Here is a 144179-nt window from a genome sequence, read left to right as displayed (position 1 = left end):
CAAGAGTCTTGTTGCAGCGAGCGTCGTGACATTGAATTGTAAAAGAGTAATTTACTGATAATAGAAAAAATGTTTTTCTCTTCAGTGTCCCTTTACGTGTGTTCCACATACGTTGTGCCTACGTATATGTTTCACATTTTATCTCGAAAAACTCTTTTTCTATGTGTAACAGTAGTAGTAGTATCTGTGGTTTAACGTCCCAAAACCACGATATGATCACGAGAGACGCCGTAGTGGAGGGCTCCGGAAATTTCGACCACCTGGGGGTTTTAACGTGCACCTAAATCTAAGTACACGGGCCTCAAACATTTTCGCCTCCATCGAAAATGCAGCCGCCGAGGCCGGGATTCGATCCCGCGACCTTCGAGTCAGCAGTTGAGCGCCATAACCACTAGACCACAGTGGCGGGGCTTCTTTTATGTGGGGCAAGCTATTTGGAGAAGTGCTATGAGCTACAAGTAATGAACTCCTTTTTGCTTCTTGCACATGGGGCTACTTGATTTATCTGAAACAGGCGAGCTAAAAGTGATTAGACCACGCGCCTACATAGTTAACATATCGCTATTCTGTACTTTATTTGCATTCGCTATTTTATATCCCAAATCTTATTCTGTAATCGCCCTAATAAATGAAATATAATAAATTTATACCTACAACTTGTCATCGCAAGAGAGATCAGCTCCAAAGCAGGGAAACGTTCTTGAAAGTTCCATCCCTCCGCTTAAGCGAAAGGGGGGAGGATAGGTTGCACCAAATCTCAGCTAACGTTGCCATTTGAAACACCTTTCCCATATCTCATGTATGGGTCATTTTTCAAGGGTATTCGGCAGCAGAATTCCAACAAAATACGGATAACTATCTCCAAAATGACTAAAATCTGGACGCCGATTATGAAATGTAGAGTTTTGTTTCACGGTTATGTATCAACACATGGTGGCCGCAGGAGTGCCTCATGAAAAGAAAAAATGCTTTAGCCCTGTCATGCCTGTGTAGTTTAAGAACGTACTTATAAAGAAAATTTACAAAGCGCGCAGCACAGTCACAGCGAAAGCTGGATGAGCGGCCTTTCTAGAGCCCGTCCTAAAGTTTCTGGGGGAAACTCTAAGACAAGTACACATGCAAGGTATCCACTAAGCCACAAATCATAATTTGTGTGAAGTAGGGATAAGCACACACTCTGCCATTATTCCTCTTTCTGCGGATAAGCGAGGTACCCGCTACACATCTGTACGGCATTTTGTGCACATTGTTGATACTGCATGTGGCTGATGACGATGAAGAATTACGGCTGAGCACTTTGTAGTGGGTGGGAAGCTGTAGCCCCGCACACTCGTTGCGCAATTAGCATTTTGTGAAGCCTGGTTGTTGTTTTACTCTTCTACCAGGCTATATTACACATGTTAACGCGATGCCGTGCCCGATATGACGCCTGTATAGAGACTTCCTGCAAAACCAGCATGGCTCTGTGGTAGAATACTCGACTACCACGCAGAGGGCCCGGGTTCAAATCCGATCCGATGCTCCATATTTTTTTATTTTTGTTCTTATTTCGCGCGATAGTGGTTACGGACACCGGCGGCGGCGGTGGCGGACAACTACCCCACTGCCGTTGTGATCTGATAGCAGCTTTCGCTGTAAAAAATGGGACGAAGACGGTCATGTGCGGGCCGAAGGCCGCTAGCGAAGTATATAGCGAAGCGAGGCAAAGTATATTCACTTTAAGAAATATCTGGCTTGAAAAAAGACAATTACGAATTCCGTGCCTGGTAATGGCCCTTCAACTCGAACCATATGCATCCAATGAGTAAGCGCCGAGAAGCTTATTCGCGCCTTTATTACCAAACTGGAACGAACCCCGAAAATTGATTGAAATCGCTTCGTCTACCTCCTGCCAGTTTTACCCTCATAATGCAATAACCACCTTCTACAAGTACGTCATCATTAGGAAGGCATACACCATTATAATATGAAAAAAAAAAAGAAAACACGGTGCAAACCGTGCATAACATACACTGCTGAAAACTGCAAGGACGAGCCCTCAAGAGGTGTTTTATAGATGACATTGAAGGGTGGCACGACGTTCAGGAACGAGATAAATGAAAGGATGAGCTGGACAGCTATGTTCATTTTGCAGAGGTCCACAAAGACATTCTAAATTAGCTTTAGTGGTGGAAGTTATGAACAACGGCTGCCGACGCCTTGACAATTCGCAAAGCAGATGTGCGCCCCTGTGGCTAGCCCAAGCAGTGCAAGAAACTTTAACACGGCAGGATACGGGAGGCAACAGCGCATGGTGTGCTTAATCCCGGAACCTCTTGATATTTGATTTTTTGCACAATAACATTTGAAGAAATAAAACTATAAAATATGCCACAAAAAAACTTAGACTGTATATACTATAGTAGTGGTGTGATATATGGAAAGAATGCTATTACAAACAGTTTTTTTTAATCCTTTTGACTGCTTATACGCATTCATTTCTAAAACTACACGTGGTGCACGCGGTTCATTATAATTTTTATCTATAGGCTTGTGTATTTACAACAAGGTAATAAATTTAGCTTTCTTCCTCTATTTATTTTGCTTTGCCAAGGTGCTACTATGCTGAAGACAGGTGCTACATATCCAGAAGGGTGCACGATTGGGTTTGATGGCAGAGCATGCTTTAACCTTCAAGAGAGAGTGCAATAAAAACAAAGAGAAGATTGCGTTCCGTTCACCTGTGTTTTTATTGCGCTGCCTACCGAAAGTGAAGACATGCTGCAAATCACTTTCCTTGCTACAATATCTGCTACAAAGTGCCCTTGATGGTTCCTATTGTATTTGTAGAAAAAATAGGTACAGTATACCACTCCCGAACAAACATTCATTGTACCCAGTATGTCTGCTCAACTGTTTCCACCGTGAGCCCCTTTTTACAAGAAATTACCGTAGGTCAAAGTATAATTGTCAGCGAAACGTGCGCCAACAAAGCGTAGATATTTGCCACTTAAAACGCCTTGCTTCGGGCAACACCACCTATAGGGTAGTGGTTCGGGCCGGGCCCGATCTGCGGTCGGGCCGGGTAGGCGAAATATTTTCTCGGGTTCGGCCCGGGCCCGGGTCTCGCTTTGAGTCACCGGGCCGGGTTCGGGCGGGTAAACATGAACGAGTTCCGGCCCCGGGCCGGGCCCGGGCCGAGAATCACGGCCCGTGCAGTGCTCTAGTACGGTGTTCTGCAGCACTAGGCATATTGTGTGTGCTGGCCGTGGCAAGTATTAAGGAACAGAAAATAATTGCGTGCGATTCATTAGAAATTTTCAATCGACCGAACGAATTTATTAATGTGTAAACTCTTTTTTTAGCAGGTTATTGTTAGGAACTTCGGCACTTGCCATCTTATTACGGAGTCTGCAACTGCTACAGCATATATTTTGAACGAGACATGTGTACTGGGCGAAAGGACGGACAGTGACTAACTCAAACAACTGTGTATCGCGGGAGCATTTCAGGAATCCGCCTGCTGGTTCACAAAGAGAAAGCTATTCTTTCCCAGAAACCTCATTACTGTGGATGATGTACTCTGTTACAGCAACTGGTATGCAATACTAATAAAATGAGTCTATAATTGTAAGCCAGATGAGAGGTCGCCAGAGTTAAATACCAGAAGGACGTGAGCGACGAATCCGAAGCCGAGTGACTAATAGAAAACAAGAGATGCATAATGAAGGTTTCTGAAATACAAAAGTTTTCATCCATTCGTTTGTAGCGAGAAGCTACAAAGGAAATCTATACGAATTTCTAGGAAACAAAGCTTCGTAGTCGAAAAAATGGTTGAGGAAGGTTCACGAACATTCTGCCATTCTTGCGGGCTTCCGCAGAACTGATTTGCAATAACCAGGTTTTGTTATCTTCAGAAGCTTAGAACCAATAACATGATGTAAGAAAGAAGTTTTTAAGTTCGTGACCCGCACATCTTTTGTGCTGTCCATGGATGCTGAACGTTGTCGATGCCGCGTGTGCAATGTATACAAAGTATTTTCTTTCAACCTAAAAATAATCAAGAAAAGTGGCAGTGTCCCGCCATTCCGTCTTCACAGACAGTTTTCAAGGACAGACCGACATACCTCACCATACAGAAACTACGAATATCAATTAACTGCAATAAAAAATTAATTGCTGAGAATTTTGTATTTACTGAGTTTAGTGCTCATGCAGCGCAGCTGAGGCCTGCCATTCTGTTCTGTAATTTATTACCTCTATAGTATGATTTTAAAAACCCGCCTTCACATATAGCACTCCTTCAACTTTATTTGAATAAGACGTACCTCACACAATTTATTAGGCGATGCGGTATTTCCGGCATTACGCACCATAGCAGGGGCTTATCAGCTAGACGGCGATTTGAAAAAAAAAAAAAAAAAACCGTGACAAATCGAGGAGGAACTCGCGAAGCGCACCTGGCTCTTCGCTATGCATAAATTCAAGACTTTAACGACAACTTTGACGGCAGACATCTTCACCAGTAATTGCGCCAGAAATGTTTACTAGATAATAAAGCCGAGACTCAAATAACGGAAGGCTTAAATACTGCTGAGTAACTTTATAATCTAACTTCAAACACTGACACTAATGGCCGTTGATTAGCCAACCGATAACTATTATTTGTCCGACAAAATCTGCTCCTGTCCATATAATCGTGACGCGAAGGTAGGAATATGGTACCTATACCATATGTGGTTTCTTACAATTGTGTCGGACGAAGTTTTTATCAATAAAACGTCGTGCACAGTGTTCATGCTGTGCGAGGTCGTCTGAGCTTCGGGTGAGCGCCTCGTTTGTATGCAAGCGCTCGCAGCAGCTTATATTAAGCCCCAATGCCTTCAGACTGTTTTATTCATTGACATCGGCCGTAACACCATTGGCCACTGTCTTCTCAAAGTATACCTGCTGTAGTTATACTGGACTGAATGCTGATGAGGTGTTTCCCCTATGAGTAAGCGAAACAAGAACGTAGTGCATGCGTTACGTGTCCGCTTCACATACACTGTATACACCGGAGTCGTGCGCGGTAAGCAGCAGATAGAAAGTGCCCGTCTGTTTTTTCCTCTTCTTTGTTACACTGTTCCTGTCGTTCATTTATTTATTTTTCCCCTTTACGAAATGGTTCTGGCTCAGTCGTGTGTTTCAGTTGCATCCGTGGTCCTTTTCCCTTTCCGTTATATGTATCCGTGGCTCAATTGTCACGAGCCTTTCAATGCGCATCCGCGCGACACCTCATCGCTGTGTCTTATCGAAGTTCAGTTAATTCATCACATACATGCAGCTGTAACACGTCGAGCGCGTATTGAAAGAATTGCTCTATGCACGGATGAAGGGGACGGCTTCAACGCCAAGTGGCCAGTGGTTTTCGGGCATTGTAGAGGGCGAGTTACGTTGGTGGCGAAGGTAACAGATCTCTCCGTGTTTGCTGCGCGAATAATGTACGCCTTCATGCGGTATGTCAACAATGCGATTCAGCGCTCACGTTGCAAACAATGTTTCGCAAAATGAGCTCGTTAGACATTGTACAATTGCCTCCGGATCGTTAAAATCGCATTAAAAGAAAGGCGGATGACCTTATATCGGCTTGGTCACATGCGATTTTTCTATATAATTGTCTCCGTAGCGTTCCATGAACTCGGTATTGGAAATGACGTAGCGTCGAAGTAAATGAGGCCATGGCACTGCCTGCGCAAGTGACAGTAGCGCAGCGGCGCAGTTTTATTTGTATTACCTTTGTTGAACCATTCGGTGACCCTCAATGACATTGCTATTTACCACAAGACGAGCTACATGTTGAACTGTTTCTTTATTCCCCTTATTAATTATCTTTCATTTTTGCAAAATACAAATTGTTTCGGCGTGCACACTCCTCCATCCTTTTAACCGTCATGATGAGCGAAACTTCAGCGACAGAGTAAAAAAATGAATAAAACATGGCTATGCGTTCCAAATGTTCCACTGAAGTTGACTTTTCATCTCCTGACTAATGCAACAAACCGGTAACCAAGTAACAGACTGAGAAACGTACATATCTCACGGTCTATAGACGGCATTACAGTACGAGAATTAGGGACAATCTAGGTGCTGGCAAGTACGATGTAATGTAGTTAGGCAACCATTGGAACTCCTATATTTAGACCCGCCTCGGTGGTCTTGTGGTTATGGTATACTCGACGGCTGACACGAAGGTGGCGGGATCGAATCCCGGCGCGGCGGCCGCATTTTCGTTGGAGGCGAAAATGCCTGAGACCCACGTGCTTAGATTTAGGTTCACGTTAAAGAACACCAGGTTGTCGAAATTTTCGGAGCCCTCCACTATGGCGTTCCTCATAACCAAATCGTGGTTTTGGGACGTTATATAAACCCCAACAATTTTTATTATTAACTCCTATATATTTAGACTGGTGAAGCACATCATAAGGAAAGTAGTCGTTCGATATTCCATAAGGTATAGTGCCAGGTGAACGAATCGGGCAGCTTGGACAGATTTCTTTTTTTTTCTTCCTCGCATGTCTTTCAAATGTGCGCTCCGTGCACAAGCCTAAACGTTCTCTTTTCACCCTTGTCTCGCTCGCTCATTTATATGCATGCAAAACGTGCGCGCGTTATCGCGGGTCCAGGAAAAAAAAGTACACGCTTGTAACACAACTCAAATGAGCGACTAAGACGCCCATCCGGATAATGGTGCCGTGAATAGAAGGACGTGCGTCATATTGACGATGTGCTTTCCCTTGTTACTCCGGCGATACGAGCCGATCTGAATCTGATGAAATGGCCTCGACTTGTAAACGGCGTGCTTTAGACATAAATTACAGCATTCGCCAGCCCCTCAGCCACTCCTTGCTTTGTAAACAACCACGTCGAAAATAAGTACGTCGAGACTACAGCAAAAAAAAAAAAAAAAAAAAAAAAACGACGAAGAATGCTAACGTCCTCAGTGGCGTATGGAAAGTGCGAAATTTTCCAGTTTACTGCGCCACCGCACGGAAGAGCAAATTTGTACTACTCGAAAATTACAGGTGCGATAAGCTCCACTTAAGGTAGTTATGATTATGAAAAATAAATAAATAAATAAATAAATAAATAAGTAAATAAATCAATAAATAAATTCAAACTGAACCACCTCATTTAACATGCGCCCTACTCGTTCGGACGTAGTGATGCCATTGAAGCCATTGTAGGAAAAGGAAAAGAAGAAAAACATAGGAAAAGCTTCACCCATCGCGCAACTTCTCTGAATATGCCTAGAACTTTTGAGCTTGTGACAAATATACGTGCAAGGGTTGTTTCTTTTTCGCTTTTTTTTTTTTCTTTGTGGCGGCAAACTCATCGAAAGATCTCGAACTGAATTCATAAATGTTCTTTTTAGTTGATCCTTTTCGATATTCGCTCGCTGGCTTGTCTAATGATATGTCCCGAATTAGGGCCCGTATTCACAGAAAAATTCGCAGTCCCATTAGGCAACGACAAGGGTAGCACATGCGAGAGCCTATGCTCTCACGACACACCCATTAGACTACTTCGACGTTCTGAGTCGATTGCAATACTCCCCCCGCCCAAACCTGAGGCTTTCTTCTCCTCACGTGGTGTTGCACTACCTCCGGGATTTGTCACCGTTCGCGTTGTCAACGCGGGACGCCGGATTTTTCGACTCGTGGGACATATAAGGCTTTCGCATTAAAACGAGGCGCGCTTAAAATGCTCCACGGAGAATATTCCCGCACAATCCCGACGCTCGACATATCATTAGCTATAGTCGGTAGGCCAATGGCAAAAATCACTCGCGAAAGGCAAGTTTTGTGAAATGGGCCCGTTCTATTACGAGCATTTTAACAGCGGAGCCGTGTAAGCTCGAGCCTAGGTATGTCCGCGTAGCGTAGACAGAAAACTCGGCGGATATGCGCCACAGAAAGCGGGTATGTGCCAAGCAGCCCCTAGCATAGCCGAGCCATGCATAGTATATTATAGCAAGGGGGTGGGAAGGGGAAATGAGGAGTGATGTGAGGAGGAGGGAAAGGAAGAGGGTGACGCAAACATAGCCTCATATAATATTGTATAGCAAGGGGGTGGGAAAGGGAGGCGAGGGTGAAGGGTTATGCGGAGGGAAAAGTGGAGGGGAGAGGGTAGAACATTGCATGACCATGTATAGTATGGTATAGCAAGGGGTGGGAAAGGGAACGGTGAGGAGGAAGGAAAGGCAGAGGAGTCAGTAATGCATGGCATAGCCTTGCATGGTATATTATAGCAAAATGGTGGGAAAGGGAAGTGAGGGGAGGAGGAGGGGAGAGAGTAGAACATTTCATAGCCATGTATAGTATATGTTATAGCAAGGGGTGGGAAAGAGAAAGCTGAGGAGGGAGGAAAGAAGGAGGGGAGCAAGTAATGCTTATTATAGCCTTGTATAGTATAGTATAGCAAGGGGATGGGAAAGGGAAGTGACGGTGAGGAGGAGGGAAAGGAGGAGGGGGACGCCATCAGCTGCGCTGTTTCCTCACTCTTCGCACCATTCGTGAGTAGCTACCTAATTTTTTTAGCATAAGACGTTTTTCTGAATACGGGCCCTTTTGTTGTATAGATATCGCATATATGTTCCATCAGAAGGATCATTTGAAGAGACTGATATTACACTTTCACTGTAAATATCACTGCGGTTTCAGTTACGCTAGCTGTTTAACAAGGTTCATCCAATCAAAATTTTAATTATTTATCTTACAGGGCACATGTGCCGTTTGGTGAATCGAAGCAGTGCATTAATGATATCATTTAGCAGAAATAGTTTGCTTCGTACATGTTGAGAAACAATAAGTCCTCAGAAGCCGTGGCAAAATGTAGTGTCATGCCCAGGTAAAACTAAACGAAATTTTAAGGCAAACGGCAATGCTGATAATGTATTTCTTCATGTTAAGCATGGCTCTTTCGCGTATACGTGAGCATATATATATATGCGGATGGGGGGCGTAAAGTTTGTAAAACGCCGAACCGTAGTCATAAGCCAGTTACTGAAGCCTGGCTCCTGTCGCTTCTTACTCCGAAACTAATTACCCCGCATTCAGAAACGCTCCTTCACTTGAACTTGACTTGCCACCGCCTTCAACGCGTTTCGAACGCGCTGCCTTTAGGCTGTGCCAAGGCAGCACAAATGCGTTTCGAACGCGCTGCCCAAGGCGGTGGGAAGTCAAGTTCAAGTCGAGGAGCGTTTCTGAATACGGGCGTAAATCAAGAAACTAAGGAGGACTCATCTGTTTCTGAGAACCGAAGTATCTACAGAAATCTGAAGCAATGATCGACGCGAAACATCGTTGAGAGCCGGGTGAAATATTTTGGAAAACTTAGCAGAAGCCGTGCATCCGTACGTTGCGAACGCAGTCGGAAACAACCCTTTTACAGTGAGGTACTGTGGTACTGTGGCGCTCCCTCGTCGTTTATAGCGTTTGCAACGGCACACCTTCAGACCTTCCGATAACAAAGACGTGAGTGCGTCAAGCACTTGCAAAGCTAAATAGTTTGACAGAGTCTAAAAGCTCAGTCCTACCAAGGCTTCCTTTAGACTTTCCTCCGTAACTGCATATACTAAATTTTGCGCTTCACGACGGGACGCTACAGAAACGGCAAGAACGTCAATGGTGCTGACGTGCACATCCGTCGACAGAAATCACCGCAACAAGCATAAAGCCAAATATCTGTATACGCACGGCGAAGACTCAATAAGAAAGAAAGAAAGAAAGAAAGAAAGAAAGAAAGAAAGAAAGAAAGAAAGAAAGAAAGAAAGAAAGAAAGAAAGAAAGAAAGAAAGAAAGAAAGAAAGAAAGAAAGAAAGAAAGAAAGAAAGAAAGAAAGAAAGAAAGAAAGAAAGAGAACGAGCTCCATCGACTACGTAACCGGAGTATACAGTTCTAAACGATGCGGGGTTGCAGCGGGTGTTTCCATCCCCGCCCTGATCTTCGGGACTGACTCGACACCGACACCGTCCACACGTGTCGTGCATGTCAATTAAGGAGACGCATGCGTTCAGTAGGACGGCTTCTCCGCGCATTGTTATCGAATTCGAAAAAGAAAAAGACAGACATCAGGCTGCTTCCCTGTACTCTGTCGTGCTTCTTAATCGCATATACCTCGTTCTTGTTGGAAAATTTTGCTACAAGCCGCCGCCCTGCTAATTTCTGGTTTTACCAGCAATGCTCGCTGACTCTTTTTATTTTCTATACTAGAAAAACGGCGGCGCTAGAGCGCTGCGCGTACTCTCCAAGGTCGGTTAGATGAGAGTCTTGAATGTATCTCATGCTACAACGGCACTTGTGTTTCCTTACTTAGCTCTCTGGTGTTTATTTAGCATGCACTTTCAATTTTATTTTTTCACTTGCACTTTCATTTATGTGCAAACACTACTTAGACCAAAGGTCAAAGTCCTCATGCGGGTACCATGAGAATGTATTAATAAGACAAGTTACAACGCAGCGCGTATAGCATATATAGCAACAGAAGCACATATAACGCTAACAAATTAAATCGCGTAATGATGCGTATATATTTTCGAATGGAAATAATCATAACCACAGTCGTCTCGCTAGTAGTCGAATAGTTAACGAGTGGTTAAAAAGATCACTCGTTTGTGACTTCAAAGACCAAAACTAAACAAAAGAGTTGAGGCGACAACAAACTTTCAAAAAGCGAATGTCCTTAAAAACAAAGCATCGCAGTTTATTTCTTATACATCGTTACGACACGACTCTCTTTTAGACAACACAGCACACCGCCCGCAGCGTTCTTACACCCGGTCGTATAATAAAAAAAAGCACAGCCATTTAAGACGTGACGACAATTTAGAGTTGAAAACACTGCAATTATGCTAACATTGCCCTTCGTTTTTCTTTGTGCAACTAGTGCTTAAGTGAGAGCGAACGATGTGACACGGCGTTTGATGAAACACGCCAGGAACCTTCGAGTAGAGGAAGAAATATTTAGACACAGCAGGGGCTGTACGCACGTGACTCAGCAGAAGGATGTGCAGACGATTAAAGTGGATTAGCTAGAAACGCTTCTATGGATAGTGACGCATCAGTGCGAAGGAGATCCCCATGAAACGAAGCTTTATGGTTTTTACAACTATGCAAATACGCCAGTGTGGTTGAGCTCAAATGATATCCACTTGCTTTACAGCCCAAGGACCGGAAAATTACTGTATTAGCAATACCAAGGGAGCATAACAGGTCGCTTAACATTTCGGCAGAATCGTCTGTTTATGTTAGCTACATGCTGAGTGATCTGAAAATTCCAAGCCGGCACTGGAATTTTCTTCACAGTTATATCATGCAGCCCCCCCCCCCCCCCGGTTTTATTTTGAGGAGTTTCACTGAGGATAGCAAGCAGTGTATAAGCATGAAGAAAGGTGGGAATAGTGACGTAAACGAAGTGACGTAACCGAAATAACGTATTAGATATATCCTTCAACTTACAAAAACATTGTTGCAATCAGTAAGTAAGCACATGATGCTATAACCGTTGCTTTCATTAATACAGAGGCAGTGGTAATTTCAGTGAGAGTCCTCATTTTTCTCCTACTATGAAGGTCGAGTACCCTTGAGACTTGTCATTAGACATATAATAAACAAGGCGCAAAACACAGTGCGACACCTGTAACTATCTTGACATTTGACAGACATCAAGCAAAAAGAAAAAAGAAGTGCGACAGATCTTTGTAGGCGGCCAGTTTCACTGTTGTGGGGTATAAAATGAAGCTGCCTTCTCGCAAATTGTTTTAGTGTGCCGCGAAATATGTCCATGCGCGATATAGTATATATGCCTCGTGAACAGTGAACCAACATGGAACTTTTTCAGTTTTTGGTAAGTGCAACATTATTAATAAACAACTGCAAGAGGTTTACCTTTACTCGTTAAGGTAACGCTTAAAGTTTTGGAAGTATTGATTTTCAGACCATGTACGAATTAAGCATAAATGGTGGTTAACTTCATTTTCCGTGATAACTGTGCCCCTCCTATGTACTTTACACGACGTACTTCTTCGGAGAAGTCTAATTTGCGTGGGTATTTCAATACAAATGTTAGCGCCAATAAAAAAAAATGTTATTGACGCACGAGGAAGGTATATGCGTGTGTGCGTGTGTGTTGAAATGCAGCGGATAACGGTGCCTACGTTGTTGAAATTTTCACTTACTTGTTTTGAAAGGCGGGGAGGCAAGGTCGAACATGTCACCCACGGAGAGTACGCAGCACATATTTTATCTTTTCATTGCATTCTGAGATTGTGGCATAATTAGTAAGCCTGGTAACAATGAAGCCTATGGTGCTCCACGACGAGAATTGAAAAAAAAAAAAACCGTCGCAGGATAATGTGACGCGAAAGAATTATCTAGGAATAACAGGGCAATGGACGCTCTTCTGCGTGTTCATACTGAACGAATAATACGTGTCGCCGCTGAAATCATCGGGCGTGCGTGTACACGCATATGTTGATTGCGCCGTTTTGCTATAATAGTTTTTTTTAGAAACCGTAACGAAACATACTTGCTTTCGAAGCATCATGAATTGATTGATTGATTGATTGATTGATTGATTGATTGATTGATTGATTGATTGATTGATTGATTGATTGATTGATTGATTGATTGATTGATTGATTTAATCAAATAACTTTAATGAGGTCTTCGTCTACGTGGAAATATATACGACTTTTTTGAGTGGTCCGACGAATGCAGAAGCTGTGCAGAAGTCTAGTGTGTAAATTTAAACCGTCCACCTGCGGTTACGTCTTGTATAGGTTTGCCTCTACCATGAAATCGACGTGCTGGTTTTCTCTGGTTGGCGCAGTTTGCGGAAACATTTCTCGGAGCTTGCTCATCTCTCTTCATATTTTATTCAATCTGGCGTTAAGTACTGGCTTCCTTTTGAGGTGGAACCCCAATCGCGTACATAGCAGTGGCAGCTTGTCATTTTGCGGCCTTTTAAGCACAACCTCCGCCTTAAGCTGCTGTCATTCCAAGAAACATGGCATCTTGTGGTTGTGACATTTGCCATTTTGTGCTCGCAACAAGGAAATAAGTTCTCGCAGCAAAGCCCGCTTTTGATCGCGCAAGGAGCTTTGCGCGCACGCGCCACTCGCTCCACGCGGGTGTGTTCATCCGAGGTGAGCCCAGTCCTTTCACGCTGCGAGCAGAACGCAAATAAAGAAATGAATGAAAAATCGGGCATGATAATGACGCGCACAGTAGGCATACGCGGCCCGCCCAAGCCGTGACGGTAAGATAATACCGGTGTTTCCAGAGCAAAATACTTAAGGCAGCGTCGCACTAGGGGTGCCAAGCCTGAAGGAAGTGCGGAGCCTTATTCGTTTCCTTTCGGTTTTTTTTTCTTTCTTTCATCCTCTCTTTGTTTCTTTTGCTCTTTTTCCGTTTTTTCTGTCTTTTTTCCTATCTTTATTTCTATCGATTTCTTCTTCTTTCTTTATCTATTTCTTTCTCTTTCTTGCTATTTTTCTTCCTATTTTTTTCCATTTCTTTCTCTCTCTTTCTATTTCTCGCTTGCTTCCTCTTTTTTCTTCTATTTTTATGCGTAGTTTGCCTGCGTTACGCCAAGCGACGACAGCATACGACAGCATACGACAGCCCTGGCCTCTAAAGTGCTCCGCACTTATCATCATCAAGGCTCTCGAAGAACAAGAGGAAGAAGACTTCTCCATGGCGCGAGCTCGCGCTCAATATGCAACAGATGGCTATGCTATTCATGGTTTTGCCTGCGTTAAGCCAAGCTACGACAGCATACGACAGGCCGGGCCCCTAAAGTCCTCCGCACTTAATACGTGCTAATAACTCGCCATAAGAGGCACCATGGGACGCGAAGGATGTGCTGATTCGCATTCAAAGCGCCTTATAATATGAAAACTATGTTTATCAAGCGGCCCTGAAGACATGCAGATCATTTTGAAGGAAGTGCAATGGCGAGGCACATGGTTCTTTCTATACACCTTTTTAACGGATAGAAGACTCCCCTCCTTTCTGGGCTGTTGCACGGGAGTACAATAGCTGACGTCAAAGCCTCGGCAGTGCATTTTTGGGGGGTCACGCATGTTAACAACAGCCCAGAGAGGCTTATGGCGGCTCCCAGGGAGCCTTCATTGACAAGGTCTATTGCCTGGCCTCGTTACTTAGCCGTACACTGGTCATAAAAAAAGTAAAAGGATAGCGGACAGCATACCAGCGTTTCCAGCGCTCCAAACTGATTTGACAAGCAAAATTAACTGCACGTGGCTCATCGTCAGATATACGCTGGACTTCACGTCTATGCATTCATCAGAGGAAGCCCACTTACAAAAGAAAATGTCTTTGTGACAGTACTTTTTGGTCCAAGAAATCATTCTTGAAGGCAAAGTTTGCCAAAGTTAATAAGAAAACGTGCAGCATCAAACTGAACACGTGAATGTCGAGTCGTGAGTGCTATTCTGCGCCGTGATCAAGCTGCCTTTTTGCAGGCTGTTCGTTAGGTCGGTAAGCAAAGGGATATTGCAGCACTATAGGCCTGTAAAAATGCTAAAGGAATACAACTTATAATGCATAGGCGCCTGCAGACTATAAGAACACATGGCGATGGCTTGCATTCGGCGCTAGGTTGTCTCCTCTCATAAGTTTCTCCGATATGGTCGGCTGCCTGATCCTTAAGTGGTCCACTTACACTGTCATAGTCGACAGTGGACATGCATCGGCTGGAGGCAGATTTCATCAGCCGATAGCCAGACTCGGTATATCAATCACTTCACGATCAATTTGTAAGTTTTATGCAGCACTCTCAGATGAGAAGGTCCGCACTTACTTTTTTGTCACTGCATCCTCACGATTAACGTAATGTTGCCTTTCAAGGTTTGAAATAGGCATTCGGTCTTCAAGTATGCTCCTGGTCCAAATGGTGTTGCGTACATGGTGTTAAATCATGTCGTATAGGCAGGTAAAACGTCACTATGGGCTCTTTAAAGACCTATCTATATCCTATGGATATCTTATGGATCCATATGACTATGAATAAAGGATGCTATTCAGTACTGCCCCAATTCTTAAACCATATAAGACGTATCTTTGTCTCAACTCCTTCCAACCTGTAAGTCTCACAAAATGTCCTTGTAAGGTAACGGGTAAGGTGGTGGGCTATCAGCTTCAATGGGGGTGGGAAAACACGAGGAGTGCATTCGAATACACGAAAAGGTTGCTGTTTCGACAGCGCTTCTATAATGACACAGTGTTAGACCTTGTCACGTGTTGAGCATGGATGGAGATGCGAAGATAACACAATATTTGTTTTTTTTTATTTTAACAGAGCTCACGGCACTCTAAGCCCGCTAAAAGTGCAAGTTAATATGTTGTATATTGGTCCCTGTGGCCTGATCCTGTTATATATTTCAAAAACTTTAATTAATCGGAAACCTTATGCAATCAGATGAAAGACAGGGGACGATTATCAGAAGGTAATTGAGGGTGTCTTGCAAGGTGGCGTACTTGGGCCATTTCTCTTCTACTGTGTAACGGCAGCTTTATAGCAAAATCTACTATGTAGTCTTTTGAGGTTATTACATAGTTTTTTTGTTTCGGTCATCCGCGGTTACAATATTAGGCGCGCTTTCACAATACATCACATTCTCTTTTTTGAAACACATGAAAAGCTTGTTAACACAAATGGCCGCAATACCTGGACTGTTCGCTCCACCGTCGTATTCTCTCTGTACTCGACAGACGCGAGGTTACCCTGTTTTGTCAACTATGGTGAGAAATTTTACGAACTCCTGGCTTTACGAAATTATCTCGCGTATCAGAACGACCGACAACGCAGTTTGCTATGGCACTGGTCTCTAGATGACCCCTTAGCCATTTCGTCGCGAGGAGGGGCACTATGTCGCCGTATTCGATACAGCGAGCAGAAACGAGTGCTCATGACAGCGTTAGCTCGTGTTGATCACAGTTGTCTTCACAAACCCCTTTTTTTAATGCAAACCTCATACGTCATTGCATCAGAAGGAGACAAAGATATTGCTGCATTTGTTAAGGACCACAAAGCTGCACGAACAGTTTTACCTTTAATTGGCGTTGACCGTCATAACATGCTGTGAGAGCATATCTGTGCTGTGTGTCTCTCTACTTCGTTCTGGTATACGTGTACCTCCTCTTTTGCCGTCCCCTTATGTATGGAATAACGAACCGCATTTTCTATTATTAATTCACGTCTCTCTTTTTCCTTTGGTCTCTCTCAGTCTTTCTCTTAAAATAAAGCGTCATGAGTCTCTCTCAGGCTAAGATTGACGTAATGCATTTCCTCAAGCCGGTGGCCTTCGCCTGCGCAAAATGGTCTACGAGTAAGATGTTAAGGAGCAAGCAGGCGTCGAAATCCCCTGCATTTCGTTTAAAATCAGACTAAATTAAACCAAGCTTGACACGAGGTCATTCAACAAGGAAAGGTAAGTATGAAAACTCAGTAAGGTCGCAGCGCACGCGAAAAATTTGCTGCTGCTTAGCGGGCCGCGAAATGAGAGATAAAGTAAAAAACTCGAAAAAGAACAAGGAAGGACTGCCGAAAACTGAAAGATTTGAAGGAAGCTCTTGCACGCATAAGGCTTATTTATTTGTGTGCTTACCTCAATCTAATGTACACGCCAGGGAAGGTGTTGACACGATCATAAATGTGGTATTCCAGTGGTCGGCATGTCGCAACATATGAAGGTAAATGTTTGGTTGACAAAGCACAAGGTCGCAAGGTTCACCGGTAAATTAGCCAAAATCCTATATAAACAGAATACGCTCCAACGCAGACAATGCCTGCTCCTTTGATAGATTAGATGTAAAACGTGAGGTTCTACATCGTCTACCAAAGGAGCACGCATTGCCTGCATTGGAGCAAGAGAAAACTGCTCATATTCGACCAGCGTAGACAATAGAATTGGCGCATTTAGCAACTACATGTTCGCAGAGAAAATTTGTGCATGAAATTCACTAAAATGGTCGAAATGATCACAAGCTTGAGCTCGAAAATGGCGTATTCTTGGCTCCAGAACAAGTATTGTTGAGTCATATAAATTCGTAAGCCGATATTCTGGGTATTACAAAGATGTATTCCCGTCTGTCGGGGAAGCTTCAAGCAGCATGAATCTCATACGAGCACTTCAGCGTATTCGATAGCGAAAAAATAACTTATGGAATAACACTAAAATAACTGTATGAAGTAACACGTTGATCGTAACCAGTGGTCACTCACCCCTTCGGTGTGAAAATTGTTTCGGTTCGGTCACTATAAAGATCGTTTGCCAAAACCGCATGTAACAAAAAAAATTTGGCAGATCCCACGCGTTGTGGGAATCGGTTTCATGCGAAGCAGTCAGCGAGTACTTCTATGCTGTATTTTATTGCTTTGCACCAAGCGTTGCGAGGTGGATCGACGTGTTTTTGTAAGTGTGATAGCTCTATGCACATCGTGGGCTTACCAGGCACGTCGACAACACTGGCGTTTAAAGGGTAACCTATGGTGTGACGTAACGTCAGCCCTCACGTTAGAGTACATACGTCAGTATTGTCGAAACTAAGTGAAGTTTTTGGCGCAATCATGTGAATATCATTGTAACTTTCGTTAATGTATTCCTCCGGGGTCGAGCAATGCTTCAGTATAGCTCGCTGAATCATAGAGATACAAATGTAATATTTATTAGACTGCTATAAAAGAGGAGCCAACGCTGGAACCACAGACGTTAACCTGGCATGACACATTTATCGTAGGAGTACACATGTAGTGTTTATTGCTTTGTTATAAAATTAGATAGCCAGCACAACAACCACAATTGACGCCGCACCGACATTACGTCTGCATATATAGGGTCTTTTTCCAAAGCAGTGTTTAGACTTGGCGCGGCTCTGTGGCAGAATACCTGATTGCCACGCAGAATGCTAGGGTTCGATTCCTGCTGGGATCCCAATTTTCATTCTTTCCATTCGTCGGGTCAACGCTGCCGATGTCGGTTTTCCTTAACGTTCTCGCATTTAAATTACCAATGTCTGTTATCGCCACTCCTGGGTAGATATAAACTGTCAATCACCTATGGCGCATACCCGTGCACCGCGGCCCGTGGTAAACGGGTATTTGCCACACGTGTCTGGTGGAAAGGGTTAGACGACGCACGCGACAGGATTTTCACCTTATTCATGTCATGACCCGACAGTCATATTCGTCAAATCCTCTTACCCTCCCATGCCAATTTTGGTCTACACCGAGTTAAGAAGGCGATCAGACGTAGGCGGCTAGATAGATAGAAACGCTCAAATTGCCAAAAGTTCGCTAAGAAATGCTTCGCATTTAACATGTAGTGCTAATACCGCGTATATGCCACTAACCACTCCACCCACGCGCCTTATTGATGTCGCTTGAGAGGCATCACTCTGCCGTATCAGTTACAATCGATCAAAACTGGGATTATAAGACGTTTCTTGCATAAGGATTTGAGGTCTGCAGATTGTTGCACGAAGTCGATGGCTGCTCGGCCCTACTCTGCGTACGACAGGTAAAGTACAGAAAAGATGCGAAGAAACCCGGGCAGCAAGTAAGAGGTGCCGATTCGCGCCCACCACTTTTGACCCCCTACGAATAGGGAGAGAGAACGGTGCCAAGCTTAGGATACCGATTAGCTGCATCCTAAATTAAACGTGTAAGCTTTTAATGCGTGGATAAATATCACATGCGTATACTTGGTTACATCACCTCTGCACCCTAGGGCCTGTACACTATTAGCCACACAAGATGTTTCGCGCACCACCTGCAGCTGAGTCATCGGCACGGTCTACCCGACTTTATTCTATACTGCTGGTTTTCTATGGTCTATAATATTGTCAGCTATATTTTTATGAACAAGGAACCCCACCCCTAGTTCTCTTCTGTCAGCTAAGCCACGATAGCATAGAACGTGTCCGTTCTTTAGCACTGTATAAGCCTCATGTGGCCTCCTAACCTCACTGAGCCCTATTACATCCCATTTAACACCATCCAATTCCTCGAATAGTACAGAGGAATACTATAGCATTAATGAGAGGGCGACATGTATCGTAATTAAGTTTAATAAGAGGTACAAGATGAAGGTGGTACAGGCCTACGCGCCTATATACATCCAGCCATGATGATCAACTGGTTGAACGCTTCTACGAAGACGTAGAATCAGCAATGAGTAAGGTAAAGACACAGTATACTAGCTGTACTGATGGGCGACTTTAATGCAAAGGTAAGGAAGAAGCAGGCTGGAGATCATGCAGTTGGGGAATATGGCATCGGCTCTAGAAATGCCAGAGGGGAGTTACTAGTAGAGTTCGCAGAACGCAATAATTTACGGATCTTGAATACCTTCTACAGAAAACGGACTACTCGTAAGTGGACGTGGAGGAGTCCTAATGGCGAAACTAAAAATGAAATAGACTTCATAATGTGCGGCCACCCGGGCATTGTACAGGATGTGGAAGTAGTTACAAGATCCGATGCAGTGACCATAGAATGGTAAGATCTAGAATTCAACTAGACGCGAGGAAGGAACGGCAGAAACTGATACGCAAGAAGCCGAGTAATGAACTAGCTCTGCGAGGAAAAGTACAGGAATTCAGAGTTTCACTTCAGAATAGGTACGCGGCTTTAACCGAGGAAACCTACCTTAGCGTTGACGCAATGAATGATCTGACTAGTATCATTAAGGGGTGTGCAGTGGAAGTCGGGGGTACAGTTGTTAGACAGGACACTGGTAAGCTATTCCAAGAGACGAAAAACCTCATTAAGAAACGTCAAGCCATGAAAGCCTCAAATGCAACAGACAAAATAGAGCTGGCGGAGCTTTCGAAGTTAATCAATAGGCGTAATGTAGCCGACATAAGAAAGTATAATATGGAGAGAATTGAGCATGCTCTAAAGAACGGAAGAAGCCTCAAAGCTACGAAGACAAAACTGTGCATAGGCAAAAATCAGATGTATGCATTAAGGGACAAGGAAGGCAAGGTCACAACCAATATGGATAGAATAGTTGAGGTAGCGGAAGAGTTCTACAGAGATCTGAACAGCAGCCGAGGCAGTCAGGATGATAACTTAAGACGCAGTAATATCCCAGAGGAATCTGACATCCCACCAGTATTGACAGGAGAAGTAAAGAAAGCCCTAAAGGGAATGCAAAGAGGCAAAGCCGCTGGTGAGGGTCAGGTAACATCAGACCTGTTGAAAGACGGTGGAGATATTATGTTAGAAAGACTGGCCACCCTGTATACGAAGTGTCTTTCGACGGAGAGGATACCAGAATCTTGGAAGAATGCCAACATCATCTTGGTCCATAAGAAAGGGGACGTCAAGGACCTGAAAAATTACAGGCCCATCAGCTTACTGTCCGTTGTCTACAAGCTATTTACAAAAGTAATTGCTAACAGAATTCATACGACATTAGAGTTCAATCAACCAAGGGACCAGGCAGGATTTCGTACAGGCTTCTCAACAATAGACCATATTCATACTATCAATCAGGTGATAGAGAAATGCGCGGAATACAACCAACCCCTATACATAGCCTTCATAGATTTCGAGAAGGCATTTGATTCGGTGGAGACATCAGTAGTCATGCAGGCACTGCGGAATCAGGGCATCGACGAAGCCTGTATAAACATAATGGAAGAAATCTACAGCGCATCCACAGCCACCATAGTCCTCCATAAAGAAAGCGACAGAATCCCAATAAAGAAGGGCGTACGGCAGGGAGACACGATCTCTCCGATGCTATTCACCGCGTGTTTACAGGAGGTTTTCATGGCCCTAGATTGGGAAGAATTAGGGATAAGAGTTAATGGAGAGTATCTCAGCAACCTGCGATTCACTGATGACATTGCATTGATGAGTAACGCGGGAGACGAATTACAGCTCATGATTACTGAACTTGATACGGAAAGCAGAAGAGTAGGTCTGAAAATTAATATGCATAAAACTAAAGTAATGTGGAACAATCTTGGCAGAGAACAGCGCTTTGCGATAGGTGGCGAGACACTGGAAGTTGTAAAGGGGTACGTCTACTTAGGACAGGTAGTAACCGCGGAGCCGAACCATGGGAGTGAAATAACTAGAAGAATAAGGATGGGATGGGGCTCATTCGGCAAGCATTATCAAATCATGAATGGTAGTCCACCACTATCCCTCAAGAGGAAGGTATATAACAGCTGCATCTTACCGGTACTTACCTACGGAGCAGAAACCTGGAGACTTACAAAGAGGGTTCAACTTAAATTGAGGACGACGCAGCGAGCGATGGAAAGGAAAATGATAGGTGTAATCTTAATAGACAGGAAGAGAACAGAGTGGGTCAGGGAACAAACGGGGGTAAAGGACATCATAGTTGAAATCAAGAAGAAGAAATGGATATGGACCGGGCACGTAGCACGTCGGCAGGATAGCCGGTGGTCATTAAAGGTAACCGACTGGATTCCAAGAGATGGCAAACGCGTGAGGGGAGACAGAAAATTAGGTGGGTAGATGAGATTAAGAAGTTTGCGGGTACAACGGGCAGCAGAAAGCACAGGACCGGGTTGATTGGCGGAACATGGGAGAGGCCTTTGCCCTGCAGTGGGCGTAGACAGGCTGATGATGATGATGATGATGATGATGATGATGATGATGATGATGATGATGATGATGATGATGATATTGTCGCGAAGAAGGAGGCTAGGCCCAACATACTAGACGTGAAGTTGTGTAGTTGAACGGTTCCGACGCCATGTATTACGATATTTAGAAGATATGAATATCTTATGGAAAATACTAACTCTCAGCGTATCATAAAAGCTAAATGATCGATACAAACGTTATGTTTTCAAGTAATGATGCCTTATATTGTATGATTGTGTGTTATACGTTCCGTGTAATTACTTGCGTTCTATGTTTTTATGCATCATAGCACATTTAAACATTGTTTATGTATACAGCAGCGTACTTGTTTATATTATGCGGACCCATTTACGAAACAGTGTTTCATAGTGTCAATTTACATTGTGTCATACATCTGTGTGCCGTAGTTCCTTATTTTTTACATGTTTTCCTCTCGGTGTTGTCCTGTTTTCAAAGCAATAAGCCGGAGCCGCCCCGAACTCGCCAAGCTCTCCTCTACACCATTTCAATAAAAACAAAAGTGCCAGCACGAACTGCAGCGTTCTCCATGTTGTCTGCGTGCGCATACGCAACTTGTGCGTACGTCTGCCTGGCAGCAATATGCATGAAATAGCTTATATATGCACCGAGAAAAGTCCCGTGTGCCCCATTTAATGTATATATGCCCTATTTTTCTCCCTTTTTCTTTGTCTCATTAGGCGCGCGGATACAACCGCATCATGTACACGTCCTCATGTGTCCATAGCCTAGCACGACTTTATTGCGGCGCAGCAGCTGTGGATCCATCGAGAGACTGGGTATGTTGAGCTAACGGACAAGGAAAAAGAGCGCTCTTCCCATGTACGCAGACGACCCGCGCGAAGCAGTCAGGTATAGCGCAACGCACGTCAGATGCCGTCGTATTCCAAGTTGGAAAGATATTTCAGCCAACAATAGACATGCTTTACAAAAAAAAAAAAAAAAAGAATGCCGTACCGCTCCACGTCGAAGAATTTCGCTGATTATATGCAATGTATGTTACTTGTTTGCTACTTTTTCTCGTGGGAATACAAATTTTCGTTTGCGAATAAGCAAAAATAAAAAAAAAAGACATCGGGAAGGGCAGCCCCTTATACACTTGCAGGGAATGCTGCTAGTTCAAAAAATTGATGCGGCTGTTTTCCGCACGGCGCCTACGTAAAACGAATGCAACGTGTATTTTCAGATTCAGCTTCCCGAGAATACGTAGAAAATTCGAGCCGCTTCAGCTTTTTTTTTCTCCTTAAGGCGCGAAATGAAGGAACTTCAGTGCGTAGCGCGTTGCGTTGGTTTACAACCAACTGCTGTTAACGCCGCGCTCCGCGCAAAAGCTGCACAGACTTATCCTAGCAGAAACAATAAATCATCGCCATTTAGCCATGAGGCCGATCGCATGGAGCATAAAAAATTAATTAATATAATTGTTTGGTTTTTACGTCTCAAAACCATCACATGTTCATGAGGGACGCCGTAGTGGATGGCTACGGAAATTTTGGCCATCTAGCGTTCTCTAAAGGGCTCCTGAACCACCAACAGACGCCCGCGTGCTCCTCTCCGTGCCTTTCCGCTATACGCGCCAGTCTGATTAGGCGAAGTCGTGAGCAACAGACGATGTCAGTGGGCGAACAAGAAGCTGTTTTCTGGTACCAGATGCGCGCGCTCCTTGCGTTTACACCTTGGACGCTGAGGAAGGGCACTCGGAGAGTTGGATAGACGAGCCGACGAACGCAGTGTAGCGAAAGAAAGAGCGAAACGAGCAAATGTGTGTGACTCCGCTAGCGTTCGCTGTAGACTCGTGCACAACTGCAACGCCACAGCTAAATTTCGACCTCTGGGTGGTTTAGGGGCCCTTTAACGTGCACCTAAATCTAAGTACAAGTGCCTCTAGCATTTCGCCTCCACTGAAATGCGGCCGCCGCTGCCGGGATTCGATCCCGTGACCTTCTGGTCAGCAGACGAGCACTATAACCACTAGACCACCTTGGTGGGTGCGTTTGCCTTTTGTTGAATCTGCCTTTTCTGAACTGACCTGCTGCGAATAGTTACGGTGCTGTGCAGACAAACACCATGCAACGAAGATTTATTTATTTATTTATTTATTTATTTATTTATTTATTTATTTATTTATTTACTTTCAAATACTGTCGATCCCCCAAAAGGATCATTACAAGGGTGGGAGTGAATACGTGAATGGTTTACAGAAAAGAAGTGATGCGAACCACAGAATATACTCTCAGCATGACAAGATCTAGACGAAAAATAATTACAGCAGTCATACACAACTAATAATTTCAACCAACAGACTGCAGCAACAGCCAGATAAAAAAGACAGTCAACAACACGATATTGTCCGGATCAGAGAGCTACTTCCACGAGTACAGTGAATAATTCTAGCGTTGGCTAAACAAAAATGAATTCATCCAAGGAAGTCCAGTCTGTTATTGCTTGTGGAAAAAAAAGGGACTCTAAATACATTGTCTGCAACATAAAATTCCTCTAAGGTGAATCTATGTTTGTGACGCGTTTCTCTGGATGAGTTGTACGTACCAAATGACCTGGGACTTAGCTTGAAACTATCGTTTAACAATAAATACAAGAATTTCAACCTGCGCACTTTGGCTCGGCTAGACAAAGTATAGCAAGACCGGTGAGTTAAAGTTCTGTTGGGGATTCGCTACGCCTGTAACACTGCAAATAAAACACACAGCTTTCCATTGTACCCTTTCAAGTCTAAGTTGTTTTTAGTGTGCGAAAATCCCACAACACTGGCATATTCCAATATTGGTCGGATAAGACTCATGTATGCAAGACATCGCGTTTCGAAGGTAGAACAGGTAAGCGAGCGTTTAAGGAATAACAATTCCTTCAGTGTTTTTTTTAAGAAATTCGTTGCACATGCGCGTTCCAGCTAAGGTCAAGGCTTATCACGACTGTGAAACGTTCCGATCATCATTGTCATAGCGTAGCGAGAGGCCATCATAAACGACTGCTTTAACCGTAAACCAGAACTCTTCTAAAGAGCCGTGCTTGCGCGAGAGACGAAGATTCCGCAAATTGGCGAGACCAGTGGAATAGTGACGCGCGTTTTTATTCTACATAGACCAAACTTAAAAACGTTCTCAGCGCTTCTTCGTTTTTGCCAAGATAAATTAATTATCGCGTAAGGGAATTATCGGTGGTAACAGTTACCGAAGCCAGTTTTCGAGATTTGATGTAGTGGTAGTGCTGTAACTCGAATAGTTTGAGCATAAAAAAACAGCTCTTAAACATTTAAGGAAATTGTTCAGCATGCTTCGGTTAAGGACTTCATTTTATTGGTGTCTCAGCTATAGGTCAGGATACGGCAACACCACCAAAGTGTGAGCGTTAAGCTCCGCAAAGTGTCTCGCGGCATGTCTTAAGCCTGCCGCCAGGTGATAGAGCTGAAAAGAATGGAGAATATGGGTACAGTGTAGCCACGAAAGAAGTGCGGTGAAGCGTCGGCCCACGAAACCCCGCTTGAAGCGTTCCTGATGCAGCACAGGCTTGCGATATTGTCGTCCCGGAATGGATGAATGGCAATGTAATCACCACTACGTCATCACTGCCGCCTGCGGTTAACAACTGGCAGCTGTCTGCGAACAGCAGCTGCTGCAAGCTGTGCAGGTCACCCGGGTTTTTTTTTTTTTTTTTTGACGGCTGTACAAACTGTGCGACATATGGGGAACGGCTGCTAACATAGACGATCGTAGCCTGCAGCAAACGATGCTATTTCTACTTTTTAAAAAAGATGGAAACGTATATGAAAGCTTGAAATTGAAAACTACGACTAGAGTGTACTAGAACGGTGGAGTGCTCGGAACGAGCTTCGAAAAGTGAAGCCCAAACAGGGTCAATCCGCTTGCAGCGCTGCGATCGGTAGTCTGCAATGTGTCGTCGTTTAAGAGTTGCGCGCGGCTCCGCCGAAGTGTTGCAGGGTAGAGTGACTGCTTCCCACTCAAAAGGCCCGGGTTCGAATCGCCGCTGTAGATGGTGGGTTTTTATTCTTAGCGTCACCTTTTATAGCTGTATTGGTTTATATGAAAGCTTGAAATTGAAAACTACGACTAGAGTGTACTAGAACAGGGGAGTGCTCGGAACGAGCTTCGAAAAGTGAAGCCCAAACAGGGTCAATCCGCTTGCAGCGCTGCGATCGGTAGTCTGCAGTGCTGGGCAGCATCAAAGATACATGTGTCTTCGATACTATCTTAGATGCTTTTTGGGTATCTTGTATCTGTATCGCGATACGTCTCGCAAAACAAGTATCTGTATCTGTATTTCCGATACATTGAAGAATGTATCGTGTATCTTAAGATGCAAGATACTGCGACCGCACCACCACCGTGCGAAGCAATAAACGTACGTTGATTGAGCTCGAGCTTCTCAAGCTGATACTGCTGACACTAAGTCACCGGAATAAAACTAAAGGCAGTGACATTATTTTATCTTTCCGCAAGAATTTTCCAGCGAGGATAGGAGATAAGCTCTGAGCGTCCCTATATATTGGTTCAGCAGAGTTACGAGGTGGCGCTCACGTCGTCTCGATAGACAAGCGCGTGAACGTCTGCGCCCAGCCGAATTTTTGTTTAATCGTCTTTTTTAGTTTTGTCAGTGCCATGACACTTGGCACTTAGCCACTCTCCTGTGCCGCGTACTACAATGCGTGTGGCGTCTTTCGCACACATGCTGATACCGCTGTAAAGTCATTATCGAAGTTCCTCTTGTGTGATGCTTCGTTCTGAAGTCTGAAGAATGCATTTGGGTTGCTTTGCCTTTCGTGGCTTTCACACTTCGGCGATTTGAAAGATCTCGTGAACGTAAGTTTGCATTACATGAAATGAGATTGACTTATATGCAAATAAGATTCTAACAGTTATAGCACCAATGGTACCGATGCTGCATTTAACAGAACAAGCATTCCCCTAACAGACGCTATCTTGGCGTACGTCTCTTTTTCGTTTATTCAGAGTTTTTAAAATCATAATTTAATTGTTAGCAGAAGTTATTTCTTAGCTGTCCTTCTTTTCCATCCCGTACATTACCTATGTCTATATATTGTTTTTTCTTTTTCTGCCGGTCTGCTTACTGCAATATGCCTTTAACGTGCTGCCAATGTAAGCTCTCTGCTTTATTCCTAGTTTTGACTGTGTCATTTCTGCTGCTGTTCTTCCTCAAGTGGAATATAAGCTTATATACTTATATTCCACTTGAATTTACGTAAAGGTGATGTTGAGAACAAATATATAATAATCCGGGCGCGCCTGGAGTATACATTAACGATAATTCTGCTTACTGCTAAGTAAATTAGCAAATTTGAGTTTGCACTACAATAACGTAAATCATTAGGCGCCATCTTAAATACGGTGGCAAAGATATTCGAGAAACACTGTTATACCAAACGCTCCGTTGTTCTCATGAGCGACCCAAAAAGTCGTTTTAGGCCATTTTCTATAGGCACTGAAATTAATTATCGTAGCTATTAGGGGTTACCCGCCGTGGTGGTCCAGTGCTTATGGCGCTTCACTGCTGGCCCGAAGGTCGCGGTAGCCGGGTTTCGATGGAGGGAAGATGGTGGAGGCCCGTGTGCTTATATGTAGGTTTTAGAACCCCAGGTGGTCAAAATTTCCGGAGCCCTCCATTCAGCGTCTTTCATAATCCTATCGTGGTTTTTCGGCGTAAAACGCAACAATTATTATTAATTCTTAGGGGTGCCTCCTGTATTGTGTTTCTATACTTATTAGCTGTGTTTGATACGGAACCGCGTTTCTATTTTGCTTAGATGTATTTGTTTCCGTTGTATAGGCTTCCCTGATTCATTTTACTCTTGCTAATCACGAGGTATCGCATCTATAAGTGTCAATAACGTGAATAGCGGCGGTGTCCTGCAGCGCTTTGCGAAACTGTACAATACATCTAAAACGTTTCTGGGCTGCAAATGTTCTTGGTGACGTACACTTGTCCGGTGATCCGTTATTGCGAAAACCGTAATATGTTTACCGGCAAGTTAGAACTCCACAGCGGTATTTGCACCATCGTGCGGAGGCTTCTTGTTGAAGTTCGTATGGTTACTTGGCGACCCACTTGCTGCTCAGCAAGCAGAGCAGCGACTAGCTTCCATCACTTACAAAAGCAAGAACCACTACCAGGGAAATGTATAAAGAACTGTCATGGTAAGCAGCTAAAACAATGCCAATAAGTTGTTTCGGAATGAAACAGACATAACTTGAACAAGAAGTACAAAACTTTCGAGATACTAACAGAGTTTTAATTCAAATGAAACACAATTAGTCGCAGTTAATAAATTTTCAAGCGAGCGTTTATGTGCATAGGCGTTTAATGCTGCATTATATAGATATATATATATATATATATTAACAAATTTGAGAATGTATCGAAATATCTTAAGATACAATCGGAAAGTATCGTATCGGATACAATCAGTGTTGCAGTACCTTGTATCTGTATCTCAAATACTTCTTGCATGAATATTTCGTATCGTATCGCGATACAATTTCAAAGTATCTTTGCCCATCCCTGTCTGCAATGTGTCGTCGTTTAAGAGTTGCGCGCGGCTCCGCCGAAGTGGTGCAGGGGTAGAATGACTGCTTCCCACTCAAAAGGCCCGGGTTCGAATCGCCGCTGTAGATGGTGGGTTTTTATTCTTAGTGTCACCGTTTATAGCTGCATTGGTTTTCCCTTGTTTCTTAAAACTAGGTTTAGTTGCTACGCGTTGGTTCAAAAAGTAACGCGAAATGTGAAGTAAAATAGAAGAAATTTGACAGTGAGCGCAGTTATTTGCAGCGCCACCACCCGGGATTGAACAAAAACGTAAAGTATGGCCTCCAGGATTTTCGCGAATACGAGACGCGAAACAAGATTTCACATTTTACGTTACTTTTTGTAGCAATATGTAGCAAGAGAAGGTAGTTTTAAGAAACAAAGTAAAACCCAACACAGGTATAAAAGGTGACACTAAGAATAAAAACCCACCATCTACAGCGGCGATTCGAACACGGGCCTTTGAGTAAGAAGCGGGCATTCTACCCCTGCACCACTTTGGCGGAGCCGCGCGCAATTCTTAAACGGCGACACATTGCAGACTACCGATCGTAGCGCCACAGGTGGATTGACCCTGTTTGGGCTTTGCTTTCTGTGCGGTGGTTCCGTGGCCGTTCCGAGCACTCCCCTGTTCTAGTGCACTCTACTACGACGTTTACATGACAGAAAACGTCTAGCCAGTTTCACGCGAAAGCTGTTGCCCCTTTCATTGGCTCCCTTCAAGTCTCCGCTTTCGTTTTGCCCATTTACTTTCTTTGTTGTTTCTTTATTTGAGCTAAGCCAAGTCTTTAATTCCAGTCGACGACTCTGGTAGGCGTGGGTTACCCAAGACTCTTCTCTCTTTCTGTTAAGTCTTTTCCTGTCACACCCAGCCCACCTTCTGCCATTTCAGGGACAACCGCTCCACTGTTGCGGGGTGCTAGATAGAATTTATTTGGTACTGCGTAGGCAGCATAGCCCCCTCAATCCACTGTTTGAATCGCCCGCCTTATACGTAAGCTTCATCGCGTGACCCTCTTTCGCTCTCCTCTCATTAGAACCCTTCCTTTCCACCTTGGTCACATGACCTCTTTTTCTAGCGTCACCACGCCAACGATGCCGACGGCACAGGGTCCGCATAAACAGCTTCGCACGAGTCTCAGTTGAGTCACCGGCACGAATTACGTTGATGGCTTTTCATAATTTACTCCTTAGCGTTCTTATGTACAATACGCTGTACTATACCGCGCTTAAACCTAGTTCTATGTGCACAATAATCAATCCTCGCACCGAGGTCACGCCTAAAAAAGAAAAAGAAAGAACACACAGCTTCGCAGAAGTAGTTTGAATAATTCTGGCTCTTACGTCACGTAACCACTGGAAGAGATGGCGCAAGGCAACCAGGCCATCTCGGCGGGCGGAGGCAATTTAACCGACGCAGAGACACGACGCGCAAAAGTGAATCGAGCAATACCACTCTTGGCATCGCAGAAACGGTAAGAGAAGGACAGAATGCCCAAGCGAAACCACTTGAACGCTCTGTGTACCCAGGCTGACAAGGCGAATCTGTCCTTCCAGCTGTAGATTAGCTTTATCCTACCAGATCTATTCCTTCTCGACGCGAAAAGGACTTACATTTCTCGGTAAAGGAGCTTCACCTTTAGATTAAAGAAACGAAACCAAACAAAATCAATAAACGAATTTTATCGCTCAGGGATGTAGCTACGCTTCGTTGGGTAGGAGCAAAAAGAAAGAAGAGACTTGCTCATATCTCGAGTGAGCGCCTTCATACAAAAATGGCATTACAACAAGATTAATCAACTAGAAACGACGTTTGTGAGCTCATAGACCTCACAAGATGACAATCCGGTCTTCAACTTCGTCAGAGGCAATGTTACTTGGTATAATGGATAGTCCCGTAATGACCCGGCAAGTGCATTCCGCAGCTTTTCCTGAAAACAACACTCAAGAGCCGCGCCTATTACTCCTCATTCACAGTGTTATCAGACTTAAGTACGTGGTATGTCTCGAAAGCTTGTGTAGTAAAAATTAGTTTACAAACTAGCATGCACATAAAATGTGGTCCCCGACAAAATACTCCCTCATATTAGAGACACTGATATGAGGGAGTATTTTATGAGGGAGAAACACTGACTCCACATCAAGTGGTGGAAGCACTCTTGGAAGAATCCCATTAATTCTTCCAGAATCTATGTTGCTTTTTGAACAGTCGATTGTGATTAACCCCGGAGCAACCAGTCTGCACTTGGGGAGGAGGCGGAATAGACCTTATTTGAAAGAGAGAGCCGACGGCAGGGAACGCGCGCGCACGCACGCACGCACGCACGCACGCACGCACACACACACACACACACACACACACACACACACACACACACACACACACACAACACACACACACACACACACACACACACACACACACACACACAAAGGTCGCAGGGGCTAAAGTCGGCAAGTAGAAAGTGTGTTACAGTCTGGCGGTGGAAATGCGTGCCAGAAACTCGCTACGATTTTCACCTTTGATTTGCACGACTGCGCGCCATTCAAACAACAGGATCAACGTGACTGATTTATTATTCGTTCTTCCGCGGTTTTTCTTTCTTTGTCTTGCTTAGCCTTGCTTTTTTTAACAGCGAAGCTGCTTAAGGGGTCGGTAATTTGTGCGCCGTCGTAAAAAACTATCATCATCATGAACTGGCATGCCTCTCTTCATTCTCGTTTGCAGTGAAGCTGTTTAAGCTATCATGAACCGGCACGCGCTCTCTTCATTAACTTGTGCTACGCGTGTACTAGTGCTCCGTCGTGTATAACTCCTCAGGTGGGTATGGGCCACAGGAATTGGGCAAGCCCCACTACCGAGTACAGCAGGTGCGAGCGTTAAACGAAAACTCTGCTCGGCGAGGTGGCGCACGTGAAGCTCGTGAAAGAGAGAACGAAAGAAAGAGAGAGAGAAGGAAAGCGATAGAAAGAAAAGTATGGCTGAATCCTCTGTCATAGGAATCCGTATAACACGAAAGTGAAACGTGTCTTCACAGACGTAGTTGAGCGCTTGTTGTTCATTGTTTCGCCACAAGGGCGAAGGAATGAATGCTATAGCAACAAATTGTAATGTCGCGCGAAGAACGGCAAGCAGCTCAAAACTTACAACGCGCTGCTCAAGCAGAAAGGACGCACGGAAATAACACACACAGGATGAGCGCGAACAACTGTCAAAGCTCGACAGTTAAAGCGCGCTGCTCAAACACAAAGAAAGACGCGCGAAACGAACGCACAAGTATACACAGGATGAGCGCGAACTGTCAAAGTTGTAACTTATTTGTGTGTTAGGAGCGCGCTCCATTCGGAAAAGCGGCCGCCGCAGTGAGCGAAGTGTCGTGCTCTCTGTACCTTCAACGCAAACTTGCGGTGAGAGCAGAAGATGTACAAACCACCGCCATCGCGAGATAAGCGCGCGCGCACGAGCGATCACGCCCTGTAGAGGCGCGCGCTCATCGCAACGCGTGGGGCGACGACCTTTAAAGGGGCCCTGCAACACCTTTCTTAATTATATTGGAATAGTCTCATTATTGACGTATGACTCTTCACGAGTCATATGCCGCAAAAATTTTTCGAATCCGTCAAGTCTAAGTGGTGTTACCAAATTATAGAGATCACGTTCCGCAGCTTTCTCTCTCAACTCAACGCAGCGAGCGCGCGGAAAGCTGCGCGCGGCGTGAGGGGAGGGAGGGAGGGCGGAGGTGCGAGGAGGCGACGTCAGCGCCGGCGGCATTTTTTTTTTCATTTTTTTCTCTCTGGCGTCTCGGCGCAACCACGTGGTCTGTGCCGCCACTTCCGGTCGGCTTGCGTCGTTCTCGTCGAGCGGAGTCGATCGCGCTGTGTATCGCGCGTGCTTGAAAACTGCGCGTCGGTTTGGTAATGTTGGGTGTGCACCTCGAACGCCGTAGTGTTTTCATCACTCTGCCAACCATGGAAGCAAACGTGCGCGCTCGTTTGGAACGAATGACAGCTGAGATCGGTTTCGGCCCATACTCCGATACACCGCCTCGTAAGACGGCACTGGCAGACGACCCCGAAGCGCCGCCATTACCGGACGCCAGAATTGTTATCGGAGACACGCTGCGCCCGTGCCTCGGTCGGTCGTGAGAACGTGCCGACGATGCAGTTCTCAGCTGACGAGGCAACACTCGAACGGCTGCCACTCTCAACGGCAACTGGCGATGGTCAAAAGCACAGAAATATTCACGTTTTCGGCACTGCGCATATCGAAGAAAACGGAACCACGCAACTACGAGCAGACGAGCTGTCGGTGAGACCGGAAGTGCTAATATTAATGTTTGTTCGGTGTTTTTAACGCGATAACATAATATAAACGTACATATTATCTACTTATTGAACTCAAAATTAACAACGAAAGTAATAATGAGGGTGTTATCGTGATTATAACATCAGCCAATGGTGGAACTGCCGACAATCGCGTCATATTTTGCGGACTAATACATCATTTGTCGAGAGAAGAGGGAGCGATTTTCTGCTGACTGAGAATTTATTGTAAATTCCAGGCCGTGCGCATCGCTATAATATTTGGCTCGCGTGTTCTCGAGAGCCTCGACTACCGATCGGCAGCGCTTTTTGAGCATGCTCGAAAAGTGTTGCAGGGCCCCTTTAAAGCGCGTCCTTACGCCCTTCGAGCTCTTTGCGCCATCTAGCTAGTGATAACGAAAGCGCGCTGAAGTGCCACCGATCTCTGAGTACCGCCACCCGTAAATGGTGTATATAAATAGTTCGCCGTTTGTACAGTGAAGAACGTGCCACCTATGGCCGAGTCGTTTCGCGTTGCGAAGCAAGGGGTCGTAAGTTCGAGTCCTGGTGACGGAACTTTTTCTTCTAGTTTTTTCTTTGCCATCTGTTAGTATATATATTTTACAACGTCATATCCGTGACGGAAATACGTCAGTGGAGCCGTGGTGGACCCCGGCATAAAACACTTTTGCGTTAGAAATAGAAAAATAAAGGGAATAAAGACATAAAACGATAGCAAGATCGAGAAAGATACCGAAAGAGAGAGAAAGAGATGGAAAGAAACAAACACGAAAAATAGATAGAAAAAAATTCGGCAGATCCCACGCCTTGTGGGAATCGGTTTCATGCGAAGCAATCAGCGAGTAGTTGTTAGTGCTGCATTTTTTGGCTTTGAGCCAATCGTTACGAGGTGGATCGACGTGTTTTTGTAAGCGTAGTAGTCGTGTGCACATCGTAGACTTACCAGACGCGTCGACTACACTGGCATTTAAAGGGTAACTTATGGTCTGACGTGACGTCAGCACTGACTTTAGAGCACAGATGTGAGTATTATCGAAGCGAAGTGCACTTTACGGTGCGATGATGTGAATATCACACGTAATATCCATTAGCGCATTCCTCCGGGGTCGAGCAATGCTGAATATAGCTTTCTGAATCATAGAAATGCAATTATAATGTTTACTAGACTTCTATGAAAGCGGAGCCAACACCGGAACCACAACTGACGTTAACGTGTGTAATGTTTATTGCTTTGTTATAAAATTACATAGCCAGCACTGCAACCACAATTGACGCCGCACCGACATTACGCCTGCATAGGGTCTTTTTCCAAAGCAGTTTCAAGACGCCGCCTGGCTCTGTGGTATAGAATACCTAGCTGCCACGCAGAATGCTTGGGATCGATTCCTGCAGGGATCCTGATTTTCATTCTTTGCATTCGTCGCGTCAACGCTGCCGATGTCGGTTTTTCTTTACGCTCTCGGATTTAAATTACCGATGTCTGTTCTCGCCGTTCCTGGGAAGATATAAACTGTCAATCACCTTTGGCGCATACCCGCTTTCCGTCGCCCGTCGTACACGGGTATGTGCCACACGTGTCTGGTGGAAAGGGTTTGACGACGTACGCGACAGGTTTTCACGTTATACATGTCATCACCCCATAGACATATTCGTCAAACCCTCGTACCCTCCCATGCCAATTTTGGTCTACACCAAGCTAAGGAGGCGATCACGAGAGCGCCCAGACGTAGGCGGATGGGCGCTCTCGTGATCGCCTCCATAGATAGATAGATAGATAGATAGATAGATAGATAGATAGATAGATAGATAGATAGATAGATAGATAGATAGATAGATAGATAGATAGATAGATAGATAGATAGATAGATAGATAGATAGATAGATAGATAGATAGATAGATAGATAGATAGATAGATAGATAGATAGATAGATAGATAGATAGATAGATAGATAGATAGATAGATAGATAGATAGATAGATAGATAGATAGATAGATATGCTGAAAGTGCCTTGGGTTCGCTAAGAAGTGCTTCGCATTTAAAACAGAGAGCAACATAGGAAGAGAAAAAAAAGAGAAATAGAGATAAAGAAAGAGCGAGAGAGAGAAAGAAATAGACAGAGAAAAAAGAAATACAAAAACGAGATACAAGAAACAGAGAGAAAGAGCAAAAAGAGAAAAATAAAGGGAAACAAGGAAGGCCACCCAGCTGCGCTCTTCCTTCAGGCTTGGCACCACTAGCGCGAAGCTGCCATAATTTTTATACTAAGAAGATCTGTTAAAATTCGCAAAGAAGTAACAGCGTCCACGCCCATGAATGTCAACATCTAGCATGTTTTTGTCCACTGGCTTATTGTGAGATATGAGGTGTGTATACAATAACCACTTGCACTTATCCCGGGGTCTACAATTGTAAGCAAATGCAAGCGCTAACAAAGAAGCTGCCAAAGTTAAACAGAAGGTTGGCTGCCTACGTCCCTGCTGTTTTAGCGTATACCTTGTTCACCTGTATCACCCAGTATTAGCTTTCATTCAATTAAAGAAGAAATTCGCTGACTATCTCACAGTGGGCTTAAAGACTAGGCCTTCTAACGCAGCGAGGCCCTAACGCAATGCGCTATGCTAAGCCTCAAGCGGCCATGTTTAACAGTGTTCTACGGTATTGCGAGCACGTTCAGATGATATCCACAAACAACTTTTTGAAAAAGTTTTAGATTAGTTATGTCGATTATCAAAGAATCATAGTCTGAGTCCATTAAACCACTGAAACTACGTGTCCAACGCATGGCTGCAGGTACGCATGGCAACAACTGAAAAATGTTGAACGCTCCGCAGTGGAACTGGGCAATTCCGTGGTTGAAACCTACTGTTTTGCCCAGCTGGAGTTATTTACCGTGTGAAGTAGTCTCAATGTGCAGGCGCTGACACATTTCAGCTTCTAAAGACATCTATAGCTTCACAGCAAAATACCATGACCTAAAGCAGGAAAGAATATATGCCGGAACATGACACACCATGGAACACGAAACATGGAAGACTATATGGCTACCGACACCACTCCAGAGCCTGGAGGACAGTACAAAAACTTTCGCTAGCTAAGGGCTTCAGTGAAAAACGAGCTATGCAAGCAGCCCGACCTTCAACCACAAGGAAAAACACAAGGCTTTCCCTGATTGCTTTCTAATCCTCCGAAAAGACACGCTGCAGCTGTGCATGGAAAGCAGTAGGGCTTGACAGAATTCTAACGATTATTAGTGGCCCAGCTGACGTTATTATGTTTGAACATCAGTCGTATGATTTAAATGACAAAGTAAATGTGTACAGTAAATAGTGTGTTTTGAGTACACTGTAAAACTTGTAATGGAGTTAACGTACGCAATTTGGTTTTGTTTCTTTCCTCAGAAAAGCAGAGAATAGATCCCACGCAGGGTCGCAGGTCGGCTCCCGAACAAAGGGAGAAGAATAGAGAGGACTTCCTCGTGTCCTGGCAGGTAGTCTTGCCATGGAGAAAGATCGAAGACGGCTGTCGATTCTATAGCTAACACCACTCACGTCGTCAGCCTTCGGGAGTCGTTTAAGCTAATTCGTCGTGAAATGATACACAGCTGGGTTCGAAACAGTGCCGACTTCATCCGAACAGTTAAAACACTACAAATGGGTGTTTCCTTGGCTCCTGAGTCACTGTGGGCGCAAAAAGAACGAATGGCATGACAGGGGTAAAAGCGTCTGGTAATATGTGCTGGAATCCTCCTCAAGTTATTCTTCGAAGTATGATGGCAGACGTTATCGTATGGTTCCCAAAAGCATAGAACCGTGCCTAGCGAGCGGCTTCACAGCAGTTATGACAGAACCGACTGTCACAGCAATAATTCATTTCGGCATAATTTGTCAGTGATGCCCAAGAGCAGTCTCTCTCGCTCCCTCACACACACACACACACACACACACACACACACACACACACACACACACACACACACACACACACACACACACACACACACACACACACACACACACAAGGTGCGGAATACAATGCACGCATATAACGAGTGCCTCGAATAAGAACTCGGTTTACGCGGCGAATAAAAACGTGCCCGACCTGGCTTCCACGGTTTTTTGAAAAGTGTGATACTCTTCATGTGTATCGTTTTCCTATACTAATCAGTGTTCTTACTCGCTCATCCATGTAGTGCGCCCATGTGAGTGAGCAGCATTGCGCGTTTTGTGATTTTAATTAAGGCATTCCTACTCGATTCAATAATATGTACTCAGTTTGCGATCTATTTCCACAACTTTTATACAAAAAATGGCGAGCCTATTTTCTTTTATTGCAATGGGAAAAAGAATGTGCGTCACTACCACTCGACGATGAAATTTATTTTAGAAGAAAATAAGCAGTAGTTACAAACGCGTACGTTGCTCTTCGCCGACAGGTGTTTCGGTTCGATTGACTACGCAGAGCGAGCGTGACAGTCGGGATTTGAACTAAGAACAATGCCCCGGGCCTCCGTTTTCCTGTATGGTCCTCTGCGTCAACAGAAACTGCGTGTTTCCTGCGCTCTGTTGCAACATCGGCTGCACCAGTCTTTTTGAGTAACACGTACAGGCATTGCGTTTCTCGTGGGCGTTATTGTCCTCAGACATTAATAGCGCAAGTCATATAGTCTAATGTTCGATGGAAACTCGTCAGGAGAGGATGGTACATAGTTCAAATAAAGCAATTGTACTCGAAGGCAAATGTTTGAAATGGAATAAAAAGAATCGACGTTTCGGGGCCGCCACGGGTTCCTTGCTCACATTCTACGATTGTAAGTGCAACTCTGGAATTTGTTGGCTTGGGCATTCACTTATGTGGCATTAACTCCTCGACGATGCAATGCCTATAAAACTGCTGGTATCGAATGCGTCGTAACCACTGAGTCGAATGCGTTTTTGTAGTTTATATGAAGACTATATAAAGGGGCTGGTTATATTCCGAAGGCTTCTGAATTACTTGAGTACGTGGCTGTGATGCATTGTGCAGAACACTCTCCTGCCGCCACCCTGCTCTCTAGGTTGGTTTAAAGTCCAGTGTGTCTCTCATCCTATTCTAATATTATACACAATACTGGGAGTAAGCCGATGTGTATATAGTTCATTTAAATCTGTTATGTCTCCATTCTTGTGTATTAGTATACTATGATAATAACGTTTTTCCAAATCGCTGGTGCATTTGACGTCTTGAGGATACCCTGCTTCTCCTCAAGAAAAAAAGGAAAATTTCGATCGCCAAAAGCGTTCGGCAAGGAGAAACAATCTCTCCAATGTTGGTCACTGCATGCTTAGAGGAAGTATTGAAACGATTTGAATGGGAAAAAATTGGAATAAGGATTAACGGAGAATATCTCACTAACTTACGATTTGCAGACGACATCGTGCTCTTCAACAACGGTGGAGATAAAAAAAAGAGGAAAGATTGAAGATCTAGACAGAAAAAATGTCAAAGTATGGTTGAAGACAAATATGCAAAAGAATGTTAGGAGGCCCGGCGAAAGAATGAGAGTTTGCGATTGGTGACCGGACCCTAGAATCCGTAAAAGAATATCTATATGTAGGTCAAATTACTGGCGGGGGAGGCTACTCATGAAACGATATTTCACCGAAGAATAAACATAAGGTGCAGCGCTTACTGTAGACATTCATTCTTACAGCGCAAATAAGGACGGGACAAAAAGAGAGAAGTTACAAGTTACTGTATAGGCATTCCGAAGTCATGACATGAAATTTACCGCACTCCCTAAAGCAGAAAGTGCAGAAACATTGCATGTGGCCTGTACTGACACATGAGGCAGAAGCTTTGAGAATAACAAAGCAAATCGAGGAGAAGTTAAGAACCACGCAGCGTGCAATGGAACGAAAAATGATCGACGTAACGTTAAGAGATAAGAAGAGAACAGAGCGGGTCACAGAACAAAGAGGGATAGCCGACATCCTAGTTGGCACCAAGAGAAAAAAGTGGACATGGGCAGGTCACGTAATGCGGACCGTTAACCGATGGTCAGTTAGAGCAACGAAATGGATACCAAGAAATGAGAATCGTTGCACGGCGGAGGGTTAGATGGAGCGATGAGATGAAGAAATTTGCAGGCATAAAATCGGATTAGCTTGTACAGGGTAAACTGGATATCATTGGGAGAAGCTTTGGTCCTGCAATGGACATAACCATCTTATGAAAATGTTGATGATGATAGTTGTAAGTGTGCCTGTGGCTACGATGCTTCTAATAAATTTAGGGAACCTGCAACAATGTGTCGTGGGCAGCCCTATTGGAGTCATCACTGCTGTCACATATATAAATAAATTAGAACATTTTAATGATAGAAACTGCGCCTTAGATCAATCCGCAGAACAACGGCTTCGCGCATGCAGAAAACCCAGCCGAAATTTCACTATAGTCGGTTACAACCAAAGTGTGTGTGTGTGTGTGTGTGTGTGTGTGTGTGTGTGTGTGTGTGTGTGTGTGTGTGTGTGTGTGTGTGTGTGTGTGTGTGTGTGTGTGTGTGTGTGTGTGTGTGTGTGTGTGTGTGTGTGTGTGTGTGTGTGTGTGTGTGTGTGTGTGTGTGTGTGTGTGTGTGTGAACTGAAACTACGTGGGTGGTCGAATCATACGAAATGATATTGAAAAAAAAGTTTTCAAACCATAGCTGAGGCGTCCGGTTCTAAAGCCAAGATATATTGAAACTTTATATTTATTTAGTTATTTAAGGTTGAGACGAGCCACGAAGTGCGCCATATACCACTGAGCGGTATGCTGCCGCTCGACAGAAGTTTGAAGGGGGTTTAAGTACGACCAGCATTTTAATATTCGCCGACTTTTTGCTTGTTGCTTTTTCCTTAGATGAACTCGTTGGACTTTCAAAAGAACAAGAGCCTTGACTGCGGTTTGGCTCCTTTAAAACATCCCCCGTCTTTGCGCTCCGGTCTAAAGATGAAAACCCCGTGGAGGACTGTCCTATGGTGGTAGATGGCTCAGGCCATTGAAAGTTGACAAGGCCGACAAGATCAGCTGTCTTATGTTAAATAAGTGCTAAAAGTACATGTAGAAGGCCAGCGTGCAGTGACTTATGGCGGTCTCACGAGTGCGGTGACCCCACTTCGAATCGTTGCCTCCAAGTGATATCGTTTTATGTTTACAGCGCATTCACTTCAGGTATTTATTTAATCTGCCTTATGTGCAGTGAGAATTTTTTTCTTCTCAGTATCGATCGCAGCGTTTTAGGGTCGTGTAAGCTACCTTTCGAGTCGTTGACTCCAGCGAAATCGCTTTTTTTTTTATCTACAGCGTTAGTCACTTCAGGTATTGATTTTTATATGTATAAACCTGCCTTGTGTGCAGTGAGGATTTCCTTTTTGTCACAGTCGATCGTAGCGTTCTTATAGACCGTTTAAGCTCCTCGTTAGGGTTTATAACAGCAATTGTACGCTTATCAGAAATATGATAAGAGTACACTTCACCCTAGTATTCATCGATGTTTATACCACGCAGGACTATTCTCGAACTCGGGCGCTATCCACTCCGCTCGCCAAGCAAGCCATTTTTCAGTCGAAACTTGGGTGAATTCGCGAGGAATATAACATTCACTGCTCTGTGCTACGTAGGCTTCGTTTTCGCTCATGCCGACACTCCTGTGCGCGAAGGTAAGCACCAGCCTTTCTAAGACACACGCGAAGCGTGCAAGCAAGGTTGAATTCACGCACCGGGCCTCCCAGTCAGAGTACCGCTAATATAGGCGAAAGCAGCTTCTGTCTGGGGAATCTAGTTCCTTTACTCTAAGTACTGACACAATTAGTAAATAATTAGATAACAGTTAGCATCGCTATGCTGTGCCATGCAGACTCGCCACAAAAACTGAGCTCAATGTAGCTATAACCGTGCTCATAAAAGTATTCTGTTATAATTCATGCAATAACGGCTGCCGACTGCGGCTCTCGGATTCTCTTGTCGGCTTTCGCGACTGGCTAGTTAGCGTTCACACTCGGTGCATGATAATTACGTAATAGAGAGCCGTCGTTAATATTCAGCCTTACTTGCAGCGTCGTAAATTCGCTGATTCTTCACGACAAAAGAGCGTTTCGTTTGCAAATAGAAACCTAATACTAGCCTTTTTTCTTTTTTGTAATAAGTATTTATTCTCTCTACCCTCTCCTCCCTGCACACGTCTCGCTTGAATGGCGCGAGCGAGCGGGGGCCGCTTGCAGATAAGGCCCGATAAGGCGTTACTGGCGTTACAACGCGTGCAGCGAACTCGGCAAGCTTACGCAATCGGCCAGAGGTCCTTGAAACAGGCAGGCAAGCGAAGCGTGCCCTCTCCCTCGCGACCTTGAGGCGAGGCGCGCCGCGCCGCAACCCTTGCGCCGCAGTCGCAATGGTCTCGCTCGCCCCGGTCAACTAGCGACCTCTGTGCGCAGCACCGGTTTCCAACGGATGCTCTCTGCGGTCGACGAACCCGCCGGCTGTGCGCTAGTCGGCGAGGGCACAAAGGGGTCCGCTACTTGCATGTTGTCGCGGCCTCGTCTCGACAATGACCGCTTCTCGCGGCACTTAGGGCAGAAAAATTCCTTTGTGACCGTCGCTGCTGCTGGACTCCGCCTCCTAAAATGCGAGGGTTTCCCAATCGTTTTCTGTTTCTTTTCCACCAGCGAGTCGGATAGGCTCTTTTCACGCTTCAGATGCGCGATGAACCCGTCATTCGATGGGCGAACAGCAACGAAAAGGCTAAGCGCAGTGTCCGCTTTCCTTGAACATTCCTTGGCGGAGTATTTGGGAGTTGAGCTTTCCACGAGTGCATTTTCGTGAGAGCTGTTTGTTTGTTTGTTTGTTTGTTTGTTTGTTTGTTTGTTTGTTTGTTTGTTTGTTTGTTTGTTTGTTTGTTGACAACATCGTCCAAGCACAGTCGGTGCTCGTTGATCGCAGCACGAACGCCAGTAGCTTTCGTCGCAGCAAGTGCATTCTTCGTATTCAGGAATGAAAACTGGTTGAGAACGGGCAAGCAACACGAGACATTCGCTAGAGGCGAATGTCCGCGTTCATTACCTAGTGCGGTTAGCTTAGTTCGAGGACACTGTGATTGTGCCAGCAACATTCGTTAATAATATCCATGCATACGGAAATTATGTTAAAAAGGAGAGTTCCTAAATATGGAAGGATTGCTTAATTATTAATTCTCTTGGTTTTGCCATATTTCAACGATAAATGTTCTCAACGAGGGCGAATGAGAACGCCAGCTCTCATCTATCTATCTATCTATCTATCTATCTATCTATCTATCTATCTATCTATCTATCTATCTATCTATCTATCTATCTATCTATCTATCTATCTTCAAAATTGGCTAGCGCGAAAATCGACAAGGACTAACAAGGAACACTGATGTACAGGACAGGCGCTACTCGCAACTAAGCTTCTTTCACAAACGTCTTCCTACATATATACACAGCCGAGTGGCGCGCGCAGGCGCAATGCACATGACAGTCGACATGCTAAACAGGACCGGGATACCAAAACATATTCGCATTATAACCAAGTGTCTAAGAACAGTATTTCCTTACTGCGCAGAACAACAGAAGTGTCACTGATACAATCATGGTCTTTCTTTATAATGTGATAAGCCTCCATTAGTTCTGTCGCCAGCGTATTCCCACTTCTGCCCAGAATTCGAATGCTAGACAGCACTGGCTCACAGGCACAGGTCCTACAATGCGTAGGCAGATGAAAAGTCAAATTATTCTTAACAGAGCGCTCGTGTTCCCGTGCTCGATCGTTGACGCAACGACCAGTTTGTCCGATATAAACCTTGCCACAAGTGAGTGGGATTTCGTACACGACGCCTACGGCGCATGTGACGTAGGGCCGGACGTGCTTATTTCCGCGCGTCGGTTTTTTAAGTGGTCCCGAAATGCGAGGGCATAGCCCAGCCAGTTTATGCGGCGCTGAAAAAACTACAGGTACATTGCACCTATTTGCCACATTTTTTAAATTGTGCGCCACTTTGTGCACATACGGCACCATTTCTGGCCTTTTATTGCGATAGCAATTATATGGACAGTCTCGGCTGGATTTTGCCGTCGCCGTCGCCGCCGTCATGCACCGTATATGTATAAGTATGTATATATATATATATATAAAAGCCCCAAAGAAAAATAATTCAGAAAAATGCTTCCGAACCGCGGAATCGAACCAGGGACCTCTTCCTCCGCAGCGAGTGGCGCTAGCCACTACGCCACGAAACGCAGATCCTCCACGTAAGTAACGGCGAGCGTTATATACACACCCATTACCACTGGACGGACTCAGAGACGGCTGCGCTTATAAGCGTTTCTTCATTACCAGCGAGATGGCGTTAGGACCGCGACAGGCGCATTTAGAAGTCGTCGGCGAGCTCGCTCGCTTCTTCTTATACTTGCGCAGGGAGAACCTTGCTCTTCCGCTGTCTGCTCGCGCGGTTTTCTTGTGCTGAGGGGAAGAGGGATGTTTCACGCTTTCACCGTGATGTCCGCGCTCATGTTACGGAGCGTACGAAAGCCACTCGAGCTCAAGGGACGCCGCTAAACGAACAAACAGAAGATGAGCGCGAACTATCAAGTGTCACAGCTCGACACTTGAAGCACGCTAGTTTCCTTCGCTGCTTCGGCCGCCTTTGTTACAGGAGCGCTGTTCAAACTGAGAGTATCCATTGGCGAGCCTCACTTCATATAGCATTAGTTCCTTGCTATCGCATTCATTGCTTCGGCCTTGCGGCGAAACTGTGACTTTTTCTGCACGGGCAGAGCCAGGCCTCTTCTTCCCCTTCAGTTTCTGAAGGAGGGTTTCGGACACAGCAGTCAAGTTCGAGCAGGGGAACCCAGCCGCCTGTAGGCGCTCAATCTGGCTATTAAAACTATCCTGAGCCAAGTGAACGCAGGACTTTGTCAGCACCGATTCAAGGCATTGTGAGGCAATAGCTCGTTTTACAACCTTACTATGAGCAGAATCAAAGGGTAAAAGCTCTTTGTGGGCTCGCGGAGAGTACTTCCAGCAAATATGCTGCCCCCTTAAAAGCATATTAATATCTAAAAATTGCAAGGTGTCATTGTTAGGAAGTTCATGGGTGAAGGTTAAACCCTTTCCATGTCGTCTAAACAGGTTCAAAATATCATCAACAGCACTAGTAATCGTCTGGAAGGGATTAGTGCTTAAAATCACGAGAAAGTCGTCTACATATCTAAAAATTCGTAGAACTTTCTCGCTGTCCAATAGGTTATTCAAGACGCGGTCAATAGCAGCTCAAAAAATATTGCAGAGCACTGGGGCAACACATGAACCAATACAAATTCCCTTTCGCTGGATGAACGTCTCGCTGTCAGAAGCAACATAAGTTGAGGATAGGTAGTACTCTAGTATGGTCATAGAATTATCGACCGAGAAACCGGTAGAATTCTGGAAAGCGACATCTCCGTTCTTTTCTATACAACAGCGTACGGCAGGTAACAGGGCATCGTGGGAAACGGTGTAGAACAAGTCCTCTACATCTATCGAAAAGGCAGACTTGCAGGAATCAAGAGATGCCAGAAACGTTTAAGCACTAATCCCTTCCAGACGATTACTAGTGCTGTTGATGATATTTTAAACCTGTTTAGACGACATGGAAAGGGTTTAACCTTCACCCATGAACTTCCTAACAATGACACCTTGCAATTTTTAGATCTTAATATGCTTTTAAGGGGGCAGCATATTTGCTGGAAGTACTCTCCGCGAGCCCAAAAAGAGCTTTTACCCTTTGATTCTGCTCATAGTAAGGTTGTAAAACTAGCTATTGCCTCACAATGCCTTGAATCGGTGCTGGCAAAGTCCTGCGTTCGCTTGGCTCAGGATAGTCTTAATAGCCAGATTGAGCGCCTACAGGCGGCTGGGTTCCCCTGCTCGAACTTGACTGCTGTGTCCGAAACCCTCCTTCAGAAACTGAAGGGGAAGAAGAGGCCTGGCTCTGCTCGTGCAGAAAAAAGGCCGGTAGTGGTGCCGTATGTGCACAAAGTGGCACACAATTTAAAAAATGTGGCAAATAGGTACAATGTACCTATAGTTTTTTCAGCGCCGCATAAACTGGCTGGGCTATGCCCTCGCATTTCGGGACCACTTAAAAAACCGACGTGCGGAAAAAAGCACGTCCGGCCCTACGTCACATGCGCCGTAGGCGTCGTGTACGAAATCCCACTCACTTGTGGCAAGGTTTATATCGGACAAACTGGTCGTTGCGTCAACGATCGAGCACGGGAACACGAGCGCTCTGTTAAGAATAATTTGACTTTTCATCTGCCTACGCATTGTAGGACCTGTGCCTGTGAGCCAGTGCTGTCTAGCATTCGAATTCTGGGCAGAAGTGGGAATGCGCTGGCGACAGAACTAATGGAGGCTTATCACATTATAAAGAAAGACCGTGAATGTATCAGTGACACTTCTGTTGTTCTGCGCAGTAAGGAAAGACTGTTCTTAGACACTTGGTTAAAATGCGAATATGTTTTGGTATCCCGGTCCTGTTTAGCATGTCGACTGTCATGTGCATTGCGCCTGCGCGCGCCACTCGGCTGTGCATATATGTAGAAAGACGTTTCTGAATAAAGCTTAGTTGCGAGTAGCGCCTGTCCTGTACATCAGTGTTCCTTCTTAGTCCTTGTCGATTTTCGCGCTAGCCAATTTTGAAGATTATGAACCAACTAGCCCAACAACGTATACTCTTAAGTCTATCTATCTATCTATCTATCTATCTATCTATCTATCTATCTATCTATCTATCTATCTATCTATCTATCTATCTATCTATCTATCTATCTATCTATCTATCTATCTATCTATCTATCTATCTATCTATCTAATCTATCTATCTAGCTGAAACGATCGAGGGGTGAAAACATATCTGCGACAATACAATGCAGCAATGGCCTTTTTCCTTTTTTTTTTTTTGCCTCGAACGCATAATGCTTTTAAAGTATCAACTGCGTATGGCTGATGATGTGCGTTTTTCTAATGTTTAGCTAAGACGTGGTCAACATAATTATGAGCGGCGAAAGTGAACACAGGACTTCCGAGCAAGGTCTCAACATCGCAATGCTGAAAAGGGTTGAGAGAGAAACATTTTAATGAAAAGCTGATGTCTGTTCGCCTGAGATGCTACTCTTGTGATAACACCGAGCCCTGCGGCTTCCCCCTGTTACCCAATTTAATGTAGAGCTCGATGGATTCTTCCCCTACCTTTAAAGTGGCTTTCCTGTTCGAAAGAAAGTCCTTGATGTACTGGTACACTCGCCTCCCGAGATTGAGTGAGGACAGATTCCCCAAGATCAACACGTGCCTCACGTTGTCAAATGTCTTTGCCACATTTAACCCCACGATCACTTTTGTGTCTCACGTTCGCTTGTCTATAGTTTGGTCCTTGAGTTGTAGCATCACAAGTAGGGGAGTATGGCTGGTGTGGCTGTGGCCACACCAGCCATATTGCATAGAATCTTCGACAAAAGATTGTATAAGAAAAAAGAAATTCCGGCAGCTCTCACGCAGTGTGGGAATCGACTTCATGTGAAGCAATGAGCGAGCAGCAGCCTATGTTAGATTCTTCGCTTAACTCCAAGCGTTACGAGGTGTAGCGACATCTTTGTGTAAATTTAGTAGTTGTCCGCTCATCGCGGGCTTGTCAGGCACGTCGACTACACTGTAGTGTAGAGGGTAGCTCATGGTCTGACGTATCGTCGGCACTCACATTAGAGCAGAGATCTAAGTTTTATCGCAACGATTTGCATGCTACTGTCCGATGATGCTCATATGATAAGTAGCGTTCGTCAGCGTATTCGAGCAACGCTTGACTAGAGTCTGTGTAGTCAGTGTTTTACAGCGAAAGCTGTTATGAGATCACAACAGCAGCCGATTTTGGTGGCGTAGTTGTTCGCCACCGCCGCCGGTGTCCGTAACCGCTATCGCGCACAATTAGAAAAAAAAATATCTAAGATTCAGCGGGATTTGAATCCGGAAGCTCCGCGTAGCAGTCCGGCATTCTACCACAGAGCCACGCGGTGCTTATAACTCATTCGCAAAAGACCCTATACAGACGTCATGTCTTGCAAGAAATCACGTTAACAGATGTAATATAGCGTGGTAGAAGAGTAAAATAACTACCAGGCGTCACGCAATGCGAATTGCGCAACGAGTGGGTGGTTTAAAGTTTCCCACCCATTACAAAGGCTTAGCCATAATTCTTTGTCGTCATTAGCCACAGCATCGACAAGGAGGAGGACAAAAAAGAAGGAAAGGCAGGAAGATTAACCAGACGTGCGTACGGTTTGCTATCCTACGCTGGGGGAAGGGGATAAGTGTACACAATGCATTACAGACGCGTAGTGGTTAGCTCACTTGCCCGCGGAATGATGAATAATGGCATAGTGAATATTTCCCCTACTGTGATGCTACAACTCAAGGACCAAATTATAGACAAGCCAACGCGAGACACAAAAGTGTTCGTGGGGTTAAATGTGGCAAAGGCATTTGACAACGTGAGGCACGTGTCGATCTTGGAGAATTTGTCCTCACTTAGTGTCAGGGAGCGAGTGTACCAGTAAATCAAGGATTTTCTTTCGAACAGGAAAGCCACTTTAAAGGTAGGGGAAGAATCCATCGAGGACATTAAATTGGGTAACAGGGGGACGCCGCAGGACTCGGTGTTATCACCAAACCCTTTCAACATTGCGATGCTGAGGCTGCGCGAACAGTTAGGAGAAATTGAGAATCTAAATCACACCATTTACGCGGATGACTTAACATTATGGATTAACAAGGGCAATGAAGGGCAAGTTGAAAGTTTCCTGCAAAGTGCCGTTGATAAAACTGAAGAGTACCTGAAACCCAAAGCACTCAAATGTTCGGCCGAAAAGTCGGAAGCACTGTTCCTCATGCCACCTGGAAAACGGCGGCTGCACCAAAAGCCTGAGGCGGACATCCACCTGTACGTCAACGGCGCAGAGACCCCGCGCTCGGCAGTATCCGTGTCCTCGGGCTGAGGATTCAGGCGAACCGGAATTATGAAACGCTTGACAGGTTAGAAGCTAGTACAAATCAGACATGTCGTCTCATCAGACGAATGGCGGACAGGCATGCTGGGATGAAGGAGAAGAATCTTCTGAGACTCGTGCAAACCTTCATAATCAGTAGGACAGTGTGCGTGGCACCCTATCTCACATTCAACCGAGTTGAACGGAAAAAGCTCGAAATCATTATCAGGAAATGTGTGAAAGTCGCGCTCGGACTCCCCCCGAACACGTCCACCGACAGACCTATGAAGTTAGGGTTATCGAACACTCTCGATGCGCTGATTGAGGCTACCGTTACCGCGCAGCATCAAAGGGTACTCGCATCTAAAATGGGGAGAGCAATATTAAAGAGATTGGGCTACGAGCCCAAGCATGAGCAAGTGCGCTCAAAAGACATACCGAGGCAGATCAGGGACAAGATAAAGATACATCCACTATCGAGAAACATGAATCCTGCCTTTCACGAAGGCAGGCGTAAAGACAGGCCAGAGGCATTACAAGCGAGGTACACCGGTCGGCAGGACGTTCTATATACGGACGCTGCGGAATATGAGAGCAAAGCGGCACACACGTCAGTGGCGGTTAGGGAAGACGGAACCCTGATGGCGTGCTGCACAGTCGGCGGCGTCGAGACGTTAGAGGCCGAGGAAGTGGCCATAGCCTTGGCCGTCAGCCAAAAGGGGGTCATCAGCGCGTCCAAAAAAGCTGTGAGAAATTATGAATCGGGAAGGTGACGGAGACTGCCGCCCGTATATTGAACAGGGTAGAGGGATCCAGAGAGATGATTCTGCTCTTCTGGGCACCAGCTCACCAGGGACTTAGAGGGAACGGGGAGGCTCACTCGGTCGCCCGAGGTCTCACTTGCCGGTCGACTCCTGGAACCTCCCAAGTCACCGAAATCAGAAATAGAAGAGAGGATATGCGCGCATACCACGAAATCACAGCACGCTACAGACTAAATCGGCAAATATACCCGGGAGCGGATCACTGAGTAAGAAAGGGGAGGTTATGTGGCGAAAATTACAGACCGGAGTTTTTCCAAACCCCGTACTCTACAGCAAGTGGCACCCAGAAGTATTCAGGTGGCAGTGTAAATTTTGTGATGAGGCAGCAAGTTTGGTCCACATGGTGTGGATATTTCCTGCTCAGTATGATAGCTCGCACACTCTAGAATCCTGGGAAGCCCTTCTCTGCAGCCCAGACCCCAACGTCCAGCAGGACATCATCAGTCAAGCCCTTGCTGCTGCCGTGTCTCAAGGGATTCCGGCGACGGCCAGGGGCGACGGGGGAAGTAGACTTTCTCCTGACGCGCACTGACTGATTTTCTAATAAAGTTTTTTGCTTCTTCTTCCCCTACTTCGGAAAATTACGAAGATTTATGGCATAGCCGTATAGGGTACCTTGCAACTGCACTTTCAGTAGTCGCCCCAAGAGAGTTTACAACGGATTCAAGGAAGGCCGTTACTCCAGCTTTCGCTGTGACTGTTCTGCGTCTTCCGTACGGGCCTGTCGCTTTTATTACATTGTTCTTAAAGCGAATAGCCAACATTGCAACCACTATTGGCGTTGCCCCGACGTGACCCTTGTGCAGAGTATTTTCACTAAGAAGTTTGAAGAACTGGCGTGGCTCTGCGGTGGAATACTTGACTGCCGTGCGGAGTGTCTTTGTTCCAATCCAGATCGAACTGCGATTTTTATTCTTTCCTTCCATCGGGATTTTTCGTTCATCGACAACACCGTCAACGCTGGCGCCGGACTTTCTGCGACACGAGCTCTTTAACGCTATGGCGTTAAGATTTCCGAATTCACTTCTCGCTGTTCCTGGGTTCATGTATACAGTCAATCACCTGTGGCGCATACCAGCTAGTATACCACGGGCCGTGTTATGCGGGTATTGCCACACGTGACTGGTGGAAAGGGTTTCGTGATGTACGCGTCACGCAAGTCACGTTATTCAAGTCATGACCCTGTGAATTGTGTTCGTCATACACTCACGTCCTCCTACGCGCCCAGACGTATAGCGGATAGATAGATAGATAGATAGATAGATAGATAGATAGATAGATAGATAGATAGATAGATAGATAGATAGATAGATAGATAGATAGATAGATAGATAGATAGATAGATAGATAGATAGATAGATAGATAGATAGATAGATAGATAGATAGATAGATAGATAGATAGATAGATAGATAGATAGATAGATAGATAGATAGATAGATAGATAGATTTGGTCAAAGTGCCTTTCGTTCGCAAAGGAATGCTCCGTATTTAAAGAACTAGCCAGCAAGGCCGAGCAAGGTATGGTCCGTGTCCATACAAGCCGTGCCTCCCATCTCATCAAGAACTCTGGCCTCAAACAAATTTTGTTTGGACTTATTAGCGTAAGAGCAGACACACAGACAGTAATTTGGGAATACCTGTACAGAAATCGCCCTGATATTTCACCTACGTATGTTCTGCTTTATCTTTCAGCGGCGATCTCGTTTACTGTGTTATCACTGTCATCACGTCACCGCTAATCATGCAAGACGCGCCTGCGTGCATCCGAAACGTGAACCAATTCGACAGAACGGCAGGCGCGTCTAATCAGACTTCATGTGAAACGTGAATAATGTTTCTCAGCGCCTGTTCCACACTGTTATGAATCCATGTGTTGCTGCGAAGCGAAAGCTATAAGATGGCTCCGCTACTCCGACTTTATGAAGCCAAACAGAAAAAAAAAGAAAACAAGAAATCCACGTAGAATCTTTTCTTGGAGTTGACTAAATGATGCGCACGTGTAATCACCTGCTTCCTCGTCGTCGTACACAGCTGTGTTCGGTATAATTGCGAGAGGAACCGCCAAACTAATCGTGAGACGGAGGAAACTTGGTTGCAACGCCGAAATGTTAAGACCATCATGAGGCGACGTAGCCGAGGCGAGTAGTGCGCCCTTTGTTCCCGATGACGTCCAGTATCACGTGCTTGTATTTCCCGCGCTTGGCCAGCGTTGCAGCCTCTCACGGAGCGTCGCTGTCGGGCGGCATCGGAACGACGCCTTTCATCTTCCTTCTTGCGTTCGTCAGCATCTTTCCCGCTGTACGCTTCCTTGGCGCCTTGCTGCAGTTCCACCGGTGCAACACATTCTATAGTTCAGATATATTAACTTTCTGTACTACAAGTAACTAGCGCAAAAAATGGCACATGCACAGGAAAGAAAACACGGCAGACAAGGACGAGCGCTTCTACCAACTGTTTTTTTCTCTCAACAGCCCTCCGAAATATATGGACTGAAGCACAAGGCCCGCCAAGCCCCCTTTTCCCGTGTGAAGGCGATAAACAACAAAACTTAACAATCGAAAAACACTTGTTACGTTCTGTTGTGTTTTCTCCGATCCGGAGAACCCGAAGCGGGAACCGCTGACCTCGTATAGGGACGTCACCACCTACTACCGAATCTCGGGACAAACGAGACCACCACCCCACCCCAAGCTGACCAAGCGGCAGGAGATCACCTGGCGCCGACTCCAGACGCATTCCTTCGCCTCCCCGTATGTTCACTCACGTATCTACCCTGACCTCATTAGTCCCCATTGCTCATTACGCGGGGAAATAGCCACCCTCTCTCTTATTCTCTGGAACTGCAGGGAAGACTCCCCCCCCCCCCCCCCCCCACCTAATCTACTGGTCACTCCGTCACCTGTGGCGTGGGAAAAAATACAGCCGTCGAACAGCCCGAGTATCCAGCTTCGGGCCATAAACAGAGCCGGGGAGGTGGCTGACAGGAATGGTCTGGCAGACTACCTCCCCTTATAGATGACTCTAGGGTCAATAAACGTTTCTTCTTTTTCTTCTTGTGTACGTGTAATTTTTTTTGCGCTAGTGACTTGTAGTATATTGACAAACCAGCTAGCCCAACAAGCAGTCCTTAGGTATAGTAACCTTCTGCAAGCGTGCACGGGTGTATAGCCCAGGTTGAAAGTGCATCAGCAAAGGCATATGTGATGCGTACATATGTTACCTTTTAAGTGCACTTATTGTTAGAAAATCGCAATAAAGGAAATAAAATGGCTGTTTAGCCCAGTGATGAGACACTCGGCTTCTGGGCGTGTGGTCGTACATATATATAGGGTCGACACTCACCACCGCCAACGTTTCTTTTTTCTTGCAAACTTATTTTGCTTTATACATTAATTTATTCATAGCGATTCCTCTTACGTGACGAGCGGTCAGGTTTTCTCGTTGGGTAAGCATAGAAATGCGTAACCGTGCTTCAGGTTTTGGGATTTACTTTCGTCAGGGCGTCAGCAATTACGCGCTAAGACTACGATTGTACAAATATGCGCAAATAGTCGTCAGGGGCGGTAGTATTTGGTTGGTCACTCTCCACTATATATATATATATATATATATATATATTATATATATATATATATATATATATATATATATATATATATATATGCCGAATAAATTTCTGTGCGATAAAAGTACAGACTGCATCTGCATATGCACAGCCAATGTATATACCTAACGAGTTATACCACCACTTGTCTGAAGAGATGAATAAACTGTGCGGTGTCGCAACAAACGCCAGAACGGCGCGGTAAAGCAAGACCGTCATTAAAGGGCGCTAATTTGACCTATGGCTGCCGCGAATTCTTACAACAATAGCGGCGCTTATGGGGCTTCCCAGAGAGCTACTAAATTTTCCCCTACAAAACGTCCGCCAAGTTCCCACGTGTGCAAATAAGTACTCATTCGGCCGCAGCTCTCTACAAGCATCGTGTGCAACCTGTCTACGTGGGGCGTCTTCTGAAGCCAGAAAAACATGCTAACAGCATGTTCTGAGGAACTCGGCTCCACGAAATGTGGCTGCGGCAGAAATAATTGTACTTCACAAGAATTAATTTCTCTCACTTAAATACACAGAAGGGCGGTCAAGGGAAGGTCCCAGACTCCATTCTGCAGATTGTGAAATAACTCAATCGAGGCTTGTATATGTAAACGAAACACAAAAATTGCTATTTACCGTAAAATCAGTGTTGTAGGCGTTACCGAAAAAAAGTAACTAAATACATTACTTGTTACGCTAACAGAAAAGGAACGCGTTACCACCCTACGTTACCTCTTAAAAAAGGTAACGCGTTACCGTTACAATTACCCTAAAAAAGTAACGTACGTTCCTTCTGCCGTTACTCTATGGTCAGAAATTTTATTCACCGCATTTCCTCTGTGGGAACCCCAAATAACAGTTTTACAAAGCTGATATTTATAATTCACACAAAACTTTTATCACAAACTACAATTTTTGCGCGAAGTACCGATTTAACGAGAATATGTTGCACAAATGTGTCGTACCATGAGAACAGTAGCGTAGCCACAAATTTTTTTGGGGGGTGGGGCGGGGGGCGTTAAGCCATACTTTATGTATGGTTGTGCGTGCGTTTGTGTGTGTGCCTGTTCATATATATACACATGGAAAATTGAAAGATTTCGGGGGGAGGCGGGTTGAACCCCCCCCGGCAACGCCAGTGCTTGGCAATAGTGGAGTGACCTAAAGTCGCCTGTACAGTTAGTTACATGTGATGGCTGCTAACTCTGTGGCACATGGTAAATCCATTTTCTCAGTGTGACGTTAAACACAAAATTGGATTTTATCATCAACGCTCAAAACACCACAACTCTCAACAAATTTACAGTAATTCTGACGGTGCGCTCCTACTATGAAGATGAATGGTCAAACAGTCATAAAGAAATGCTTAAACGGCTTAGTTTTGGAGAAAAAAAATTTGTACACATTTGCATTTTTCCCCTTTAAAAATCTGTATACTTGCCTCAAAAATTGCGAGCGCTTATGTGAAGGTGTTCAAGGTCAGCCTCGTTCACTGAAAAATTGCGTAACTATAGAAACGTGTACCCGCAGTTGCCGATAGAAAGAAGCAAATTTAATTTTGAAAACAAAGTTCATAACCATCGTTAGATTATTGCAAGGAGAATTTTCTAATAACTACAGATTCTTGTAGAAATAAAGCAACAGCTGCATTTCAAAGCTGTCATCGGACAGATTGCCTCTCTTCTTAATGAATACGTCCGCACCTACACTAAAGAGGCACTCGAAGGACGCATTGGATGGTACTCTTAACGCCTGGTGAATGAAAATAGCGCGAAAAAACGTAGGACGAGACGAAGAAGCTAGGCTACAGCACAAGGGCATGTTCTGTAGCCTTCTTCCTCTCGTCCTACGTTTTTTTCGCGCTATTTTCATTCACCATGAATTACCAACTCGCCCAACAGTCTATTCTTAACGCCTGGCGGGCCGGCATGAGTACGCCGCTGCGACAATAGAACGTTGGGGCGAGCTCTGCAGTAGTGGCGCCTATGAGACAAGGGAATTTTGTGTAATATTTCCGGGATAACTGAAAAAAAGTAACGAGTAACGTGACACCTCACGTTACCAAAAAATGTTAACGTAAGTACGTCGCCCATTACAGTTCCTAAATAGTAACGAGTACCTTACTAAGTTAATGAAAAAAGTAACACGTCACCGGTAACGCCGTTACTTGTAACGCGTTACCGCCAACACTGCGTAAAATCCCGAGCAAGCGCCCCCCTCCTTTCTTCGTGAGATTTGACATATGCACCCACGACAAAGCAAGCGCCACCCCACCGTGCCCTCCCACCATTTTCACTGTATATATATATATATATATATATATATATAGACACAGAAGATGATTCTAAAATCTCGCCTATGTTGGAATAGACAGCCTAATTGTAGCCCTAGTGTCTGCAAGGCGTATTCACGCACGTGGAACGCGAGGATGACACTATAGTGTCGACATCGCTGTTTTGTATATGTATGTATGTATGTATGTATGTATGTATGTATGTATGTATGTATGTATGTATGTATGTATGTATGTATGTATTGCATGCATGCATGCATGCATGTATGTATGTATGTATGTATGTATGTATGTATGTATGTATGTATGTATGTATGTATGTATGTATGCATGCATGCATGCATGCATGCATGCATGCATGCATGCATGCATGTATGTATATATGTATGTATGTATGTATGTATGTATGTATGTATGTATGTATGTATGTATGTATGTATGTATGTATGTATGTATGTATGTATGTATGTATGTATGTATGCATGCATGCATATATGTAGTATGTATCAGCGTTGCGGAGTTGCCACTCCGGAATTGGAATGACTCCGGAATCATTCCACATTTTTGCGACCCCGGAATGGAATGGGAATGGAATGGGGGCAACGCTTGGGGAATGGAATGTGAATGGAATTAAGCGCATTTTGCACGGAATGGAATGGGAATGAAATTAGGTCTTTTTCCGAAAATAGAGCGCGTTTTCGTCTACGTGCTGTTTTTCAAACTTCAAACATTAGTAAGTCAGAGCCTCGAATTTAACAATAAAGCAGTATTTTTAAAATGGCTTGGCTGATTACAAACACGGTATACATTTATAAGCAACGCGCCTACTGCAATTCTGTCCTTATATAGACTGTGTTGCTCCGAAGTCTTGAGCTGAGAGCTGGTCAGCCCGCACTCCCACTGCTCCGGGGTGGGATCATTTCATTATTATCGTTATCCTTTTTCTTTGCGTCTTTTCTTCGCTCGATTGCTACGACTCGGCACATACCCATGTTCTCAACGCCAAGCAAATAGGGTATTGGAGAGGAACGTATTTTGCTACACCCTTAATTGCTGCTACTGTAATATCATGCTCAAATTAGTCATGTAGGCTTGAGTACATGTTTTTTCGAAGTCAAAGGCCACAACACATCTCTAGGTCCACCTTTAATTAGCCAGAGCCAAGGGTAGGCGTTGTGTAAAGTGTGAACGATCTGCCAATTGTAAAAGAGAAACCGAGGCATAAGTTAGTGAAACAAATGCATTATCCCCGCAGATACTGAAGGGAGAAACAAATTATCCCTGTGCGTTTGTTCCCATTGATACCCCCACACGAAAGTGGCGAATACTCTATGAACAGCCTATGAACAGCCTGTTATCTCACGAGAACTTTAGTGCCTGAAACACGTAAATAACCTTTGCGACTAGGAAAACATTGCATACCTGCGCACAGGCGAACGCAGAAAGTTCTTCTCACCCCATCCATGCTTGCGAGGCGCGCTTGACAAGCGTGAGTGCTGATGAGCAGTGCGGCCCAGTGTTCCGTATTCGATGCAAAGGGATAAGGTCATAGGCGTGCGCAGGGTTCCCCAGGGGTTCAGGTCGCGCGGGCTCGCGCTCCCCCCCCCCTTTGCCACCTGTTACTACTAAGTTTCAATCATTCAACGCGTCTGTACGCCTTTCGTGCGGGCTTTCACACCGTCCTTCGAGTGTGTTGGTGTTGGTTTTGCGCCCCCCCCCCCCGTTTGTTTTTGTAGGTGAGGTGGCAGCACACTAGCGATTTGGGACCGATCCGAGAGCATAATGTTCTCGCGCCCAACGTCTCTCTAATGTAAACGTGGTGACGCGGAGTGGCGCAGTCGTTCGGCGGAGGAAATGACTTTCCGGCTCATTGAAGACTTGAAAGCACCGAGAGTGAGCTGTGACAGCACTGAACGATTGAACTCACGAGGAGCAGCACTTCACGTCCCCTCGGTTAATGCTTCCGCTACCTTTGATTGTGTATATATCTGCGTCAGAATAAAGTGTTCCTCTTGTACTTCGCATGTATACAATTATTGTGGATATTATGGAGCGCCGCATCGCCAACCGTGCTCGACCAGCGCGTGTTAGAGCGAACGTGCAGTCACGGCCAAGCCTGCTCCTTCGATTGCGAAAAGCACGTGTGCATTCTTTTCGATATTCATGTTTTCGGGCTGATCAAATCTGCAACATCGAGTGAAGTTGCACGCGGCTAAGTCTCGCATGGCTGTGACAAGACAAATGTTAAATGCTCGTGTTCCGTTGAAGACGTAATACCGCGTTCCCGTGCGCGTTGACGACGGCGTATTACGTTTGCAAACCATAACCACGCACGTGCGGTCCCGTTCTGCACATGACCTACTCGCTGGCGGCCTATTGCGGCAAAAATCCAAGTTTTCAGCAGCTAGCACGCACAGGCCGTGTAAGCGCGAAATATAACCTTTCACACCGCAGCAAATAATTGTGGGGGGGGGGGGGTACTTTACTTTCCAGTGGGAAAGTATTTTGTCTCATATCCAATTCAGCGCGTCTCAGACTTTCCGGTGAAAGTGGCACACCGTACGTCCGACGTCCTATCGTTGAAGTTTAAACAAGAAATAAAAGGTTGAGGGCACGTGTCAATAGGGGATGCACGACGGTGATATGAAATATTTCGAAGGTGTGCGGCGTCGTTGTTTTTTTTTTCCAGCATATTTTAATTCCTACGTTAATAAATCAACGTTTGGTGACTCGTACTCGGTCGTTTGAAAGTATTCTGAACAGAATTAGCGTAATCATACTAACGTAGATAAATAAAAAGCTTTCGCATCGAAAGGCGTAGTAAAATGTATTTGCAATAAAATAGTATAATTCACTCTCAAGGGTCGACTCCTGATAAGGCGTGATGCGGTCACTGCACTAAAAAGACTCGCACGGTCCCTTATGCATTTGCCTAAGATGACTCCAAAGCGAAATCCATCTTTTTGTTCCCTTCCGAATGCTTTTTGGACGTAACGGGGTTTTGCACTGCCTCCAGGATTGGAGGCATTGCAATCTTTCTACACATCACCTGGTTTTGCATTGCCACCGTGATCGACCCATTGATCACGGAAGCATACAAACGGACGATGTGATGTGATGACGTCGTCATGTGACGTGAAGTTATGACGTCACATATTTTGGTGGTCTGTGATGTCATGAGGACGTCGTAAGGTGATGTCATCATGTGATGATTTTTTGCATCACTCGTTTGACGCTGCCGACTAGGGACGCCGAGGGTGAATTTTCGCGTTTGATCAGGAATCGAAACCTTTCGTTGTAAAATATTTAACCTTGTTACAGCGCGGTAAAGAACAGCAATAACCAGCCAAAGGGGCCAATAGAATGGTGGGAAATCCTCTTTCTCCTGGACATATTCGCCGATTTTTTCTACTGTTTACCAAGCTGTGTTATCGGTGACAAATGAAACACGAACAGCGGAGCGCGCTTCCCAAGCATTAGGAACTGTATAATGCACCCCGTCCTGTCATCACCATTGACAGGCACGCACACCCGATTAGGCAGCACTGCGCAATCGAAAGAATGAATCTGGCTCACGAGCGGCAAACCGCATGAGCGTATATATATCTAGTCATAAGGGTGCGAACTGTACCACGGGCACCGCTGCTGGCGTTTCATTCGGAGCCAATAGTACGTGTAACAAGTTTTAATGTGCATCCAATTCGCCCAGTCTACGCCAGTTGTCCGCAATAACCCGCTCGTCGATGAAGTTATTAATTCTCCTTTTGTCGGCAAACGTTTTGTATATATGACTACAATCGAGAGAGGAGTGTGAACTTTCGTTCAAGTCTGTTTATATAACGTTTTCGAATAAGCCGTAAAATTGATCGCTCTTCGCTTCCGAAGCAGCGTAGACTCTCTTTAACTCGCTTGGCGGGACGTTCGCGCTTTCACGTAAGCTATTTCAATGCCATCCAGCCCAGTGAGTGACGCTACGAACTTGGTGACATGATCCTGGCCGCGATGGCTCTATGTATATAGAAGATACGTTAAATGTTAACGTTCCTTAACCTCCTGCAATGCTAGCAGCCACCTTAAGAACTATCATTACAAGAAAATACAGCTAGTAGTCGAAGAACGCCGTGCGACGCGATCGAACTATAACGAAAATGCTGCTGTTCTAGCCAAAGGCTATAGCAGACGACAAAAGCCGAATCCCCGCCTTTGCGTCACCGGAGCGCCGTTCGCAGCGCCGCCATCGGTGGCGCACGAGGCGAATATTTCGCGCATCGTAGAAACAGACGCGTGGAGTGGGTGACAGCAGTTCGTGGAAAAGCGTCACCCTTTCCACTTTATTTTTGACAATGCCATCCGAGTATCGGTCGAATTGGGGTTTAAGGCTATTCGACACGCTCGCGTGTTCCCTGTCACAGTGCTCACGATGGTATATACGTACGTTTGCACTTTTTAGATCCCAGAGAAGGAGAGTTCTAACTAGAACTCTAGCGCGTCTTACATTGAAGCATAAACTACATGCCATGACAAAAGCATCGGCGTTTATTTGGTCACCAGTGCCAAGTAGGGGTCTCCTTGGGAGGAGTATACTTCGGGGAAACGACAAGCGCTGATGCAACTCCCTTTGCCACGGCATCGTTCAACCGCTCGACGTGGGCAGAACGTTTACGGCGCACGTTTACGGCGTTGCGGCACGATATCATAACCCTCTCTCATATTCTCCGCCCCTCGTCGAAAAAATAACATCACGTTACAAGTTGATTTCGCTACTGCGTAGAGAACGCTACAATGCTGATGAGTCTAAAGGATGAGGCAAGCAGAGGGGAGAGTGCGTTCCGCTAGACGAACACAGCCGAGACTGGTGAAGCGGCGAGGCCGGCAGTCGTCGATGACGGCAGCCGCAGCTGAGGCATGCCACCGGTCGTTCGCGGCGTGTCAACCAAAATGTCAGCTATGCCACGTCGCCGAGAACGGTCGCGGCACGAGCCGCCACTACGGGGAGACGCGAAACTGTCACGAGAGTAGTCAGTGATCTCTCCAAGTGAGTGCCATGCAAGCCAGTTTTTGTTTGTCTAGCGAGACAGCGCAAACAGCAGCTGGCAGCCTTTTGACAACAGGAAAAGCGGCGAGTGAGGGAGAGAGAGAAAAAAAAGAGAACGAAATGGAGGCTCGGTAGCGAAGTGAGGGGGCGCGCTGCCAAGATTGGAGGGCGTCCACCCGGCATTCCACTTCCTTTCACCGCAACGAAAAATGAAGCAGGTCTCAGACGCGGCTGTGGTCGTCAGCTGTTGGCTCGTCTCGAATGTGACCTAGCTCGACCCACGTGCAGACTGAGACAGGGAATCCGTGCCTAGGACGCTAGTACATTCAGACGACTTGCAAACAGATATTGCAGACTTCAAGGGAGACCTAAATGTTATATGTGTAACAATTAACGGCGTCGTTTGTGTAGCGTCAGCCGCATATCGGGAAAGCGCAAGAGGGGAAAATGATTGGCAAATTTCTGTTTCTACCTCTCAATCAGCCCTTTTCCCTGCTATTCCGAAGACAGGTCGCAGCATCGCAGATTACGATAGTAGTGGCTCTGGAGGCCCGCAAGCCCTTTCAGAAATCTGAGCAACCCCTACAACTGAATCTACCCTTTATCCGCATTAGTTGTCATCCGACTGTCATTCCACACGAACAGCTCATCGTTGATACGAAGTTTGTCGAACTGCCGTGGTAGCGCAGCGAGCTTGAGGACGCGGGTTGGATTCCCGGCCACTGTGGCCGCATCTCGATGGGAGCGCATTGCAAGAAGATCCGCCTACTTATATTTGGGTGCACGTTAAAGAACTCCAGGTGGCCAAAATTAATGCGGAATCCTCCACTACGGCGTTCATCATAGTCGTATCGTGGTTTCTGCACGTAAAACCGATAAATTATTCCCGTGCTGCATTTTTCTGGTTTTGAGCTTTCCGAAAGCAGTTCCGCTTTCGAAGTGTGTCAGCGAAATAATCGTGTATGCACACACACACACACACACACACACACACACACACACACACACACACACACACACACACACACACACACACACACACACACACACACACACACACACACACACACACACACACACACACACACACACACACACACACACACAGCCAACTAGCACAACTTTCTGCCTCCATCAATACATCTTGTGACTTTGATGAGGCGGATCGGGCCATTGTCGATTTCTCTTTGGAGAGGTTGTTTTACGCAAAACTAAGACGGCAGCTCTAAGCGACGAGCTGGACAATGATTAGATTTATTTTGGGGATCGATTTACAAGGAGAGTAGTAACCTGCATAAGGTGTGTGTTGCCACGAAAGGAGAGAGAGAGAGAGAGAGAGAGAGAGAGAGAGAAGAAAGCACTTAGCTGTATCCACTTCACGAAGAACGCAGTGCACATTAAGGCGCTAGAAAACTTTCTTTTTATCTGCGCAGGTTCAAAAGCTAGACGCATAAAGAGTCCAGGAACGGAGAATGCCAGCGCTGTAGCCACTGCTGAAAAAGGCACAGCTGACAGTACTCCGCGTTTGTCGTCCATGGAGTTTCAGTCGAACTAAATGGCGACAACTTGTGCGTCGCTCGATAATTAATGGGCCGGAACGTCGGAGTATTAATGGCCCACAACCGTTCTTAGAGCAGCGCGCATTGGGAGACCGTGAGCCGCCAAGACTGATTTCTGCCGAGAGTATTCTTGACTAAGCTAAACAAGGCTGCTGGCCTTACTACACTGCACTGGTGAAGATATGCCTAGCACGACTTCTTTTTTTTTCTCTTGCTCCGACGGACTGAACGAATGCTAGTGAGCACTTATTATAAAGTTGACAGGCATATTTTTTTTCTCTTAAGAGGCGCAAGGACATGTTTTGTACTCTTTCAGGTCGAAGAAAACTTGAGTGTTGTTTACTAAAGTCTGACATAACCTGCTTTTTTTTTTATTAAGACAGAAGTAAGACACACGAAACTGTTCACAAACCGGGCTCGACCCAATGCCCTTCATTGGGGACACATGCGAAGAGTGAAATTCCCAAATTAATTGGGAAAGAAACAGTCAAGAAAAACAACCTCTGAATCCCAAATCGGATATTTTCTTGTAAGCATTGACACATGCACGTAACACCGTTGCGAGGAACAAATGATCAACAATTGCCCTAAATTATGGGGGGCATCGCAGTAACGGCAGAAATGAAACAAGAGAGCAGCGTTACTAAACTGACGTTGAGTATTAAGGCTAAAACATTACATGCTTCACCGAACGCGAAAAATGACCGTCGGCGGTGACGGTGTCAACACGAGTGATGCAAGTGGTGACGTCACCATGATGTAAACTCTATGACGTCACATATTGACGTCATCAAATGACATCGTCGCTTGGTCAAAGGTGGGCCGGTCACGGAGGCAGTGCAAAACCAGGTGAGCTGCACAAAACAATTAAGCTTGCAATGCCTCCGATCCTGGAGCCTGTGCAAAACCACGTTAGGCGCAGAAAGCTTTCGTAGGGGGGCGAGGCAAGATCAATCGACCGAGAAGAAAAAGAAGACTGCCTTCGCCTTCGAGTCGCCTTAGGCGAATGCATAGGGGACCCTGTGAGGCGTTTTTTTTTTAAGGGAGAGGGGGGGTTGGAACTATGGCATCTACTACAGCACAGCACATTGTTTTTTAAAAACGCACAAACATGGTGACAATGACCCAATAAATGGGAGACGAGCCATTTTATTGAATACCTGGAAACTACTGAACAGATGTTAGCTGCCTCACGTATTTTCCAGGGAACTAGTGCACCTGTGCAAAAAGTGCAGCTAGCCCGCAACAGAACCATTCGGTATGGTCTTCGCATACATCACTATGTCTCGACCTCGAATTGCCAATAAATGTTTTTATCTCTTGGGTGTGTCCAGATAAGATCGAACACGAGTTCCCGGTCACCATTCCCAATTTTCATGAAATTTACTGTAGGGATATACATTAGACCCAGAACAATGATTTCGAAGTTCGTTTTGCGAGAAAAAAAATTTTGTTCGCCTGAAAAAAATATATATAAGTTTTAGCGCAAAAAACACTTTTCCGCCAATTTCGCGATTTCTGAATTTTGAGCGCACCTAGGGAAAAAACGGTGCGCTTCTTGGTCACTATATTTATTCCCCTAAAAAAACATGTGAAATACAATCTCATGAGTCTTTTGTTCCCCTTGCTGGTCGAAGCACTTTTGAAGAAAAAAATCACAAACATGGAAAATCGCACAAAATACCTGTATTTCAGGAAGTGATTGCTGCAAACAAGTTACGGTGAGGATAATAAAAGTCAGTACCTATTAACTTTGACATATGTGTTCTCTTTTAAAATAATTTCCGTGGTTTTATTGCGCTCTGTTTTACAAGATAATTGGGCAGCCGCTGCTGCGGGTTCGTCAAGCGGCTGACCGCGAGATAAAGCTTGCTGAACCATGACACCTGGCTGCGCATTTGTTGGTGTGGAGCTGCTGCTTTGTGGTTATGTCGCGTACATTATTTTGTAGAGCTTATTTCCGATTTTAAGCACATAACGTATGCCGCGGTCGCTAGGCTGACTTGGTCCCATTTGACGCATTATAACTTGTTAGCAACCAATATAATGCAGCGTTTTTTTATGCAGAGTAGTAGATGACGTCCTTGACTCCAATCAAAGATATTTCTAAAAAAGTTAGAAATGGTCTTTTGAGAAATATATTTTCAAACGTCAGCGTTTTTTGTAAAACACTTACGTTTCTGCCCAATTATCTTGTAAAACAGAGTGCTATAAAGCCACGGAAATTATTTTAAAAGAGAGCACATATGTCAAAGTTAATAGGTACCGATTTTTATTATCCTCGCCATAACTTGTTTGCAGCAATCAATTCCTGAAATACAGGTATTTTGTGCGATTTGCCATGTTTGTGATTTTTTTCTTCAGAAGTGCTTCGACAAGCAAAGGGAGCAATAGACTCATGAGATTGTACTTCACATGTCTTTTTGAGGGGAATAAATATAGTGACTAAGAAGTGCACCGGTTTTTCCCTAGGTGCGCTCAAAATTCAGAAATCGGGAAATTGGCGGAAAAGCGTTTTTTGCGGCCGAAACTTAGATTTTTTTGCAGGCGAACAAAATTTTTTTTCCCAAAACGAACTCCAAAGCCATTGTTCTGGGTATAATGCCTATGCCTACAGTAAATTTAATCAAAATCGGGAATGGTGACCGGGACCTCGCGTTCGATCTTACCTGGACACAGCCTCTTATTATTTCGAGAGAAATGAATATTCTACAGCTTCGAGAAGTAATTTGTCGAATAGAATATCAATCGAATAGCATTCACTGTTCGATTCGTATCTGAAAAGTTCTAAATCCAGCGCTTAATGTAGCATTAATTCTGCTCTAATCCAGCGCTAATTCTGCGGTTAATATAGTGCTAATGTGGTTCTTGTGTAGGAATAGGTCTATCTCTAAATCCCGCCCTAACGTAGTTCTTGCGTAGACCCTAGTGCAGTTTTAAATCCAGCACTAAATCCTGCGTTAATGTCGTTTTGAACACCACTAGTCTCCGTCGACTTCTTTTCCACCGATTATAGTTGTAAACGTAAGAACACTACCACTGAATGTGTAGGCAGTGCCATCCTTGGAATGGAGGATGCTTCATCAGGGTGCTTCTCAGCAATACCCACTATGAAGTGTTGTTTGACAGATGTGCTTTCACTGCAGTGCATTTTAGCAGCAGCTGCAGTGAGAGCCTGTATAAGACATTTTCGCTCCAGCGTCGCCGTTGAGTCTCATGAAGTGCCTGTACTTCGATCGAGGGACGCTGCTGCCATTCAATTCCTTGAGTCGAGGTAGAAGAACCTTCACTACCGTTTACAGTCGAGACGGCTGCTCCTTTTTACGTCTGCTCCATTCCAAGGGCAAAAATATAAGACAAGAAGGCATGTCGCACTTCAAGCGAAGCATGCACGAAGTGACTACATAAGTCTGGACATGGTTCGAGACGGTAAGCGTATTTAATGTCCGCAAAATGAAACAACTTGAACACCCCTCCCCTTGGCATCGCCCTCATAAAGCGGCTGTATATATATATATATATATATATATATATATATATATATAATATATATATATATATATATATATATATATATATATATATATATATATATATATATATATATATATATGCTATAGATCAAGCGTTCAGAGAGGTGTTTGCGATGACACAGTGCAGTGAAGCCAACTGTCTCTAGAAGTGAACAGCTGCTTATGAATGCTATACAAATACATATATTATTCCGAATGTTTTTCGGGCATTTATTCAACGTGTTAATCCAGTCAAGCATTAAATGAAATTATTTTGGGAAAGATTTTTCAAAAATATCTCGAGATGTAAAGGCTTAAATATATGTGAGTTCAAAATAAGTAACATTAGTTGACTCACTGGATTCAGAACCTCAGGCACGACAATGCTGTATTTTATTTTCACTGCCACTTGCCTAATAAAGTAGGCAAATTACATACGCCTTCGCAATTACAGACTTGTGAGGCACAACTAAAAGAATGAAAGAATGAACAGACCAAGGTGAACCATTACTGATTCACGAGCAAGTAGCTTCACACTCAAGTGTCCCGTGAAAGAGTATAGTGTGCCAAGACCCTCTGTCGAACAGGGTGGTGATCCGTGGTTTCAGGAGGCATTGCCCGTGGTGTTCAGTGTCTCAGTGAATTGCATTCAGCAATACGACGATACCTGTTTTCTTCTGTTTTGCTGACACCGCGTCAACCAAACATTCGCGATGAAATCATTACTCGGAAAATTGCGGAGTATAATTTCCCCGCACAAAACACTACTGCCAAAAAATTCAACTCCAGCACTTGTCAAATGGGTGCCGCAGTGCTGCCAGGGGGGGACTGCCAGGGGGGGGCCGGGCCCCTCCTTAAAAAAATTGGCCGCGTATCTGCGTGCTTCGCTGCAAATGTCGTCTAAAGACGATAGAAGAGACGCTGCGTGAGATATGGACGCCATCTGGCAATACGTCGGGAAACACGAGTATTGTGTTGCGGGCTGGTAGTCCCGGCGCTGCGGCAGGCGAAGACCGGCGGTGACCAACGCGACCGGTGGGGACGCCGGCCAGCCCGAACACGCTGTTTGGCGCGATGCGCCGAAGGAGAAGAAACGTCCGCACTCAACGAGTACTCTCCACAAACTCTCTTACTTACACGTCGCCTGGGATAAAACAGGAATGCCAGAGCGGCGCCCCCTGTCATTCGTACAATGCAATACTGAACCGAAACCGAAACACAACATGAGCTTGTGCAGAGGGCACGGAGGAAGACAAGTTTCAGCGCAGTCGCATTTTCAGCGCACCTTAAGAAACTAGGGTTGTAACATTGTAGGGCGAGTAGGGCCAGAAGGACCGTCACGACGAAAACCTGCCTCCTCAGTCGTATTCGCCTGGAACGTTGGTGTGGCTTCGCGTTCCCTCCTCCGCTCCTGGCCTTTCCACAAAGCTACTGCCTAAGTACGAAGTCTCCTACCGCGTCCTACGTCAAGCATCCCCAGTTAACTATATGATTGAGCCTGTTCAATCATCAACGGACCACCGTCGTCGCGGCCGCGAGACTGTTCACGTCGATCGACTGAAGCCGCATTATGACCCACCAGTTGTACCTGTTCCTTAGGTCGCTAGGATGGCTCCTTTTCCGCGGGGGAGTGATTTGTAACATGGTAGGGCGCAGACAAGAACGCCTGCGATAGAAGAAGACGAAGACGGTTGTTGTTGGCGCTCGCGCTTGCTCGGCTTGGACCGCTGATCGCTTCAGCTGTGGCAATCTTTTAATAAACGCGTTACTGTCTCAACGTTAAACGCATACCATCAAGGTCTTTAAAATTGCGTATCTATGTATTTTCTGTTAAAGGAACACACCGCCTAATACATACCTAGTGATGTTGCGCCTCAGATATGCGTAATGTTTGCTTTTTGATCAACAATGTACACAAGTATGAACCTAGTCAGCCGTTCACGATGGCTGGCCCTTGGGCAAGTGGTTCAACTTTGGCCGAGTGGCTGAATCGAGGGACGTGCCGACAAACAGAAAGACAGACAGAAGGACAGACAGAAAGACACACCAAAATTTCTGCGTTTAAGTTCCCCAAGAAAGACTATCGTCTTTAAAAAATGGAGAGGGAGCCGGGCACCCCCGGGCCCCCCCTGACTTTAAGCCCTGCCAGTACGGAATATAACAGAGTCCGTGAGAGGCACTGGTTTCTTTATTTTCGTGTAGATGACTACGAGGTGGGATCCTAGAACCACTCTTCATAAACTCATAACTCCCATTTTTCTCAAGTTTTCTGTCATAGGTCTCTGTATAGCTGCTCGCTGTGTAGTGAGCAGATTTTTCACTTAGCTGTTCTCTTGCACGATTACGTTGTGTGCGATTCATGTTACTTTTGTTGATTGTAGGTACCAGAAGTATACTATACGTTACGTGCTGAATATGTGTCAGTTCCTTAACTCAACCATTTCTTTGCAGCGTTAAGACGGGGACGCTATCGAGAGCTCTGCATAAATGCATATTTATTAACAGACACCCAGGTGCACGTTAAAAGGATCGCAAGCGGTCAAAATGAATCCGGGGTCCCCTTTATGGTGTGCTTATATAACATTAAGATGGTAGTTGCGACACGTAGTATGCCTGGAATATATATGTTTAAAGATACCTTGCAGGCCTTGTGGGAGGCATTGCGTAAGGGGGGGGGGGTAATGGAAAAATACATACATACATTGCAATAAACTACGTTACATAAGATCAATACACACTAGCATTTCGCTGGGAAAAAATAGTGTAAACAGCTTAACATTTGAGTAGTAATACATTGTATAAGTGGGGTAGTAAACAAACACAGAAAAGAGAAACGTTTTGTAACATCGATACCAGCATTTCGCTTGGACACCAAACAGAAAAAGTTTAAAAGTAAATAAATATCTGTACAGGAGAGTAGTGGCGCAAAAAGACAGCCGTAGAGTACCATGATCTTGTGCAATGGAAAAATACAACACTAATATAATGTTACATAAAAGAAATATATTATAACAATAATACCAATATACCGTCACTAAGCAGGCGTGGTAACTACTCGTTTAGATTGCAAAAACATTCGTTAAGATATCATTATCATCATGATCAGGACGAAAACGTCTCCTAGTGATCTCCAACCCACCCTCTACTGCGCGAGCTGATTCCATTTTATGCTTGCGAATTTCTTAATGCCATCGCTCCAACTAACACTTTGCGGTCTTCTGCCGCGCTTCCCATCTCTTGGTACCCATTCCGTCGCTCTTACTGGCAATCTCTTATCTGTCCTTCTTATGGCGTGATCTGCCCAGGTCCATTTTAGCTGTAAACGGCACTCCTCCGGTTCTGCGGCGTCCGTCAGCGTCCGTTCACGAATAGAAAAAGAACACACGTGACCGCCTACTCCGAGTGATGACGTCACTTAATTACATAATGACATCACAGATCACCAAAATTGGTGACATCATAGTGACGCCACATGATGATGTCATCAACTGACATCTACGATCTGTCCAAGGTGGGCGCATCCCAGAGACACTGCAATCCCACGTAAGGCGCAGGAACCTTCAGTGGAACGGTGCGTGTTTCGTACGTGTTTCGCAGCGAGTCAGGCGCTGCGTTGGCGCGGTCGTGCGTGGCAAGTATGGGTCGACTGGGCATAGTGACCACGCCCGAAGGGCAGCGTGCTTGTAAAGAACACCGATGAGAGCAGAGACGGGAGTGCGCCCGTCAGCTCCGCCGGTCACCCACCTTCACAGAGTGTCACGGCTCCAATTCTTCCTTTTCATATCAAACAGGATATCGGCTATACCCCTGTTTGTTCCCTGATTCACTCTGTTGTCTTCCTATTTCTTATGTTTACGCCTATCATATTTTGTTCTATTGTACGGTGGGTGGTCGTCAGCTTCCTCTCAAGTTCGCTATTCTCCAGGTTTCTTCCCCCTATGTTAGGACTAGAAAACTGCAATGGTTATTACATTTTGCGCTGTAGTGACAGTGGTAAGTTACCGGTCATGAGTTAAGAATGCCAACTGTGTGCGCACCAACCCATCCTTATTCTTCCGTGGATTTCCTTTGCATGGCTGAAGCTATTATAGTTAGTCTGCGAAGCAATGTGATCCGGGAGACGTCATCATGCGACGTCCCCTGATGTGACGTCAGTCACGTCACGATGACATCACGATAACGTCACAAATTTGGGCGACTACCTGTGACGTCGTGATGACGTCATCACGTGACGTTGATTTTTTTTTTTTTTTTTGCATCACTCGTGTTGACACCGAAGCAAGGTGTGTGAACGGGCTAGTTGGTATTCCATGGCGATGTGAACAGCGCGTGAAACACCCAAGGGCGAGTAACCGACGAGGACTAGCGCTGTACACAGCGCTAGTCCTCGTCGGTTACTAGTACTGTACACAGCGCTAGTCCTCGTCAGTTACTCGTCCTTGTGTGTTTCACGCGCTGTTCACGTCGCCGTGTTGACACCACCGATGACGACTCCAACGGTCACTTTTTACGTCTGATGAGGTATCTTAGGCTTTCACCTTATTAAGTGTGTGGAATCGTAAATGCGCGCATATAACTTTAGTGACCACGTAGTCTGCGTGAGGAAAGGCGGGGTTTTTTCAGACCTGCTATGCTGATCAAACGGAAGTAATAATTTTATGAAATAGTGAGAGCAAGGCAATGTCACGACGGAAATTCAAGGGCTGCAGTGAAAGCTCCTGTTTTATGGAGGATGTACGGGACTTATTACTGTTATTTGAAATAGAACGACTTGCTCTATTTTGGATTCTTTCCAACCAATCAAATAAGTAAATTTGATGAGGATACCAAACCGAACAGGTCTATTTCAAGCAGGGGGAACCAGAGTTCTATATGAAATTTTCCGAATGTTCAGGGGCCCAGATTTCAAGTTACGCCTCAGAAATCCTCACGATTTGGAGGCATTGGTTTGGATTAACTTAATATAGTCGGACAAGGACAGAGTCGGTATCAAGCAAACCCCAACTACCGATATTGCGTAGTGGTTGATCGAGTGGAATTATTAATGCTACAAGAGAACGGAGGTGCGCTAGGTTTGCGAGTAAACGTCATCACTTTACACCTTGAAACATTTAAAGTCATGAGCCACGTGCAGCACCACCTATTAACTTCGAGGTCTTTCTGCAACGATAGGTGATCATCAGTGCTATTGATTGGGCGGTAAATAATTCAATCAGCAAGCTGGAAGATACATTGAGCGGCAGATCGTTAATAAAAAATCACACCATCTCCCGCTAAAGGGGATCATGAGGCGATGCGAAGCCGGAGCATTTGCACGATCGCGTTCCGTTGGCGCTCGCTGGGCAAGCTATCGACCTCGCGTCGTGGAACGCGAAGAGGAACACTACGCGCGTCTTGTCTTCCCTCTAGCCTGGCCGTTAATTTTCACAGGGCGTGCGGGGAACGTTGACAGGCGCGCGAGAGAGAGGCAGCGTAGGAGAGGAGAGAGAGGGGGAGGGGACGCGCATGCGCTGGCCCCCATCGCGGCGCTGCGCAGGAGAGAATTTCGGCATGTCGAGCCCGCGTGTCAGAGGAACCAACCGAGGCAAGCGTTGGACTGAACGCGCGCAGCGTTCTACTGGCTCTACCACTTGAAGGAGAGGAGACTAGAGGAGGAGGAGAGTAGCGTATGCGCCGTGAGAGCAGAAGAGAGAACGCAGGAGAAGCGCAAGCAGGTGCTGGTAGAGAAGTGGAGAGAGTAACGCGCGGCTGTTGGAGAGAGGGAGGGAGGGGAGTCGCGCATGCGTAGTGTGAGTGCGGACCACAACGCTGCGTGCGGATGACCACGCCGCGTTACATACCCCTGAGCAGGAGATACTTCGCATCTAAAATAAATTTAACAAAGATAAATAATCCGAGCACTTTACCTTGCCGTACACCTGAGAAAACGTAGGTTTGGAAATAACAAAATTTATTAAAAGGGTGGTGCCATCAAATTTCGAGGCTATAACAAGCTTGTTGTGGGTTTCCTCTGTATGCAAGGACACTCCACACGAAGGATCGGACACATCAAACGTTTAGAATATATTTTAATTCGCTTCTAAATTGTACCTAAATGCCCATTCTCCCGATCAAAACCCATCGCTAGCGCGCCAACACTGGCGTAGATCTGCAGGATCGGCAACGAAAGTTGTAGTGACGTCACACCAGACCTGCTGTAGTGACGTGAGTGACCTCCGGACCTCCGCCACCTCCGCAACGTACGTAGCGGCTGTAGTGAACTAGAATATATTCTAGGTCACTATAGTACCGGCAAAGCATCGGTTGCTACATCACTCGCCGAGTTTCGATCGCTTTCTGGCCAAGTGTGTCACAGCCTTGTGTGGTCACGTGGCCAAGCCCCCTACACTTCTACGTCACTGCCCAAACTCGGCGCCCAGAAACCGAAACCGAAAGTTGTTTCCATCAAAAGGCGATATTAAATTATTTAGCGAGAATACATGCATCTTGGTGTGCGCATCATGCTTCCTGGAGATATAGGAAACGCTTACAGCAAAGAACGCGCAAGCCACAAATTTGGTGGCACCGCCCCTTTAACCATTGTGTAGTGCTGCCGATTAGAAATGAAATGGCGAAGCCATGATAATGCAAAAGAGTCTAATTTCATAGCGGAAAGCTTTTATATCAGGCGACAGTATGCAACGCGGCCGAGGAAAAATATATGTCAGAAAACGTGGATACTGTTACGCAGATCTCGGCGATACAAATATAGTTCAGCTAGAGTGTACTAGAACTGGGGAGTGCCCGGAACGAGCTTCGAAAAGTGAAGCCCAAACAGGGTCAATCCGCTTGTAGCGCTGCGATCGGTAGTCTGCAATGTGCCGTCGTTTAAGAGATGCGCGCGGCTCCGCCGTAATGGTGCAGGGGTAGAAGGCCCGCTTCCCACTCAAAAGGCCCGGGTTCGAATCGCAGCTGCAGATGATGGAATTTTATTCTTAGTTTCACCTTCTGTAGCTGTATTCGTTTTTCTTTCTTTTCTGAAAACTAGCTTAAGTTGCTACGTGTTGGTTCAAAAAGTAACGCAAAATGTGAAGTAATATACAAGAAATTTGAGAGCGAGCGCAGTTATTTGCAGCGCCACCGCCCGGGATTGAACAAAAACGATAAGTATGGCCTCCGAGATTTTCGCGAAGACGAGACTCGAAACAAGATTTCACATTTTACGTTACTTTTTCTAGCAATACGTAGCAACAGAAGCTAGTTTTACGAAAGAAAGTAAAAAACCAACGCAGCTATAAAAGGTGACGCTAAGAATAAAAACCCACCATCTACAGCTGCGATTCGAACCCGGGCCTTTTGAGTGGGAAGAGGGCATTCTACCCCTGCACCATTTTGCCGGAGCCGCGCGCAACTCATAAACGACGACACATTGCAGACTACCGATCGCAGCGCTGACCCTGTTTGGGCCTCACTTTCTGTACATTGGTGCTGCGGCCGTTCCGAGCACTCCCCTGTTCTAGTACACTCTAGTCAGCTCTTGTACTTGTGCAGCCCACTGCCCAGTGATCGCAGCCCCAAGGACGTCCTTCAGTTTAATTTGGACAGCTATCAGCACAACGTTTGTAGATGTCACTGAGGGTTCTCCTCCATTGCCGGTTTCAACGGACACGGTAGAGAGTAGATTCTCAAAAGCAAAACTGATCAAGCTATATTCATGATCAACTATGGTAGATAACAGACCAACTTCACCAGCAATATTATCCATTGAAAACAGGATAGCGTATAGCCATTCGCAAGCTGTAACCGAATTCGCGGTGTTGAAGGCTTAGAAAGGTAGCGGCTTGGGCTAGTTGGTAGGTCATGACAATTGTTATAGCGCAAAAGCAGGACAAAGACAAAAGGTACACGAAGACTTGTTTCATGAGCTCCAATTATATATACAGTTGAAACTCGATTTAACGATGTGATTACGACGCTCGAATTATTCTGTTAAATCGGGAATTTCGAAAAATTGAGAAAAGAATTTTTTGATCCTTCGGAAGTTAAAATGCACCACCCAAAAACTGCCACGGCAAGCTACCAACGCCCGCGCGTCTGAAAAGTCTGTGAGGGCGGACCGTGGGCGCCAAAGACATAAGGGACACCATATCCGGGCGACACAGGCCAGGTAGACGGTCACGTGACGCTGTGACAGGCTACAACATGCGATTACGCGGAGAATGAATGCAGTGACCGTGCGAGCAGGCCGAGATAGAAAGATGCGAGGCGATGATCAGTGCTATCCGTCGCATTAACCATGAAGTAACCAAAGCAGCCACCGCCGCCTCAAGCACCATGCGGTACGTATAAGAACTCCACCGACTGCAGAGTCCGTTGTTCCGTGCATGGGCGCGGCGTGCAGCTTCGTAAAAGTAAAGCTAGGGACGCGTATCTACGGCACCCAGATGTTTTTGCGCAATAGCGTTAGAGCGTACGCTCGAAGGAAAACCCGTCCCGATCAAAATTAGAAGGAAATCACCGCTTTTTCACTCAGTTATTTTCGGAAAAACTGAGTTAAATCGGGTTTGGTGGCCAAATTAGTTCGCTAATTCGGGTTGATGACAACATTGAAACCTATGGGTATTTGTCGGGGAATGGAAATTTCTTCTTTAGATCGGGAACTTCGTAAAACCGGGTTTCGTTAGATCGAGTTTCAACTGTAGTACAGTGCTCAGTGACAAACGCGATAGTCGGCCGTCATGGAACCTGGCGCTTCCTTGCGTCACCGTTGAAGCATGAGGACACCGATATAACTCATGATGTAATCTAATTAAAGAAAAGGCCTCGCTCCCGCGTTGTGACAATATGTTACTCCCGGGCGAAAGAGCAGCGCACAAAGCAGCAACGGCTCAAAAAAGCACCAGCTGTCATGCAGGCAGACTACAGCGTTTGAAATGCTGAGCACATTGCGTGACAACGTTAGAGCACGAACCAAGGCACGAACAAGATCCTTTTTTGCTGTTAAACCCTTCGAATTGAATGGTTTAAATCTACACCCAATTCACAGATTTTATGTGCACGTAGTGCTCCGCGCGTCGTCGTCATCTTGTCTTGCTGTTTTATTTGGGGGCATGTTTGTGACTCCAAGAGAAAATGTGATCTGATATGCATCACAGCTGTCGAGTCATTCCGCACAATGTTTAATGTGAGGTATAAAGATACTTTGAAGCAATTCAAATTAAATCATTATCATTAAATCACAGTGTCCAACCTGACACTATATGCTGAATTGTCGTTCATTTCACAACAAAACTGTTAGCCTCTGGTCGTTCGCCGGCATTTTTCATATCCTTCAGTTCACATAAAAATTATCGTCATCATGAAAGGCCGCCACCTTCAAATAAAGAAAAAAAGCGACAGTCGCTACCCAGACAACTGAAACGGCAGCTGGTGAAGAGGGCTTATCGGTTGACGTCACTGCTTCCCTAATAATAATAATAATAATAATAATAATAATAATAATAATAATAATAATAATAATAATAATAATAATAATAATAATAATAATAGCAGTAGTAGTAGTCAGAGGTCGGCAAACTCACTCACTGAGACTCACTCAGACTCAGATCGAGCCGTGAGTCTGAGTGAGTCCGAGTGAGTCTGGCTTAGAACAATTTTAGTGAGTCTAAGGCCGAGTGAGCTGGATTGAGAAAAATTTTGGTGAGTCTGAGCCCGAGTGAGCCCTATGCGCAAAATGTAATTGGAGGATAATAATCTGCTTTACCCACTACAAGCTTTCGACCACTACACAACTTTTAGAAATTACTCATGATTTTGCTACAGCTATTAAGTCTAGGCAACAGGTAGATGCGATATTTATTGATTTCCCCAAGGCACTCGACCGCGTCCTGCACTCGATACTCATACAAAAACTCGACTCATTTGGCGTTAACTCGCAAATAGTCACTTGGATTTTTGCTTATCTCTTCAATCGTACCCAGTACGTTTCTTTTAGTAATGCTGAGTCTAACCGCGCCGGCGTGTTTTCTGGCGTTCCGTACTAGGACCGACACACTTCCTCATCTACATCAATGACATTTATACTGCTATAGAACCAGGCATTACAATGACCAGCCGGCAACTTCTAGGGCTTATTTTGCTCTGAAATATTCATTTACAGTCCATTTTTCATATATGTATAGGTATAATAGACCCTCTACTTCTATTTTTCACTGAAAACCGCAATTTCTTGGGTGAACTTGTCATGGCCCCTTTTTCATTTCATTTCATTTTATTTACCCTCAAGACCTGAAGTATTACAGAGGGTAGTGGTTAACAATATATACAAAAGTAAAACAAAACAAAACAGCAAAAGTGGCTAGTTAAGACAAAGAATAATTGGTCAGTTAAGTCCGGGAGTGACGATGTCCGAAATGGCCGAGCGAAACTTTGAGTGGTCCTTGATAGAAACAATTGTGCCGGGACGGTGGTTCCATTCTTGAGACGTCCTAGGAATAAATGATTCGTGACAGGTTCTGGTATGGCAGTGCATTATCCCAACCTTATGGACATGATCAATTCGAGAGGAAATGTAAGAAGGGGATGATATAAGGTTATCACGCAGGTAGGAATTGTAGAAATATAAGTTATGGAATAAAGCAAGGCGAGAACGCTTACGTCGGGATGAGAGGCGAGGAAGAAGTAAGGAATTTTTCATGGAAGTTACGCTTGATGTTCGGCTGTAATTGCTATAAATGAAACGCGCGGCATTATTTTGGATTAGTTCAAGCGATTGAATATGGGTAGCGGAGTGAGGGTCCCAGATGGATGATGCGCAGTCCATTTTACTCCTAATGAGTGTTTTATATAAGATTAATTGTAATGAGGAAGGAGCAGAACAGAAATTTCGCCGGATATATCCTAACATGCGGTTAGTATTGCTAATTAGCTTATCAATGTGTAAGAACCAGGAAAGTGTCGAGGTTATGTAGACGCCAAGGTACTTGTAGAATGTTGCTTCTAGGGGAATGTTATTAAGATAATAGTTTGGCGGAGGAATATTGTTACGAGTTACACGCATTGTTTTACATTTAGTCACGTTAAGTTGCATTAACCATACATCACACCAGTTAGAGATAGCGTTAATATCATCTTGTACAGACCTGTTATCGTTGTTATCCGAGATTTCCCGGAGGATAACGCAGTCATCTGCGAAAAGATAAATGTTAGAGGAAACAGCGTTTGGTAAGTCATTAATGTAGATGAGGAAAAGAAGAGAGCCTAAAACTGATCCCTGCGGCACACCAGAGTCCACATGGTTAAATGAAGATGTATGACCGTTTGATGCAACGTACTGTGACCGATTTAAGAGGAAATTCTCAAGCCATCTAAACAGGTTAGGGTCAAGACAAAGCTTACTAAGTTTAAAGAGAAGAAGTTGGTGACATACTTTGTCGAAAGCCTTGGCAAAGTCGAAAAAGACACAGTCAGCGAAAGAACTTTTGTCAAGAATAGGATGGAGGCTGTGAGTAAAAGAAAGAAGTTGTGTTTCGCAAGACAAGTTTTTACGGAAACCATGTTGTGCTTTCGTGAAAAATGAATTACTGTCTAGGTGCTTTGCTAAGTGTGAATACAGAATATGTTCGAGAACCTTGCAGGGAATGCTGGTGAGTGAGATGGGGCGGTAGTTGAGGGGTGAATTTCTGCTGCCGGACATGTGAATCGGGACCACCTTCCCGACCTTCCAATCAGCAGGTAGCTGATGGGTGTCTAAGGATTGCTGAAAGATTCTTGAAAGTAGAACAGATGAATAAACAACAGAACTTTTCAGAAATTTTGCATTGATTAAGTGGAACCTTTAAGTGTAAGCTTTAAGTGTAAGCTTGGCTTCAAAGCTGTAATTTACCTCTTAGAGATTGTAAAAAAAGCCTGTGGCTGCTATAGAGAAATACGAGCGAGCACAGGATTGTGTTTTATGAAGACTTCAACGAGTAAGACAGTTTTCCTTTATTTCCACGGCAAATTTGGCTCTGTGTCAATACTAAACTATGTGCTAGAGCTCCACGTTAAAAATTCTACATGGCGCACTTGAAACAACGCTAGACCTTAAATTCGGCAATATTTGTCACACCCCCCACCCCCTCCACAATCCTTCATTTTTTACTCCGTAGGCGGAGGAGCGCTGGAGTAAGTGGGAATAATTTCGACGGCGCACTTAGTATGCGGTGGGTTTCTGTAACAAACATGTTTTTGCTCTGGAACCTGCCATTTGTTATAAACTACAAACTGGACTCACGTTTCTGTGATGACAACTTGCAGGACACTGCTTCCATAGCATATTTCTTGGCATATTCCATAGCATATTCCATAGCATATCCACTGCGTCATCCTGTTTCCTGGATCTAATCTTAGGGTCTACTGCGAGCAGCATGTAGTAAGAGTTATAAAACTATAAAAATTTCCATATATATCCCCCGAAGTGCATAGTTATGAGATCTACAGCTAACGCCTTATTATGTGGATAACTATTTGTAGTGTTTCGCTCAGTATCCCTCGAGGTTACCAATTCCAGATGTGTCTGAAGAACCTATGTGAGGTGGAAGTCTGCCATATGTCACAGGCCAGTTCGATACGAAGACATTTGGTCCAGGCTTGTTCCCAGCCTGTCCCAGTGCGATTCGTGTCACTTTAGCCTCGGGGATGTACTACAAAGGGAAAATAATTAGCCCGAACAAACTCCTGTACACAACTTATACTCTGAAAAGAAAAAAAAAAAGACTAAAAAGACATTGAGCGTCGGCTCGCTTTTTCATGCTTACATGCCTATCTACTATTGTTGCTCAATTAAATTGCTCCCGGAATTTATATTGCGATAAATAGTAGCTTTCCAAAGAACCGAATCTGAGCATCCGTAAAGCGTCCGTAACTATACACTGTACGTCCAAATTAAAGAATAAAATACTGAATTTTAAGTAGTTTTTATGGGTAAGCTAAACAGCACAGTAAGGTGCACAGATAAAGAAATAAAAAAGCCGATAAAAAGACAGGAACCTGAATATGATGCCTGCAAAATTTTAAGGTCATGCTAATAATTAGCGTCGTAAGAATGAATTGCTAAATATCGGCGAAATCTAGACCAAGTGAAGGGCTGTTATTCAGCGCGTCTTTCAGTGCAGCAGTGATTTTCAAAATTCATCTCGCAGAGAAGCTTTCTGAAGTGTCGAAATATAAAGTGTGGTCATCACGCTGGCGTAGCTGTCGTGCCATCGTCGTTGCCGAAGCTCCGCCTTCGTCAATGCCGTGGTCGCCATACCACATAGTCATCTAAGGAATGCATGTCAGCGCAGACAATAAACAAAGACTTGAGAAGGAAAGTGTATAGGAAGCAAAGGTCGGCCGCTAAACTGACCTTGGTTGACACTATAGTCGGGTACAACTTTAGAAGGCAGCGGCGTTTCCTCCTCAAAGGCGGATGAACACAAGCCTGCACCAATGGGCGCGCACTCGGTACTGACGTCATGAGCGGGACGGCAGGGGGCTCCGCCTTCGGAGAACATCGGCCAGTGACATCGGCACGTGCATGAGCGGGACTATTTCTTTAGTTGCGGAGGCAATCGGCTGCCGCGCTTCGGTCGTCTGGGTGGGGCCTCTCCTGCCTTCTTAAGTTGTATCCGACTATAGTCCTTTCTGCAAGCAGTATGCGATGAACCTTGACCGACACACTGACTGCAGGATATGACACGAATGGTTGTTGTAGCTTGAAGCAGACATGTTAAAGAAGGCGTCCCAATGCACTAGAAATTTATATATTTCAACAGGAGAGAGAGAGAGAGAAAGACAAAGAAAAGACAGGGTGGTTAACCACAGGAAGCCTCCGGGTTGCTACCCTGTACGTGGGAAGGAGAAAGGGGATGTAAAAATGAAAAAAGAAGAAGAGTTTGCGACGACAGCACGCGACAAAAAAAAATGTCATGACCGTAGCACCGTCCAAGTATTACACAGCAACATTGTCTGCCAACAGTCACAGCTTGTCATTCAGTCCGGTTGCTGGAAGAAACCGCAACAACGCCCTCAGAGTGGCTCGTGTTGAAGACCGGGTAGGGCCCTAGGATTTTGCTCTCCGCGAGAGGGCGGTTGTCCAGCTGGCCTAGTGCGGCTGAGAGGGTCGCTCTTTCGGAGTTGAAGCGAGAAGGTGCGCGACTGTTTCGCTGCACCCGCAAACTGCACATGACGGGCTCTCAGCCATTCAAATGATTAATGAATAGGCATTTGAGAAGGCCACTCCAAGCCACAGACGGACCAGCAGGGTAGAGTCCCGTCGTGATAGGCTGGACGGGGTACGCAGTTCGAGATCACGGTCCCAGGTATGCAGCCGTGCACTTATAAATGTCGGTGAATTCCACAAGTCCAACGTTAGACGATGGGCTAGCACACGAAGTTCTTTTGCGGCGTCCGATCTTGAAAGGGGAACGGCGATACTGCTGATGCCATCGTGAGCGGATCGGGCAGCTGCGTCCGCTAGGTCATTTCCCCGAGTGCCACAGTGACCAGGCAGCCACTGGAATATATTACTTCGCCCCGCCACGGTGGTCTAGTGGTTATGGCGCTCGACTGCTGGCGATCGAATCCCGGCCGCGGCGGCTGCATTTTCGATGGAGGCGAAAATATTTGAGGCCCGTGTACTTAGATTTAGGTGCACGTTAAAGAACCCCAGGTGGCCGAAATTTCCGGAGCCCTCCACTACGGCGTCTCTCATAATCATATCGTGGTTTTGGGACGTTAAACCCCAGATATTATTATTATTTAATATATTACTTCGTGCCCTTTTGTAGCGTTAGCTACACTGGACTAGCCGAGCCAGTTTCGCGTGGCTCCTCGAGAGCCGTGCTGCGCATGCGCGAGGATCAGTGATGTCACACAGCTGGCGCATTTGAGCCGGCACCTCCCGCGCACTCCGCCGCTGCCGCGCGCGACTCGCTGCCACCGGTCTGCTTTGAAAAGCAGCACGGAGGGCTACTAGTTCAGCACCTGTAGTTGAGGTTGCGTGAAACATTTTGAGCTGTAGTGTGATAGATCTTGCCGTATTTATTAGGAGTTGTTGCTGGGCTAGTAGGGCTTGTCGCCCAGCAGCAATCCTTCTCATATATGGTCATCGTTCATCTGCCACCGCTGCAACCACCGCTGTTATCGTCGGGCCGTTGACTTATTTGCGCAGTAGATAACTTAAGGATGTCAAAGATGTCCAAGTCTATGTCTTTTTTGTTGCAACATTTCATATAGAAACACTAGAATTTACGAACACTTTCAATAGCAACAAAGCTGTCTTCAGTGGTCGCCTTCAGACATAGTTTTAATCTACAAGCAACAGGGAACAACAGGACCGCTATCATTTGCTTAAAATATATGACGTGGCAAACTTTCCGGAGCACCTACAGCGGCGATGGGCACGAATTCAAACAGCTGAGCAGTTCTTTTAATCTTATATACGTAATGCGACTGTATTCCTTGAAATCTTTCCGAGAAAAATATCAATAATGGTCGTACCTCACCAGCCTACTTAATGGAAGAAAACGGTTGGCATTAGCAGGAGCAACTTATAACAACCCCTATAGCAGCGCTATAAATGTGACCACTCGTCGGTTTAAGAGCAGTGTGTGCTTATGTGGCATGTTGAGGTGTATATCTCTTCCCAAACGAAGCAGAACCGCACGGCTAGCGATTCTGAGAAGCAGAGAGACCCGCTGAAGGGTGCCGTTAAAACCGCGACAGCTTAGACTCTAGCATCTAAATTTACTGCACGCCACAGAGCCGAGACATGTGAAGCGGCACGGTCAAGGGACGGCCCTGCCGGGCCCGTTTCGCGAGGGTGCCACGGGGTGCGGAGGGTTTTTGGCGCCGCAGAAGCGCTCCCCCAGAGGCTGCGTCGCGGGGGCCCATGGAAGGAGGAGGCCGCAGGCGCCCCCGAGCCCACACCCTGGCCGCGGGGGCGCCGTGCTGGCGGCGGCGCCCGGACAGGCCCCTCCTCCGTGGCCGGCCGTGTGGCGGAAGCGGGCGGGGCCGCCTTGGCGCTGGGCCGCTGCCGTGGGCCAGAGCGCCTCCATGGGACCCGAGCACCAGGCCGCCTCGGCGCAGGGCTTCTCCGTGCAGCGCCTACTCGACCAGGCGCCCGCCGCCGCACAGCGCGCCCGGCAGCCGTCCACAGGTGAGCGCTCGGTCCGTGAGTCAGTTGCCAGCTTTGGCTGACCGGAACATCTCACGCTGCGCGGTATACATGACCTGCGTGCTTGTCCAAGGTTAGTCAGCGGTGTTCTGGCTGGAACAATCAGCCCGTTTTTCCTCCTGCCGGCGTCTTGGCAGCACTCACTTTTGGCGAGGCCGTCAATCCGTTCTGTGAAAAGCGCGATCTACGCAAGTTCGCCGGTCCACATCGAGAAATAAAACGAGGAGCAACAGTAGGCAGCTCAAGGGTTGGTCTACGTCTACCTCCCTCACACCCCTCTGATTTCTATAGAACTTATCGAGGGCATAAGATGGCGTAAAGAAGACGATCAAGCTCTTTGAGCAGCTATAAGAAGGACTTGAACGTGAATATAAATTGCGATTAGTTTATCCGGCTTCCTAGCTTCTATTCTCCCATTAGTTCCAATGAAGAACAGCGGAATTTTCCTGCGAAGCTCTGGATCAAAGCCTTCCCTTCGCACTGGTTACCCAACTTCTTTCGCCAAACTGTCACCATTCGCATCAACGCTCCTGAACCTTCCTCCTAAAAGCCGTCATGTTGCACCATAAAATCACTTGTCGGGACTACGCACGCAGCTTAGAGTGCGTGCTTGTGCGTTCCCGTCATTTGTGTATTTTTGATGACTGTGTGCACGTCGAGCCATTCCTGACATCTCTGTATGGCAGGTGTGCCTTGGCTGTACGGTCCTTAGAGATTGTGTGAGGACGCTTGTGTCGTCATTCTGGCAAGGATACTTAATGTAATGACGTAAAGTAGTACGGTAGCACTACTACTTCACGACATTCGAATTACAGATCCAGATCCTTGTCGGATTCGAATCGGTACCTGATGTGCAAATATCATTCACGGCGAACGAGCAGGCCGACAGTATATAACAACGCGAACTTCTGAATACCGCATTAAAGCTCTTAGAATAAACTTTAAAAGTACTGCAGTGATAACAGAACAAATATTTATTTTTTTCTAACGGTTTCAGCAGGTGGAACAGTCCTCCTCGGAGAATACACTGAAATGAAACGAACCGGCATGGTCGGAAACCCTGTTTGGGGGCTAACGCAATAAATAATGCACGAATGAGACTGAGTTGGGGTGTTTGAAGAACACGTTGCGAAAGGGTTGTCGCAACTCTGTACTATATGGCTGTCGGCTAAAAGCGCTTAAATTCTGCTTTACAGGACATATGGCGCCTGTTATCATACTTGAAGTATACATTTCATTACAATAGCGCGCTGTACTGACGTTGTCAACGAAGCGAGTTATCGTCGAATATTACACGCGCTGATGCAGGGCCATTTGATGTGCGGGGCAGCATCACAGAGTGAACACAGCCGAGTTGGTTCTTAAATGCATGCAAGATCAAAGCAGTTGATACGATGCCTTGTTTGCTTCATAAGGCCACCAAAAAGCTTCCAATGCTAGCGCATCTACCTAAGGTTAGGCTTTCGAAAGAGAGAGAATCACGCATGCGCGACAAGCAGAGCGGTGGGACAATGGCTTTGACCGCACGAGCTACCGAGCTTCGGTCACTCGTTATATGGCTGCCGTAAAGACAACGTTAAACCAGAATCTACTCCCTATTGTTTTAAGTCTGCGCAACAAGCAATGGGCGTAGGCAATACCCGCGTGTGTCTTCTCGTTGCTTTTTACAACCGTGTCACAAGTGGAATAAATTACCTTTTCTTGGAGCTCTCAAAACCAATGTCTATTGCAATGCAAGGACAGCATACGTTTAATAAATGCGAACCTTGCGTGTTAAAGCTGACGATAACTTTGTTTACACACGACTTTGTGAGATAGGACTTAAGGCAAAATATGGCTGTTCTATTTTTTAGAGCTTTAGAGTGCTTGCAAGAAAAGTTAAGCGACGGTTTTGATGATTTCACTCTGTCATTACGTCTGTAACTGAACAATCAAAGTAAAAGGTGGGAGGTCGAGGTCTACAGAATAATTGCTGCAGAGCATAACGCAATAGAGTTTCTAAACATATCCTTGACAATTCACGATAACCAAGTCATACTGGCAGGTTTTTGCAGCGCGCGAACATAGGAAAAAAGGACAGATTCAGCGCTCTTTCTGTCTACTCTGTCCTTTTTTCCTACGTTCGTGCGCTGCGAAAACCTGCCAGTATGACTTGGTTACCGTGAATTGTCAAGGATATGTTTAGAAACTCTATTGCGTTATGCTCTGCAGCAATTATTCTGTAGACCTCGACCTCCCACCTTTTACTTTGATTGTTCAGTTACAGACGTAATGACAGAGTAGAATTCATCCCTATTACAAAAAAAAAATCAAGTAATCGTCCGCTTAACGAAATATTTTAACGACACAGTCACCCAAGGAGCCGCATAACTCATTACCATCCTTGCTTTCGTACAGTTCACTAAGGAGAGGGCCAATGTGTCTACAAATTCAAATTCCGGACTAGTGCAGAAACATTTCCTCCGCCGTACACGTGGACTTTACGACCAGTGTCGACATGAACATGATTTTTAGAAACGATGTCATGGAAACAGCACATTTGTCTATGAAAACTGGTTCCTAAACTTGGTAGTTGATACACTTAAGGACACATTTCAGAAACCTTTAGTGCGGCAGGAATAACAAAGGTGTTCAATATCCATGCTGAAAGCAAAAACATCTCACGGGATTATCCCTATTCGAACCCTGAATTACTACCTGGGAGTAGGCGGAGTACGGTATGCGAAACGGGCCTGAAAAGCTCAGTCATCCTAAGCAGTTCAATAGCGACAACATATTTCGAAGTCGATTTCTCTGAAACAATTGTTCGAGAATGAATAGATGGCTTGTACTGACGTCACTGAAACGGCCACGTTGGAGCACCAACACGGTGGGACGTGAACTTTGTGATGGCACGTTAGTGTTATCAGTGCATGGCATCCTGGTTCCTTCGTTATTCATGCACATCAGAGGCCCAATAAGGTTCCAGCGACGTCGTTATCACACTGAGCAGGTTCATCGACACGTGATTATGCTGCCTTGGCGTCATTTAAGCTACCATGTTGGAGCCATGTTGTGCGTCCATGATGTCACGTGCAAGCTATCAATATTACGATTGCGCGTTTTCATTCGAAAAAAAAAAAGTTTTAAGGCGAGTGATTTTGCTTCCATGAAATTAGGAACAATTTCCTGTAGCTTATGTATGTCTCATCAGAAGATGGGCAGCGCGTTGCTTAGGTACACAAATGCCTCAATTTTCAATATCAGTATTCATCTGAACCGCTGACAAATATTTTTATGAAAACACACTGCCATGCAATGACAAAGTAACCTTCCTTATTATGCACTATCAGACGCGGTGTAGGTCCATTCTATACAAGGTAATTCAGCAAATGTTGGATAACATCTGAACTTTTCGCTTTGTAACGGGAGACCCTGCAGGTGCTGTCTATGGTCTGAGATACAGCGCGTGCATTCTTCAGGAACAAATCTAATGATGCGGTGCGGTAGGCTCAGCTACTGGTTGCAGGTGAGGCTTAAAACAGCAGTTAGGGCCTAGCGCTAATGTTCTGCTATGCTTATCATATATGAAGGCGTCTCTGGAGACAAGTAAGTTATTTGGCGCAGAAGTATATCATAGAAAATTTTTACGCTTACTTGGTGGGCGTTCTCGCAGCTTCGTTTTCCGCAGAAATTCTGCGTGTGGTCGACTGTCCCGCGCCATTCGGCGTATAAGTGATTCTGGGGGCGATCGTCTTCCTTAGTTAGACAGCTAATGCTTAGGCATCCTGTGTAAAATCTACTTGGCACCACGATTCCATCGATAGTTTGATACGAGTCCTCTAATGGCATGTACAGTCAACGGTTGCAGAAAGTCACACACGACACGAACACCCCGAAAGCAGAAACGACCTTGGAGACGAATCCAGGCGAACCAAGACATAGTCCTTTCTCGGCACATGCAGTTAGGACTTACGGCAGTTGCAGGATTGTGCAGATAATTGGAGGAAAAGGCATAGGTGCTCAGCGTACTCGAAATGAAGACATAAATGAGCGACAGAAAGGGTGAGTTGGTTGAGAGGCATTCATCGCAGAAATACGTCATGCGTGTGTAGAGACGGGCACAAGTGAAGGGAAACGGACGGCACAAATGCCGACTACCAGGTGAAAAGTCGCCCTGCCGCGGAAAAGAAGGTAAATAGACACAAAACTCATCTGCGCATACGCAAAAACGGCAGCGCCACCCGTCACTCAGGCATACGCGCGGACCTACGCGAAAGATAACTGTTGAAGCATGACATTTCATTTTATGCAAGATGAGTCCGGCATACGCACTCACATCTGCAGTTACTGATATATATCAAGCTTCAACTATAAGACACACATCTTCGTTCTTATGTCTGGTGATGAACACCGTCATGACGAGTTCGATGATGAGCCTTTACCAAGCTGCACCAGCTGCGCTCGTTTCGGTGAACACAATCCACTAAACAGACACGGAACGACAGAATCAATTAATGCAAAGGAAGCGCGCGTACTCCGCTTTGCTTTTGCTTATACTTGCAAAACTTTCAGCCGACGAGCGGTGCTTAGAAAAACGGCCACGCTCAAGCGCGTATAAGCCTGAGGAAAGAGGCCTAATCGCGTGTCTCGCCACGATTCATTTCGCAATTTGTCGCCATTACTTCATCTGCTGTGCGCATAGCCGCTCATGTTGGGTTTGCTCTATCGCTGCCCTAAATATAGCATTTATTAAGCAACAATGTTGACAGTTTGCTCGAATTCTTCAGTGGGCTTCTGGCACGATAATTACGAGGATAGAAGCTAAACGGGCTTTCAGGCACTAACGAAGGTGCGAAATGAGCATGCTTACTGGCAGTATGTGCGTTCCCCAGAAGAGAACAGCAGCTTCGTGCGCCGAATTTCGCAGAATACTAATCTCTGGCAAAGCTTTGCAGGCAGTCAACACCCAGCTTTCCGAGCAACTCTTGAACTCCGGTTTAGGATGTTTACTCGTGTCACCGTGGAATACTAATGCGTGTCGAATAAAATTTCTATCCACCCTGTTATATAATGACCGGCTACCGTCAACATGAACTATAATAATAATAATAATAATAATAATAATAATAATAATAATAATAATAATAATAATAATAATAATAATAATAATAATAATAATAATAACCAAAACCACGATATGATTATGAGGGACGCCGTAGTGGAGGGCTCCGGAAATTTCGACCACCTGGGGTTCTTTAACGTGCACCTCAATATAAGTTCGTGGGCCTCAAACGTTTTCGCCTCTATCAAAAATGCAGCCGCCGCGGCTGGGATTCGATCCCGGCTGAAAAGAGAAGAATATATATATTATAAACAAGACCGGACATAAAAGAACGACCTAAAGGAATGATCAGTGGGCACAAGAGGGTTGTGATGAAAAACGAGCAGGAACCCAAGCAAGAGGGGCAAAAAAAAAAAAAATGAAACGTCTTCCACTGCGACCACGCCGCACAAACTGGTATAGCCGGCTAACAAGCAAATTCAGGTATACCTCTTTATTTGAAATTCTCTTCGCTAAATCTGCACCGAGCGAGCAATGACGTAAGCCGTACTATCGGTTCCGACACCAAGTTGGTAGGAGACTCGGCCATAAATTAAGCGGTGCAGCGCGAAACTAGACGAGAAAGACTACACGGGGACGGCCATAAAACGCTTCCGCGACTGTCACACACGAACAAACAGCTATGACGCAAGCGATCGTGTGGGTGCAGAATGATTCTTTTTCCTGATATGTAGCTTGCTGCTTTACTAGAGAATGTAAAGAGTATATAACAGATAAAACTTTTGCTAAGAGAGAGGGGCCGACTAGCCTTTGCATTTTATCGGTGCCTGGACTATATTTGCTAATTAGGATGAGTTCGTTTTATTGATCTGTATCAGAAAACATGTGAATCGGCGCATGCTTCCATAACTACACCCACAGATCAGTGTATTGTGCCCCAGGGGCATTACAAACTGCTAAGTTGTGTCACTGTCGCAAGAAGCATGAATTTTTGTTTCTTTTGAGTCGATTTGCTCAGGTGGACGAGTTAAACCATACGCCGAACGCCCACCATGGCCTCAGCCTGGTTAAGCAAGGCTTTCCCGGAAATAGAGGAAACTCGTAAATGAGAATTAACCGGCAGCGACTCGAGTGTCAAGTGAGCCCAGATGGCAGCTACAGCGAATAAGGCGTGAAGAATATTCCGAGCGCGCAAATGAAACCGCCGCAGGGAGCTCGCTCTTAAATGAGGATCAAGCTTTCAAATAGCGAGCATGCTGAGGAGCAAAACTGTAATGTGCTAGCCGGTAGATCACCTTGCCCGAATTAAAATATCGTATAACTACGCACACTTTTACCTAATCCCTCCATATCTTTCCCCTTTTATACATGACCGGTAACACATCAAACGCTTTTATTTTTCGTTAGGGTGGCGTGATTCAAGAGGGCTAATATTGGTTTTATGCATTACTTAATTTCATATTAAAAGCATCCGCACGTTTGGTAGAAGCTTTTAAACAAAGCTGGGTGCTTGCTGTAATCTACTTAAGGTATATTTGTATGAACATGTGTACTGGACGATGTCTTCCTGCGAAAGTATATATGAAAAAAAGAATAAAATCCATGGAACCGTTATATTTGACGGTTCCCCCTTAACCTTCTTAATTATTAGGCCAATGGGAACCTTCTCAAAATAACTAAATATTATATGTATTTGGGGGGGGGGGGGGCTGCAGTATCCGAGCAGCTTAGCACAAAAGACCAAAAATCATGCCGCGCACTGTGCACGAGCGATTTCACAGCAGTATAGGCGAAACGATTGGAATAATTGCTTCTTTGACCTCGATAACGTACTTGGATGAAGACCATAGGTGCGTGGGCTGGCTGATACAGCATAGATGAAAAAAAAAAAATCACCGCCCTTGTGGAGATGGGTGACCAGAGAAGCTGAAAGGGCCTTTCCCGGTTTTTACCACCGGGTTTGTCGCGGAGCCATTACACTGAGTGAAGGTGGATGACTGGCGAATCAGTGTAGCACGCGGCCCAGAAGTGACACTGAATTTTGATTAAAGGTACAGAAAGTCCCTTTTGAATGCGGCTTTCACTCCTTTAAACTTTTCCATTTGAGCAGCATGCGTCTCTTTGCCGCATTCTCCGTTTCGCGACACTTTAGTGGACCAGTGACGAGTAGTGGGATTTGCCCAACTTCTGTGGTACATATGTTTTTGCCCGCGGACACTTCGTTTCTAGTGGAGCATTGGGGCTTGTCCAGTTACATGCCTTCGGTACAGGGACAACCTAGCCGACGAACATCCGTTTTGCCTCGGCATATTCAGCTTCGCCTTAATATGCAAGTCCAGCGCTCACACGATTGTCAAAGCAAGAGGAGTTACTGAGTGCTGGATTTCTATTTTTGAACATGACTTATCGTATTTCATCCTCTCGGCACTTAATGCGAAGCGAGCATCTCTCTTTCGTTATTGTACCCGCAGTGGTGTGACTTCGACATTTGAATGTTGACTAAAAGATCGCAGAATCGAATCTTGACTGCGGCAGCGGCCAACTATATAAAAGGAAAGCAATTCAAAAACATTCTTGTGCATAGATTTGTGGGGCGTGCTCTAAAGAGCCACAGGTTATCAAAATTAATCCGGTAGCGTCCACTACAGCCTTGCTTAAAGCTGGCATAGCTTGAATCCCAATAATCTTCGTCCGTTGTTGTCAAGCTATTCAGTTATTAAATCAAAACAAAAACAACTTTCTAATGCTAACTCGATGACTATCGCTGCAAATTTTGCGATGAATCACCCCGGACGTTCTTCATAGCCTATTTTCTATAAACTAATGTTTGTTCCAACTTACAGAATATTGTACCTTCTTCATAGGAATCAGCACAGCTAGGTTACAGAGTCCATTGAAAACAAATATTTTACGAATGTTGTTCCGTAAAAGTTAAGTTCATTAATTGTTCTTTTCTATGCACGTGAATCAGGTTATGGCGTGCTAGGGTCCTGCTCCTGCTCTTCTGTCCGCTATATAATAGATATACGACACCATGAAAATTACACGAGTGGCGAGGCTGTGTTGGCTGTGCATATGCTAAGAATGTTCATTGTGTTAAGAAAGGGCAAAAAAAAAAAATTACAGCGCGCAAGAGTTGCGGCTGTGCATGATTTTTCTGCGGCTCATTATTTTTTTTCTCTTTTAGCGTATAAGCCCATTTCTTTCTTGTCACACGCATATCCAACGCCTTTGCGCAACTTTGGCACCTGAAGATCCGTTTATTTAACGGTCCGACTGAACGCCTTCGTTGAGCACTTTCTGGCGGTATAGCCGTACTTCAATTCTACAGTGCGGATGCAGCTCTGTTATAAAAAAGAAAGCGTATTCCGCGTATTGCGTCAGTCATGAGCAGAATCGAAACGCACTACCTTTATGCCACTGCGGTCCGCCGCGGTGGTATAGCGGTTACGGTGCTCGGCTGCTGACCCGAAAGTCGCGGGTTCGATCCCGGCCGCGGCGGTCGCATTTCGATGGAGGCGAAATGGTAGAGGCCCGTGTACTTAGATTTAGGTGCACGTTAAAGAACACCAGATGGTCGAAATTTCCGGAGCCCTCCACTACGGCGTCTCTCATAATCATATGGTGGTTTTGGGACGTAAAACCCCACATATTATTATTATTTATGCCACTGCTGTATTTGGTACGTTAAGCATATGACGTATGTACGACGTTCACATTACGTAGGCGCTTCGCCACAATTTACCTTCGACAGGTCGTGGCCATGATCTCAGCGAGCCAGTCTTACACTGGGGCTCTCGGCTTACGGTTTACGTAGTGAGTATCTGTAAGCGGCCGATACGCAAACTCAGTGGGCGCACGTCGGTACCTTTTTACGATGCTTGCACGACGGCGCCGAACTGAGGAAAAAAAAAAATAAGCAAAGGTGACGGGCTGCCGCCTTCGCGAGAACACCGTCGTAAGGCGGCGGCGCGCACAATCGCCAAAGGGTGACGCACACACGAGAGCCACCTCGCTTCCAGGACATCGGGACTTGCCCGCTGCCGAGTCGACGACTTTCTGCCGTGTCGCCCGGCTTGGGTGTCTGCTCAATTAAAGAACAATAGAGCCCGTTTATGCGGAATATAAGAGGGTTCCCCAGACAAAACAAACAGGTCGGGACGCTTTGTGGAAAGACGCGCTCGCGAGATTTCCGGTGACGCGGGGCAGCTGCATGGAAGAAATGTGTAGGCTGTATACGATGAGAACGCCGTCAGTGTGCGCGCGGAAAAGGCCCGGTGGTTTAACCCACGTTCGTCGTCTCTCTGATACCTGCGTGTCAGCGGAACGTTTCAAACGCGCAAGCATTTCTAAGGCTATACCCAACGGGAACAACGGTCAGTTCGCCCGTCCCTCTATCACGAAAGACGAATCGCTGTAAACAAATAACTTCGAAAGGAAAAAGAAAGAACATTGGTGTCGGGGAGCTTCAAACCTAGAACCCCACGCTCTGAAGCCGACTGTCCTACCCACTGAGCTAAACAGCTACGAGAGCAGAAGGTTAATATAACCGAACAACATTAATGTGTTGTACCGAGAACACTTTCTGTGAAGGCCTTGGTGAGAGATTTGGTCAACGATTTGGCTAAGGTGGAATTAAAAAAAAAAAAAGACCTCTCTAGGACAACATGTAGAGTCGACTTGGAGCGCTGTTGACATGAGGCTAATTCCGACTTTGCGAAAATTAAATACCAAACACGCCACTTCCCCGATACCGCCCGACAAGGACGTTCCAGAGGAGGCGGCGCTACGCAGAACAAGCGCGGGAAATACAAACGCGTGATACTGTTCGCCATAGGGAACAGAGAGCACTCTATGCTCGCATCTGCTACGTCGTGTCATGCTGGTCTCACTTAAAATTTCGGTGTTGCAAATTAGATAACTCCCAGAGGAGATTCTAAGAGCATATTCTAGGAGCATAAGAGCGTCGATTGTGTGCTTTCTCTAAGTCGCATTACAATATAGCAATAGAACTTATGAATTCGGCGAATTCGCCCTTGCCCGTCATTCCTTCTTTATTTTCATCGTGGCAAATTATATGCCCCTACAGAGTGGCTGCGCAGATTTTTATCTACGCGGGGCCGGCTGCTTGCACGGTAGAGGCATGCGGCATGGTACAAAGAGATTCCAACTGAAACTACTAGTGTGGCACTGCGATCGTTCGGTGACCGTGGAACCAATGAGAAGTACACGTGAGTTCTCCTCACCTCCTTGTTTGCGGCTGCGGACGTTCCAGCGGATTTGATTACTACGCTTTATCCGCCATTGTCGGCCTAAATTTTGAAGAATTTATAGCTACCTAATTTTCCTTACGAAATGACCATATATGGCTTTTCGCGTCCAACTTCAGCGACGAAGTGGTTGCCAAATCACATTGGCAAATTGCCAGTCTATCCAGCTCTACGTTGTGCACCTCCGTCCAAAAAGCGAACGCCTTAAAGGGACACTAAAGAGAAACAATGAATCGGTTTAGATCGATAAATTGCGCTCTGAGAACTCTAATGCCGTTAATTTTGCCATCATATGTTTATTGTAAAGGAGAAAATCAAGTTGAAAGTTTAATTTTTAAATTTCGCGCTGAAATCTCCCCGCGTGACGTCACGGATTTCAATGTGTATTTATCGTATCTTGGCGCCATTGGCTCAACAAAATTACCTCATACTTGGTATGTTAAGTCTATCGTCCCCTAAAAGGACAATGTACTTCATTTTTACCGATTGGGAACTACGTAGTCCCTAGTAGGCGCCGTCAAAACATGTGACGTCACGGTGAATGGGGCGGAAACTTCAAGGTGGCGTCACCACCCACATTTTGTTTTTGCGCGTTTTCTCGCTTACTAAGCGTCTTTTCGCAGCAAGCGTGGTGTTTTTGGTATCGTGAAAGAGTACTTTACTAATATGAGAAAAATCGTTTTGTTCTTTAGTGTCCCTTTAAGACAGGATCTTCCTGCACCGTCGTTTGTTGGCCGATGCGCATACTTCTGCAGAGCGATAAGTTGCATGTTTAGTGCGCTCAAATACGTCGGTGGTGGGCGTTAGATGCGGATAAAAGGCACGGACATTCTCACCGAGATTTAATAGGTTCGACAGAAACACCACCGCTAAGACTTGCACTTACGGAGAAGGCTTCGGCTGCGGAACGCTCCACATTCTCCCAAAAGCACCCGCAAATGAATTCAGTGAGCGTGAAACCCCGCTACGGTTTTGAGTTTACACTGCATAAGGCATACTAGAGGCAACATCGGCGGCTAACTGCTCGAAGACTGGACGATGCCGTTTACTGTTCCAAAGCAACACAAGAGCTGCAGTAGAGAGATACAAAATAATTTTTATCGTATCCGATTTTTAAAGAGCACACAAAAAAAGAAAGCCCGTACAAAAACACATCTTGTATTTCACCCTCCTTGTGCGGCATCCACGACCGGGAATCCAACACGAATGTACGTGCTCGGCAGACCAACACCGCGGCGAGTAAATTCTCGAGAAGGTGTCGCAAGACTATCAAGATTGCCCGTGAGCGGTGCTGATGATTAACGCGTCTAAGGGTCATGTTGTTGAACACGCACGCACGCACGCACGCACGCACGCACGCACGCACGCACGCACGCGCACACACACACACACACACACACACACACACACACACACACACACACACACACACACACACATACACACACCCTAGAAAGTGGATGAGGAGATTCCTTAGGTAACTAGCAAAGTATATACACCGTACGCGCGATTCGGAAGACGTTTTGTATAGATATCAATTGGGCATAACGAATCGTTTATGCTTGCTCCGATTCTTCATGTGTCTGTGACTGACAAAACATTTGAGCCCCTTGGAACTGATTATTCCTTTCCCTGAAGCTTCAAAATAGAATTTTAGCACACGGGCACCCCCTTCAGCATTTCACGCATGGTACCCGGCGCCTTGCACAAGCATATGTAGTTCGCACGCGCTTTTGTGTATGAACAGCCGTGTTTATATTTACGCAAAAAAAAATGGGAGACAGACAGAAAACAGCCAGAATCACCTCAGAGACTTCGTTAAAGAGTTAGGCGCTAATCTTTTATCTTAGGAATCTTCGGCGTACTATATATAGTACGAAAGAAGAGACGCTTTTTGTTTGACGTTCACACGACAATGACAAGTGATACGTGATAGGGTCACAGTTTCACATATAATGTTAAATATTTTTAGTTTAGGAGTAAATACACTATACGGAAGAATATCCTTGTGGTTGCTATTCTAAATGGTTATTACATTGACTTTCAATTATTCACTGCCGTGTGCATAGAGAGAAAGAGAATGCTAGGAGGGAAAATACACCGAATTCAACCAGACTAATGTCCGCATTGCTGCGTTATAATGGGGCTAAGATAAAAGGTAATACAAGGAGGCGCAGGTCACATCAAAGAGGCCTTTTCTTCTACATGTAGTTACAATTTAACTTGGGAAACTCAAATAGAACCATCTCAAGATATTGGAAGTGTGCGCATTGCTTGGCGTAAAATTTTCGCATACGATAATCAGCCGCTCCTGAAAATCCGTCATAAAAAAATTTACTATCTGTGCCAAGGTTTGGCGAAATGCGGGCGGTGTATCTGCATACTTGGGTTTCATATCGAAGTGCTCTGAATACCAGGTTAACGGACAAAGCTTCAAGGAAACCGACATTCGCCGCGCATTGTGCAAGTTAACTTATAGCACCCGATAAGAACGAGCTCTACAGAAATCTACCACTAGACGACTGAAGCAATTAAAATGCGTACAACACCTTTGCTGGGCGACTTTTCAGGGATTATTCGTCAGGTGTTCGAGTCGAAAGGGACGTTTCCCGTACATCGTCATGGCCTTGAGTGGCGCTGGCTAACAGTGTCCGGGATAGATCCATCGTGCAAGTGCTATACATAACTAATCAAAACGCAAAAAAAAATGTGGACGTGAGAACTGTTTCCAATGTAGCTGTGAAGAGTATGGGTTCGACTCCAGCCGGTGGCAAGTTGCTTTCTCAAGGTCCACTTCGTCATAAATGTCAAATAAATTACCTTATGCTTTCCTTTGTCGCTTTCCGAGACTATTACCTTGGTGTGACTGTGACTCAACGATCAGAGCTCTCGGTTCCTCCTCTAACCGTTCACCAAGACGTAGATACGTATTATATAATAATACAGGACACGTACCGCACTTGTAATTTTATCGCGCTATTTAAGATGCGAGTGTACCCGATTTTCAATTACAGAGCTTCACTTTACTCTGAAGACTCTGTACATATGTTATTATTCATGTTGGCTCCAGCTACATTCCTTGTTCAACGATTTTTAAAAATGTCTAGTTTAAGTACAATAATCAATAATTCTTGGGGTTTTACGTCCCAAAACCACGACATGATTATGAGGGACGCCGTAGTGGAGGGCTGCGGAAATTTCGACCAGCCGGGGATCTTTAACGTGCACATAAATTTAAGTACACGAGCCTTAAGCATTTCGCCTCCATCAAAATGCGGCCGCCACGGCCAGGATTCGATCCCACGACCTTCGGGTCAGCAGTCGAGCACCATAACCACTAGGCCACCGCGGCGGGGTCAGCTTAAATAATTAAAAAAACATTTTAAACAGCCCAACAGATTTTACGGTAAGGTACTTCAACAGACATTGTGGCCCGTGAATCGAAGCCCCGCAGAGCAGCAGTTATGGCGTGGTACAATATTTATCCAAACAAATGATAATTAACACCATTGATAACGAGTGATTGTAGTGAGGTTGTAACAGCTTATAACATAAAAGATGCGTTAATCGAGAGTAAACTTCAGTTTTAAGATCACTTATTGTGTACTTTTTACTTGTGCGGTTGTCTTTTTCTCTGCCAGAATATTATGAGACGAAAACTATTTTCCTTACAAAACTACTTAATCAAGTTATCGCTCGACATTTGCAGAGTTGCAATATATTTCAACAGTGATATATTTCAATATATTTCAACAGCGATGTGTTTCTCCGTAAACTGAAGTTTCATACACCCTATTACGCAGTCGTACCGCACAACATAACTTTTGCTTGCGTAGAGCGGGTCTGATGATGTCTCCTCTATGCCGTACTTCTAATGAAATTGAATCGCTAGACCATTTCATTTTTATCCTGTTGACTATATCAAATCAGAGAAGGCGGTTTTTCGAAAATCCGCTTTACAAGGTTGGATTAGGTTTATATATTCTGATTAGGTTTATATATTATACATAATACTATCAATTGACGTTTGGACATGAGTTATAGCCTCGGGGATGTTTGTTGCGCTGTTTGATTTTTTTTAAGCAAGAGCAAAACGATTACCATGCCAATTTTTGTAGCTTCCCCCTTATCTATTCACTATTCACTTTGATGAAACTGATTTTCCTTGTTTATGGGGTTTTCCTTCTCCCTTTCACAATAACCTTGTTTCACTTAGTCTGTTCACTCGGCACCCCATCCTTTCTCTTTCGGTCATTCCCGGAAACAAAAACAAAGCATTTGTTTTTGTTTTGTTTCTCCTCCGAATAAGAAGCTACCTCCTGGCACACGGTTATTGGTCTGTCGCCAAAAATACGGATCATCATCATCATCATCATTTTGCAGTCTCTTGTCTTGCACAACAGTCGAACACATAGGTGGGCAAACTCACTCATGAGTCGACTCACTCACACTCACTCAGACTCAGATCTAGCTGTGAGTCTGAGTCTGAGTGAGTCCGGGTGAGTAATATTTTGGTCAGTGTGAGCCTGAGTGAGGCCGGTTGAAGAAAATTTGCGTGAGTCCGAGTCCGAGTGAATCCGGTTGAGGAAAATATCGGTGAGTGTGAGTCCGAGTGAGCCCTAAACGCAAAATATATTTCATGAGTGAGTCTGAGTGAGCTCCACCTTTAATTGCCGACCTATGATCCTATCGACTCAGCTATCTGCATCACTATCAGCCTTATATCGGCTTGCGTTTTTACTCAGATCTATTCCCACACACCTCAACGCACTAGCGTTCATGCACCACCTCAATATTGATTGATCAGAGGCGTGAGAAGGGAGGGGGGGGGGAGGAGGAGGTGCTATGACCTCCCGACTCTTTCATGGCACTTTCTTCCCTTCCCCCTGTACAGGGTAGCATACCGGTTATGCTAAACTGGTTAACATCCCTGTCTTTCCTCTCTCCCGTTTTCCTTCCTTCTTAATAGAAATATGCCGTGTGAGTCGCATATTTCATAAAAACGTCCTTACTAGATTGAGACCCCTGAAATCTAGTATTTGAAGGTACAAGACCCAAAGGCTTATCGTAGAGCGTCCATTATTTGAGATATTGGCATTCAAGAGCATTTACGCCATGATCGGAACAGCTCACTTAATGCCAGCGGACTCATGAGTCGACTCACTCAGGCTCACTCAGGCTTAGGTCAAGCCGTGAGTCTAAGTATGAGGGAGTCCGGCTGAGCAAAATGTTGGTGAGTTTAAGTCCGAGTGAGTCCGGTTGAGAAAAAGTCTAGTGAGTCTGAGTCCGAGTGAGTTCGGTTGACGAAAATTTCGGTGAATCTAAGTCCGAGTGAGCTCTCCCAGCAAAATATATTTCTTGAGTGAGTCTGAGTGAGTTCCAAATTTTTTGCCGACCTATGGTCGAACATATGCGTTGGGCCCAGAAGAGGAAGAAGGAAACTTTATTTTAGAGAAGGGGGTAAAGGGGAATTCAAGCGCTGACTGGGCGGTGTCCAGGTCCAGCGTTCCACTGGCTTTCGCCGCCCGGCGGACGAGATCCAGGAGCGCGAATTGCGTCTCCTGGTCCGAGATGTGCCTCCCACTCAGAGTTGCCAGATGCTACCGAGCTAACAAGCGAACAACCATCACAAAATAAGCCCAAAAAAAGCGGCGCGACTTTCGCGAAGAAGCCCGAAAGAAGGGGAAATTTAGGGAATTTCCCCATTCTTTAAAATATTTTAATTTTAATAAAACATTTCACTCAAATACGAAAGGCAGTTTAAAAAATTACTTTAATTATTCTGTACAGCGAAAACATTCGCAACTGTGAACGAAAGCACACATTCGCTTTGAACATCGTCTCTGGGGTAGTCTCCATTCGGTTGAATGCACGTTTGCAAGTGCATGATTACTTCTTGATTCCCCCAACGTATGTTTGACTTCAACACTCAACTACTTAAAGTCGTCGACAAAGACGCTATAAATGAACGACAAACGCACTATTGGTGATTGTGATGGTCACTAAAATAACTATATTTGCTGGAAAAATGCAAATAAGCCCAAAAAACGCGACAAGCGACTGGAAAATTCTACAAGCGACTCGGCGAAAGAAGAAGCCCAAATCTGCTTATTATAAGCGGAACTGGCAACTCTGCTCCCACTGCTCCTTCTTAATGTCTATGCTATGACTTAGAAATTAATTTAAACCTACTAGTTTTTTAGTTCACACCCCCATGTGGTGCGAAAGAGCATTGGCCTTCCGCAACACCACGGACAGACGTCCTAGCACAGCGTAGGATGGTACTTGTGTAATCTCCATCGAATTGTATAGACGTTCATTTTGATTTTTCTCAGGTCTGTGGCATCCTCGTCATCTAAGGACTTGTGAGGAGCGCCATATGTGTGTCGCGTGCCCGCGGGTGAGCGAGAACGTCTTCTGGCCTCGTAAATTGAGGTTCGTTATAGTGAAGGGTGGATGCTCCGCTCGGTTCGTGAGCGATCGTGTCTCGGGCACCAAACTAGCCGGTGTCTCTGTGTTAGTGCAGGTCTCAGAACTTTAACGAGTCCAGAAAAAGGTGATGTCACGGGCCGCCTTTGAGTGACATTAGTCCTTCGTGTTCGACGAATTTTTTTGTGTGGCTTCTTTTATGCGATGTGGCAGTGAGGAGGAACTTTTTTTTTAAGCAAGTTTGATTTAAACCGCGATGTTTGGGAAGAGAAGCGAAAAGCTGGACACACCTCCAAGAGTATCCTCATGGTCAGCATTAGATATGACACGTCTGATATCTGTTTTGAAAAAAGAAAAAGAAAGCAGAATATCATAATCGCAGGACGCCATCAAAGACGCTTTCGCTGCGGTTTACCTCTGTAGAGACATGTTCCATTATCCGTCGTCCGCAATTATTTCTTTTTTCTTTTTGAAAAGTCAAACACTGGCGAGGGTTCACCATGCGAATAAAATCGCAGTGCTACTTGTTTCGGGCTAGTCGTTCGTGCTGTTCAATACAATATAAACTGCGATCTGTATTCAACGAATAATGCCTGCCGTGAGGGTGTGATTTTTGCTCACACTTTTGTCGAAAGAGTTCTTGTTGACACTTTCCAATCGTTTCACGGATTAGCAGGAAATATTCTTATCGAATGATAACCGATTTCAAGTTAGTTTTAATGGAATATAGCCTTTGATAAAAGCAAAAGGGCAGCTACACAAGTCACTTAAAGCGTGATATCGGCGCCTTGTTACTCAAACATGTAGTATAGCAAGAGCCAGGGTAGCAGCAAGAGCCAGGGTAGCCAGTGCTACCCTAAGCCAGGGTAGCACTACGTCATTCTGCCGAAATGGGAGCGGCGCTTCCTTCCGATCTCCCAGCACAGCGTCTGATTTATCGAGAGATTGGAGCCATGAGCCGTGAGCAAGGAAAGCTCTTTGAGTACGCTTTGTGTTATGCTCCAGGCTATTTTCTCGGACAGCGCCGTAAACGCCTATCCTCGACTTCGACATTCGCCGCGTCATCGTGTCCTGGTTGGTCAAACAGTACAACCGTACGCAGGCGTGGGACGATTTCATAGACTTCACCGTGCTTTCCATCATGATGTCGGTCCAAGAGTTGACCAACCGGGTCCGAAACAACGCGGACCTCTTCTACACCAACTATGGCGTTATGTTCGTTGTAATTTTTGTTTGCTGCATCATCACCATGCGGCGAAACTGGCGAGCGCCATCGCAGTTTGTGCAGTGTACGCTGCCCTCAAGCTTCACGAGGACGTGGAGACAGCGTTCATGTGGGGCACTCGACTGCAGATGAGCAAGAACCACCGATTGTTCTCGGTCGCATTTGTGACATGGCATGCTCTTTGGCGCCGCAGGCGTGTTCGCCACTATCGTTTGGTCACTTCGTGCCGTCGTGGCATTTGTCATGGTTCATGCCACCCTGTATGGCCGAGTGGTCTCACCCATCAAGTGGTTTCCCCCGGAGGAGAGTCCATAAACAGGCGGTGTCACTAGTCGCCTTCGATTGGCATTTCATGTCATCTCGCTCATTAGATTATTTTTCCTCCAACGTGTCATTGAGAAAACTTTTTGTTATTTTTTTACAAGAAGAAATGAAGTGTTACAAGACTGGTGAACGGTTTATCATGCGTAAGAGTCGCGAGCCACCACCGACAGATCTCTTGCTGCTGTACACCTCTTGAGAGACTTGCTTCCCTTTGCAATGTTTGTGCGAGTGCGTGTGTGCTGCCGTTGATTTTTGCAAGAGTGAAATACTGCTTAGAAGTGAAAGTCATTGAATAAAGCCTGTCGACACACTGTTTGATCTCAATACTAGTTGCCATTTTCCAGCAGGTTTTATAGGATTAGTAACGTTTAGCGAATGCTAGCCTACTTCATGTTAGATTTATTAGGATGTTACTTTGCTTAAAAAAAAAAAAGTAGAAATTATGTGTTAGAGCGTGGCACCCACAATTTGGTATACCGAAGATGCACTACCTAGGGAGAGCGATGTATTTATGTTCAGTTGGTTATAATGTTTACACCGATCCTTTGTTGAATTTCCCGCGTTCAGCTTGCTGGAAGAAGAAGACGAGCTTTGGGCCAGCGAGCGTGTGCGCTCGTTTTACCCAGGGAAGAAGGAGCCATCTTTACGTTCTGGGCTCATGCAGACGCTAATAAACGTCTGTTTGAGCTTGTAAGTCCGCGTCGGCTGGTTTTTGTGCCACATATTTTACATTTGGTGCCGTTAAACCCGGGAGGCGACAGCCGGGAGCTATTGTCAAGGGACATCGCTGGTGGCTACCGACTGGAAAAACAGCCGCGAACTACGGAGGCCAACAGATCAGCTGACCGCCATGGACAAGCTCAAGATGAAGGGGACCACGCGAAGGGCCCAGAACACCAAGCTTATAAAAGAGGCAAGTGCGGTACTTGAGAATGATGACGCGACAGTGCGACACATCGACTCGATTTATGAGAGTCTCAAGAGCAACAACGAGGAGCTGAAGAAGATTAACGATGAGATGGAGAGCCACATAAGTGACGAGACATTTGAGGCGGAGTACGCTACCCTGATTGAACACGAGGACAACGCGACCCGCATCTTAGCCGAGCTCCAGAGCAAACGCCGCCAGCATAGCGAAACATCTCCAGTGTCACCGCACATCGAAGTTCGCGACGTGCCAGCGGCTATGGGACCTTCTGAAAGGCCAGGTGCCAAGTTACCGAAGCTGACGATTAACCCTTTCGCTGGTGACTTGTGCAAGTGGAGCGAGTTCTGGGAGCAATTCGATCAGGTCATCAACCAGAACGGCAATCTTTCAACTAGCGACAAATTTAACTACCTGAGGCTGTTCTTGAAAGGAGACGCAGCGGCAGCTATAGCGGGGCTTCCTACCACCGAAGCATGTTACGAAGACGCGTTAGACATCCTGAAAAGACGTTTCGGCGACAAAAAGCGCTTGGAGCAGGAGTATTTCTCAAGGCTTCGAAGGCTTACTCCTGTGCGTTCTTCCAACGAAGTGGCCAAACTCCGCAAGTTATATGACCATGTGCTCAATAACACGCGGGGACTGGAGGCGCTTGGCATCAGCAAGTCGTCCTTTTCATCGATGCTGTGCGACATTTTGCTGAGGGCATTGCCACGTGACATCGTCGTGGCATATCATCGATCCTGCGCGACACAACCTGAAAGCTCCAACAACGTTCAGCATGACACGGAACTAGAGCGTCTTCTTCACTTTGTCTCTATTGAAGTGGAGAGCCTCGAAACGAGTGACTTTGCAGAAGAGAAAGGATACGACGAGGCGACTCATCCTAAAGACAACGAGAGTCCTCACTTTCACAGTGCAGTCCCAACATCATCAGTACTTCACTGTCAAATTGCTATAACTGCAACGAACTCAAGCTGCAATTTCTGCAAATCGACGCAGCATTCGACAGAGTCATGTAGCATGGACTTATCGCTGCCAGAGAAGAAGAAACTTCTTTCTGCCGATATGCGGTGCTTTCGATGCACATGTAAAGGTCACCGAGCAAAAGATTGCAGGCGTAGAGTCACATGCTCGAGCTGCAAAGGTCGTCATGCAACCACTATGTGCGACCCAGATAAGCTAAGGCGAATGCTGCAGGAAGACGTCAAAATGACCGAAGAAGTTTCCAGACCAGGAAACGAAAAAACGCTGACTACCGTGAAAAAGCGTGGGTGGACCTCACAAGGCAGCACGGACCCCAAATCGTCAAAGACTTTTCACTCCCGACTAACGGACATGACCACCCAACTCGACACTGCAGAAGAATTCCGCGGAATCATCGGCAAGGAAAAAGGAAGACTCCAGCGATATGAGACCCGACTCGGAGAGCGTGTTCCAACACGCAAAAGTCAGAGCCTGGGGCCGGCCTTTCATGCTAGCCAAAAGTGAGTCATCCAGGCGAAGGATTACGCACTGCATGAAGCTCAAGCACTGAGAAACGTGAACGAGCAGGCCACTTCAATGGAAACTAAGATGGCCGAGCTGCGACTGAAGTTGAGCGAGGAGCAGACTGCTCGTGAGCGAGAGCACAGAGCCCATGAAAACAAGCTGAAGGAGCTTCAACGCTTGCTTTCTGAGAAGCAAACTTTTCGTGAGAACATTGAAGATAATCTGGAGAAAGTGGTGAGAGAAGCTGCTCAGGCACACGTGACCAAGGAGTACGAGTCCAAAATACAGAAGTTGACCCAGGAGTTGGACGAGGTGCGCAAGCGGCTGCGTGTGTCGGAGGAGAAGCTCACACTGATTTTCCCTGTGCTGCTCAAGATACAGCAGTTGGGCATGGAACAATGCGAGATTGAGGTGGAGAAACAAAAAAGACAGCCAGGACATATGTCGTGGAGCACCAGCAGACGATGAGAAGAGAGACAGAAATGGGTAGCCTGGAGAATCGTCTAAAGGAGTTGTCTCAGGCAGGAAGAACACATGATTGGTTGCGCATGCAAGACTGTGCTGCCATCCAGCAAATTCAAGAGCGTCCCTCTCTGCTCACACGAGAAGACGCAACCTCATCAAGTGCTGCAAGAATCGGACCCAAGAATACAGAACTGCCTTCCCAGCAAATAAAACCTGAACGTGAGGACATCGCTGGACCGTTTTGGCAACAGGCGCCTGCTGCTGAAACCGTCGAAGCAGAATGTGCTGACAGCCCTGTGGACCTGCTCGCCTACATCTGCGAGCTGGCAGGAAAGGACATCCTCAGTCTCCATGCCAAAGCACAATAGAAGCTTCGGCAACGGAAGGAGGAGTCTGTAAAGTAGAAGGCTGACACCTTCAGGCCACGTCGAGGAAGCGGAAGGATCACTGCGTACGGAGGCAATACAGCAAGCGCCTGACCGTACAGACGAGACACCACTGCGCGGCCGGGAATGTGTTGAATTTCCCGCGTTCCGCTTGCTGGAAGAAGAAGACGAGCTTTGGGCCAGCGAGCGTGTGCGCTCGTTTTACCCAGGGAAGAAGGAGCCATCTTTACGTTCTGGGCTCATGCAGACGCTAATAAACGTCTGTTTGAGCTTGTAAGTCCGCGTCGGCTGGTTTTTGTGCCACATATTTTACACCTTAACCAAGACTTCCTCATTCCCCGCCAACTACTTTAAAGCGATCGTGTTATTCTGTTCTGTGCGTTGATTTTAATGCGGCTAAACTTTTTCGGGAATACTTCGCACACTTTGCGCACTTTTCGCAGTATCCATGGTAGGGCTGCCAGGTAGAAAGACAAAAAAGTAGTAATAAAATCTGACGAACTAGCCAAAAAGTAGCCAACTTTAGCCGCAGGCAGTTAAAGTAGCCATAAGTAGCCACGCGTGTGTGAGAACAACTTCGACGTTTTTATTTAAATGACTAAACGCAAGAACCTTTCGGCGAAAATATAAATATGTACAACATGAACACTTCAATATCAAAGCTGTTGAGATTCAAGCATAAATTGTTGACTTCAGCAATCATTTCGTGCAGGATGACGAAGCGTTTGCGTTGTTGCAAAAATGACACTCTCTTCACGCCTCTTCCGTGACTTTTTTAAAAGGACTGTAAGTACAAAAGGGCAGACTGATGGGCTAGTTGGTAGTACATAATTCAGACAATAGCGCAAAGAACCACACGGACGGCGTCCAGTCTTGCTCTTTCGCCGTCCGTGTGATTCTTTGCGTTATTGTCTGAATTATGAACTATAGATGTAACGACAGTAAAAATGAGCATACGGCATGAGTACGCGCAAAATCGTAGCTGCTGGCATGGAAGCATAAATTGTAGTCACTTTCGCAATAATTTCTTGCGTGATGACGAATTCAGAGAAGTTAATATTCGTGAGTCGCAGTCCGTACCTGATCCTAACAAATGACGCAAGCAGTTGGTCGGATATCCGATGCCTAATGTCGATGATGCAGGGCGCCCCAGATGCAGAGCGTTTTCGATTCCCGTTCATTTTAAATAGTGGCTTAAAGTCGCGTTCAACAATAGGTGGTCTGCAAAATGAGGCCCCATGCAGCAGTTTTCCTTGAATCCCAGCCGCGAGTCCAACAGCATTTTCATTTGTTTTGTGCGCGAGGCCTGCTTGATTGGCAGGCTATAAGCGTGCAGCTTTCTTTGTATTTATTTTAAGGTCCCCGCCACTGACCATTGCCTCTGCTTACGCCACTGAGCCATCCTTTTCATTAAAGTTCGTTGCACAATCAAAATTGATTGATTGATTGATTGATTGATTGATTGATTGATTGATTGATTGATTGATTGATTGATTGATTGATTGATTGATTGATTGATTGATTGATTGATTGATTGATTGATTGAAATAACTTTAATGAGGTCCTGCGGGACGCGCCCTATGCGCAGTGGGAGTCGCCCACAATCAAAATGCCAAATTCAATTTTGGCAGCTGGAAACGCACATTGGCTGCTCTGTTTCTGCACCACATGCACGTACGGCAGCGGCTGCGACGTCACCAGATATAGATAATTTGGCTCAAATCGAGGAAAGGAGAAAGTAGCCAAAAAGTAGCCAAGTCATTTTTCTCTCGCCACCAGCCTAAACAAGTAGCCAAATTGGCGCAAAGTAGCCCAACCTGGTAACCCTGATCCATAGCCGTGTGCAACCGTTTTCCTTTTACATAAACCTCGATTACTGTCTATTATACGTGCTAGTGAGTATCTGAAGAGATGAATATTATTGAACAGAGGGTGTCGCCAGCGTTTCGATAAGTGGTCTTGTCTTCTTCAAGGCAGCAACCGTGAAGAAGACAAGTTGCTGCTTTGAAGAAGACAAAGCCACATGTCGAAACGTTCATCTCTTCTAACCTCCACCTTCTCCTGAACCTCTGAGCCTAGTGAGCATCTGTCGCTTGATAAGTCGATATACTCCACTGTGTTTGAGCGCTGTGTATGTTCCATCGGATATGTGGGTAGGGGGCACTGGTTATGTATCTCTGGGTGTGTGCCACTGTATGTGCTAATCTTGATTGTGAACTTCTCTGACGCCAGCTTTAGTTGTTTTTGCCCTTTGGTGAAGAGCGCACTTCCTAGAACACTGAATTCCTGTATTTAGTTGTGTAAACTACCGCTCGGTGTAACTATTTATCACCACCTTAAGGTCACTGCAGACATGCACCGTTTGATCAGTCAGTCAGTCAATGAACTTTATTTATAAATTGTCCTGAGGAGCCGATTCCCCTCAAGAGGGAGGGTCGGCTGCGGGCCGCACCCACGTGGGGACAGGAAGAGCGAGCCCCTCCTCCAAATTGCGGGCCCTCTGGACAGCCCGGATTTGGACCTCCCGGTCCGAGCTGGTGATTGCCGTCCTCCAGGCGTCCTCTGTGCTGAGATTCTCGCAATCGCGCAGCGCCGTGCATTGCCAGAGCATGTGGGCTAACGTGCATCGTCTCTCATCGCAATGAGGGCAGTGCGGCTTTATGCTGTCAATAAATTTGCTGTACACTAAAGGCGACGGGTAAGTACCCGTTTGCAGCATTCTTAATGTGACTGACTGGGTCCTCGAGAGTTGCGGGTGCGGGAGTGGAAAGCTACGCCTGGCCAATTGATAATGTTTGCAGATCTCATTAAAGGTGAGGAGAGAATCAAGCTGCCGGATGCCATCCCCAAAATTAGATGCCGATTGCCCGTCACGGTGGGACAGTTCGCGTGCGCGGGTATGGGCAAGCTCATTGGCATTGGGGATAACAGGGTGGACATCCTTGCCCATGTGGGCAGGAAACCATGTGATGTTGCCGTCGATTTCTGTGCAATTTGGTCTTTTGGTAAGAATATGGGCCGCCTGCTCACAGATTGACCCGGTCATGAACGCTCGTGCAGCAGCCCGAGAATCAGTGAAAATGCGCGTGCGCATGGGAATCGCCACGGCCAGTGCTATAGCAGCCTGCTCTGCCCTGGCCGGCGTGGTATCTCGAAGAGATGCTGCTGTGAGGAGTTTACCGTGAAGGTCAGTGACCACAGCCACGAAATTGGCTGTGCCGGGATACTGTGCTGCGTCAACGAACGCCACAAGTTCAGGGGTGGCAGAGGCGAAACTGAGGAGCGACCTAGCCCTAGCTGCCCGGCGGCCGACATTATAGAGTGGGTGAACGTTTCTAGGAATTTGTGAGACCGTAATCTGCCCCCTCAATTTGGGTGGAAGTTGTATCTTTTTGTCCGCTACCATAGTTGGTTCGCAGCCCAGAAACTCCAGGATGCGCCTCCCAGCTTTGGAAGAGGACAGTCGTGCAGCTTGTGCTGTTTGTTGCGCTTCTGCAATCTCATTAAATGTATTATGCATACCAAGAGCCTTGAGCCTTTCCTCATTAGTGTTGTTTGGAAGACCCAAAACCTTCTTAATGCACTTTCGAATAATCGCATCCAGTTTCCCTTGTTCTTTCCTTTCCCACCTATGCGCTGCGGCAATGTAATTAATGTGACTCATAAGAAAGGCATGGAAAAGCCTCATGAGGTTGGCCTCACAAAGCCCTCCACGCCTGTCAGATACCCGAAGTATAAGCTTGACCATGTTCTCCGCCTTCGCCGCAATACGGGTCAGAGTATGAGAGTTACTTCCGTGCTCCTCCAAGAACATGCCTAATATCCGAATTTTATTGACTCGTGGGATGGCCTGCCCTGACCGTGTGTGAATTTTGATCCTAATCTCTTCCGGCGGAAATGGAATGGTGGTGAACTTGCGTTTCTTCTGCTGTGTATACAGGAGGAGATCCGACTTGGCGGTCGACAAGTGCAGCCCCGTGCTATCCAAAAACTCTTCCGTGCACCTGAGGGCCTGCTGGAGGGACTCCTCAACGTCTCCGTCCCTACCCCCAGTGCACCATATAATAATATCGTCCGCATACAGCGCATGTCCGATGCGGTCGATACGAGCGAGTTCGAGTGAGAGTTTCCTCATCGCGATGTTAAAAATTAATGGCGAAATGACCGATCCCTGAGGGGTTCCCCTAGATCCAAGGTGAAATTCCTTGGAGCAGAGGTCCCCGAGCCGAATTGTGGCAACGCGATCCTTGAGAAAAGAGCGGACGAACCCGTAAAAGCGGGCCCCCAATCCCAACTCGGATATCGAATCCAGTATGTGAGCATGTGAGATATTATCAAAAGCTTTCGCCAGATCGAGTGCAAGAATCCCTCGAACATCTGTGGTGTCTCTTTCAAGAATCTGATGTTTAATCATTTTCATAACGTCTTGCGTAGAGAGCGCGGGACGAAAGCCAATGAGATTGAAAGGAAAGAGCTCGTAGTGTTCAATGTGATGGAAGATTCGGTTAAGGATTGCATGCTCTGCGACCTTACCCACGCAAGACGTGAGCGAGATCGGTCGGAGCGTGCCGAGTCCGAGAGGTTTACCAGGCTTGGGAATGAGGACGACAGAGGCCGTTCGCCACTCCTGCGGCACCTGCCCCGACTCCCACACCCGGTTGACCTCGTCAGTTAGAAGCTCAATGGATCTATCGTCCAGATTTTTAAGTAGCCTGTTAGTGATACCATCCGGCCCGGGAGCCTACTTTCCATTGAGATTGAAAAGGACCACCCTAATCTCCGCCGTGTTGAAGGGGGAGTCCAGCTCTGCATCCTCCAGGCCGGAAAAATTCGGGTAGTCTGCATCCGTGGTAGCCCCCAGGGGGAGGTACCTATCCGCCAGCTGTTGTAAGATTTGATCATCGGAGAGTCCAGCAGACCTCTCCTTGTGAATGAGCCGATCAACAGTGTGTCTCTGATTAGATTTAGTTTGCTTATCTCCGAGGAGGTGCTTGAGAATGTTCCATTTTGCCCCTGACCGCATCTGCCCATCGACAGCGTTACAGACCTCATCCCATTGTTGTCTAGCCAGGGTTTGGCTGTACGACTCAATTTCCTGATTGAATAGAGCAATTTTCCGTCTGAGCCGCCTGTTGAGTCGCTGCGTACGCCATCTGTTAAGTATGGACTTTTTGGCTTCAAGGAGCCTCGCTAGGCGGCTGTCCATGCGCTCGGTTTTGAGATCCGTCTCCACCACCTTAGTGGCAGCTTTGACATCTGTCTTAAGCCGCTCAAGTAGCTGGCCAAGGTCATCGTACTCATTTTCATCGCTCTTTCTGAGTTCCCGAAAGGCATCCCAATCAACAATTTTGAAAACCCGCGGCCGTGGTGCTTTAATCGCGAGGGAGATAGACGCGATGAAATGGTCGCTCCCCAAGTTCTCATGCAAGTTCTGCCAGAAAGGGCACTCGACGTTCCTGACAAAGGCCAGGTCCGGCGTGGTGTCCCTTGCTACAGAATTACCGAGGCGTGTGGGAAAGGTGTGATCAGTATCTAATAACATGTTAAGATTTGTAGTATGCTGCAGAAGCGCCCGCCCCTTAGCCGTATTATTGATATAGCCCCATGTCTGATGTTGCGCATTGAAGTCGCCAGCAACTGTAAACGGAGCCGAGCCCGCGATTTTGGAGGCTTTGCCGAGAAGCGCATTGAAAGTCTCCCGAGTATCAGATGGTGAGCTATAAACGTTCAGTATGAAAAGGTGCTCCTTAAGCCGAGAGTTTGGGATTAACTCAATGAATACGTGTTCCACCTTTAGGTCTGGGCGTACCTCGCGAACCTCAAAGGAGAACTCTTTGGATATGAGGGTGGCGACCCCGCGTTTTCCTTCCCCCCAGCAGGCCACGAAGCGATAACCCCGAAGGGCCACCTCTCCTTTAAGGGTCTCCTGGAGGAGTATTACGGCTGGCTTATTCGTCTGTGAGCTAACGAACTGCTGCAAGACTGCCTTCTTCCGCTGGAAGCTCGCGCAATTCCATTGCCAAATGACAAATTCCTTATTTAGCTTCGCCATGATTGCTACTTAAGTTTTGCTCCACCACCACCACCCTTGCAGAAAGGGACTGGATGATAGAGCTGACACCAGCGATGGCTTCCTTAATTTCACGGACCGCCCCCGTAATTTCCTGTTTAAAGTCACTGAACTCCTTCTCGATATCTACCGGAGGGTCAGCGGCTTTTCGCTTACCGCCTCTGGGCTGTGTCTCGGCCTGCTGCACTTTCACCGCCCCTTCCGGCGTGCGTTCGCGCTGCCTAAGCTCCTCAACTAATGCTTTAATCTCCTGAAGCTCACTCCTCAGAGTTGCATTCTCACGCTCTAGCTGCTGTATTCTAGCCGTAGCTTGCGCTGGCAACTGGCGCTGCACGATAGTGCGAGACTCACGTTTTTGGCCAACTCGTTCAGCCCAGGTAGGTTCCTGTTGAATCCGGACACAGGAGGCAGACCTATCCCTCGAGCGAGAGCGGTGACCCGCACCCGGCCCAGGAGTATCAAGTCCGCCCCCCTGGTTGACTCCGAGCCCGGCAGCTTGCTGTGGCACGAACTCCCCGCGCTGCTTGTTTGCTTTTCTGCGTCGTCGCCTTCTACGCCGAACGATGTAGGGGACCTGGTACCTGCTTTTGCAGGCCCGATCTGCCGTCGGATGCGCTCCTCCACAGATGGAGCACTTCGGCTGGCACGTGTGATTCTCAGGAGACGATGAGACCGGGCAGGTGATGACCGTAGGGGTAGGAGAAACGTCCGAGCGATGTCCCAGTTTTCCGCAGGTTCGACAGGCGTCGATTTGTCGTCGGTAGAGAGTGCACCTGATCATGTTCGTCCCATACATGACGTAGTTTGGAACTTTCATACCGTCGAACAGGACGATCACCGTGGGCGTTTGCTTGATGCGCCGTACTCCGAGAACCTTCGGATTTCTCGCGTGCACGAAGAGCTCACCAAGCCGGTCGTCAGACAGCTCAGAGTCAATAACCGTTTGATGTCTGCCGTTCCACGTCAGTAACGAAAAAAAATAACGTAATAACACCACTTGATTCCTTCATTCTGCTCTTTATTAGCACGTGCCGGAGTCTAAATCGTCAGATTTATAAAACACAGCTCGCATAACAACTCCCTCTACTTTACAGAGGAAAGCTTACACTTCGGAAAACCACTACGATCTAAATTTAAGTGCTCTGCCTCTCTCTCATCCGGGGAAGAGTTTCTTGCGTGGAAAAAGAAAATACCTAGGGAAGATGCAGTGCAAGGACTCTCTCATCAGTAACAAATAAAGCATATTATTATCATTTACACGTCCATCATAACATAAATTGCTGATTAGCGTTGGCGTCACCAGTCCTCACCAAATGATAAATGATCCGCCAATTATATTTAAGGGGAACTTCTCTTTTACAGCTTGTTCACTTAAATGATCCTGCAGCAGCTGAGACGCTGGCGCTTCGAAAGTTAAAGTGAATAAAGGGAGTAACGTTAAAAGAGTAGTCATGTTCTTCTCATGAATACTCTTTCGACTATACAAAATTCTCAGTTGAAAAATCACTGTTAGCGATGCGGTAGTGTCTGGCACTGACAACTGAGCAACAGCAGTAGAAAAGCGTGTCGTTATCGCAGTGTACTACGACGGCCTGCAGCCGAGCTCGACGTCGTGGATTCAGTTCCCAGCCGTGGAGGCTACGTTCTGGCAAGGGCGGAATGAACTGAGTGCGTCTTTATGGCCCTCGATGACCTAAATTGAACTGTAGCCTTCTGCCACAGCGTCTCTCATTGCCCTATGCTCCTTCGGGAAGTTAAAACGCAATCAATCAATCAATCAATCAATCAAATGACAGATCGATAGATCGATCAACAAACGTATTCAGGTACAGAGCGAGTGCAGAAGGGCTGGTAGTATTCGACAGTGCCGTGGTCCAATATCTGCCACCGCCAGCGTTCGTGGCGATGATTTCTCGCCTGCTGCTCAGTTAGACCCAGTGAGAGCAGACCCTTCGGTTAGCGGTTCGCACCCGTTGCCTCTCCTGCAGCGCCCAGCCGGAGTAACAGTGAGCTGCAGCCTGCCGAAGGCCGCGCGTGTGACGCCGCTCGACGCAGCCGCACCGCATTCAGCGTTCAGCAGCTGAGTGCCCTGGAGAAGGCGTTCGAACGCAGCCACTACCCCGATGCCTTCGCCCGCGAAGAGCTGGCCGCCAGGGTGAACCTCAGCGAAGCGCGCGTACAGGTGAGTTAAGATTTATCTCAATAACGATCCTGTATTCTCTACAGCCCTCGTTCGATGGGCGGGACATTTCGAGCTTCTTTTTAGAAGTAGCGGTCAATTTAAACAAATCCGGAGAAGAAGCATATACCGGCTGTCCCAGCTAACTTGGACCAAGATTAAAAAAAAAACCATGCGCTCTAGGAAAGTTCTACCTGTTGTATATTAGTGGTAGTCGCGTGTACATACAACATGTATTTTTTCATGGCTAAGCGCTAATTAATTAATTAACTTTAATTAGTCAACTTTTTATTCTTGCTCGAATCGGTTACGTTGTACCTCGCCTCAAATAACCCCAGAATCAAGCATTCATTTTTTGCTGCAATCTGCCTGGTTGTTTTTTCCGAGAAAAAAACAAAAGCGCGCGAAACACGCCAAATATCAAATAGACGCGCGCTCGCGTGCCTCTATTCCAGCGCTTCCAAGCGTTCTCTAGTTGATGCACGGCTGCGTCCGTTCATCGCCGCATTGTACAGGGCTTCAGGCTCGATGATGGACGCGTCAGCAGCGTGTTTTAATATGCGTCCATCAAATAGCGTGAAGCCCTGTACAATGAACGAACGCAGCCGTTCATCAATCAAAGAACGCTTGGAAGCGCTTGAGAAGAGGCGCACTAGCGCGCGTCTATTTCATGGAAGTGTACGTTTCTGGGCTAGTCGGTTCATGTTCACGTACAAGCCACAAAAGTATGGCTGTTTTTGCGCAAGGAAATAACGAGGGAATTCCCTCGTTATTTCCTTGCGCAAAAACAGCCATACTTTTGTCTATTTCATATTTGGCGTGTTTCGCGCGCTTTTGTTTTTTCTCGGGAAAAATAACTAGGCAGATTGCAGCGAAAAATAAATGCTGGATTTGAGTAAGAATAAAAAGTTGACTAATTAAAGTTAATTAATTAATTAGCCCTTAGTCATGAAAAAAATGCAGGTTGTGTGCACACACGACTACCACTAATATACAACAGGTAATCTTTCCTAGAGAGCATGGTTTCTCTTTAATCTTGGTTCAAGTTAGCTGGGACAGTCGGTACATTGTAAAGGCTGTAAAGCATGCACATTCAATTGTATTGTTGTGGACAGTAAAAAAAAAACGTTCGCGCTACGTTTTAGTAAATGACCATAGTGAAGATTCTACAAACATAGCACTTAACAAACTTTTTTGCTTCGGTTTGCAGAACAACCCACTGTTATTAACGCTAAGCATTGACACCAGGAGCTTGAGCGTTATTGCGACTATATGCCATTAAGTCTCTATCATTCACTCTGCAGCGAAATTCCCATTTATATAAGCCATATTTAACTGTAGTGCAAGAATCCGAAGTACAAATATACAAGGCACTATCGCTACTTCCGTGCTACAGTAACTAACAGCAAGTCGCGAATTATTCCCCTTCAAGCGCCCTCCAAGCTTAAGTAAGATTAAATTAACATTCGCCTCGAGCATAGGCTGGACAACATAATTTTCGCTATTTTCCAGTCAGTTCATGCGCATAAAATAACAGTCCTTTTTTGGGCACTATCAATGGGTGCACCATTTATTTGCTTCTCCTGCGTGAACACCATTCACTGCGCTTCTAAACGCATTCAGCCGGGGAAAACGGAAACGAGCTGTGGCACAGGAGTTGAAGCGTCAGTGGCACAAGTCTTTCTCGGAGTCAGCCACGCTTATCCGCGCGTATAGCGTAAAATGTGCAGCAATGAGGTTTCGTTTTTCCTCCGCCGTCCACGCCTGTAACGCGATCCGCGCGAAGCAGACGAGCTGCAAACATTGGTTCGCTCGCACGAGGCAGCCGGGCCTGCCGTCGGGGCCCCGAACCGCGGCTGCCGACGCCTCGTTGTCGCCGAGTGTCGGCCGTGGGTCTTCTCGGCGGGGAGATAAGCATCACCGACGCCCCGGCGCACTCTCTTCCGCAGCCCATCTCGCCCGGTCCGCGCCATCAGCTGGCGGGAAATTTTGGCTGCAGTCGCGGGGCTGAGAGGGAATGTAGCTGAGGGGCGCGCACTAGCGATCTGCGTGCGGCCGCCGGAAGTCTCCGTGCGTCGCGACCCGTTATGGGGACAGGCGCTCCCTGCGAAAGTTACGCCTGTTGGTTCTTAGAGCAACGTCTGGTGGGATCATTAAAGCAGTAAAACGGCTGTCTACAAAGCGACCCCGATTTTGCCCGAACACATGCACGGCGCTACAATAACAAAAGTAATCTACTGAGAAGACGTGCATATGGCTGGCGACTCGTGACTCTGCATTGCGGGGGAAAGAAGTTTAACATCCAAATACGGTTGTTTCGTGTCATAGATAAAAGTGAGCGGTCCGCGCGAATTACATTCGATTCGAAGTGAGCTTGGGACACGTTAAATATTAGTTTAGATTGATTAAGGGACACCGAAGATGTTGGAAATCCAATGTAAAGGTGCACGTGAGAGCCGACTGATGGAGACAATGTGCTATAGAGGTCGTACGAACAGGAACAGGTGCCTCAGACCAACGTTTCGATAGGTGGACTTTGTCAAAGGCGCCTTGTCATCCTTGACGTGTTAGCTTCAAAGCGAGACACCACGTGACGCCATGCGCCACCTGGTGTCCCTGTCGGTACTTCCCATCTGGAAAAGAAGAAAGTGGAAAGGAGATGAGCATGTCCATGCATTTCTTGCCTCTGAGAATCATAATAGGGGAACAAGGGTTTCAATGGTTAAGGTCCTGAACCACTTTTCCAAGCAATCATCGAATGACCTCAGTATCGGAGTTTATTGCCTCACAAGTCGATTGCCGCAAAAATTTCTCGAATCCGTCAAGAACGACTGGGGTTACATGTATTTGTCGCACGCTTTAAGCGCTTTCTCTCTTCTCTCGCGCCCCGCCACGGTGGTCTAGTGGTTATGGCGCTCGACTGCTGACCCGAAGGTCGCGGGATCGAATCCCGGCCGCGGCGGCTGCATTTTCGATGGAGGCGAAAATGTCTGAGGCCCGTGTACTTAGATTTAGGTGCACGTTAAAGAACCCCAGGTGGTCAAAATTTCCGGAGCCCTCCACTACGGCGTCTCTCATAATCAAATCGTGGTTTTGGGACGTTAAACCCCAGATATTATTATTAATATCTCTTCTCTCGTCCCGACACGAGGACAAGCTACACGGGGACAGATGGCAGAGGGAAAAAAGTTACGTCAACGTGCGTCATGACTTTGAGCGCGTGTGATGAAACACGATCGCTCTCTCCCGCTGTGATTCCTGTGCGCGAGTGTGGCTCACTGTGTAATGTTAGCAGGCTATGGAACGCGGCCCCGGTACGTGGCGGAACCCCATGGCAAGAAGTGTATCTGATCCAAATGGCGCTCTGGTTTACGTCAGCTATCAACCAATGGCTCGAGAAAGTTAGAACTTCGAGTTCCGCTTATAAACCTCCTTGCAACGCACGACTGCAAGATTTGGCATTTGCTGAGCTGTTCAGAGCAGCGCCTGCTTTCCGCAGGATGTGTTTTCTCGATCGCGAAGCCCGAGGGGTGTTCATGACCCCGTTAACCTGCCTCCGTCAAACCTATACCCCCTCTGGTTACGCCAATGCACACTGTCATTTACATTAGTGATTGTTCCCTAAAGAACAAATGGCAGAAATAATATGAAAACGAATATGCTTAGCTCTGTGGAAATTAAAAGGGTGGGGCATCTGACGCCGACACTAATTTTGTAGGGCACTGATATTACGTAGCGCCGGGAGGCAGCACTTTTCAATTTGCATCTTGCAGACAAGAATTACCCGTATATATAGGGGAGCAAATAATCATCAAAGTTCGCTTCTCGATGCTTTCCGGTGGGCCAGCGGGGATACAAAGAAGTGCTCTCGCATATGCTTGCTTGTTTCTACAGCATCATGTGTACGACGATGCGATCGTTCGTGAAAACACTTTTAGAATGATACTGTGATCTCGTTTTTCCGACCGGACAACGACACTGTACCGAACCTGACACCCGCTGAAGTTGCTTAGAAAATAACAAATTTAGTTACATCTTCGCTCTCACAGACCGTTGCTACGCAGGAAAAGTCTGCAAAGTGTCATATCACAATAAGCTAACTATAAGCACACGACAAAAATGATGAGCAACTCGAAGCTACCTTGAACGATATGCCGTTTCATATATCATCGTACGATGCACCACGTTTTATTCTTAAAATTTTGTTTTACAGTTACATGAAACACCTAGCATAATGTAGTTATACAGGCGTATAGTATAGCGAGACCAGTGGATTAGCTATTCGCCCCGAGATCGGGCTATAGGTGGCAGCACCGTCGCCGCGCTAGTGTGGATCGGCGGCCGGCGGCGTGTGTGCAAATGTACACAGCGGCGCTTCGTTGTGAGCTGCTTGAACTGATTGTCGGCGAATAAAACGCGTTGACTGCAGCCCTCTGGTAATATGTACGTTCTCCATTGCCGGATCGATGCACGAAGCCCACCGAACGTTACTATTACTTGTGAGAGAAACGAAACCTGCCAATGAACAGAATGCTCCTCGGCGACAGTCTGCGGTTTTGCACTTTATGACATTTTTTGCTGTTTTATTTGAATGTGTTAAGCTGGTGCCCCGCCTACTACGCAGTGCTGTCGCGCGACTCAACTAATTACGTATTTTCTTCTTGCTTATCTGGCTACCGAACAGCACTTCTTCCATAGCTTGTGTACCACCTACTGCGCAGTTTTGTAGCGCGACTGATCTAATTACGTATTTACTTCTTTCTTACCTGGCTACCGAATAGCACTCTGTGCACTGTGTGCACGAATACGCACCCATGTTTTTTTTTTTTTTTTCTTATTCAGCTCTCCAAGATATGTAGGACACTTGATAAGAAATTTAGTCAGAAAAGCTGCATGGCTGACAGCGCTTTAGCACTATGAAGATCTTTCACACGTAAGCGCTTGATTTTATTCCAGTATCAGTGTAAAAAGGAAACAGTTCAGCACAGAGCTTTCTTCGATTCATTACCTGCATGACAATGATGCGACAAAGGAGTGGTTAATTTATAGTACAAAAGTGAGTTGTTTCTTCTTTTTTCAAGCCAATGATGCTCACTGCCTTCATCAATCATAGCAAGGCCGCACAAAAGCTCAAGATAAAGTATAAACAACAAAGATAAGGTTTTTGCTTGAAATTACAACGATATGACTGTAAGGCACGCCGTAGATATATGGATTAATTTTTGACTTTCTACGTTCTGTAACGCGAACCTAAATCAAAGTACACCAGTGTTTTAGCACACATTTCACCCCAAGTTAAAACAGCGCCGGCAACTCAGTTTTATCACTTCGGTGTCATTCCATTGCCGAAGTGCCGAAGAGTCAGACTTCACTTGTTAAAAATATCACTCTGTAGTGGAACCAGGACCATACAGTAAAAGCACATCTTAAGCACTACTAAAGCTCGTCACGTAAATGATAAAACAACAAGTGTGACACGCGAGTGCATGGCTTAGAGCCTTGTTTTTGTTTACCAATGAGTCGCTAAAGCGCTGCATTCACACGATAGCCAATGCTACTCATGTTTAGGACGACGCCAACTGTACTTCACGATGTGCTTGAAGCACAAAGCGGCATCCACACTGAAATGATCCTGGCGAAGGCAGGGTACAACGACCACACAGAGCACTTCGACAACTGCACTCAGTGATGTCTTTAGAATGCATATACAGCCTAGAAAGGCCAAATTCTTTTGTACACCGTGGTAGGTACACGTACACGCATTTAAGAGTGCGCTAACACAACAGACAAACTGCCCTTTGAAGACGTGCATGACGTACGTGCCTATCCAAACACGCCGCGGCTAGCAGACGACGCAGGGAGCTATCCACACTAGGTGCGCTTCAGCCAGTAGCCACCAGGCGGCGACACCGCTCAATCTCGGGGCTAATATATATATATATATATATATATATATATATATATATATATATATATATATATATATATATATATATTACCATGTGCGTATCGTTCCGCGGTTTATCGCGCGATGAGGGCTGTCGCTTTTCCTTGCGTTTTTCATACTCGCTCAGGGTAGCTGCCCTAAATGATGACGTGCACGGCTTATCGAATTCCGCGATAGACGGTAGGTGGGCGGTGAATAGTCTCATGCCACTGTCTTAAAAACGAGCTGCGGGGAGTGAACAGCATTCATTCTTTCTTCTTTCCTGTAGACGGTCGCTCTCCACAACAGGCACGCTTGCGGCGAAGCCGTTGAGCGATCTTTGTTTTTCGTTGAGGGGGGCACAAGTTCGCTCCGAATAAAGTACGTTTTCTTGTTCCTGTGTCGTCTGTCGACTTCACGTACTATCGTGAGCAATATGAGCTCGAACACGCGAGCGTGTGGCGAATAGCCTCAAAACCGAAATAACGTCATACGTGCATGGCGCTGCCGAAACCGGAGGGGAAAGAAGGGGCGCTCTTCCGCTGACTGTTGGCACACCAGCTTCGCTAGCGTTGCTGCGAAACGGCAGCTGACTGCGTGCCATCGGCCGCTAACAATGAAACCGCAAAAAAAAAAGATTGCACGAAAAATAATAATAAATAAAAGAGGCGTGGCAAAACGCTCAGCCAATCCACCTGGATACAATACAAGCATGGCCTGTGCATCACGGCAGGCTACAATCACAGCCGATATCTCAGCAGCTACATAGTCTGATGGGCCATTGGATGTGGCTGTGCGCGTTGATGTGAATTCATATCACCGCTAGCAGTCACTGACATGCTACAAGCTACAGCTTTTGTAGCAACGATATTGAGGCGGGAGTGTCAACAGCTAGCGGAAGCGCGGCGCCCTTTTCACTTTGTTTCCGACAGTGGCCGCTGCGAATCAGCCGATGTAGGGTTCGAGGCTATTCGCCACGCGCTCGCGCGTTCGAGCTCATATTGCTCACGATAGTACTTGCCGCACGTGAAGTCGACGTACATAAATATGTCATAATATTCGACTACTTATTTTGCTATAATAGTTACAAATTAATTTCTTTGGGGGCAACTGAGGAATTGCAGTAGTCAGGTAATCCTCCAGGCATGCTTAGTTAGAAAGAAAGCAGAGACCATAGTCTGCAGAGGGAAGCAACGACTTTACAGCATACCCAAAAGCCTACTTAGTGCATTGCAGAACAAAACCGAATGTAACTCCAGTTTATACATTATAACACGTTTTGAGGACGGATATCTCGAAATTTATGCAAGCTTTGAGCACGCACTGACTCCAATCGCGCAAGTGTAATATTTAATAAATGTGCGTGATAGGAGATATTATTTACGAGGTTTTATTAAAATTTAGGTAATCATTTAGTTAATCAGAGAATATTGCAAATTTCCTTATATTCGCTGCTGCTAGCTATGCGTTCCTAATAAATTAGACTAATTTTTCCAATGCGTTGTCTCAAAAAATTATTGGCGCTTCCGATTCAAGAGGTATACACGGTACATTGTAGGTTTCAATAATCTTCAGTTAATAGAAATGGGGTATCCGAGAGCATTTTCGCCCGGCAACTACGCCAAACATCTAAATCTGTGTCATAATCAGTGATAAGCTATTGATTACATGATCATTTAACATAGAATCTGTATAACTTTGCCGCGCACTTTGCGAGTGTGCAATTGAAGTTGGTAAGTGCCCACGGTATGTACACTTTAGTAAATCCCGCGAATGCACCCAGTTTTGACATATCCCTCTCAAAACTTGTGGCAAAAATGAAAGACTTTCCGCTTATCGAGTGCGTAGCGAATCTCCATGGAAGACTGGTGTTATATGTCATCGATATATGTCGGAGTCAGCAAGCTTTGTCGGCGCTCAAAGTAGCTTGCGTACTTTTAAAGGGACACTGAAGAGCAAGACGATTCTTCTCATAATAGTGAAGTACTCTTTCACGATACCAAAAACACCAGGCTTGCTGCGAGAAGACGCTTAGTAAGCGAGGAAAAGCGCAAAAACAAAATGTGGGTGGCGACGCCTCCTATAAGTTTCCGCACCATTCGCCGTGACGTCTCACGTTTTGACGGCGCCTACTAGGGACTACGTAGTTCCTGATCGGTAAAAATTAAGTACATTGTTCTTTGAGGGGTCCATGGACTTAACATGCAAAGTTTCGGGTAATTTCGTTGAGCCAATGGCGCCAAAATACGATAAGTACACTTTGAAATCCGTGACGTCACGCGAGGAGATTTGAGCACGAAATTTAAAAATGAAACTTTGAACTTGATTTTCTCCTCTACTAATAAACCTATGATAGCGAAATTAACGACGTTAGAGTTCTCAGAGTACAATTTATCGATCTAAACCGATTCATTGTTTCTCTTTAGTGTCCCTTTAACTGTGATTACTAGGGGCCGGCTTTCTTGACATTTAAAAAGCACATTTTAGGCGTTAAAAATAGGCAGGCAAAAGAACGTTTCAAATTTCCAACATCGTAAATATGGGCACAATACATTTTTACATAAATACAAATAATTTCATACGAAGACGTGCGTGACCTGCATCTATGACCCGAAAAAAAAATGCATTGTTTATTATGACCAAGGCGCCAGTCGAACATAGCCGTGCAATTGTGTTTTGTCCTGCACGGTTCGCAGAACACGGTCTCTCCGTTCATTCCGTAGCATGGTGAGCCATGTGTCGTATCAACACACTCCTGAGTGTCTTTTTTTTTCTTCCACATGACTGCAAAGGGCAGAGCAGGAGCAGATAGCCAGAAAAGATCGGAAGGGAGGGACATTGCCTCTTATTGGCCGGGTCGAACCACGTAGAGCCTATTTCTCCCCTGGCGGTGAACACCTTAAAGTGTAAATCAAAAAACGAAAGAAAAGCCACGTGCACATCACATTTTTCTTTCTTCTTTTTCTCTTCATTCTCATTTCCCCTGACGGATCTCCGTGGTTTCGCATTCGCCAACCGCTAGCGCCATGTGAGCGCGGCGGCGTAGGCGCGTCCCACTTCACTGCCGCTAGCGGTTGTTTTCCGGGAGTTGGTTGGACTAGAGGACTATAGCCGGGTACAACTTTAGAAAGCAGCGGCATATTCACCTCGAAACAGGGTAGCCAGCCGGTCTGAGAACTGGCTAACCTCCCTGTCTTTCCGTTTTTCTTCTCCTCCTCCTCCTTCACCTCAAAGGCAGATGCACACGAGCCTCCACCAATAGGCGCGCACTTCAGGTGACGTCATGAGCCGGACGGCCGGTGACCCCGCCGACGGAGCTTGCCTAACATGGCCGCCCGGGACTATTTCTTTTTCGGTCATCTGGGCGGGGCCTCTCCTGTCTTCTAAAGTTGTACCCCACTATAGAGGACTAGACTAAACTCCATAAGGTTTTGAACCGTTAGTGTGACCCGGTAACATGAATAACGGTCTCAAACTGCACCCGAAAGCGAAACTTAAGGCTAAATAGTGTTCATATAAGTGCCGATTTTGAAAATAGTCATTTATAGGCATTTGTAGGCATTTAGGCACAAACGCCAAAATAGGCATTTATAGGCGCTGCAAAAACACTACTAAGTCCTTCTTAACCTCTAATTCACGTTCATTATCAAAGTGGGGCGATAGGAGCGCAAGGAACAAAATAGGCATTTGCCTACACAATCCGGTCTCTAGCGATTACACAAGTACGAGGGGGCAAGGGTGCATTGCGGCGGCCGTACATTATCTGCGACTGATACGTGTAATGTTTCCGCTTAATTCCCTTTTCCCATTTCTTTACAGGGGTGGTGCCACCAAATTTGTGGCTTGCGCGTTCTTTGCTGTAAGCGTTTCCTATAGCTCCAGGAAGCATGATGCACGAACTAATATTCATGTATTCTCGCTAAATAATATAATATCGCCTTTTGATGTGGACAACTTTCGGTTTCGGTTTCTGGGCGCCGAGGTTGGGCAGTGACGTAGAAGTGTGTGGTCACGTGACCACACAAGGCTGTGACGCACTTAGCCAGGAAGCGATCGAAACTCGGCGAGTGATGTAGCAACCGATGTTTTGCCGGTACTATAGTGAACTAGAATATGTTCTAGTTCACTACAGCCGGTACGTACGTTGCGGAGGTGGCGGAGGTCCGGAGGTCACTCACGTCACTACAGCAGATCTGGTGTGACGTCACTACAACTTTCGTTGCCCTTCCTACAGATCTACGTCAGAGTTGGCGCGCTAGCGATGGGTTTCGATCGGGAGAATGGGCATTTAGGTACACTTTGGAAGTGAATTAAAATGTATTCTAAACGTTTGCTGTGTCCAACCCTTCGTGTGGAGTGTCCTTGCATACAGAGGAAACCCAGAACAGGCTTGTTATAGCCTCGAAATTTGATGGCACCACCCCTTTACCTTAGGCACTTAACTGGACGGAATATCTCTCTAACCGGCTTTTATTTCATTTTTCTGTTACTTTGTCGCACATTTCCTTTGCAAGAATACATTAACAAGGAAAGCTGTAGTTCGCGTAAATAATCCCAAGACCGAGTTTCATTCCGCTTAACTACCACGAGCGAGAGTCTGCTGCGCTTTAAGTTGGCTTTCGTTCTTAGACCCTAGACGATACCGTTTGGTGCTACCGCTATGTCGCAGGTCTGGTTCCAGAACCGGCGAGCCAAGTTCCGTCGCAACGAGCGCAGCGCGCAGCGCGTGGCCCGCGGAGAGGCCAGCGAGCAGCCTGTGCTGGCCGCGCCACCGCCGCCTCCTCCGCACCAGGTCGCTCAGCTGGCGAGGCTGCCACCACAGGCCCCGTGGCATTGCGCTGCCTCGCTGCTGCCTCAGCCATCGGCCCTGCACGGGCCGGCACGCTGGTGTTAATAGCTGACCTCGTGTTCGGCACATCGACAACGATGGCGACCGTTCCGCAACTGTACAAGCAATCACCCGGTGCACGCTTCACACAGAACTGCAAAAGAGTGTTCACTGACTTGGGACATGACGGCCGCAAGATGGCGGCAGTGCCACGATCAGCTGAGAGTCAGGGGAAGGGAAGCGGAGATGTTCGTGTTTAGGATAACAGCTGTGTTTTCAATAAACGATGCTTGAGCGTGGACCAGCGCATCGGGACGCGAAGGCTGTCTAGTAACGACACCGCATGCAAGAAATATCTCACGAAATCAGCCATTTCGTGGGCCAGAAGAGCTTTTCGTCGGGGGTCCTCCTCTGAAATTCAATGTGTCCTTCATTCTTTTCCTGCCTGCTCCCGCATGCTGAGATGTTACCAGGTCATAAAGTGGAATAAAATTTTAAGTATTTTCCAACACCATTGAAACAGACACATTAGATCATTTCCATCGACAAGAGCCAAGCGGAATCGACTATTTTGATAGTGCGTATTTACAAATCTTAACAGCTTGCATGAAGCTTGTATAAGTGTCGCAGTGACATTAATGCGAGCAGGGTCACTGCATGACACCATATGAGTATTTCAAGTAGACAGAAACGTCACAGCTACTGGGACGACTCTGAGGCATGTTCCATTGACGTATACCTGGCTGAGAATGTTCCAGCAGGCAAGCGCGGCGATACAGCAGATATCTCGTACATCTGCGAGATATATGTCTTGTGGGTGTTGTGCCAGAGAACTTATATACTTGCTGTAGGAGGCGCCAACACGTGCTCCTCACGGGGAACGCGAAACGGGTGACGAGTGGTCGCCTGATCGATGTCTGAAAAAAGAGGTGGGACGGGCGCGTGCGCATCTGGTGCGAAGCCAAAAGTGCGGCTGCGCGAGGGAAATTGCGCGTGACACAAGCGATGAGCGCGAGCTGCACCGCTGACAGCGGCTGCTTCCACTGCTGCTGACTCGGCTGGCGCTGCCACCCAGCCGTGGATGCTGCCGCGCCACGCAAACGTTGTCGCGGTCCTCCTGCCAAAGCGGAACCGTCCGCCGTGGGTGATGGATACACTTCGTTCGCAGACGTCTTCCGCCACACCCTCGCGAGCACCTGCGGCTGCTTTTTGAGGGGAACCGGGACATTCTGTACGAGCTATTCTCGCTTCTGCGTGCGACACTCTTTAATGAAACGACACTCTTTAATGATAAACATTACATGTTCCGTCGCGCTCGCCCCGCTAATCTTCCTTTTCTTGCAGTCGAAAGTGCAGGGTGTTTTTTTTTAGACAATACAGGTTTTTCATAAAAATCCTATGACAGTAAACCTCTTGCCGTTTTCGCACATGAACTCTATGCCGAAGCGGAAAAACTTTGCCGCAGTTGAAATGACACTGTTGCCACTAATTAACAAGAACTCGTTAATTAATTTTTAAATTATTGACTTGAGGGCAGGTGTTTATATTAGAAAGTTGTAGTGCGTGCCAATTTATGGCACACCCATTTTTTTTAGAAATCCCGAAAGTTGCACGTAGTTCGAGATATTCATCATCGAATTTTAAAGGCGAAATCGAAACTGATCGCGCCCGGCGCGCACAAAGTGCGGCGGAACACCGGGACGACACGTGACAGGGAAGTGATGAAATTCGAATGAAGGCGCGCATAAGCAGACTCTGGCCAGCTAAATCGGCAAGCATTTTGAAATACACGAGTAGACAGCTTAATGTTTGAGTGCGATGGGTGGTGCTTATGTGATTCTTACATAGGCGTATCTACCGGGGGGGAGCAAGGGAAGCGCTAGCCCCCCCCCCCCCCCACTGAGAAATGTTGGGGGGGGCTCGGCCCCCCCACTTTCGACAGTGGTTATTGTCGGCTGCAGACTGGGAAACTAAGAACTCAGGCAAAGTTTTACTTGAACGCAGCAATAACTTAATTTTGTAATAAAATTTGTCCTACGATCCTGCTGTGACGACTGTCCTCCGTATGTCATGACCACGCACTGCAGGCTACCTGCGTTGCGGGCTGCCTATGCCACGCTTGCGCGTCTTGCGCTCGAGCATTGCAGAGGAGGCTATCGCTCAGCAGGGGCTCTATAACATTACAGCAATCTGTCATGATTTTATTTTGTTCTGTCTGGCCTGAAATTTAGGTAATCCGCGACGCAAATACGGGTGGGAACGAGTAAACGTTTTATAGCCCGATCAAACGCTCTCCTTTTTTCAGGAAATTCAGTTGCTTTCTTTGAAAACGAATACCATCGCCACTGCTCCATATTCAAGCTGCTGTGAGTTGATTAGTGCATAGAAGTCTCCAGTATTTTAGTTATTTCTAGCCAGTACAGCTAAAATATATTCCCACTTTAGTCTCCGATTAGCCTGCTATACTTGGCTTATCATAGGGTAGCCTGCAGCGATCGTGGCGGCTTGCAACAAGGCAGTGGACTAGAGCACATTGAGAAGCCCAGCTTTCAAGTTTGCCCCGTTACTTGATCTACCTCACCATGGAGACGATCAGCGTCCACGGTTTCCTGGACTAAGAAGGCTGCCTACCTGCAAAGGATTGTGTCTGTTCCTAATAATGTTTATTTCTCTCTCTACCTCTTTGTCAGCAACGATGAGTTCACAGAGAGTTGTACACGCGCAAAAAGAGCTCAACATCATTGTACTAGAACTAAAAGTATCTATTATACACATAAATCTATCTCGCGCTGCTATAAGCAGGCGCTGCCAATGTGATTGGCGGGCAGCCTTATTAAAATACGTTCAGAAAGAGACACTGCGTGGCTATTCCGAAAAAAATGAGTTGTTCAAAACAGTAATGTGCTGTTTATTGTGCACACTTCAATTTAACGCCGCGAGTTTTCGCAGTCTTGTGACGTCGCGTAACAAGAAGGCGATTTTATGGCCCATTGAAAATTTTTTATGAATAGCGAAGAACCAATGACAAACAATACGCCGTATTGAAAATAGTTCATTATTATTATATTTTTACGCAGTCATGCATACGTGGTAATTACGCGGTGGATCACTTACGCGTCATTTGTTGCGTCGTTTTACGGGCAGCTGCTGTGAGCATGACCCAGAAAATTTCGACCACTCATTAACAGCTAACGACCTATACGGAAGGAAACGTTATAATCGCCAACATTTTTTCAAGGAAAATTTGAGCTTACACAGTTTACGTAGGCTATTTACTTGGAGGAACCGGAGGAGAGGAGCAAAGGGCCACTTCACCGCTTTTCCGTCCACCCCCACCCAAGCTGGGAAAAGTAGGAGGGCAAGGAACGACACCTAGTATAAAAATTCGTAGTCATTTATAATCTTATAACTATACACAACCAGCTCAATGTGGTTTGCTCAAGTATTAATCGACTGAACTTGGTATTCTTCCTAAGAAAGACTTTATATTAGAGGGCTCTAACAGTAAAGAAATTGGCACTCGGCTTATCCTGATGACTTCTGCGAAGTACCTTGCTTTGTCAGCCACATGTTTTGTTTAATAAGTGAGAATTTAAGGTACTAGAGTCAAAGCAGGTTCTTCATACTCATCGTATCTACAACGCCAAACTAAGACTGGGAAGTTTGCTGATGTAATGTTCAGATGATCAGGTTAAATTTGGATCTACTTTTGGATGTACGATAGCAATTATATGGACAGTATCGGCTGGTTTTTGCTGTCGCCGTCGCCGCCGTCATGCACCGTATAATATATATATATATATATATATATATATATATATATATATATATATATATATATATATATATATATATATATATATATATATATTATGAGGTCTTGGTAGGGCAGACGTTTATTTGGCCCGAAGACCCGGCAGCGAACAGGCACGATCAACCCACACTGATGATGATGATACACGACGAAGATGAGGATGCATAACCAAATGCATTATGATGATGATAATGTACACATGAAGAAGATGTGCATAATAAATGCCCACACTCATTCCCCCCACGCGAAAGCGGCCAGCCTGGCCGCTGTAGGTCAACGAGAGGAGGAACGTCGTATGAAGGGCTTGATGCGGGAGACGTGGACAACCTCGGTAGTGCGGTAACGGCGGTCTGCTGGGGTTACAAGTGGCGTCACGCGATAATTCACAGGTGAAGTCTGTTCCAGAACTGTGTACGGCCCGATAAACCGTGGCTGAAACTTCTCACACAAACCAGGTGTGCGAAGAGGCGTCAAGAGCAGTACCTCGTCACCGGGTCGGAAAGAGACAGCACGATGCGCTTCATCATAAACAATCTTCCTGTCTTGCTGTCTGGCTTCGGTATTCAGGCGAGCACGCTGGCGGCACTGGGCGAGTCGTGAAACGTATTCCTCGGCAGAGGATGGCGACGGATTTACGTCGGAGGTGAAGAAAGAAACGTCCAGAAGGGAAGTAGGGGAACGTCCGTAAACCAGGTAAAACGGTGAATAGCCGGTTGTCCGCTGAATGGCTGTATTATAGGCGAAAGTGACGAATGGTAAAATCGCGTCCCAGTTTTTTTGGTCAGGTTGAATATAGGCGGAGATCATATCGGCAAGTGTGCGATGAAATCGCTCGGTCAGGCCGTTAGTCTGAGGATGGTAGCTGGAAGCGGTCTTGTGAGTGGGAGTGGTGCCGGAGGATCGGAGAAGTTCGTTCAATAGTTGAGAGAGGAATGCCTTTCCACGGTCACTGATCAGAACACGCGGAGCGCCATGGCGCAGTATAATGGCTTGGAGAACGAAATCGGCAACTTCAGAAGCAGAACCAGTAGCCACAGAAGATGTCTCAGCGTAGCGGCTCAAATGGTCGACAGCTGTCACGATCCATCGTTTGCCGGCGGCAGTGACTGGAAGGGGGCCGAAAAGATCGACACCTACAACTTCAAATGGTGTCGCGGGACACGGAAGAGGCTGCAGTTTACCGGCAGGACCAGATGTTGGGAGTTTTCGACTTTGACAGATAGTGCAGGACCTGACGTACAGTGTCGTCCACTCTTAGGGTGAACACGGATCAGCATTGCCGCGCTCTGCGCATCGAAACGAAACGGCGCAGACGCTTGGTAACGTGCTCCTCTTGCTGTACTACAGGGAAGCGATCACGGGCGTGCCAGCACCGGCGTTGGCTGGATGCACTGGCGCTCCGCAGAGCGCGGCCACGCTGAGCCGTGTTCACCCTAAGAGTGGACGGCACTGTACCTGGCTACGCTAGTAGTAATGCCAGGCCAATAAAAACGACTTCTAAGGCGGTCTTAGGTTTTATGAAAACCGAGATGACCTGCAGTCGGATCATCGTGGAAGGCTGTGAGGACGTGAGAGCGGAGAGAGCGGGGTATAGAACGGCCACCCAGCGCTGACCGTCAGGATGGTAATTTCGGCGGTACAGCACGGAGTTGTCGAGCTTAAATTGCGAGAGTTGGCGACGTAGCCGCGCGTTAGGTGGACAGGAAGTTCCAGAGAGATGGCCCATGATCCGTCGACAGTACGGGTCAGCTAGCTGGCGAGAGGCAAATTCTTGGTCGTTGTCCGGAGGCAGGTGGTCTATAGAGGCCAGGGAGGGAACCGATGTAAAAGTGGTCTCGCAGTGTTTGTTATGCGAAGCGGTTGCGGAAGCGCCAAGCGGGGCCGTAGGTAGCGGGCAGCGAGAAAGAGCGTCGGCGTCTTGATGTTTTTTGCCACACTTGTAGATGATGTCGAACTCATACTCCTGAAGACGCAGAATCCAGCGACCGAGGCGTCCCGATAAGTTCTTGAGTGTGGAAAGCCAGCATAACGCGTGGTGGTCAGTAACAACAGTAAAATGACGGCCGTGCAGATAGGGACGAAACTTCTGCACCGACCAGATGACGGCCAGACATTCCTGCTCGGTGACCGTGTAGTTCCTCTCGGCTGCAGAGAGTACGCGGCTGGCGTATGCAACGACTCGCTCTCGCGAAGAGTTGTCGCGCTGCAGAAGAACGGCGCCTAAACCGCGGCCGCTAGCGTCTGTGTGCAGGAGAGTCGGAGCGGCCTCGTCAAAATGGGAAAGAACAGGATCGGTCGTGAGGGCATCCTTCAACATATCTAAAGCCGATTCACATTTCTGAGACCACTCAAAGGGCGTACCGGAGACAAGTAGCTTCTGTAGTGGTGCAGCTATGGAGGCAAAGTTTCGTATAAATCGACGAAAGTAAGACGCGAGGTCAAGGAAACTTCGCAAGTCTTTAGGCTTCTCAGGGCGCGGAAAGCGAAGCACCGCAGCGGTTTTGTCGGGGTCAGGGCGTATTCCGTCCTTGCTCACTACATGACCGAGGACTTTAATGGACTTGCTGGCGAAATGGCATTTCTTGGTGTTAATTTGAAGACCAGCGCCCGCAAGGCACGTCAGAACTTCATCCAAGCGTTGCAGGTGTTGAGAAAACGTCGATGAAAAGACAACAATGCCATCTAGGTAGCACAGGCAAGTCTTCCATTTCAGGCCACGCAGCACGGTGTCAATCATACGCTCAAAAGTCGCGGGTGCGTTGCATAGCCCGAAAGGCATCACGTTGAACTCATATAGGCCGTCCGGAGTGGCAAACGCTGTTTTTTCTTTGTCATCTTCGTGCATGGGGATTTGCCAGTAGCCGGAACGCAAGTCGAGGCTCGAAAAGTATTCCGCACCTTGTAAGGAATCAAGAGCGTCGTCAATCCGTGGCATAGGGTATACGTCCTTCCTGGTGATCTTATTGAGCGCCCGGTAATCTACGGAAAAGCGTACAGAACCATCCTTTTTCCGCACCAGAACAACGGGAGACGACCAAGGGCTGGCTGAGGGGCGGATTATGTCCCGTTGCAGCACGTCGGCTACGTTTTCGTCGATGATTTTTCGCTCGGCTAGAGATACGCGGTACGGGCGGCGGTGCACAATCGATGTTCCGTCGGTCTGAATGCGATGTGCTGCAGCGGTAGTTTGGCCCAAGGTGGACGAATAGGCATCGAAAGAGGTTGCGTGCTTGTTCAACAAAGCAACCAGCTGCTGCTTCTGCGAATCTGTCAAGTCACTGCTGATGGCTGTAAGGGCGGAGGAAGAAGTACGATCAGCAGTAGAGTGGCCTTTGGAGCAGACAGGCGTAAGGGGCACGACGCATACAGGCTCCGGATCGGCAACGCAGGCTACCGTGGTACCCCGCGGAAGTAAAATCTTTTCCGATGTTGCGTTCGTGGCGGCGACGAGAGCTGAACCATTGTGGAAGCGAACGACACCCGATGCAAGAGCTATGCCTTTACTAAGGCAGCGGGGTGACGGGGTGACCAATACGTCACCAGAGTCGACGTCGTTGGACACAAGCGTTACGATTCGCTGTTCACGTGGTGGCAGCTCGGTATTTGTAGCAGCGACGAGGCGAAGTGGCTTGTAGATGTCGTCGCCGAGCGAGTAGTCTGTGTCGGTAAGGTGGACGACACGTTGGCCACAACAAATAGCTGCGGAAGCAGAGGACAGAAAATCCCATCCTAAAATGAGTTGGTGAGAGCACGGGTACAGCACAGCGAACTCTATGTGGTGAAGAATGTCATCGATTAGCACGCGGGCAGTACACAGAGCGGAAGGGCGAAAGGTACTGGGATCGATACCCAGCACCTCCACCACGTATGAGGTCTTGGTAGGGCAGACGTTTATTTGGCCCGAAGACCCGGCAGCGAACAGGCACGATCAACCCACACTGATGATGATGATACACGACGAAGATGAGGATGCATAACCAAATGCATTATGATGATGATAATGTACACATGAAGAAGATGTGCATAATAAATGCCCACTATATATATATATATATATATATATATATATATATATATATATATATATATATATATATATATATATATATATATATATATATATATATAAGCCAAAAGCCACAAAGAAAGGTAATTCAGAAATACTTTATGCCGCGCGGAATCGAACAGCGACCTCTCGAAGCACGCGGCGTTAGACGGCTAGCCCACGAAGAGTACCGTCTTTCAGCATGCTAACGGCGAGCTATTTATATACACCATTTATTTCAGCGTGCTTTCTTACTCACCAGCGAGATGGCGCGAAGTGCGCGCGGGGCACGCTTTAAAGGTCGTCGCCCCGGTCCTGCGAACGCCGATGCGTGGTCGCCTTCGTGCGCTTATCTCGAGGAAAGATGGGGGGTGGGTGGGGGGGGGGTGGAGCGGGGGGTGTATGTCTTGTGCTTTCCACGCGATGTCCGCGCTGAAGTCACAGAGCGTACGAAGGTCACTTCGCTCGCTGCAGCGGCCGCGTTTGCGAAAGGAGCGCGCTGTTCAAACAGAAATAAGTAACAACTGCGACATTTAGTTCGCGCTCGTCCTGCGTGTGCCTGTTCGTTCGTTTCGTGCGTCCTGCTTTATGTTTCAGCAGTGCGCTTCAAGTATCGAGCTGTGACGCATGATAGTTCGCGCTCGTGCTGTGTGCATTCTTTTCGTGCGTCCTTTGGGCTCGAGTGACCCGCTGGCAATTTCGAGCTGCTTTCCGTTCTTCACGTTATATTCCAATTTGTTGCTATCGCATTCATTGCTTCGCCATTGCGGCGAAACTGTGACTTTTTTAAACTTCACGGTAATATTTTCAAAATGTTATTAAACACTGCTGTGTTGTCCTTGTATATGGCGGCCCAGCCTGCACAATCTGTTTCTGCAGATTCTGCCTTCACTTAAAACAAACAGTTTTGAAAAGCAAGTCATCTGATCAGCTCTATGAATATAAAAAATCACCTGAAATCATATATATATATATATATATATATATATATATATATATATATATATATATATATATATATATATATATATATATATATATATATATATATATATATGTGTGTGTGTGTGTGTGTATGTATATATACGCCGGACAGAGTGAGCGGCTCCAGCCCCCCCACTCGCGAACGAGTTGGTACGCCACTGCTTTCTTAAACTATAAAGAGGCGCGAATAACTATTTCGCGTGTCTGCAAGAAGAACCGCCGAAGTGGCAGCCCTTGAGTTTTATACTTAGGAGACAAAGAAAAGGTTGACATTGCGGTTTTATTGTGCACAGTTCGAACGAAACGGATAAGCACCAAACACCACGCGTGAAAATAAGGCAATGCGCGGGCACAAGTGAGATTACTTTTGCAGCTTTTCAAGAAAACATACGGCCGCGGCGCACCTCCTTTCAAATTTCGTCGCTCCCTTGTGACTCGTAGTTCCGGTCTGACGTAACAGAAACGTTTGTGCGCGCTTTGCGCGATCAGTTTCGATTTCGCCCTTGACATTCGATGAAGAATATCTCGAACTACGTGCAACTTTTGGGATTTGTAAAAAATAGGTATGCCATAAAATGGTACGCACTACAACTTTCTACTATAAACACCTGCCCTCAAGTCAATCATTAAAAAGTCAATTAACGAGTTTTTGTTAATTAGTAGTAACAGTGTCATTATAACTGCGGTAAAGTTTTTCCGCCTCGACGTGGAGTGCGTGTGGGAAAACGACAAGAGCGTTACTGTCATGGGATTTTTATAAAAAATCTGTATTGTCTAAAAAAAGACCCTGTATATTTGCTTGCTTAACTTGAGGAAGGAAGACATTATTGGTGCGGAAAAAAATGTAAATGTTGACTTCCTGTCGAGAAGTGCATGAGGCACACTATGAGCAGAGCAAAATGAGGGAAGAAACGGCATAATGGTGAAGTTGTGGGGAAAGCAAAAAGTTCGGCAGGGGTTATACTCTTGTAACGCGAGAAGGCGAAAGCCTGGCTGCACTCATGTGAGACAAATGAGCCGAAAACGAGCAAGTGCATATTTTCACCATTAAATGAGCACCTCATGCGAGCACTTTTAATTTTGTAGGCCTTTCTCAAGGGTGTGCAGACTTTTGTTCGCACGGGATCATCTTGCATTCGGCATCATTTTTGTACACACGCAGCAGCACGAGCCTCTTCTGAAGCGGCGTACTCGAGCGACATCACGCGATCCGCAGGTCGGGGACACTCCACCGCTTGCCTCCCCGCCGCCACCGCAGCTGCTCTGAGCGTGGCTTGATAGAACTGTACTTGGACTAATTGGTGATTTAGCATCGACGTATTTGCACAGAGCAAAATGAACGAGGACCGATGAGAGGACACAGCACATGTGTCCTAGCTCTCACCTGCCCTCGTTTATTTTGCGCTGTGCAAATATGCCGAGTTTGACGTCAGTGCGCCGTGCTAGCGCACCCACTTTTCTGCGCACTCGTGCATATTACTCTGCGAAGTAGTTGGCCGTTTTAATCTCTCCTAGCGTGCCCACTGCAATTACAGTTGAGAAATACTATATACGCATCTGTAAGTCTATACGCGCACCAACGTAGCTGCACAATTTGTTGATGCTGCGGCTGATGATGATAATAGTGTGGTGGTGGTGATGATGATGAATTATAGCGCAGCCCTTTATAATGGGTTGGCAGCTTTCACCCACGTTCCCTCTCGTTACGCAATTCACATGGTGTGGCGCTGGTGCGATTCAACGCTTCTGCCACGCAATACTACATCTGTTAACGTGACTCCTTGTCCGACATGATGACCTGTCAACGGTCATTTTCCGAAACAGTTTCAAGCATTGGCACGCCTCTGCAGTAAAATGGTTGACTGCCACGCAGAATACCAGGGTATTCAAGCACGAATCCTGTTTTTTATTCTTTTCATACATCGGTATTTATTGGGACGGCGTGGTTATCGCTCGCCTCCGTGCAAGGTCGTTGCCAACAACGAGTCGAATTGGGTGACGTCCCAAGGTTAGCATCGAACGCGTACAGATTTTCGCCAAGTTTTCGCCTCATCTGCAGCGGGAAAGAGGACTTGCGGTGATTTTTTTGCCGATAGCGAGGAAACATATACGTTTACAAGCGGCCTTGGAGAGTATACACTGCGATGCGTACTTGCTAGACAGTGTTGCTGGTACCCAAAGATCCAGAAGTAGATACAATCTGCATAGATGTAAATCTGCTATGATGTTGGTCGCACTGAAGTGAGTGGCTAGCCGTTAGGATATCAAGCTGCAAGAGAGATATTTTTCTGCACTACGCTACTCAGATTGCATCTCTCAGTCCCAGCCGAATGTGAACACCGCGTATTGCCTACAATATAAAGAGATGTTCGAACGATGCGCAGGATTCGAAAAGAAAGCATGGGCGCCTTGTGCGCCCATGTTTTTTTTTTTTTTTTTTTTTGTATGCGCTTTTGAAGAGGCGCTCATTAGGTAAAACGCGCTCTGTATGTAGAAGTCGCACAGTCATATGCACGCCTTTGAGACGCCCGCAAAACAGCAAGCGTCAAAAAAGTATCAATTCTCTGATTTCCGAGAGCTGCAGCGCTGTTATCTTCTGCGATTACAACTACTGGGACAGTTTCAAACATGGAGGAAGGAAAAACAAAGGAGGGAGCATGACGTCACGCGATTGAAGCCCACCGTGTCCGCCCAACACGTGATCAAAACGTCAGAGCGCGCGGGTAGGTTTTAGTACTACCGATGGAGTTCCGTTTTTGAACGTTCTCTGTGAGCCATAGAGTTTCCTATGCTGTGAGCCGGCCGGTCTGCGCCGAACAAGCGCGCTTCGATTAAAAGCTACCGGGTGCCATACCCGAAATCTCGGCTAACCTCATTTCTTGCGTGATCTTGACGCAAAAGGTCACGTGTTGGGCCGACACTGCTGGCTTCAAAGCGAGTTGGCTTGCCAAGGCTGGCTGCGTGACGTAATGCTACCTCCTTTCTTTTTCTTACCTCCATGGTTTCAAACATTCACGCCACCGTCTACTTTTGTCCGACGTGCCGAATATGTGACTTAGGCCCAACCACGGTGGTCTAGTGGTTATAGCGCTCGACTACTGACCCGAAGGTCGCGGGATCTAATCCCGGCCGCGGCGGCTGCATTTTCGACAGAGGCGAAAATGTTTAAGGCCCGTGCACTTAAATTTAGGTGCACATTAAAGATCTCCAGGTGGTCGAAATTTCCAGAGACCTCCACTACGGCGTCCTTCATAATCATACCGTAATTAAGCACACACCGCTGGCTTGATTATATTCGCTATACGCATGTAATCATGCCGGTCATGGGGCGCAGCCAGAACATCTTTTCTCTTTTTTTTTCTTAGGGGGGGGGGGAGTAAACGTGGTTCGACCCATAGAGTTTCCTACACTTACCTAGAGAGAACTCTAGCGCTGCAATCGTTCAGCCACCATGAGAATGATGTGTTGTACACGGATTTGACTAATCTTCGTGCTTACGGCTTACGCACTTGTGGCTTTCTTTATTGCTGTGTTTTGGTGTTCGTTTCGGATAAGAGAATGGCCCTTTGGGAACTTCTGGACCAGATTTGAATTGGTGAGCCTAAAAAAGGTTAAAGTGGTGAAGTGGAACTGCTGACTCTTGCTGAACTTCGTCGTGCGACAAAGCGGATGCAGGCGACGCAGAACCAAACGGAGCCGAAAGAACGAAGTTTAGACAAATCCATGTACTACCCATCATTACCCTACCATCATTCCCATGCTGCCTGAAGCGCCATGCGTTGCAGCTCCCATAGACACTAGCGCCATAGTTTCCTGTAGTGTATCTATAGGAAACTCTATGGTCCGACCCCCCCCCCCCCTGTTTTTTTTATGGTATACCTGCGTTCGTGCGCTTTTATGTGTGCGGGTAAGTATACACACGTACAGAATGCAAATAATTCTGGTGAGGGGGAGAGTTGACACCCCCCCCCCCCCCCCCCCCCCCCCATTTTGGCTAAATAACCAAGACAGAGCGACTTCCCCCATTTCAACTGATCTTAAACCCCGAGCCAGCGCTATGTTTCCTGAAAAGCACCCTCTGCACAGCACCGAGTGTAGGGCTCAAGAAAGTTCTGCTATATTTCCTGATAACATTGTTCTTGGCAGGTATACGTAAAGCCCCTCTACCTTCGGAGTATAGGGGCTTTAGGTTGGATGGATGGATGGATGGATGGATGGATGGATGGATGGATGGATGGATGCTATGAGCGTCCCCTTTATAACGGGGCGGTGACAAGTGTGCCACCAGGCTCGACAAAAAAAAAAATCCCTTTACTCTTCTTTTTCTCAGTCTTGGCCTAGTGTCTCTACTTCAGTTAAATCTATCTTACTACAGGGAAAAAAAAAACGTAAATTCACAGCCCAATTCTCTTCCCTTTACGGCAGAATGTCTCTATTTTTTTCCAATATTTATTTTCGTCCTTCCTCTCTAATTTTCTGCCACCAATACTCTAACTGTTTCTTACTTATTTCAATCGCGGTTGTATTCAGCTTTCCATTGTTGTCCCTAAAACCCAAGGCTTCATATAGGCTCGTGCCCAAACGTACACCTGGGAGGATATCTCCACATTTAATTAGAACATGCGCCGCCGTTTCCTGATCTTCCCCACAGCATGTGCATTGTTCTTCTTCTTTACTAGTTCTTCTAGATATACGATTAACATTACACCCTCTATGAAAACACTAGTCAAACACTAGGCCACCGTGCACTAGGCATCATATTCACAGCGCACATGTCCTGGAATGGACATGTTAGCAATGTTTGTTCAAAGGTATGAAAAGTTGTTGGTCTCTTAAACAGCTATCGAATTACATTACCCTTTAAAATTAAGCGCCTCAATTATCGCGCTCTTTTTCATTCATACCTTGGTTATTGCTCACTGATATGGGATAACACCACCGCGCAAAATATTAAGATGCTGGAAATACTTCAAAAGAAAGCAATTCGAGCAATAGCAAATGTATCTTTCTCCGAACATACGCAAGAACTTTTCTGGTCAATTCGAATAATAATTTCTGGTGATATAAGCAAACTGAAAACACTACAAAGCTGCAAAATTGCTATGCTGAGAAAACTAGTTTCACTTCTAACCGTCGCTGCTCTACAAGAAAAAAAAAATTCACAGGGTCCCTTATGCATTCACTTCAGACGACTCGAAGGCGAAAGCCACCTTCTTCATCTCAGTCGATGTATTCATCCTGCCCTGCCACTCTCCGAAAGCAATTGCGTACCTAGCGTGGTTTTGCATTGCCTCCAGGATCGGAGGCGCCTCACCTGGTTTTGCACTGCCTCCGTGATCTGCCCACTTTCGACCAAGCTACGATGTCATGTGACGACGGCATCATGTGATGTCACGCCACGTGACGTCACGCCAAAATTGTTGACGTCATGACGACGTCACCAATTTTGGAGGTCTGTGGCGTCATGATGACGTCATATGGTGGATGATGATTTTTTGCATCACTCGTCCCCGACGCCGCGGGACGCCGACGGTCAAGTTTCGCGTTTGATGGGGCATTTAAGGCTTTCGCCTTAGTAAATGTGCACATTCATACCGTCGTCAGGCGCCATGGAAGATACCTTTTTTGCGCACTATAATTATAGACCGCAGTGACGTGAACAGCGCGTGTGATACACAAGGACGAAGAACCGACGAGGACTAGCGCTGACTTCCAACTGAAATTTATTAACACAAACATGGAAAAACGAGAACAAGTAGGCACACGTGATCACCGCTCATTTGAATTGCGCATGACGGCAGACATGGAGAGGGAACCAAGAAACAAAAAGAATTAATAAGCGAAAACCACAAAACCGCGAAAAGACGTCAGGAGAAGCAACCGAAGTATGTCTAAGTTATCTGACCGGATGAACTTAGGTAATCTATGTCTTTTTCAGTGAGGGCGATTGAAGGTTTGTTGATGCAATTCGGTTATCATCCGGTCAGATAACCTAGACATACTTCGGTTGCTTCTCCTGACGTCTTTTCGGGGTTTTGCGGTTTTTGCTTATTAATTCTATTTGTTTCTTGGTTCCCTCTCCATGTCTGCCGTCATGCGCAATTCAAATGAGTGGTGAACACGTGTGCCTACTTGTTCTCGTTTTTCCATGTTTGTGTTAATAAATTTCAGTTGGAAGTCAGCGCTAGTCCTCGTCGGTTCTTCGTCCTTGTGTATCACACGCGCTGTTCACTTCACTATGGAATACCAAGTGGCCCGGTCACACACCTTGCTTATAGACCGCGCCTTTGTCATACACTGCCCTCCCTACTTAGCCACTTTAACAAAATGTTGGTGTGTTATTACCGCCAAATAAAACTAAAATGCTTGACTTGTCCTTGTAGCAGCTTATTGACTACATGCGATCAGAAAAAGAAAAGCAAAAGATTTTGGATAGTATGTTGCTCTTATTGTACTTTTCTTTCTATGTTCTATAAGAAAAGGGTTTCTCGATTGTATTTCGCTGTCGCTGTGTATTTTTTTTTTTATTACACTTTCATTGTACTGACACCAACTACACCACTGTCCGCCTGGGTGACGGAGCTTTGTCACGCCGAAGAACTTTCGGCTTTTTCTGCAGTTCACCCTTTCGCACCTTGTATATGTAATGATGAAAATAAAACATTTTAATTGATTGATATTAGCCGTTGATATTTTGTAGATATGCGTGTGTCCACACAAATATATCTCACAAGTTATCTCGCCATCAAAATCTTGTGTCGTACTCCTTTCAGTTTAGGCCTAGCCGTTAAAATCAATTCGTCCACCTTAAATCTTGAAAAATTCGCAGTAATAGGCCGGCATTTATCCTAACCTGTGAGCGCGAGATATTGCGCTTCGTCCGTAGCTAATTTAGCTATGGACGAAGGACGAATGGTTCAAGCGTTGACGTCAGCGGACTGCTAGCTCTCCATTTGAACATGCAGTCGTTCTAGCGGATAAAATTTGCACCAGAAGGCACAAAAAAGGTTCACCGATCCGTATGTCTGCCGCGTCCAATGTCGACTCTTTCTGTGACCCCTCTTGTTTACTTGCGCTTTAGATTACGGCAACAGCGCACTTCTAGCTGAGACGTACAATTGTCTGCACATTCGCAAATGTGCAGGAAAAGCGCATTTCTTCATAACAATTATCCTCTCAAATCTAAATTAGTGCAGTTCAGATGATATTGGCGAACTAAGGCAAACTGTTTCACATGGAAATGTTTTTTGCATTAATTTTATAGGTTATCGAAGATATCACAACATCGTTGGAAACTATGTTACGCGTTGGTTTATTTAATTCGCCGTTTATTTTCTACTCGAGCTGCTTAGCAGAACGGCTTCTGCCTTGTCAAGCTCTTTCAAGATCTTTCGGTTGAACGTTGATGAAACGAGCATCATCATGATTTCATCTGTGATGTTATTATTATTTAGAATTTTATTTGCTGTTGGATGTTTGCTCCAGCTGAAGCAAGGAAATGGTGTTTTATGCAAGGCGCCTGCTTTCCCCCTCTCCCCCGAAAACCCGCGATCTTGCCAAAATTTCACACGTGTCAACTTGATGTAAAGTAAATCAGTATTATTTTTTGTAGTCTGGCCACACTGGTTTCCAAAACGTGTCATATTAATTGTCTCTGGCTCCTTCAGAACACAATGTACGCCAATTTTTTAAAGATAAAATGTACATAGGCGCGGCATAGACATGAAAATGGTCCAGAGGTGCGAGAGCTTAAAGTGAACCACTTTTCCAAGTAATCATCGAATGACCTCAGCATCGGAGTTAATTGTCCCATGAATCGATTGCCGCAAAAATTTTTCGGATCCGGCAAGAACGAGAGCATGTTACAAGGATTTCTCGCACGCTTTGAGCGCTTTCTATCTTCATTCGTCCCTACGAGGACGCTGGAAGCTATAGGGATAGAATAATACCTTGATTTGAGCGAGTTGGTACACATACTCGGACGGATGCAGCGCGACTTAGACGAAGACAGGAGACACAGACAGACAGACGAGCGCCGTCTGTGTCTATCGGTGTCTCCTGTCTTCGTCTTAGTCGCGCTGCATTCATCCGACTAAGGATAGAGTTACAGTAACTTTACACGAGGGAGCGGGGGGTGGGGGTGGAGGGGGTTATGACAGAGGGCCAAAGAATCTCCGTCAGCGCGCGTCATGAATTATAAACCGTTCGCCTACTTGTGTTGTGATTCCTGTGCGCGCTAGTGCAATTTTAACACACTACACAGCGCGGTGCCGGCATGTGGCGACACCCTGTGGTATCAGGAAGCGCATGTGATCAGGACGCCGCGGTTCTTGATTTATCGGCCAACAGCAGCAACCTGAATGGCGAAAGCTATAGCAGCCGCCAGCACCTTCGAAGAGAAAGTATGGGCCTCTGCATGGAGAGGGCGCATGTCAAGGAATTCGGGACATCGACAACTAGCGCCATCTGTTGCGTTGGCTGCTAAGTGGCAGCGTCACTCAATGGGAACCGACCTTTGAACATTTATTGTAGTGTAACGCTTCAATGTACGCTTAAATCACTTCGTCCATATAATATGGGAGTCATTATGCCACAGTGCGAGAAGTTTTGCTTTATTCCCATTAACTTCCTGGGTTCGAGAGCCACTTTTATGTGCTATATGAAACTCCATAGGAGATAATTTAAAAATTTATATAAAAACAATGCGCCCTCACCTGCTTAAATCACTGATGGGACCCAATCTCGATGATTCAATATTCGTACCTGTGAAGTTTGGCGGATGTCGGCGAAGTTTCTGAGGTTCGACGGGAACTTTTGCCTAAGGTGCATTGCAGCGAAACCGCCTTATAGGGGTGCATACGCTTCATAGTGTTTACGGTTGCCCCAAAACGGGTGAAAATGTCAGTGTTTTTATATAAGCTTATTTTTCTTGAAGCTGCTAAAGATATGGAGGGTATGAATACTGTGGAGGTCTTAAGTTGTTAATTAGCAATGAGAAGTCTTAGGTTAATTAGAGCAGATGGTAAAAAGTGAGAATAGCTTCTCGTAATTCAAAGTAAGTAAGAATTGACAAGATATATTGATACGGATACGAATTTTGCTCCACTGCGTGTAAGTAGTCAAGGGTACTAATGAATTTAACAATTTACTTAAAACTTATTGGTGAAAGCGGTTAGTATAGAAGGACATGTATATTATATATATATATTTAGATATAGTATTGCAATGCACGCCATTAATATTAGATGGCTGTCGCATGCAAGTAACTAGCAGTAGATACTGTTATAGCTAATTAGTAATCAAAGGTATAAGAGATATGGTAATTGTACTCTGTCATTATTAATACTTACACCTTGAAGTAAATAGAAAAGGGGTCAATAAGAATCAACTAATCCGAGGATTGCGTTGTAATGTATCACGTGGAAGTGGAGACGAAGAGGATCAAAGATATAAGAATCTTAGGTTGCTAATTAGTGATTAGGGGTATTTTAGCTTAATTACTGTGAAAAATTAACAGAGTTGACAATGACCCCCAAGAATTCACACTGAGTGAGGTTTACTCAGCAACATTATGCACATTTGCACCCTGACCATATAAGTAATCACTTGTAATGAAGTCACCAATTTTAAGGTTATAATGGAAATCTTTCAGTATAGAAGGATATGTACATGATATATATAGGGTATTCAATGTATGAAATTAACATCCGAGATAGATAGTAACATGCAACTATCTTTAGTGATAGTTATCGATAATTAGTAATCAGGGATAATTTGGGGAAAATCTATGGAACCTAGCAATTAAAGATGACGATTATAGTTTATTAGTGATCGTTGTAGGCAGTTGCCAAGTGCGGGTATATGGTCAATATATTAATAGGTCGAGAACATAGTAATGCATCAAATGAAAGCATATAGGAAGAGGCTGAATACATTTGGAATGTGTGCTAATCGGCATTTAGGGGCTCTGCAGCGTAAATAATATTAATATTTTTTACAGCAGAGTTATGCCCACGCTTTGTATTACTCGCGATGTAGACAAAACACAATCATCATTATGCCGGCGCACTCAGCATAGCTGTGCCTAGTTAAGCCATGTTAATCATAGCCAATTGTAATTAAGTTTAGTTGAGCACGATGAAAACTAATTAGCCAAGCATAATACAGCCAGAAGGCTAATTAGCCCTAATTAAGCCGAGTTGAGATTCTAGTCTGCGTAGTCATGCCGAGCTCGGCAAGAGATGCCGAGCGATACCGATATATTAATGATGAATGAGTCTAATTAGCATTAATTACGTTAATTAACGCATTAGGTTTAGATTGACTTGTGGTGAAAGCTCGTCGAGATGAATGCTCGAGTATGTAGATTATACTAATTAAGCTCATTAGCATAATTAAGCTAATTAAGATATAATTAATGCTAGCTTGACTAGGGATGCAAGTTAAGCTAGACCAAGTTCCAAATGCGCAAATTAGACCTATTATGCTAATTATTCCAATTAATCTGATTAAGCTAATTAACCTATTTGGTGTTGTGACTGCCGAGCGATACCCAATCGAACCCGATCAACGCCTAGTCTATACTCGTGATTACCAATGTGACCCCGTGAACACTTCGTGCATCGTCGTGTGAATGCACGTGTGTCTAGTCAAGCCAAGACCAGCCAAGTGCCGACCAGCTCTGCTCTAGCCAAGGTTTGCGCGACTCAGTGCAATAATATTACCTGGGGTTTAACGTCGCAAAACCACGATATTATTATGAGAGACGCCGTAGTGGAGGGCTCCGGAAATTTCGACCACCTGGGGTTCGTTAATGTGCACCTAAATCTAAGTACACGGACCTCAAACATTTTCGCTTCCATCGAAAATGCAGCCGCCGCGGCCGGGATTCGATCCCGTGACCTTCGGGTCAGCAGTCGAGTGCCATAACCACTAGACCACCGTGGCGGGGCGCGCGACTCAGTGCAAGCTGCGCAAATTTTTTTAAAATTAGGTCAGCTAAGCAGAATTCACGGTAAGAGTATCACTAATGTTGATCTACATTCGCACCTTGGTACACAGTGCATTACTAATGAATGGTGACAATGAATTCAATATATGTTCAATTTAGGGGTGAAAGCTGTCAGTGTAGGACATCAGTAAAATAGATAGATAGTACCTAATCTATGCAGCTATAGATCTCAATGTATGCAGTTACAGTACAGTGGTGGGAAGTAGTAGAATATCATTCATTATTAGCAGTCATAAATATCATTAATTCGTAATCAATTATAATTATTCGTTTAATATAGATACCATCTATCACCGACAAGTGTCGAGAGAAATGTTTACGAGAGATGACGATTTAAAGGAGTACTGCATTGAAAACGGCGCGAAAATTGGACGAAGGCTAAGGAAAAAACAACAACACAAGCGCTCGCACATTGATGAGTTATGCAAAACACTGGGTGCAAAAGAGCCTGATGTAAGAGAAACAATATGCAGAAGGGTGTCTTCAAGGGCCAGTTGCTACATGTTACTGCACTCAAAACCGCGCGAAAACGGCAGGAAGGCTAACGAACAAAGGAACAGCGCTTCTGTTGTTTGTTCCTAAGCGTTCGCCCCGTTTTTGCGCTGTTTGAAACGCAGTAACATGTACCAACTGACCCTTCAAGACACCCTTCTGCAATTGAAAGGAGTAATTAAATCTACCGATAGTTTCAGGAAATTAATAATTAATTGCAGATATATGATAAAAATAATTTGAGGCATATGATTGCAAAGCATCAGATGATAGTCTAAAGAGAGAGGGTGAATGCATTGCGAGATTCTTGCTAATGAACCTTTTCAAGCAATCCCAGAAAGCCCCGCGGGAGCGTGGCGCACTATGGGAAAAGTTTGTACATCGAGCAAGCCGGCCGTTCGGTCGCCCGCGGCTCGTTGGTGCCGTGGGAGCACAAAACGAAAGGAACGTACACGTCGCGGCTTGTTGAATATTCTTACATCGTAAAATACTACACTTATCCAAACGCATCTGCCTGTATATCTACGCATGAAATGTGAAAGGAATAGCACATTCAGTGTAGGTATTGCCGAGCGTATGTATATCGGACGTAGCAGTTAAGCGCAGGGCTGGGCAGAGATACCCAGAAAAGTATTCCGGAATACAGATATCGAAATACATGAACTGGAAGCCTAAAATACAGATACTGAGATACATTTGCCTTTCACGTAACGGGATATTTCGGAGATACTTTTGCAATAAGACGAAAAAAGTATTCCGGAATACAGTTACAGCGATACAGATACTGGAATACTTTTTTTATTTGAAGGATGCTCATACTACGCAAAGACACTCATTAGTGCAGCATAATGTTGTAATTAAAGTTACAGCGCATCGAAACGTTCAGTTCATTAGTTATTTATTACAGTACCTTCAGCGCCATTAAGACATTGCAGGGGAGGGGGGTAGACAAAGTACATAATCACTAATAATAACATAATTACAAGTATCAATTGCAATAAAAATACACTATTTTACAGGAACAGTAACAGGGATTGGACACCAAAATCGATATACTTGGCGAACAAACTAAGCTATGCTAGAAATAGCACATTTTAAGCAAATCACTCAAATCACTAATAAACACCAGTGAATTGAGAAAAAGCACACATTTATTTTGAAGATCTGCTTTGCTGAGAAGTTTGCTGTGTAGGCTTCTCAAATAGGCTGTCTTCTAACAGCGTCGGTTCAGCCTCAGCACAAGACTCGCGAAAGAAAAAAGTCTGCGTATCGCTGAAGGCGAGCACAACTTCGTGTTATAGTGAATAAATATCGCCTTCATAGCCGGATTGCCCTGCAGCGTGGCGATATCTCTTCTCGGGTCATCTAGATACCGAAACGCTTCCGCCCTCACTCGGGTTGTTCTGACTGTTCAGAATCCGAAGTCTGTCCCCATCTTCGGAATCCTAAGCCGTCTGACCCTGTCAGCTTCAATGAAGCTGTCACTACCACCGACGCTACCAGCACCCATTTCAGAAAGCAGCAACAGGCGAAGTCGGCTCCGGCGGTGGGGGAGCCTGCTACCACAAAGACCGTTTCACGCATGTAATCAATTAGGAACGTACCCTGACATATGAGAGGTGGCTGAAAGCGCGTCAAAGATAGCCATCTTCTAGTCATATCCGCCGCGACGGGAACTGCTTTTGGAAGTGCCGCCGCTTTGAGAACTGAACGCCCGCGAAGCATTTCAAAGCCTGTTCCAAGGCGGTATCCGTGCGGGGGGTCACGAAGTAATGGCATGGCACCCGAAAAAAATTAGGCGTGCTGCACTGACCTTGAGAGACAGCGACTTTTGTCGGCAGGGGCTGACAACACTGCCCCCGCGATTCTGCCGTCTGCGGCGTCGCGCGCTTTACCACATGGACCATTCTGTGCTTGAGGGGACACCATCGCCGCCCTATCTGTCGGCGACCGGCGGCGCGCCTTTGCTTGTCTTGGCACAAAAAAGAAAAAAAAACGCCACTCCACCATTGGAAACACGCCTAAACTCATTTCCGACACAAAAAAACAATGTAACGAGATACCCATGTCCTGCATAGTATCGCGATACAGGCGATACATCGAAAATGTATTTCACTACTGAGATACAAATACATTTTGGAAATGTATCTCGATACAGAAATACAGATACTCAAAAGTATCTCTGAAATACTATCGCGATACTCTTGTATCGCGATACTGCCCAGCCCTGGAACTTAAGCGATATGTGCGTCATCGCGTGCCGGTGCCGTCACGACGTTCGTTTGTCAATAATGTGAGCGGAACACCGAATTCATGTTTAGTGCATGAATACTTGGAAGGTACTAATGCGAATGTGTCGTATTGAAATGCCATAGAATTTTCCGCCTCAGCATTTGGTGTCATGAACACTTTTGCGCTTGCTCACTGCGTTTAGCCGTTATGGCGTATTTCAAAGATAATTTCAGTGTTAGAGACTCATCTTGCGCACGACTACACATATCTACGGCATGCATTCACCTGCGAGCAAACACGTGAAAGTACAACCAGCGTTTCTAAAATGCAACAACTGCAGTTAGTATCAGCGAAGGGCGCTAGAATCTTATCATTTCTTATATACATGTATATGCGGCGCGA

The 144179-nt window shown here is 45.9% G+C and overlaps 1 protein-coding gene across 1 annotated transcript; it reads left to right on the top strand.

Annotated features, from left to right (window-relative positions):
* The first annotated feature begins 48281 nt into the window (after positions 1 to 48281).
* On the top strand, positions 48282 to 121699 carry LOC119381036 (retinal homeobox protein Rx2-like). The gene is made up of 5 exons (XM_037649030.2): positions 48282 to 48386; positions 51068 to 51230; positions 80224 to 80619; positions 110255 to 110448; positions 121041 to 121699. The coding sequence occupies exons 1-5, from the start codon at positions 48282 to 48284 to the stop codon at positions 121263 to 121265; spliced, it is 1083 nt and encodes a 360-aa protein (XP_037504958.1). The 3' UTR covers positions 121266 to 121699.
* Positions 121700 to 144179: the final 22480 nt, after the last annotated feature.

This window comes from Rhipicephalus sanguineus, chromosome 1 (assembly GCF_013339695.2).
Source record: "Rhipicephalus sanguineus isolate Rsan-2018 chromosome 1, BIME_Rsan_1.4, whole genome shotgun sequence".
NCBI lineage: Eukaryota > Metazoa > Arthropoda > Arachnida > Ixodida > Ixodidae > Rhipicephalus > Rhipicephalus sanguineus.
The sequence above is the reverse complement of the archived record's forward strand: the minus strand, read 5'-3'. Positions and strand labels throughout refer to the sequence as shown.

Bases quoted from the DNA above. Each gene is read 5' to 3' on its own strand.
- LOC119381036 (XM_037649030.2), top strand. From the start codon at position 48,282: ATGGCGTGCTGCACAGTCGGCGGCGTCGAGACGTTAGAGGCCGAGGAA. The intron at 48,387-51,067 runs GTGAGAAATTAT...TCCGATCCGGAG, and splicing joins TCAGCGCGTCCAAAAAAGCT to AACCCGAAGCGGGAACCGCT. The intron at 51,231-80,223 runs GTATCTACCCTG...TGCACGCCACAG, and splicing joins CTCCCCGTATGTTCACTCAC to AGCCGAGACATGTGAAGCGG.